Source organism: Triturus cristatus, chromosome 1_1, assembly GCF_964204655.1.
Source record: "Triturus cristatus chromosome 1_1, aTriCri1.1, whole genome shotgun sequence".
NCBI lineage: Eukaryota > Metazoa > Chordata > Amphibia > Caudata > Salamandridae > Triturus > Triturus cristatus.
The window spans coordinates 1,087,708,074-1,087,852,252 of record NC_140579.1 but is presented as its reverse complement, the minus strand read 5'-3'; positions in this window follow the sequence as shown (position 1 = coordinate 1,087,852,252).

Here is a 144,179-nt window from a genome sequence, read left to right as displayed (position 1 = left end):
GCAGGTGCTGCAGGGGCTTGGACACCAGAGGGTCCAGGTTGGTCGGGGTTATCCACGGAGTGGTGAGAGTCGTCGCTGCCGGTGGGATCGTCTTCACGCAGTGCCTGGGACTGTGATTCTTCCCCCCCAGTGTTGGGGGAGATCGTCGACGTTGCCCTGTGTGTGAGAGAGAGACAATGTTAATGGTGTTTCATGCCACATCTATGTTTCATACATATTCAAGTTGACACAGTTCCTCCAGGTAGTTGGATGTCCCTAGCATTCCTCTCAGTGTCCACTTTGGGATGGGTATGTTGCGGGGGACAGATTGGGATGTTCTCCTTAGTGTGCGACCTGTAGATAGTTGGCTCTGATGCTTACTTGGCTCTGGATTGGTCTTGTTGTGTCACATGTCCATTGTGGGAGTGTGTGAATCCGTTGCCTGCCCCGGGGGTGTGTGCTTGTGTTAGGGGGGGGGTGTAACCTGGTGTGCTGTTGTGTGTAGTGTGAGTTGTCATTGGGTCTCCCAGGTGATGTGTCTGTCCCCTCATGGTGCATGCTGGCATGACAGTGAGTGTGAGTTCCTGTGCTAGATACCTGTGCTTGTGGAGTTGGTGTTTGAGTGTACAGTGGTCCCAAGAGGGCCTTGTGCTGCATACAGCAGGGCCCAGTGTCAGCTACCTTGTCAGTAGTTTGCCAGTCCCTGTGCATTGTGCATGGGTATGTACCTATGCCATATGGGCTGAGGGCATTGTTGTCTGCGTCTCATTTTCACGATGTGTTGTGTGGGGCCCACCCTCACAGCCTCCTGGACATCCAGCCTTGTGTTTGTGGTTGTTGTAGCCTTGGACATGGCCTTGCCTTGATTTGTGAAGGGTGCATGGAGACGTTAGTGGCATGGGCGTGGTTTTTGAGTGTGGTTGTGTGCGGTGAGTGCTTGGGTGTAGGTGCATGCATTTGTTGTAGTTGGGGTGTGGATGCCGTTCCCCCCATGTTATGTGAGTTGTTTGTGTACTCACCAGGCTCTGCGACTCCTTCAACTCCGTGTACTCCTACCGGCGGTAGCATGGCCATCACCTTCTCCTCCCAGGGATGGTAGTGTACGGGTCTGCGGGGCGGCCCACCTCCAGTGATGTTGGTCTGGGCATATTCTTTATTCATTTTCCTCTTGACCGCCCTGCGCAGATCGTACCACCTGGCTTAGCATTCATGCCTGATCCTTCGGATGGGCGCAACAGCATTCACCTTGTCGACAATCCTCTGCCACATGGCAGATTTTTCAGCTATGCTGGTCTGTCTGACCAATGTTCCAAACAGCTGTGGCTCGACTCTGATGACTTCGTTTACATGGAGGTCCAGCTCCGCCGCTGTGAACTTTGGATTCTTGTCTGTGGGCATGGTGTGGGGTGTGGGTGTGGGTGTGGATGGTTGTGGGTGTGTGGGTGTGAATGTGAGTGTGTGTGTGAATGTGAAGAGGGGGATGTTTGTGGAGGAGGTTGTGTGAAGGTGTGTGAGTGAAGGTGTTGCGAAGGTATGAGTAATGTGGGGTTGTTTGTGTGTGGGCTCTGTCAGCAGTAGGTCTGTTGCAAAGGCTCATGGTTTGTGTGTGTGGGCCCTTTTTATTGGTCAATTTTTGGGTGTGGCTGTGTTTTGGTGGGTGTGTTATAAGAGGTGGTTGTGTTTGGGGCCTCTGTTGGCCTGTTTGGATGTGGCAGGTCAGTCATTGAGATGTATTTTGTCGTGTAGACGTGTTTTGTGTTGTTGTGCGAGTCGATTTGACCCTCCTTGTGCTGTTTTACAGTGTCCTGGTTATGTATGAGTCTTTTTCGCATAGGTACGATCCATACATACGCGATGCTGGGTGAGAGTGCTGGGGTACGGTCTTGGTGTGCGGCGCGTACAGGCGGTGGGGGTACGGTGCGTACATGCGGTGGGGGGGGCTGGGGGTACAGTGCGTACATGCGGTGCTGGGGTACGGTGCGTACATGCGTTGTGGGGCTGGGGGTACAGTGCGTACATGCGGTGCTGGGGTATGGTGCGTACATGCGGTGGGGGGCTGGGGGTACAGTGCGTACATGCGGTGGGGGTTCGGTGCGTACATGCGGTGGGGGGCTGGGGGTACAGTGCGTACATGTGGTGGGGGTACGGTGCGTACACGTGCGGCCCTGGTGGATGGCGCATACATGCGGTGGTACGGCGCCCACATGAGGGGGTGCTGCGTGTACATGGGGGTGGGTACGGCGCGTACAGTTGCGGGGCTGGGGTGCAATGCGGACAGGGTGGTGTACGGTGCTGACATATTTGGGGGTGGGGTGGCTGTACGGCTCGTACACGGGCATGAGTTTACCCGTGTACATGTTTGCTACTGCGTTGGCTCCGTACGGACCTTTTTACGTGAGATTGTGTATTCGGACGGACGGTCGGGATCGTACTTGCGCGCTCGGACTTGTGTTTTACGATTTGTACGTGGAACTGTCCGGATCACTTTCGTACACTTTTCCCGACGATATTCGGACGTAGACACTTTCCGACGCACTCTCGTAGACTTTTCCCGACGCTATTCGTGGTTATTTTTCACGGACGAATCGTACTTGCCAGTTTGTACGGTACTTGTACGACTCGTACGTAAAAAAATACGGATACGGGTCGTACGCAAATTATTTTTACCGGATCGGAATCGACACCTGAATGTACCAAAATATCGTCTGTCAGTATATCGAATGCCAAAATATCGTTTTTATTTTTTATTTTAAATATCGAATGTTAAAATATCGAGTATAAAATATCGAAAGGACAAAATATAGTTATTTTGTTAAGGTAAGTAATATCGAAAATGATAATGTCGAATTATTAAAACAATCTAATTTTTTAAATATTAACATTTTATGAATGTTATAATAATAATGTAAAAATAGTATATATAATAATTGTTTAAAATTATTAAAAAATGTATTTGTTGTATAGATTTTAGGAGCGGGATGTTGGGTTATTAGGGGATAAGGGTGGGGAGTGTTTTAAAAATATATATATAAATAATATGTAAATAATATTTTGTAATTGTTGAGAGTAAATATATTTTTAGGAGATAATAATAATGTATTATATTTTTAGAAAGGTTATTTCTAATATAAATTATAGGAGTGGGATGTTGGGTTATTAGGGGATAAGGGTGGGGAGTTTTTTAAAATAAAAAAATTAATAATAAGTTAATTTAAAAAAAAATTATGAGAGTACAGTTTTTTATGAGATATAAATAATTAGTCATATTTATATATAAATTAATTGTTTTATAAATGTTAGGAGCGGGATGTTGGGTTATTAGGGGATAAGGGTGGGGAGTTTTTTAAAAATGTACAATTTAATAATAAGTTAATGTAAAATATTTTTTGTTGAGAGTAAATGTATATTTATGAGATAATTATATTTTTAAAATATAAATATATTATGAGTTATGGAAATTTTAGGAGTGGGATGTTGTGTTATTAGTGGGTAAGGGTGTGGAGTGTTTTCAAAACTTAGAAATTTCTAATATGTTAGTAATAAGTAATATTTGTTGAGAGTTTATAAAAGATAATTAAATGCTAATAATTTTTTTTACTATATTTATATTTTAGAATATTTAAAAATTTCACAATTTATATACAATTTGTTAAATTTGTATTTTATTTTTATATTTATTGGTTGTTTGTGTTGTGGTGTTTTACATAAATTTTCTATGATTAATATTGTTATATCTAATTTTGTAGTGGTTTGTTGCGTTATAAAGGTATAAAGGTGGGCATGGTTAAATTATAGAAACATTTGTAAATTATTTAATAATAATTAAATATTTTGAGATTAAAAGATACATTTAAAAATTAAATAACTGACTGGTGAAATAATTAAATGTTTTAGAAATATAATAAATGTCGATTTAGATAAAATAACTAATAATGGAAATTTATAGCTTTTCAGTTTCTATATGTAAATTAATTTAATAAAAAGATTTTGATATTTGATATGTTAGAACATCTGATACTAAGGGGCCAATTCCGATCCCGTAAAAATATTCCCCGTACGACTCGTATCTGGATTTTTTACCGTCCGAATCGTACAAGTCCCGTACAAACTGGCAAGTACGATTTGTATGTTAAAAAGTCCATACGAATCGCATTGGGTAAATTCCCCGACACGTTCTCGGGTCGGTAAAGGTGTCCAACACGTCCCTGGACATTTTTACGTACGAATCTGAAAACTGAAGTCCGAGCGCGCAAGTACGATCCTTCCTGTCCATCCGAATGCACAAGTGTATGTATGGAGCGTACCCCCACCCCACCAGTGTATGTTCGGAGCGTACCCCCACCCGTGTAAGTCCGAGCGCGCAAGTACGATCCTTCCTGTCCGTCCGAATGCACAACCGTATGGAAAAAACACCGTACGGAGTGAACTCCTATAGCAACCATGGAGACCTGTGCCCGCATACGCGCCAACCACCCCACCCCAGACCCCGTATGTACGCGCAGAACACCCCCCCAGCCCTCGTATGTATGCGCCGAACACCCCCCCAGCCCCCGTATGTACGCGCCAAACGCCCCCCCATCTGCGGATGTACGCGCCGAACCCCCACCAGTGTATGTTCGGAGCGTACCCCCACCCGTGCATGTATGGAGCGTACCCACACCCGTGTATGTACGCGCCGAACCCCCACCAGTGTATGTATGGAGCGTACCAACACCCCACCAGTGTATGTACGGAGCGTACACCCACCCGTGTATGTATGGAGCGTACCCCCACCGTGTATGTATGGAGCATACCAACACCCCACCAGTGTATGTTCGGACTGAACCCCCACCAGTGTATGTATGGAGCGTACCCCCACCCCACCAGTGTATGTTCGGAGCGTACCCCCACCCGTGTATGTTCGGAGCGTACCCCCACCCGTGTATGTTCGGAGCGTACCCCCACCCGTGCATGTATGGAGCGTACCCACACCCAACCAGTGTATGTTCGGAGCGTACCCCCACCCGTGTATGTACGGAGCGTACCCCCACCGTGTATATATGGAGCGTACCAACACCCCACCAGTGTATGTTCGGACCGAACCCCCACCAGTGTATGTATGGAGCGTACCCCCACCCCACCAGTGTATGTTCGGAGCGTACCCCCACCCGTGTATGTTCGGAGCGTACCCCCACCCGTGTATGTTCGGAGCGTACCCCCACCCGTGTATGTTCGGAGCGTACCCCCACCCGTGCATGTATGGAGCGTACCCACACCCGTGTATGTACGCGCCGAACCCCCACCAGTGTATGTATGGAGCGTACCAACACCCCACCAGTGTATGTTCGGAGCGTACCCCCACCCGTGTATGTTCGGAGCGTACACCCAGCCCCCCTGTATGTACGGTGCGAAACACCACCACCAATGGACGGTGCGGACCAACACCCTGCCCGTGTCTGAACGCACCCTACCCCAGGCCCCTACACCAGCACCCTCACCCAACCTCGCGCATGTATGAGTCGTACTAAGCCATAGCAAAGGTCAGCACTGTACAACAACATGGCCCATGTACGCACCGTACAGACGCCAAAAACACTCGTACTGAACCAGGACAAAGCAAAGCAACACAAGGAGAGTCAATTCGATTCGCACAACACCACTAAACATGTCCAACAAGCCCAAATACATCCTATACACTGACCTGCAACTGCCAAACAGCCAAACAGAGGCCCAAAACACAACCACTCCTTATAACACACCCACCCAAAGTTCAAACACAGCCACACCCACAAATGGACCAATAAAAAGGCCCAACACACACAAACCATGATCCTTTGCAACAGATCCACTACTGCCAGACCACAGAGACAACGCACTGCACCATACTACATATATCAATACACCTTACACTTGCACTCCTTCACACAACCACCATCACAAACACTCCCTCATCACATTCACACACACACACCTTCACAACCACACTCACACACCCACAACCATCCACACCCACACCCCCACAACCATCCACACCCACACCCCACACCATGCCCACTAACAGGAATCCAAAGTTCACAAACGAGGAGCTGGAGATCCTTGTCGACGAAATCATCAGAGTCGAGCCACAGCTCTTTGGAACATTGGTCAGACAGACCAGCATAGCCGAAAAATCAGCCATGTGGCAGAGGATTGTCAACTCTGTGAATGCTGTTGGGGCCACCAGAAGGACCATGCATGAGTGCCAAGCCAGGTGGTACGATCTGCGGAGGACAGTCCGCTGCAAAATGACGGACGATCACAACCAGGGGAACATCACTGGAGGAGGGCCGCCCCGCAGACAGGTACAATACCATCCCTGGGAGGAGAAGGTGATGGCCACGCTGCCGCCGGTGGGAGTACACGGACTAGAAGGAGTCCGAGACCCTGGTGAGTACACAAACAACTCACCTCACATGGGGGGAACGCCATACACAACCAAAATCCCAATCATGCACGCAACCCCCCCAAAGCCAGCACCGGACACAACCACACTCCAAAAACATACACATGCCACTAGCGCCTCCATGCCCCATGCACCAAGCAAGGCCATGCCAAGTCACAGGCCACACAAAACACCAACACAAGACAGGATGTCCCCGATGCCGGGAGGGTGGGCCTCAAAACTAACATTGAGCAACTCAGAAGCACACAACAATGCCCTCAGCCCATATGGCCCAGGGCACAGCCATACAAACAGTGTCCCCCCACACAGTACTGTGTTGCCTGCAAATGGTGGCCGCGTTGCAGGATGACATGGGTATGAAGGCACAATTTGCACATAACAGCAGCTAATGAAGATGCAACACTCTGTAAGAGTGTCAGCACACACCGCCACAGCAGCAGCGCAGACTCAGACACTCCGCCCAATGGGTGCCCGGTGATTAGAAACAAACCCACATGAACAAGCCAATGGCCTTTGAAAGACCAGCAAACTGTGTGTGCCAGGAAGCTGGGCTGAGGTGACAGAGGGTGACACACAGAGGGAGGGAGAGGGGGAGAGAGAGGGAGGGAGACAGAGGGGGACACAGGGAGACAGACAGAGGGAGGGAGGAGGGTGACAGAGGGAGGGAGAAAGGGAGACAGAGGGAGACGGACAGAGGGAGGAGGGTGACAGAGGGAGGGAGAAAGGGAGACAGAGAGAGGAGGCTGACAGGGGGAGGGAGAAAGGGAGACAGAGGGAGACGGGCAGAGGGAGGAGGCTGACAGAGGGAGGGAGAAAGGGAGACAGAGGGAGACGGACAGAGGGAGGAGGGTGACAGAGGGAGGGAGAGAGGGAGACAGAGGGAGACCAAATCACCCTTGGGTGGTGTGGCCATGTCCGCTCGTCAGCAGGTGGACTGTGTGCATGTAGACAAGGTTTGGCAGTGCCTTAACCCCCCCTTTTTCCTTTGAGAAACACTGGGCCATGTGTCAATCCGTGCACAAGTACATCCGTGCTGCAGGCACAAACCTAACCTTACACCCAGCATACCCACCCACTGTGTTTGTCAGAACCCTGTCACAAATGCTTAATTTACCTACCTGCATTCTCAAATAGCATGGAAAAAACACCACTTGGCCACGTACAGTGCAACACGTAAGGCGGCTCTGCATGGCTCGCTACGCCCGCTCACTAAACTGCTGCCTGCGTTACAAAAAGATGCATCAACTAAGATTGTGTCACACATAGGTAAAGTGTCGAAAGCTGTGGCCAAGGGACATACCCATGCACAAGTGCACTGTGAGAGGAATGCAAGACATATCCAACTACCCAGAGGAACTGTGCCAACTCACAAAATGAATGAAATATGGATGTCGCATGTAACACAATTAACATTGTCTCTCTCACACACAGGTCAACGTCGTCGATCTCCCCCCAACTCTGAGGGGGAAGACTCACAGGACCAGGCTCTGCGTGAAGAGGACCCCACCGGCAGCGACGACTCTCACCACTCCGTGGATGACCCAGACCAACCTGGCCCCTCTGGTGTCCAAACACCTGCAGCACCTGCGTCAGGTACAACTGTGCCAACCACCACCCCCATTCCTGCCACATCCCAGGAGACACCCAGGAGCCCTGCCCGCACGCGACAACACAGCCAGGCTGCCCAGGAGGGACAAGGTGCTCCGGGCACCCAGGAGGAGGCAGGCGACAACGCAAATGCCATCCCTCAGGGGTCCCGGAGACCTGATGTGCCCACAACAGCAGGCCACGCGCAAGTGGGCAGGGGTGGTGGGAGTGGAGGACGGGGCAGGCGATAACCTGACCAGTTGGCTCAGGAACCGGTAATGTCACACGTCCGCAACATCCTGGACACATACCGGCGTGACACCAGGGGCATCAGCCAGGCCGTGGAGGCCCTCAACCAGATAAAGAACGTGCAGGCCGAGCAATATGCCAGTCAACAGCAACACCAAGGACGGATGGAGGCAAGACTGGCTGAGCTCGTGGCGGTGCAAACGGACATGACCCGTGTACTCCGTCGGATTGCCGAAAACATGGGCAACCCTCCCTGTGCCACCAGACGAAGAACATCACCAGCCACAGGGAGGGATCAGGAGGAGGAGGATTCATCCGACGGAGCATCACAAGCATCGTCACGGCCTGCTTCTGAGGGTCCCCGCAGGAAGGTGGGTCGTCCACGCAAAAGACCGTGAAAGTCAGCGGAACATCACCATCTCCCAGGTCACCTGGCCTGGCACCTGGCCCTCTGGCCCAACAGCAGCACATCAGCAAATGACATTCTCTGCCACATGGACTTGCTGGTCACTGTCTGACCAATGTTGACAAAGACTGTGGCATGGACTCTGATGACTTCCAATGGCAAAGATATCAACTCCCCCAGTGAACTTTGGATTCTACACACCCGGCAAGCACCTCTTGTCATCCCCCCCAAACACGTACCCCACCACAAATAAAATTCACCACTATCAAGAGATGATGCCGTCATTTTGCATTATTCCATTACATGTGTGTGTTGTAAAGTCAAACGATGCCAGAGTATTTTAAATAACTACAACCATCCATACACTGGGGTCTGAGTCTGGCACAGGACACACATGGGTCACAATGTATCATCCAATACAGACATGGAGCACCATACTCACCCGTGATGGGCCCAACCAGCTGAGGGGGTGCCTGCACAACTGTGCCTACAGACCTATTTAGAAGAGCAACAGTCATGCGCAGAGGTCAGGGATCATGTGGAGTGTCCTGGGGTGCTACTCCCAGGTATGTGTAGACAGGTCGCAGAACCATGTCCTGCATGCTTGAGTCAGGTGGATGTGGAGAATGGTGGGCCTGCCAAGGTTGGATGCATGGAGATGGTACAATGGGGTCTTGGATCACAGTGCCACAAGGTTGTGTTGGGGTTGTGGGCTGCATCCTGAGTGTGGACGTGGATTGAGAAGGTCATCCTGCAGCTGGCAGTGATCCATTCCCCCCATCTCTGTTGGACGTTGATGTGGCTTGGTCGCCGGATGTAGAAGCAGAGCTGTGCAGATGCACCCTGGATGTGGACAAGTATCATGGGAGTTGTAACGCACATGTCCGTAGAGTGCATGGTAGGATTAGACACGGATGTTGTAGTTGACCTGGGGGATGGTCTCTCTTGCCTTGAGGTGGATGGAACTGGGGATCTTGTGCATAATGCAGAGTGTGCTGCAGCATGAGGCACAGATGCTGCTGATAAGCATAGCACATGTCAGCAAGCAATCCATGATGAACACCAGCTCGTTTGTTTGGACACTGGGTGCCCTTGCTGCAGGGCCTGCAGCAGCATGCGCCATGTCAAGAAAACAATGCCACAAGTTGCACACAAAGACAAGGATCTCAGGAAGGAACTATGCAAAAGGTGTATGTCAAGGAAGGCATGTCTGGTACAACATGGCACACACACACACAATGGATGCACGTGCAGCACAGTGGCCGTCGTGGAGACTGACATGCCACAATACCTACACAGCCATGGACATCATGCACAATACAGATTCTAATCCCTGACAAACAGCTTGCATCTTGCTACTCTACACATAGACTCATATGCACTATCTCTGATAACTATGCCAGACATGCCGCATGCACAGTGGCAACAGACCACCATTGACAGAGATGAGGCACCTTGGAGGCAGAGGGACACCTTTATTAGTCATGTGTGTCGGAATGCTAATGCAACTCTGTCAACACATACACAGGTCATGTGGATGAACATGTGGGACCGACACTGGCACCCCCCTTTGCACCACAGATGCTGGAAATCCATAGAACTGGCACACAAGTGACGGGTTACAGCTAAACACCCCCTGCTGCTCACGGAGAGGCTGCTATACACCATTGAGCCTCTAATGGGGAATTCACACACCATGTCAACCCGGTGCAACCAGTATGTTTCCGAGGGCAGTGTTACACACATTGATGGCTTCATCACAATCCACAATCCCATTACAGATGACTGTCACCAAGTCTGAACATCAATTCAGGTAAATTCAGCTTCATGTCATGTGCCCCATGGTGATTCTACATGTATGCAAAGTAACCAAACATGAACAGGAGCAGTGCACACACATTCCAAACAAATACCACACCCAAAAAGCCGTGCTGCATCCCTTACCCTAAGGAGATTTTCAAACTTGTCCGTGCATGTAACGCCGATTCAGCACATGTTGCTGTGTTCATGAGTAATAGCAGGAGCACAACAATGCCACCAGCAGACAGCATGCGCAAGTACCTGTGGATGAGACACACACAAGGAGTCAGCCAAAAGAAGCACATCCGCATGCATGTGCATGTACTCGACACGTATAAGGTTGTCAACATGCTAGGTGACAATGATAACTCTGGAAAAACATTCTTCTATTGCACCATCACTCGAGTGACACATCCAAACACACCTCTGACTCACTTGGCAGACATGCAGATGGACACACACATTGCAAACATGCCACACACGGCCCAATGCGTGCACACTCAGACACTGGAACTCACCACTAAGCAAAGAAGTCGCGTATGAGCCGACTACGGATGTCCTCCACCGCCTCGTCCTCCTCCACATCACTTGCTTCGTCACCAAGCCCTTCATCCTCCACGGGTGGATGGTCCTGCTCATCCGGATCCAGGATGAGTGGCACACCTTTCTCCACTGCCATGTTGTGCAGCATGCAGCACACGAGGAAGATCTTGCAGACCTTCACCGGTGCATATGGGAGTGCGCCACCGGTTTTGTGGAGGCAACGGAATCGGCTCTTCAGGAGGCCAAACGTCCTCTCTATCACTCGCCTGGTCCGCCCATGGGCGTTGTTGTAGCGGTGCTCGGCAGCCGTGCTGGGGTTGCGGAGAGGCGTGATCAGCCATGGCATATTGGGATAGTCAGCGTCCCCTACATGGAAACATCATGGACAAAAGTGGGTCAGGAAAAGCAGTAAGACAGGAAGATGACGCTAAATACAGGACTGCCAGAGTATACCCACCAACAATACATGCTCGTTCATTGCGCAGCTGCAGCATCATTTCAGGCACCCTGCTACGCCTCATAATGTAGGCATCGTGTGCTGGATCCTGGAAAACGAGCACAGACATGTGATGTCACCATGTTGGCAAGACACACCACAAGGGCATTAATGGAGTGGTAATGCTTGCGGTTCCTATATGCTACCTCCTGTGCCTGTGGTGGTACCAAAGCCACATGTGTTCCATCTATGGACCCAATGACATGGGGCATCCCTCCCAGGGCATAGAACTCACGCTTGACACCTGTCAACTGCTCAGGATTTGGGAATTTGATGAACTCATCCAGGTGATCCAACATGGCCTCTAAAAAATCATGCAGAACACGGCTGAACATGGTTTGGGACATGCCACCGACATGAGCAATGGTATATTGAAAGGTACCCGTGGCAAAGAAATGTAGGGCTGCCATCACCTTCATCTTGGGTGTCAGTGCAGTAGGATACCTGTGTAGCGGTTGGAGGTGTTCTTCCAGCCTTGCGGTCAAGTCCTCAATCAACGGTTGGCTGAAGCGTTAGCGGCGTATACAGTCACGTTCCCTCAGGGCAGCCAAGTCTGGCCTTGGTCGGGGGAGAGGCGGAGCCCTGCAGTAAATTTGAAGGGACAACGAAGAGTGAGTACAGCACACCACCAATGTCAATGTACTGAGCACATGTTCAACAGGCAATACACATATGCTACATACAGAGTCAGGTCTGTGCAACATATCCTGGACACGTATGCCAGGCAGGTGACACTCCTACCAAGAGCCAGCCACAAACGTGGATTCTCAAGCTCAACATGACATGGCATGAAACTAGCAGTGGGCCAGTGTGAGTGAACAGGCAGACGCATCACAGGAGTGCCAGACATCCGCATATGTGCAGAATAAGTATGTTAATCATACAGATGGTTGCGGAAAACTAGAGGCACAGGTCACATGTCATATAAAAAGGACAGACCACACACCTTGCCATGAAGGAGTACATGTCAAGACTGATCACACATACATTGAGAGTATGCAGATATGTCCTTGTTTTGAAACTCCGTGTCGATGCATACATTTTTTTTATTTTTTTATTAGCATTTTAATTGTGTATAAACAAATACAACCATAACATTTCAGTCACAGTACAACAGCATCCGTCATCCAATTCTTGCTGTTCCATTCCTGATCAGAGGCCCCCCACGCCCATTGTCCCTTATCGCATGTAATAACAGCGGTTAGTTCCCTTGATGCAATTGCAAATATTGGGTTAGGTACGTCCAATAGTCTCTTGGCTTCGATCTGGTAGGAAGTTCTTCTTCATAGGTCCTTAGGGTGTCTCTACAGTACGTTAAGTCCGCAAGCCATTCTTTAGGTTTCGGGATCTGCCTGCCATTCCAGCAGAGCGAGACCCTCCTTTTGGCCATTAGCAACGCTATCACACAGAATCTACGCTTTAAGGCCCTAAACCCGGACAGCAGTCCCAGCAAACAGGTTTTGGCCTCACAGCACACCTCACCGCCCACCATAGCCCCCAGCAGCTGCGTCACTTGTACCCAGTATTCCCCAATTGCCCCGCACGACCACGCCAGATGAATGAAGTCCGCCCCCTCTGCACCACAGCGCCCACATCTAGAATCCTCCCGCAACCCATATCTGTGTAGCCTGGCAGGCGTGTAATACGTCTGGTGTAGGTACTTGAAATGTAGGATGCGGAGATTGCCATTGGGTGTTAACATGCCAGTTAATGTACAGGCAGTAGCCCATTCATCCTCTGTTAGTGGAGTGTCTAAGCAGCTATTCCACTTCTCCAGGGAGGCATTCGTATTTGCCGCTATGTCAGCTTGGATTTTCGTATACAGTGTAGATACCAGGTGCTTGGCCGTGGGTGTGGTGATTAGCCACTGCAGAGCGGTCAAATCCGGAGGTTCCGCCGGATACGTCGGGTACAGCTGCTTCACAGCTTTTTGCAGCCTGTGATAGTTGAATCGGAACAGTACAGTCATATTACTAATGAATGTCAATTGATCTAGCGTTTTAAAAGTCCCATCTTCGTACAGATCCCCCAGCGTGTCGATGCCCACCTGGCGCAGCAATTCCAACCCCACTTCCTCCTGCGTGACTGAAATTTCCGGATGCCATTGGAGCCGGAGCGCCGGGGCATACAGCGGTAGTTTATTAGCTTTCCTGCCCATAATATGCCATGCTTTGTTCGTGGCATCTATTGTGTTAATGTCTTTCTTGTGTAATGGAGGCCTGCGATGAGTTATAACCGCTTCTAGCGGGATTGGCAGGGCGTCCCCTTCTTCGATTGCAGTATGAGTGAGAAATGGGACTTTGTGGTACCAAAAATGCGCATATTGCGCTTGCGCACAGAGGTAGTAAAGTAAAAAATCGGGAACTCCGAACCCACCTCGGCTGTACGGCAGTGTAAGTGTCCGCATCTCAACCATAGCCGTCTTTCCCGCCCAGATGAGCCGGAGGACCATCGAGGTAATACGTTGAAAGACCTCTGCTGGAGGGTGGATGGGGATGTTATTGAAAAGGTAGAGTAGCTTAGGCAGCACTACCATTTTGACAATGACAATGCGATCCGCCAGAGACAGTGGTAAGTGGATCCATCTCTCCACTTTCTCTTCCAAGGCATCGATTGCCCTCCCATAGTTAGTCCGGATCACAATTTCCGGATCTCTGTGATACCACACACCCAAATATTTTATCGGGTCAGTCTTCCACTCCAGAGGGAAGTCCATGGGGTGCGGCTGCGTGCTGTCCGTCAAGGGAATGATCATGGACTTGGCCCAATTTATAGTGACACCGGAGTGGCGCGCAAATTTAATATATTCCCTCAATAGCGGATTCAAGTTGTGCCTTGGGTCCCTCACATATAGCAACATATCGTCGGCAAACAACGATATGTGCAGCGGCCGTTGCGGAAACTGCAGAGCCGAGTAATGATGCCCCTGCCGGATTTTGCACGCTAGGGGCTCCAACGCCAGCGCGAACAGGAGAGGGGACAGGGGGCACCCCTGCCTTGTCCCCCTCCGAATGTCGATGGAGTCTGAATGAATGAATGAAAGGAGACTTGTAAACGCGCTACTTAGCCCGAAGGCATCAAGGCGCCTAACCAAAACAATTCAAAAGAAAGGCAAATCATGTCTAAGCGTAGGCATTGGTGAATAACCATGTCTTAAGGGCCTTCCTAAAAGTCTGCACAGAGGGAAGAGATTTGATCTCCAAAGGCAGAGTGTTCCAAAGCTTAGGGGCGAGAGTTGAAAAGGCTCTGCCTCCCCACTTAGCTTTACGTATCCGGGGAACTGAAAGCAAGAACTTGTTGGACGACCGGAGGGTTCTAGAAGGTGTATAAGGGACCAACAAATCCTTCAAGCCTCCAGACCGATTAGTGGCCAGAGCTCTGTAAATCAGAGTCAAGGACTTAAAGGATATCCTGGCCTCAATTGGAAGCCAGTGTAGGGTCCTTCTTGCCGTATGAGCAGACGCCCGTTTGGGCAGATCCAGAACCAGTTTAGCGGCAGCATTCTGCACCATTTGGAGACGGGTTACCAGGCCATTGTTAATGCCTAAATAAAGAGCATTGCAATAGTCGAGTCTGGAACCTATCAGTGCCAATACTATTTGTTTCCTGGCCTGGAAAGACAAATAGTGCCTAATCTTCCGTAGGATGTTTATGAGGCCCCAACAGGTGGAGATGGTCCTCTTTACCTGTTGGTCCATCCTCAGGAGGGGGTCGATCAAGACACCTAAGTTTTTGGCCAGAGTCGTTGGTGAGGGGCACACCCCCATAGTGGAAGGCCACCAGTCAGCCGACCAAAAATCCTCCTTTCCCCCAAACACCAGAATCTCTGTCTTTTCTCCATTAAGCTTTAATGAATTACAGACCATCCATTGAGCGACTGCCTTCATACAGTTTTTAAAATTAGAGGCAGCCAAGATGGCAGGTTGGGCAAAAGACAGCAGTATCTGTGTATCATCGGCATTAGAGATTACCTCCATCCCAAAGGATCTAATAAGCCTGGCAAGTGGGGTAACATAGATGTTAAAAAGGGTCGGGCTTAATGCCGACCCCTGAGGGACCCCACAATGCACAGGAAGGGATGGAGACAAAAACTCCCCCAGCTTTACTCTCTGTTCCCTCTGATTCAGGAAAGATGCCAGCAAACTAAGTGCCGTTCCTTCCACCCCTATCTCTCTCAGCCTTGATGTTAGCACTGAGGGAGACAGGGTATCGAACGCAGCCGAGAGATCCAACAGGATAAGGAGAGTGGTCAGTCCCTTGTCAACCCTGGTGCGAATGGTATCAAGCACGATAGTAAGGGCAGATTCGGTGCTGTGTTCTCTCCTAAATCCGTGCTGCGAATGATCTAACCGATCATGGGTTTCCAGAAAGTCGACCAGATGCTTATTTAGATGAATTTCCAGCATCTTGGCGGGAGCTGGGAGCAGCGAGATGGGGCGAAAGTTTTTAAGCACACCCGGATCAAGTGTGGATTTTTTTAAAAGAGGTTTGACCACCGCTTTCTTCCACTGAGGGGGGAAGGTCCCTTCCTTCATTGCCCCGTTCATCACACCCAATAAGGGCGGGAGAAGGCAGTCCTTACACTGTTTAAGAAGTTCCAAAGGGCAGGGGTCTAAAGGGGACCCCGACCTAACCTTAGACAGAAGGACTTCAAGATCCAATACGGAAAGGGATGGAAAACTGGACAAACATCCAAGGGGCACCTCCTCAGGTAGAGGTAACAGGGTGATGGGAGAACCTGTGGAGGTGAGATATAGTTATTCACCCGAACCCGTGCCACTGGCGCGTCATATAATAATTGTATCCATTGGAGGAACATGGGCGGAAAGCCCATCCTTCGCAGCACCGCATTCAGGTAGGTCCACTCCAATGAATCAAAGGCCTTGGCCGCGTCCAAGAAGACCGCCGCCGCCTTTGTCTCGGGTGTTAGATAGTGCGAGAGCGCGAACAGCGTTTGGGTATTGTGCGCAGTGGAGCGCGACGGTATGAACCCAGATTGATCGGGCAGGATCAGGTTGGGCATTAAAGGGTTCAGTCGGGCAGCAAGCAGTTTGGCCAGGATCTTATTGTCCACATTTATAAGGGGTCTGTAAGAGTCACAGAGCTCCGGATCTTTTTGCGGTTTAAGCAGCGCCAATAGTAATGCTTCTCGTAGGGTTGGCGGCAGGCACTGCTTCTCGTGGGCATTGCCATACATATCCACCAGACGAGGGGCCAGCTGGTCCACAAAGGCCTTATAAAATTCACATGTGAACTCATCTGGGCCTGGAGCCTTACCATTCGGCAGTGACCTAATCACCTCCGTGACCTCTTCTACCGTGATGGGCAGAGATAGGTATTCCCGGTGCGTGTCTGACAGCCACGCTATCGCCACATCATCCAAATACTCCACTATTTCCGCCGAAGTGGCTGTTGGCCTGGAGGCGTACATCGCTCCATATGTGGCCACGAACTTGCCCAGTATTTCCTGTTCTCCATACTTCCTCTCTCCCTGCTGACCTCGAATCATCTGAATGCTCTGCGGGGCACGTCCTTCACATATGTTAGCCGCCAGGTGCCTGCCCGGTCTGCCACCCTCCCCATAGGCCCTCGCTACCTGTCTTTTTGCTGTATACTTAATTTCGTCTTCCGCGAAGCTCTGGAATTCAGAAAGTGTTTTTCTAATATCTCCTAGTATTTGAACGTTTTGTGTGTTCTCATAGTCCCGTTCTAAATTCCGTAGTTTTCCCTCCCTTGTCTGAAGCTGTTGCCGTATGTCTTTAAGGATACCAGCGTTAGTGCTTATACAGACGCCGCGTATTGTGGCCTTGAATGCCTCCCAGAGTACGCCCGGGTCGTCTGTAGTAGGCGCATTGTTAGCAAAATAATCCTGCACCGCCTGCCCGATGGTATCGACGTACATGGGATCTAGTAGTGCTTTAGCGTTAAATCTCCAACTGAAGGGAGGTGGCGTATAATTCGGGAGTTCCAGGGAAAGGAGCACCAACTGTGATCCGATAGCGTTCTAGGCAGATGTCGAACCTCCCGTGTCCATAAGGCAATATCCCCAGTCACCAGCCAGTAATCTATGCCGGACCAGCTACCGTGTGCCGCAGCTACATGTGTGGCTTCTCTTCCCTCGGGGTATCTACTTCTCCAAATGTCAGTAAGTCCCCTGTCCACCATTATGTCCTGTAGGACATGCAGTGCGCATCTGTGAGGTTCCGTTGTCGCTCCAGACCTGTCTACGTCATCACAGAGCGCTAGATTAAAGTCTCCTCCCCAGATAACGTGGGGGGTTTGCAGATCTCGCAGCTTGCCCCACAGTGAGTGGTAGAACTGCGGGTCATCCACATTAGGCCCATATACATTCACAACAGCCAGACTTTGTCACCGCAGGAGACCTGTTAGAATGACAAAGCGCCCCATGTCATCCGCCTCAACCGTGTCTATCGCATATTTTAGTCCCTTTCCAACCAGTACCAGTACCCCCGTGCATATGATGAGTACGAGGAGTGATGCACCGACTCAGCCCACCTCCGTCCCACACTGGCTTGGTGTGTCGGTGCACAGTGAGTCTCATGTATGAGTGCAATGTCGATGCGCAGCCTGTCTAGGTATGCCAGTGTTTGCCTAATTTTCTTGGGGTTACCGAGCCCCCGCACATTCCACGTGAGCAGTCGGATGCACCCAGCTCCTAACCTTTTCTCAGCCATGTCCCAGTACTGATGTTATTGCACCATTCAACCCTGCAGTTAGTGAGCGCGCCCCAGTGACTAGGCATGGAAGGACCCCGGTGTTCCTCCCCAATAGTACTTGGATTTCAGCGATGCGTCTCATGCACATTCCACGTGAACAGTCGGATGCACCCAGCTCCTAACCTTTTCTCAGCCATGTCCCAGTACTGATGTTATTGCACCATTCAACCCTGCAGTTAGTGAGCGCGCCCCAGTGACTAGGCATGGAAGGACCCCGGTGTTCCTCCCCAATAGTACTTGGATTTCAGCGATGGGTCTCATGCACAGTGACCAACATATCAACTTCCCAACCCCATCCCACCTCCCCCCACCCACTTCAGCACCCCAACCATGCCAAAGACACACCCCACAGTTGAAAACGAACATTGAATGAACTGAGTTCGGGGATCACCCGCTTCGGGGGACCGCCTAGAGCACACTTCTCCATCCAACTCAATGGGTGTGGACGGGGACAAATTATGATGTGGAGCCCGAAAGGCCCCATGTCTGTGCAGGCATCCGCACGTCCCACACCATGGCCCACAGTGATCACATTATCTATCCATGCCAACCACCCCGCAGCATCACTTTCCCGCTGTTCGATAAACAATAACCAACCCCCAGCCAACTAGTGTCTATCCCTCCCAGTTCTGTCACTTGTACCAGGGTCCTAGCCCCAGCCACCAGAGCCCATTTCTCCAGCTACCCATCGATCCTGTTATCTCCCATTCCCATGGGCTGCACATTACCGCAACACAGAGCGTCTTTGTTTACCACTAGGTGGGCCCCAGCTTGTTATAGCATTACCTCCTCGGTAGCCCGTAGTCAACAGCTACCTTAGTCCCACCAGGGCTGGAGTATCATTAGAGTTACCAGTTATCAGCAGGGCGTGGGCCTGGGCAGTCCTGTTCGTGGCACTCGCACGTGCAGTCTCCGACAGTCCACAGGGGCCACTGCCGTCCGTGCCGACCCACATTGGCCTCCCCATCGGGGCCGCAGAAGCGTCTCATGATGGGCAGCGCCGCCGCCACCCTCCGGGCAGCTCTCTTTTGCAATCTACTAGTCGGTGTCCGCAGCCTGATCAGTTCTCTGCCTCTCTTTGCGCTTGGCTCCGATTTTTTTGACGAGATCTTGTGCCGCCTGAGGTGTGGTGTCGATGCATACATACACACCTTACGTCGGATTACACATGTGGGCTGGTGTGCGTAACAGTGTGCCATGCCCATCTACACACAGACACATGTTGGTTGCAGCAACTGCCGATGCATTTGACCAAACACATACAGCAAACCTATGGGAACACATGACACACACATGACATAGTTACAGCATGCAACGCGGGCATTCACATCTCAGGAGTAACATTCCGTGTACCTGGCATCAGGGGACAGTTGCGGGTGTCGGTGACTGTGCCATGCCAGTGACGCATGGCTCAACAAGTCTGTACTACATGCACACATGTCAAAGGACCATCACAGATGACATGTGTACACAGCTCATCATACATTTATTTGCTTCACACCTCAGGAGTAATGTGCCACATCACAGCCTGACACACCTGTGCCCGACACATGTAGTACTGCACAGACAATGCCTTGATGTCCAGCCTTGGCCAAGTATGACAGCTCTATTCCTGTCTGTGTGCCGCCTGTCACCACTGTCAGGTGTGAAACGCACCGTACATACGCTCTGAGGGCGTGTGTACGGTCCCTATCACAATGGGAGTGCTGGCGTATGCGTACGCCATAGTAAGACGGACCGTACAGGCGTGTGTACGGTCCCTATCACAATGAGAGTGCTGGCGTATGCGTACGCCATAGTAAGACGGACCGTACAGGCGTGTGTACGGTCCCTATCACAATGGGAGTGCTGGGGTATGCGTACACCATAGTAATATGACCCGTACACGCGTGTGTACGGTCCGTATTACTATGGCGTACGCATACGCGAGCACTCCCATAGTGATAGGGCCCCCACACACGCGTGTACGGTCCATATTACTATGTCGTATGTATACGCCAGCACTCCCATAGTGATAGGGACCCTACACACGTGTGTACGGTCCGTATTACTATGTCGTACGCATACGCCAGCCCTCCCATAGTGATAGGGACCCTACACACGCGTGTACGGTCCGTATTACTAAGGCGTACGCATACGCCAGCACTCCCATAGTGATAGGGACCCTACACACGCCTGTACGGTCCGTTTCACTGCATTTGGGGTGCCCTACCTGTGTGTAAATATTGAAATAACATAGGGGACACATGAGGGACAAGTATAAGGGCCTAAATGCATGCTGGTTGTCATGGAGACCGAGTTTAAAGTTTGCATTTTTGCATCAGGTGGCCAGCAGAAGTCGGTTGGAAACAATATACTTTGTTGCAAAGTGGTTGTTGACTTGACATCATGCTCAATTTTTAAACCATGTAAAGCCACTCACTGGGGTAGGTTTAAAGGGATTGGAGGAAACGTTGGATGCTAGTGTGACTGACCAATCACTCTGTACTCCTGTAAATGAACCAGGCCAGCAAGGCAGATATAAGGCAGCCAGGTCCCATGAGAGAGCACTTGCCTGCACATCCTTTCATTCCACAACACTGCTGCTGCTCGTGATTCCTCTGCCACCATGTTCAGGTCTGTGGAGAGGGCCCAGCCATTCACCATGGAGGAGAATATGGCGTTGGTGGATGTGATCCTCCCACAGTACACCATGCTGTATGGTCGACCAGGGGAGCAGGTGAGTGCAGACTCCAATAGCTTAGACTGTGCCCCTTTTTTGTGACTGTGACTTCTGGCATTGTGTCCATGTGTGACATACATGCAATGTTGTTTAGAGTGGGTCCCAGGGTGGGGAAGGCCTCATGTCTCCCATGCAAAGCATGCTGTAGTTCCTGTGTGCACTCCTCACTTGCATAGTGCTTACTGTGACAATCAATGCATGGTGCATGCCACTTTCTGCCTGGCTACTCCTCCTGGGAATGTTGTTTCTACAGTCCTGATGTGATTCTGTGGTCCCCCCAGTGTGATAGGTGACAGTACCCATAGATGTGTGTTTGTTTAGTGTACCTGTGCTGTGAGTGTCCAAATAATGTGTTCGTCCCCTGGACATTGGTGGTGTGTGTAAGTCCCCTCCTATGTCTGGGCACTGCTGGGAGGACTCCGCACCCACCCCTCCTATGTCTGGGCGCTGCTGGGAGGACTCTGCACCCACCCCTCCTATGTCTGGGCACTGCTGGGAGTGTTAGGCACCCACCCCTCCTATGTCTGAGCACTGCTGGGAGGACTCTGCACCCACCCCTCCTATGTCTGGGCACTGCTGTGAGTGATAGGCACCCACCCCTCCTATGTCTGGGCACTGCTGAGAGGACTCTGCACCCACGCCTCCTATGTCTGGGCACTGCTGGGAGGACTCTGCACCCACCCCTCCTATGTCTGGGCACTGCTGGGAGTGATAGGCACCCACCCCTCCTATGTCTGGGCACTGCTGGGAGTTTTAGGCACCCACCACTCCTATGTCTGGGCACTGCTGGGAGTGTTAGGCACCCACCCCTCCTATGTCGGCACTGCTGGGAGGACTCTGCACCCACCCCTCCTATGTCTGGGCACTGCTGGGAGGACTCTGCACCCACCCCTCCTATGTCTGGGCACTGCTGGGAGTGTTAGGCACCCACCCCTCCTATGTCTGGGCACTGCTGGGAGTGTTAGGCACCAGCACTGCTGGGAGTGATAGGCACCCACCCCTCCTATGTCTGGGCACTGCTGGGAGTGATAGGCACCACCCCTCCTATGTCTGGGCACTGCTGGGAGGACTCTGCACCCACCCCTCCTATGTCTGGGCACTGCTGAGAGTGATAGGCACCCACCCCTCCTATGTCTGGGCACTGCTGGGAGGACTCTGCACCCCCCCCTCCTATGTCTGGGCACTGCTGGGAGGACTCTGCACCCACCCCTCCTATGTCTGGGCACTGCTGGGAGTGATAGGCACCCACCCCTCCTATGTCTGGGCACTGCTGGGAGGACTCTGCACCCACCCCTCCTATGTCTGGGCACTGCTGGGAGGACTCTGCACCCACCCCTCCTATGTCTGGGCACTGCTGGGAGTGATAGGCACCCACCCCTCCTATGTCTGGGCACTGCTGGGAGGACTCTGCACCCACCCCTCCTATGTCTGGGCACTGCTGGGAGGACTCTGCACCCACCCCTCCTATGTCTGGGCACTGCTGGGAGTGATAGGCACCCACCCCTCCTATGTCTGGGCACTGCTGGGAGGACTCTGCACCCACCCCTCCTATGTCTGGGCACTGCTGGGAGTGTTAGGCACCCACCCCTCCTATGTCTGGGCACTGTTGGGAGTGATAGGCACTCACCCCTCCTATGTCTGGGCACTGCTGGGAGTGATAGGCACCCACCCCTCCTATGTCTGGGCACTGCTGGGAGTGATAGGCACCCACCCCTCCTATGTCTGGGCACTGCTGGGAGGACTCTGCACCCACACCTCCTATGTCTGGGCACTGCTGGGAGTGATAGGCACCCACCCCTCCTGCGTCCGGGCACTGCTGGGAGTGTTAGGCACCCACCCCTCCTATGTCTGGGCACTGCTGGGAGGACTCTGCACCCACCCCTCCTATGTCTGGGCACTGCTGGGAGTGATAGGCACCCACCCCTCCTATGTCTGGGCACTGCTGGGAGTGATAGGCACCCACCCCTCCTATGTCTGGGCACTGCTGGGAGGACTCTGCACCCACCCCTCCTATGTCTGGGAACTGCTGGGAGTGATAGGCACCCACCCCTCCTATGTCTGGGCACTGCTGGGAGGACTCTGCACCCACCCCTCCTATGTCTGGGCACTGCTGGGAGGACTCTGCACCCACCCCTCCTATGTCTGGGCACTGCTGGGAGTGATAGGCACCCATCCCTCCTATGTCTGGGCACTGCTGGGAGTGTTAGGCACCCACCCCTCCTATGTCTGGGCACTGATGGGGCTGAGGCCACACACCCCTATGTGTCTGTCCACTGGCGCGGTACGACCCGTACCCACGTCCTAAGGCCTGGGTATGGGCCGTACCCCTACGGCACCCCAACAATGGGGGTACGGCCCGCACCCACGTCCCAAAGGCATTGTTACGGTACGTACCCCTACGGCACCCCAACAATGGGGGTACAGCCCGCACCCACGTCCCAAAGGCATGGGTACGGGCCGTACCGCCATTGTTGGGGTGACGTAGGTGTAGGCGTGGTACGACCCGTACACATGTCCTATAGGCATGGGTACGGGCCGTACCCACATTGTTGGGGTGCCATAGCGGTACGTACCATAACAATGCCTTTGGGACGTGGGTACAGGTCGTACCGCCATTGTTGGGGTGCCGTAGGGGTAGGCGTGGTACGACCCGTACCCACGTCCTAATGGCATGGGTACGGTACGTACCCCTACGTAACCACAACAATGGGGTACGGCCCGTACCCACGTCCCAAAGGCCTGTGTACGGGCCGTAACGCCATTGTTGAGGTGACGTAGAGGTGGGCGTGGTACGACCCGTACCCACGCTCTTAAGGCGTGGGTACGGTGCGTACCACAATTGTTGTGTTGACGGTTCGCGTCCATGTCCACTTCCGCTGTGGCGGACGCAGGTCTTGGTGGACACGCCCCCACCCCCGAAGTGACCAGGCCCTGGGGGTCAGGTATGTACAGGGCATGTATGATTTTTAACTTGGGTGGGGGTTATGTTTCCTGCCCCTGCCCCCCCCTTTGCCACTGGGTGTTGTTCTGTCCTTCTGCGGCGTCTGCGTCGGTTCCTGTACACCAGGTGGACTGCTATGAGGGCCTGGATGACACGTAGGTTGGGGTCCATGGCTGTCCGTCGCGTACAGGTGCTCCTTCTGCGCGTCGTCCTGATTTCCCGGCAGTTTTTGGCTGCCGTAAAATATTGTCCGTGCGGAGTGACGTGGGCACGAATCGTACTTGCTGGTTCGTAAAAACGCTGCCTGACTCCGTCCGGACGTCACGTCCGCGGTGTCCCAGATGAGAATTGTGGGTATTTTTTTGTCTGTCGGTGGTTTTTACGAATCGTATGGAAATGGTGCTTCTGTACGAATCGTACTTGCATGTTTGTATGGTGTTTTTCCAGGGTACGAGTCGGACGGAGAAAACGCTCCGTCCGACGGTTCGTACCAGGGTTTTAACGAATCGGAATCGACACCGAAGCGGTTAAAAAAATTGTCCCCTTCAACAAAAAGGATTGAATAAATAAAAATGTTAAACTTAAATATAATAAAACATACAGTAAACTTACCCAAACTTTTACCAACATTTTTTCTAAAAGGATAAAAAAACTTTATTAATTTCACAAAATTTAGTACAACTAGTACAACATTAATAATAAATAACATAACACATATATTAATTATTATTATAAAAAATAATTAGGATTATTAACTCAACATTTCAAACACATGAACCAAAAATATCAAAATATAAAATAAATACATTACTTTACACCAAAATCCCAAAAACTTAAATATTTGTAAATATTAATATTATTAAAAAATATATATTAATAATATTAATAAAACATGTCTACTATATATAAAAAATATACTATTAACGTTATATTATGTTTTGTTAAATGCAATTAAATTAAAATGCAATATTCCTTTCACAACAATAATGAAAATATAACCAATGTAGTTATTAATACTATTAATAATACACATATTAATAATATTAATACTCTATTGATTGTGTATATATTTAAAAATGTTATGTGAAAATATGATTGTTTTCTAAAGTACAATATTAAAATGCAATATTGTATTAACCAATACTAGTATGTTAAATGAAAAATGTGAATGATAGAAAAATTAACTGTTAATTAATATACCAATATTATTTTGCATTAAACGTATATTTCTCACAAACATACAAAAAGCAAATTTATGTTAACAATTATCAACACATGTATTGCTGAACATAACAATGTATTAATATATATGAATACAAATATATAATGTAAATATTGTAATATATATCACAAAGTTAATGAAAAATAATAAATGCTATACAAATATTCAACATCTGTATTCAAGATTATATGATGTACCCAATAAAAAATAACAAATCCAACTAACTATATTCTAATAAAAATAAAAACTTCATTCAACAAATGTCAAAGTCTGATTATTTCACAAAATTTCCATTTTAATAAACTTCATAAAAACACAACCATTAAAAAAAATACTATTACACAAGAATAAAAAATACCCCACAAAACTATCATTTATGCAAAAAAACATATAATTTACAAATAATTTACTACTCCCACTCCAATTACTATGAAATCAGTGAAGCTGCTGGATAGTAAAAAAATTGAATTTACTATTCCAACTCCAGTCAGTATTACATCAGGAAAGATGCTGGATAGTAAATAAATATAATTTACTATTCCAACTCCAGTCAGTAGTAAATCAAGGAAGGTCCTGGATAGTAAATAAATATAATTTACTATTCCAATTCCAATCCATATTAAATCAGGCAAGGTGCTGGATAGTAAATAAATATAATTTACTATTCCAACTCCAGTCAGTATTAAATCAAGGAAGGTGCTGGATAGTAAATAAATATAATTTACTATTCCAACTCCAGTCAGTATTAATTTAGGGAAGGTGCTGGATAGTAAATAAATATAATTTACAATTCCAACTCCAATTAATATTAAATCAGGGAAGGTGCTGGATAGTAAATAAAAATAATGTACTAATCCAACTCCAGTCAGTATTAAATAAGGGAAGGTGCTGGATAGTAAATAAATATAATTTACTATTCCAACTCCAGTCAATATTAAACCAGGGAAGGTGCCCGATAGTAAATAAATATAATTTACTATTCCAACTCCAGTCAGTATTAATTTAGGGAAGGTGCTGGATAGTAAATAAATATAATTTACTATTCAACTCCAGTCAGTATTAAATCAAGGAAGGTGCTGGATAGTAAATAAATATAATTTACTATTCCAACTCCAATCAATATTAAATCAGGGAAGGTGCTGGATAGTAAATAAATATAATTTACTATTCCATCTCCAGTCAGTATTAAATCAAGGAAGGTGCTGGATAGTAAATAAATATAATTTACTATTCCAACTCCAATCAATATTAAATCAGAGAAGGTGTTGGATAGTAAATAAATATAATTTACTATTCCAACTCCAGTCAGTATTAATTTAGGGAAGGTGCTGGATAGTAAATAAATATAATTTACTATTCCAACTCCAGTCAGTATTAAATCAGGGAAGGTACGGGATAGTAAATAAATATAATTTACTAATCCAACTCCAGTCAGTATTAAATAAGGGAAGGTGCTGGATAGTAAATAAATATAATTTACTATTCCAACTCCAGTCAATATTAAACCAGGGAAGGTGCTGGATAGTAAATAAATATAATTTACTATTCCAACTCCAGTCAGTATTAATTTAGGGAAGGTGCTGGATAGTAAATAAATTTAATTTACTATTCCAACTCCAGTCAGTATTAAATCAAGGAAGGTGCTGGATAGTAAATAAATATAATTTACTATTCCAACTCCAATCAATATTAAATCAGGGAAGGTGCTGGATAGTAAATAAATATAATTTACTATTCCAACTCCAGTCAGTATTAAATCAAGAAAGGTGCTGGATAGTAAATAAATATAATTTACTATTCCAACTCCAATCAATATTAAATCAGGGAAGGTACTGGATAGTAAATAAATATAATTTACTATTCCAACTCCAGTCAGTATTAATTTAGGGAAGGTGCTGGATAGTAAATAAATATAATTTACTATTCCAACTCCAGTCAGTAATAATTTAGGGAAGGTGCTGGATAGTAAATAAATATAATTTACTATTCCAACTCCAGTCAGTATTAAATCAGGGAAGGTGCTGGATAGTAAATAAATATAATTTACTAATCCAACTCCAGTCAGTATTAAATAAGGGAAGGTGCTGGATAGTAAATAAATATAATTTACAATTCCAACTCCAGTCAATATTAAACCAGGGAAGGTGCTGGATAGTAAATAAATATAATTTACTATTCCAACTCCAGTCAGTATTAATTTAGGGAAGGTGCTGGATAGTAAATAAATATAATTTACTATTCCAACTCCAGTCAGTATTAAATCAGGGAAGGTGCTGGATAGTAAATAAATATTATTTACTAATCCAACTCCAGTTAGTATTAAATAAGGGAAGGTGCTGGATAGTAAATAAATATAATTTACTATTCCAACTCCAGTCAGTATTAAATCAAGGAAGGTGCTGGATAGTAAATAAATATAATTTACTATTCCAACTCCAATCAATATTAAATCAGGGAAGGTGCTGGATAGTAAATAAATATAATTTACTATTCCAACTCCAGTCAGTATTAATTTAGGGAAGGTGCTGGATAGTAAATAAATATAATTTACAATTCCAACTCCAATTAATATTAAATCAGGGAAGGTGCTGGATAGTAAATAAAAATAATGTACTAATCCAACTCCAGTCAGTATTAAATAAGGGAAGGTGCTGGATAGTAAATAAATATAATTTACTATTCCAACTCCAGTCAATATTAAACCAGGGAAGGTGCCCGATAGTAAATAAATATAATTTACTATTCCAACTCCAGTCAGTATTAATTTAGGGAAGGTGCTGGATAGTAAATAAATATAATTTACTATTCAACTCCAGTCAGTATTAAATCAAGGAAGGTGCTGGATAGTAAATAAATATAATTTACTATTCCAACTCCAATCAATATTAAATCAGGGAAGGTGCTGGATAGTAAATAAATATAATTTACTATTCCAACTCCAGTCAGTATTAAATCAAGGAAGGTGCTGGATAGTAAATAAATATAATTTACTATTCCAACTCCAATCAATATTAAATCAGAGAAGGTGTTGGATAGTAAATAAATATAATTTACTATTCCAACTCCAGTCAGTATTAATTTAGGGAAGGTGCTGGATAGTAAATAAATATAATTTACTATTCCAACTCCAGTCAGTATTAAATCAGGGAAGGTGCTGGATAGTAAATAAATATAATTTACTATTCCAACTCCAGTCAATATTAAACCAGGGAAGGTGCAGGATAGTAAATAAATATAATTTACTATTCCAACTCCAGTCAGTATTAATTTAGGGAAGGTGCTGTATAGTAAATACATTTAATTTACTATTCCAACTCCAGTCAGTATTAAATCAAGGAAGGTGCTGGATAGTAAATAAATATAATTTACTATTCCAACTCCAATCAATATTAAATCAGGGAAGGTGCTGGATAGTAAATAAATATAATTTACTATTCCAACTCCAGTCAGTATTAAATCAAGGAAGGTGCTGGATAGTAAATACATTTAATTTACTATTCCAACTCCAGTCAGTATTAAATCAAGGAAGGTGCTGGATAGTAAATAAATATAATTTACTATTCCAACTCCAATCAATATTAAATCAGGGAAGGTGCTGGATAGTAAATAAATATAATTTACTATTCCAACTCCAGTCAGTATTAAATCAAGGAAGGTGCTGGATAGTAAATAAATATAATTTACTATTCCAACTCCAATCAATATTAAATCAGGGAAGGTACTGGATAGTAAATAAATATAATTTACTATTCCAACTCCAGTCAGTATTAATTTAGGGAAGGTGCTGGATAGTAAATAAATATAATTTACTATTCCAACTCCAGTCAGTATTAATTTAGGGAAGGTGCTGGATAGTAAATAAATATAATTTACTATTCCAACTCCAGTCAGTATTAAATCAGGGAAGGTGCTGGATAGTAAATAAATATAATTTACTAATCCAACTCCAGTCAGTATTAAATAAGGGAAGGTGCTGGATAGTAAATAAATATAATTTACTATTCCAACTCCAGTCAATATTAAACCAGGGAAGGTGCTGGATAGTAAATAAATATAATTTACTATTCCAACTCCAGTCAGTATTAATTTAGGGAAGGTGCTGGATAGTAAATAAATTTAATTTACTATTCCAACTCCAGTCAGTATTAAATCAAGGAAGGTGCTGGATAGTAAATAAATATAATTTACTATTCCAACTCCAATCAATATTAAATCAGGGAAGGTGCTGGATAGTAAATAAATATAATTTACTATTCCAACTCCAGTCAGTATTAAATCAAGGAAGGTGCTGGATAGTAAATAAATATAATTTACTATTCCAACTCCAATCAATATTAAATCAGGGAAGGTACTGGATAGTAAATAAATATAATTTACTATTCCAACTCCAGTCAGTATTAATTTAGGGAAGGTGCTGGATAGTAAATACATATAATTTACTATTCCAACTCCAGTCAGTATTAAATCAAGGAAGGTGCTGGATAGTAAATAAATATTATTTACTAATCCAACTCCAGTCAGTATTAAATAAGGGAAGGTGCTGGATAGTAAATAAATATAATTTACTATTCCAACTCCAGTCAATATTAAACCAGGGAAGGTGCTGGATAGTAAATAAATATAATTTACTATTCCAACTCCAGTCAGTATTAATTTAGGGAAGGTGCTGGATAGTAAATAAATATAATTTACTATTCCAACTCCACTCAGTATTAAATCTGGGAGAGTGTTGGATAGTAAATAAATACAATTTACTATTCCAAATCCAGTCAGTATTAAATGAGGGAAGGTGCTGGATATTAAATAAATATAATTTACTATTCCAACTCCAGTCAGTATTAAAGCAGGAAAGATGCTGGATAGTAAATAAATATAATTTACTATTTCAACTCCAGTCACTTTTAAATTACAAAATATTCTGTATATTTAAAAAACATATGTCTGTATTATTTTTAATTAAAATATTAGTAAATAATTTATATATCAATTCTCACTACATTCTAATATAACAATTTAGGCGTTGATTCCGATGCTGGAGAAACCGGGTACGAACCGTCGGACGGAGCATTTTCTCCATCCGACTCGTACCCGGTCAAAAAACATTACAAAAATACAAGTACGATTCGCATGGAAACACTATTTCCGTACGAATTGTACAAAACACCGACTGACGAAAATATACATACAAATGTGATCCGGGAAAGCGCCGACGTGACGTCAGGACGCGTTCAGGCTTCGTTTCACGAACCAGGAAGTACGATCCGCACCGACGTCACCCCGCACGGATTATATTCTCCGGCTGCCAAAAACTGCCGGGAAATCAGGACGACGCACACAAGGAGCACCTGTATGCGACGGACAGCCATGGACCCGAACCTACGTGTCATCCCAGCCCTCATAGCAGTCCACCTGCTCTACAGGAACCGACGCAGACGCCGCAGAAGGTCAGAACAACACCCTTGGGCAAAGGGGGGGGCAGGGGCAGGACACATAACCCCCACCCAAGTCCCAAATCAGACATGCCCTGGACATACCTGACCTGCAGGACTTGGTCACCTCGAGGGGGTGGGGGCGTGTCCAGCAACGCAAGCGTCCGCCACAACGGAAGTGGATGTTGACGCGAACCGGCAACACAACAATTCCGGTACGTACCGTACCCACGCCTTAAGAGCGTGGGTATGGGTCGTACCACGCGTACCCCTACGTCACTCCAACAATGGCGGTACGGCCCGTACCCACGCTCTTCAGGCCTGGGTACGGTGCGGACCCCCAGTGGGGTGCCGTAGGGGTACGCACCGTACCCAGGCCTGAAGAGCGTGGGTACGGGCCGTACCGCCATTGTTGGAGTGATGTAGGGGTACGCGTGGTACGACCCAAACCCACGCTCTTAAGGCCTGGGTACAATGCGGACCCCTATGGCACCCCAACAATGGTGGGACGCACCGTACCCACGTTCCAAAGGCATGGGTACGGGCCGTACCCAGGCCTGCAGAGCGTGGGTACGGGAATGTACGGAGCGTAACCCCACCCATGTATGTATGGAGCGTACCCCCACCCGTGTATGAATGGAGCGTACCCACACCCCACCAGTGCATGTACGGAGCGTACCCCCACCCGTGTATGAATGGAGCGTACCCACACCCCACCAGTGTATGTACGGAGCGTACCCCCACCCGTGTATGAATGGAGCGTACCCACACCCCACCAGTGTATGTATGGAGCGTACCCCCACCCGTGTATGAATGGAGCGTACCCACTCCCCACCCATGTATGTACGAAGCGTACCCTCACCCGTGTATGTCCCTAGCGTACATGGCCAGTCATAGGAGGGGTGGGTGCAGAGTCCTCCCAGCAGTGCCCAGACACAGGAGGGGTGGGTGCAGAGTCCTCCCAGCAGTGCCCAGACATAGGAGGGGTGGGTGCCTATCACTCCCAGCAGTGCCCAGACATAGGAGGGGTGGGTGCCTATCACTTCCAGCAGTGCCCAGACACAGGAGGGTTGGGTGCAGAGTCCTCCCAGCAGTGCCCAGACATAGGAGGGGTGGGTGCCTATCACTCCCAGCAGTGCCCAGACATAGGAGGGGTGGGTCCCTATCACTCCCAGCAGTGCCCAGACACAGGATGGGTGGGTGCAGAGTCCTCCCAGCAGTGCCCAGACACAGGAGGGGTGGGTGCAGAGTCCTCCCAGCAGTGCCCAGACATAGGAGGGGTGGGTGCCTAACACTCCCAGCAGTGCCCAGACATAGGAGGGGTGGGTGCAGAGTCCTCCCAGCAGTGCCCAGACATAGGAGGGGTGGGTGCAGAGTCCTCCCAGCAGTGCCCAGACATAGGAGGGGTGGGTGCAGAGTCCTCCCAGCAGTCGACAGAGACATGGTGGTGTGTACACCATCCTACAATTAGCAAAACTCCATGGGTGCATGAAGGCATACACAAAGTGCGACTATATTGAGAGTGGCATGCCAACACATCACTGACAGCAGTGTCCTACTCGCATGAGGGTGGATGTCCATCCCCCACTGCATGACACACCACATGTGGGTGTGATGACAAATGACACATGCCTACCCACCCTTGGCGCTGGCAGCACAATACACACACTGAGAGCATGCAACAAGACTGTATATTCATGTGCCACCCTACTAAACTAAGAGACCCAAAGGGAACACACACTGTCACGCACATTCCAGGACTGATAGGAATGTACAGGTGCTGGGGCAGGCAACAAGTTGTTGCCTCCCATGGAAGGAAAGGGGTGAAGTACCCACAGATACAATGCCCACAATTGTCAGTCAGGTGACCAAATACCCTGCAGAACACGTAACACATGTGTGCGCGGCTGGGAGTACACACATGCATAGTGCGGAAAAGGGACCATGTCCAAATGAAGTCAGGTCAATATACTCCATACACAAGTACAGTGACCACCAAGGATGCCACAAATGATGCAGGTGGAGACATTGCTGAGCATGCATGGCCAAAGTTGAAGGGATCCGTCACACACCCAGGAAATGTAGACACAGCACAGCACAACAATTGGGAAACACCCTGCAGGGAAGATGTCAGGGTCCACAGAGGAAGGGACACACCTTGGGACAATGTCACCATACAGTAAGAGCTTACATGACCAAAGATTATTTGCAGAGACCTTGTGATGGCACGCAGATACCAGGGTCCACCCCATGAGCAGCACACTACAACATTTCCCAGACACCTAACACATTATCACCACCCCAAATCATGGAGCAGCACCACCAACAGCAAGACCAGAAAAGCATTAGTGTACAAATGGAAAATAAAATGCTTTATTCAGCATAAAACATTATTGCAAAATAAATTTCCACTATATACAGCCCCCATAGGCCAGGCCATGTGTGAAGTCCTGGTGGGGGACACTTTGGGACGCGCATCCCCTAGCTTGCCTGCACAGTTCACTGTTCCATATCATCCACAGAAGGGGGGGCATCATGTGGGGGGGATGGACCAGGCACCGCAGGGACAGGAGGGGCAAGGGTAGGTGTTGTGGGTGCAGGGACGGACGACTCCACCACAGGGGGTGGGGCAGCGCCAAAGGTGGTGGTTAGGATGGCGCTGCACACGGTCGCAAGCTCTCCCAGCGTCTCCCCTGCATCCGAAGGAACCACAGGCCCCAAGGAGGGGGGGGTTGGAGGGATGGGTTGCAGCGCTACTGGGGGAGGGTGTGGACAGGGGGGGACTCAACTCCCCTGCCTGGGGACTTCCTCGACCGCTTGCGGGGTGGTGTCACACTGGGGCTGGGGGACAGACTGGCCATGAAGGACTCTTTGTCCGACTGTTGGGCAGGGGAGCCAAGGGGAGTGGTTTTGGAGGAAGTGGGTCGTGAGGACTGCGGACTCCCACTGTGGCTGCGTGGCTGCCGTTTGCCCCCCAACCCAGTGGGTGTGCCTACTTCCCCCTGTGTGTGCATGACTGGAGGACTGCGCTTGGCCTTCCCTGTTGGTGTGCTGCCTGTGTCTGGTGGGGTGCGTGCATGGGGATGTCTGGGTGTGCTTGGGATAGGCATGGGAGTGGGAAGTGTGGATGGGGCAGGGGTAGGGGGGGACGGAGTGCTGCAGGAGACCCACTGCTGCAGTCAGTGACGAGTCTATGGACCTCAGCAACCTCCGTTGGTCAGACATCGCTGCTGACATGCCCTCCATGTACGACACCATCTGTGTCAGCAGTCTGGTGTGGCCATAGAGGACATTAAGCTGCGATGTCTGACCAACCTGCAACTGCCGCAGAATGTCCACAGACTCCGCATTGACGGCAGCAGGGGAGACAGGGGCAGGGGGTGCGGTGCCTGGCACAAAGGAGACATGTTGGCGCCTAGCACGAACGGAAGGGACCCGAGCAAGTGGGAGGCCGGTGATGGGAATGGAGGGGGCGGCGAGAGATGGAGTGCTGCTTTCAGCCCTGGGAGCAGCCTCCGCCCCCTCTGGGAGCTCAGCCTCGGACCCGTCAGCGTCATAGTCGGTGGTGGGACTGGACAGGTCCTCCGCCTCACTCCCCTCGGCCTCCGTGCCACTCGCTGCCCCAGACTCCCCAGCACTGGTGGCACCGGGGCTGGATCCCTCCTCAAGGTCCGTGCCAGTGTCTCTCTTGGTTTCCCCCGACGATGCTGTGGGCAAGGTGAAGAGACAGGAAAAATCAGACACCTGTATACATATGACACATGATTCAAAACTACATAGGTCACAGTGCATAGCATGAAAAACAACATGAGTAACATCTACAATACTAAGCACATATGTAGGCCCTGCACCACACAGTTGGTTGACCCACCATGCCACTGGGAAACAATGGAGAGCATGACACAACAGCAAATAACTTAATATCAAATTAGACAGAGGAGCCAGTCTCTGGGAACAGTCGAGCACAGCATCTGGACCACCCACCATTGCCAAAAAAGGGATGAGCAGGAACCATGTCTCCTAACTTTTGGCACATGCTGCTTAGCAAATACATTAAACCATGCCCAACATGACTGGGTCACTGCATGTTGAGTGTATGTTCAGACAATCATCACACACAGGCCAGACCTGGCAAGGAGACATAAGGTTTGGACATGTAGGCCTTTCCCGCACAAACTCCCCCTTACCTGAGACAATGTGATTGAGACAGAGGAAGTACTTACACCTCCTACTCGGGGATTACAAACACGCCCTTCAATAAATCCTGAGTGTACACAAAGTACCCCTCGTGAGCCTGTCCACACAGATAATTGACAAACAACCATCATCAGATAGTTGTAGCAAAACACACAGGCACTGGCCACTGTGAGTATGCACAAGCCAAATTGGGTCACCCTGTACAGTGGACACATGTAGCACACTTTATGTAAATACAAATTAGGCCAGGGTACAATGCCACAGAGCCCAACCTATGCTGAAGACACAGAGAATGTCCACATTGTTGGATGACACACATGATACCTAGGAAAAAGGTGCCCCAGGGGGCTGTAGTGGCCACACTCCTCCATGGTCCTGTATGGATATGATAGCAACAGAAGCGACCGGCCCTGCACTATGCACATCTCCCACTCATGCACATCATGTCTGAGGGCATAACATTGGTCATGCATGCTCTAAGGCAGTACACTTGTAAGACACACTCCTATGTCGGGACTCAGCATCAGTGGCAACTAACATGGACCCCACAATGACTGAACTGGCCAGGGCACAGGCAAGGTCCCAACACATGTCACACACCACCCCCACACATGATGCTGCAAGCATTGGGCACTTGGATTAACTGGCAGCCTAGATAACCGTGTGCAAGAGTGACTACACAGAGACCAGGGTACACATGTCAAGGAGGGGAAGGGAGGAAGAACAGCACGGGTTGACTTGGGGGAACAGGATATGCACTGCACATATAAACCCTGGCTGTGTATCCAATGCGACTGGGCACTCCCAAAAGCTGGTGACACACAACAAACACACATGTACCTACCCCCTTCCTGCTGCTGCTTCTCCCATAAGCGCCTATCCATCTCTGGGAAGACCACCGCCAGGACACGCTTCATTATGTGGGTGAGGCGGCGGCGCCCACGGTTCTTATGACCTTCTAGTGAGTCCCCCAGCAGGACCCGGGTGATCCTCCTGGTCCAGCACCGGATATCCTGCCAGCGTTTCCTCACCTGGGCCAGGCGCCGCTTTCATCCCTCCACCGACCTCACGGCCCTGACGGCCTCCTTCCAGATCTCCCCCTTGGCATAGGCGCCTACCTGTGAGGATGACAAAGTGAGACAACATCAATGCACCTGCTACATGTCACAGAGACACACATTTGAAAAATGTGGCTGGTGTGAACAGGGCATAGTATGCAGCCAACTCATTGCACCTTTGTCATAGGGACATTATCCTCTGGGGAAGGCCAAATGCACTACGTGGCATTGAAAGTACACAGGTGGAATGAGGGGTGCCACACAATCAATGATCCTGGCTCACACTGTGCATCACAAGCTACACCAGGATTATGTGCAGCACCTCAAAGCAGTCACATGCCCCAGGCCACTGACGCAACCTCAGCAGAGTACACAGACACACACAGGCACAGATCAATCACCTGCCATTGGCAACTGCGGGTACAAACCTCACTCTGCACATGTGCCACTTGACTGGGGGGTGTCACAGGTGTTGGGCTAGCCCAGCACGTCAGACACACAGCACTGCTCCCTGCTCACATCAGATGGGTAGGGTATATGCATCCCTCATGCATCTGGGCTGCAACACTCCACATAGACACTCACCCACATGACAGGGGACTTACACACACACCAATGTCCAGGGGACGAACACATCATTTGGACACTCTCACCACAGGTACACTCAACTCACACACATCTGTGGGTACAGTCACCTGTCACACTGGGGGGAACACAAAATCACATCAGAACTGTAGAAACAACATTCCCAAGAGAATTAGCCAGGCTGAATGTGGCATGCACCATGCAGTGATTGTCATAGTAAGCACTATGCAAGTGAGGAGTGCAGACATGCACTACAGCATGCTCTGCATGGGAGACATGAGCCATTTCCCCCACCCCCCGGGACCCACTCTAAAGAACATTGCATGTCTGTCACACCTGGACACAATGCCAGAAGTGACAGTCACAAAAAAGGGGCACAGTCTAAGCTAGTGGAGTCAGCACTCACCTGCTCCCCTGGTCTCCCATATAGGCTGGGGTACTGTGGGATGATGACCTCCAGCAATGCCACATTCTCCTCCAGGGTGAATGACTGGGCCCTCTCCACAGACCTGGACATGGTGCCAGAGGAATCACAAGCAGCAGCAGTGGTGTGGAATGAAAGGTTGTGCAGGCAAGTGCTCTCTCATGGGACCTGGCTGCCTTATATTGGCCTTGCTGGCCTGTTTCATTTACAGGAGTACAGAGTGATTGGTCAGTCTCATTTGCATCCTACGTTTCCTCCAATCCCTTTAAACCTTCCCCAGTTAGGGCCTTTCCATGATTCAAAAATTGAGCATGATGTCAAGTCAACAGCCACTTGGCAACATTGTATATTGTCTCCAACCGACTTTTGCTGGCCACCTGATGAATAATTTGAACTGGAAACTCGGTCTCCATGACAACCAGCATGCATTTAGGCCCTTATACTTGTCCCTCATGTGTCCACTATGTAGTTTCACTAAACACACACAGGTACGGTGCGTCCCACGCCCCTAGAGCACCACTACTCCAGTGATACGGTCCGTACACGCGTGTGTAGGGTCCGTATCACTATGGTAGTGTTGCCGTAGGCGTACGACATAGGGATACGGTCCGTACACGCGTGTGTAGGGTCCGTCTCACTATGGTAGTGTTGCCGTAGGCGTACGCCATAGGGATCCGGTCCGTACACGCGTGTGTAGGGGCCGTATCACTATGGCGTACGCGTACGGCTACACTACCATAGTGATACGGACCATACACACGCGTGTACGGACCGTATCACCATGGCGTACGCGTACTGCTACACTACCATAGTGATACGGACCCTACACACGCGTGTACGGACCGTATCACTATGGCGTACGGCTACACTACCATAGTGATACGGACCCTACACACGCATGTACGGACCATATCACAATGGCGTACGCGTACGGCTACACTACCATAGTGATGCGGACCCTACACATGCGTGTACGGACCGTATCACTATGGCGTACGCGTACGGCTACACTACCATAGTGATACGGACCCTACACACGCATGTACGGACCGTATCACCATGGCGTACACGTACGGCTACACTACCATAGTGATAAGGACCCTACACACGCGTGTACGGACCGTATCACCATGGCGTACGCATACGGCTACACTACCATAGTGATACGGATTCTACACACGCGTGTACGGACCGTATCCCTATGGCGTACGCCTACGGCAACACTACCATAGTGATACGGACCCTACACACGCCCTCAGAGCGTGTGTACGGTGCGTTTCACAGCTTACACTGGTGACAGGCGGCACACAGAAAGGAATTGAGCTGTCATACTTGGCCAAGGCTGGACATCAAGTCATTGTCAGTGCAGTCCTACATGTCTCTGGACTAGGTGTGTCAGGCTGTGATGTGGCACATATCACCTCATGTTTGAACCCAATAGATGTGTGATGAGCTGTGTACACATGTAATGTGTGATGGTGCACTATGTGCCACACATCCCCTACACACCTTTGACATGTGTGCATGTAGTACAGACTTGTTGAGCAATGCATCACTGGCATGGCACAGTCACCAACACCCGCAACTGTCCCCTGATGCCAGGTACACGGATAATTACACCTGACATGTAACTACCGGCGTGGCACGATGTGACTATGTCATGTGTGGGTCATGTGTTCCCATAAGCTTGCTGTTGGTGTTCCGTCAAATGCATCTGCAGTTGCTGCATCCAAGATGTGTCTGTGTGTAGATGGGCATGGCACACCATTATGCACACCAGGACACATGTGGAATCAGACTTAACGTGTGTATGTATGCATCGAACATGGACTTGTGAGACAAGGACATATCTGCGTAGTATCAATGTATGTGTGATCAGTCTAGACATGTACCCCTTCATGGCAAGGTGTGTGGTCTGTCCTTTTTCCAGGGACATGTGACCTGTGCCTCTAGTGTTCCGCAACCTGTCTGTATGATAAACATCCTTCTTCTGCACATATGTGGATGTCAGTCACTCCTGTAATTCGTCTGCCTGTTCACTTACACTGGCCCACAGCTAGTTTCATGCCATGTCATGTTGAGCTTGAGAATCCAGGTTTGTAGTTGGCTCTTGGTAGGAGTGTCACCTGCCTGGCATACGTGTCCAGGATATATTGCACAGACCTGACTCTGTATGTAGCATATGTGTATTGGCTGTTTAACTTGTGCTCAGTACATTGACATTGTTGTTGTACTGTACTCACTCTTCGTTGTCCCTTCCAAACTACTGCAGGGCTCCGCCTCTCCCCCTACCAATGCCAGACTTGGCTGCCCTGAGGGAACGTGACTGTATACGCCGCTACCATTGCAACCAACAGTTGATTGTGAACTTGACAGCAAGGCTGGCACCACACCTCCAACCGCTACACAGGTATCCTACAGCACTGACACCCATGATGAAGGTGATGGCAGCCCTACATTTCTTTGCCACGGGTATGTTTCAATATACCATAGCTCATGTTGGTGGCATGTCCCAGACCATGTTCAGCCGTGTCCTACATGATTTCTTAGAGGCCATGTTGGTTCACCTGGATGAGTTTATTCATTTCCCAACTCCTGAGCAGTTGACAGGTGTCAAGGGTGACTTCTATGCCCTGGGAGGGATGCCCCATGTCATTGGGTCTATTGATGGGACACATGTGGCTTTGGTACCACCACAGGCACAGGAGGTAGCCTATAGAAACAGAAAACGTTACCACTCCATTAATGCCCTTGTGGTGTGTCTTGCTAACATGGTGATTTCCCATGTCTGTGCTCGTTTTCCAGGATCAGCACACGATGCCTACATCATGAGGTGTAGCAGGGTGCCTGAAATGATGCTGCAGCTGCGCAACGAACGAGCATGTCTTGTTGGTGGGTATACTCTGTTACTCCTGTATTTAGCGTCATCTTTCTGTCTTACTGCTTCTCCTGACCCACTTCTGTCCATGATGTTTCCATGTGGAGAAGTGTGGCTCAATGGTTAGAGTGGCAGACCCTGATGCAGAGGTCTGGCCCAGGACCAGGGTTCAATTCCCCGCCTCGGCGGGTCTTGGGCTCAAAATTCCACGGACCTGACAATTCTCGCCTCGGTGCCTATTCCAATCATGGAGTCCCACTCTGCAACTCTGGGCAATAGCTTGCTTAATCTCCACAACAGCCCCCACAATGCTAAGGATGCCTGGCCTCCACCTTGGGGGTGCCCAGGAGTGGACACCTCACAGGGAAAGCCAGGATGGGTTCCACAACGGTATTCGTACAAGCGCCTTGAGACCCTTGCGGGTGAGTAGTGCGCTATACAATTATCAATTTACATGTAGGGGACTCTGGCTATCCCAACATGCCATGGCTGATCACGCCTCTCCGCAACCCCAGAACGGCTGCCGATCACCGGTACAACAACGCCCATGGGCAGACCAGGCGAGTGATAGAGAGGACCTTTGGCCTCCTGAAGAGCCGATTCCGGTGCCTCCACAAGACCGGCGGCGCACTCCCATATGCACCGGTGAAGGTCTGCAAAATCTTCCTCGTGTGCTGCATGCTGCACAACATGGCAGTGGAGAAAGCTGTGCCACTCATCCTGGATCCGGATGAGCAGGAACATCCACCCGTGGAGGATGAGGGGCTTGGTGACGAGGCAAGTGATGTTGAGGAGGAGGAGGAAGAGGACATCTGGAGTCGGCTCATACGCAACTTCTTTGCTTAGTGGTGAGTTGCAGTGTCTGAGTGTGCACGCATTGAGCCTTGTGTGGCATGTGTTGCAATGTGTGGGTCCATCTGCATGTATGGCAAGTGAGTCAGAGGTGTGTTTGGATGTGTCACTCGAGTGATGGTGTAATAAAAGAATGTCTTTCCTGAGACACTATTTTCACCTAGCATGTTGACAACCTTATACTTGTCGAGTACATGCCCATGCATGCGGATGTGCCTTCTTTTGGCTCACTTCTTGTGTGTCTCTCATCCCCAGGTATTTGTGCATGCTGTCTGCTGGTGGCATTGTTGTGCTCCTGCTATTCCTCATGAATACAGCAACGTGTGCTGAATCAGCGTAACATGCACGGACATGTCGAAAATTCTTCTTAGGGTAAGGGATGCAGCATGGCTTTTTGGGTGTGCTATTTGTTTGGAATGTGTATGCACTGCTCCTGTTCGTGTTTGGTTACTTTGCATACATGTAGAATCACCATGGGGCACATGACATGGAGCTGGATTCACTTGAATTGATAGTCACACTTGGTGACAGTCATCTGTAATGTGATTGTGGATTGTGATGAAGGCATCAATGTGTGTAACACTGCCCTCGGAAACATACGGGATGCACCGGGTTGACATAGTGTGGGACATCCCCATTAGAGGCTCAATGGTGAATAGCAGCCTCTCCGTGAGCAGCACGGGGTGTATGCCTCAAACCCGTCACTTGTGTGCCAGTTCTATGGATTTCCTGCATCTGTGGTGCAAAGGGGGGTGCCAGTGTAGGTCCCACATGTTCATCCACATGACCTGTGCATCTGTTAATATAGATGCATTTGCCTTCCGGCAAACATGACTAATAAAGGTGTCCCTCAGCCTCCAAGGTGCCTCATCTCTGTCAATGCAGGTCTCTTGCCACTGTGCATGCGGCATGTCTGGCATAGTTATCACAGATTGTGCATATGAGTCTATGTGTAGAGTAGCAAGATGCAAGCTGTTTGTCAGGGATTATGATATGTATTGTGCATGATGTACATGGCTGTGTAGGTATTTTGGCATCTCAGTCCCCACAACGGCCACTTTGCTCCATGTGCATCCATTGTCTGTGTGTGTGCCATGTTGAACCAGAAATTCCTTCCTTATCATACACCTGCAGTAGTCCTTTCTGACATGCTTGTGTTTGTGTGCAACTTGTGGCATGGATTTCAGGACATGGTGCCTGCTGCTGCAGGCCCTGCAGCAAGGGCACACAGAGTTTCTATATTTTCCCTCACACACACGTCTCTAAGACGCACCCCCCTTCCTCCCTCCACCCATTCAGTTTGGTGTAAACTGCTTGTGTGTGACACAGTTGCGGTGGCAAAGGCTGGACCGTCTGCACATGCTACGTGCACATTGCACGTGCCTCATGTCCTTGCATGTGCCACATCACGCTACACCATGATGTTGAGGCCAACCACCAAGCAATGTCCATCCAATACATCTGTTGCATGCACTCAGGCATGCACTCATCGCCCACACAACACCTTTGTATAATGAGTGTGCAACTCCAACTGCCTACACAGCGCTGGCACGCCTTCCAGGCCTTGTCACACCAACCAGGTCATGTCCCTCCTACTCCCCACCGGCTCTGTACCCCAACAAGGCCATGGGAGTGGTACTCCAGGCCTCTGCATGTAGTATGGTGTCGTTGTGGGACACATTGCACAGGTATCATGCCTCAGCGTGTCAGTCTACAATGTGTCCAGGATCCCCCTCTACACCATGACATGCGCACTGCATCTCATCATCATCTGGTGTCCCATTGACAGGCAGGTGCTCCTCACCCTCCCCAAAGACGCAGTCCTTGCCAGTTCTCATATTGAATAATGCATGGTATCCATTGGCAGATGGCTGCACGTTGGCCACCTAATGCTGGACTTCTACATGACTGAGGTGTTCATCTGCGGATTGTCCCCTTACAGCTGGGTCAACTGCTTGTGTCCCATCCGCAAGGGCCCTGCACAGGTACACAGTGTCCACGCACACGAGCTGGTGTGCATCATGGAATGCTTGCTCACATGTGCTAAGCTCACCTCAAGGCAAGACAGACCATCCCCCAGGTCAACTACAACATCCGTGTCTAATCCTACCCTGCACTCTACGGAGAAGTACGTTACAACTCCCATGATACTTGTCCACATCCAGGGTGCATCTGCACAGCTCTGCTTCAACATCCGGCAACCCAGCCACATCACCGTCCAACAGAGATAGCTGCAATGGATCACTGTCAGCTGCAGGATGACCTTCACAATCCACGCCCACACTCAGGATGCAGCCCACGACCACGACCCCAACACAACCTTGTGGCACTGTCATCCAAGACCCCATTGTGCCATCTCCATGCATCCAACCTTGGCCTGGCCACCATTCTCCACATCCACCTGACTCCAGCATGCAGGACATAGTTCTCCCACCTGGCTACACATACCTGGGACTCCCACCCCAGGACACTCCACATGATCCCTGACCTCTGCGCATGACTGTTTCTCTTCAAAATAGGTCTGTCCGCACAGTTGTGCAGGCACCCCCTCAGCTGGTTGGGACCATCACGGGTGAGTATGGTGCTCCATGTCTGTATTGGATGATACATTGTGACCCATGTGTGGCCTGTGCCAGACTCAGACCCCAGGGTATGCATGGTTGGAGTTACTTCAAAACTCAGGCATGGTTTGACTTTCCAACACACACGTGTTATGGAATAATGCAAAATGACGGCATCATCTCGTGATTTTTATGATTTTTATTAGTGGTGGGGTACGTGTTTGGGGGGATGTAAAGAGGTGCTCGCCGGGTGTCTGTAATCCAAAGTTCACAGGGGGAGTTGGGATCCTTGCCATTGGAAGTCATCAGAGTCCATGCCACAGTCTTTGTCAACATTGGTCAGACAGTGACCAGCAAGTCCATGTGGCAGAGAATGTCATTGGATGAGGTGCTGCTGTTGCGCCAGAGGGCCAGGTGCCAGGCCAGGTGACGTGGGAGATGGTGATGGTCCGCTGACTCTCACGGTCTTTTGCGTGGACGACCCACCTTCCTCCGGGGACCCTCAGAAGCAGGCCGTGACGATGTCTGTGATGCTCCGTCGGACGAATCCTCCTCCTCCTGATCCCTCCCTGTGGCTGGTGTTGATCTTCGCCTGGTGGCACAGGGAGGGTTGCCCATGTTTTTGGCAATCCGACGGAGTGATTGGCTCATGTCCATTTGCACCGCCACGAGCTCAGCCTGTCTTGCCTCCATCCATCCTTGGTGTTGCTGTTGACTGGCATATTGCTCGGCCTGCAGGTTCTTAATCTCATTGAGGGTCTCCACTACCTGGCTGATGCCCCTGGTGTCACGCCGGTATGTGTCCAGGATGTTGCGGACGTGTGACATAATGGGTTCCTCAGCTGTCTGGTCAGGTTCGCGCCTCCGCCGTCCTCCACTCCCACCACCCCTGCCCACTTGAGCCTGCCCTGCCGTTGTGGGCACATCGGGTCTCCCGGACCCCTGAGGGATGGCATTTGCGGGGTCGCCTGCCTCCTCCTGGGTGCCCGGAGTACCTTGTCCCTCCTGGTCAGACTGGCTGCGTTGCTGTGTGCGAGCAAGGCTCCTGTGTGTATCCTGGGATGTGGCAGGAATGGGGGTGGTGGCTGGCACAGTTGTACCTGACGCAGGTGCTGCAGGTGCTTGGGCACCAGAGGGGCCAGGTTGGTCGGGGTCATCCACGGAGTGGGGAGAGTAGTCGCTGCCGGTGGGATCATCGTCACGCCGAGCCTGGTCCTGTGACTCTTCCCCCCCCAGTGTTGGGGGGAGATCGACGACGTTGCCCTGTGTGTGAGAGAGAGACAATGTTAATGGTGTTTCATGCGTCATCCATGTTTCATGCATATTCAAGTTGGCACAGTTCCTCTGGGTAGTTGGATATGTCTAGCATTCCTCTCACAGTGCACTTGTGGATGGGTATGTTGCGGGGGACAGATTTATATGTACTCCTGGTTATTTGGCCTGTCTAATGAGTGTTGAGATGCTTATTTGGCTATGGATTGGTCTTGTTGTGTCACATATCCATTGTGGGAGTGCCAATTTGCGTTGGCTGCCCCGGGGGTGTGTGCTTGTGTAAGGGGGGGGGGTGTGTGACCGGGCATGCTGTTGGGTGTGGTGTGATTTGTCATTGGGTCTACCAGGTGATGTGTCTATCCCCTCATGGTGCATCCTGGCATGACAGTGAATGTGAGATCCTGTGGTAGGTAGGTGGCATGTGGAGTTGGTGTTTGAGTGTACAGTGGTCACAGGATTGCCTTGTGCTGTCTACAGCAGGGCCAAGTGTCATCTACCTTGTCTGTACTTGGCAAGTCCCTGTACATTGTGCATGTTGCATGGGTATGTCCCTTGGCCACAGCTTTCAACCCTTTTCCTATGTGTGGCACACTCTTTGTTGTTGCATCATTTTTGAACGCAGTGAGCAGTGTAGCGAGCGTGCGTAGCGAGCGATGCAGAACCGGCTTACGTGTTGCACTGTACGTGGGCAAATGGTGCTTTTTCATACCTATTGGAGAAAGCAGGTAGGTAACTTATGCATTTGTGACTGGGTTCTAACAAACACAGTGAGTGGGTATACTGGGTGTAAGGTTAGGTTTGTGACTGCAGCAAGGATCTACTCGTGCACAGTTTGACACATGGCCCAGTGATTTCCAAACGAAAAAGGGGTGTTTCACGCACTGCCAGACCTTGTCAACATGCACACAGTCCACCTGCTGACGAGCGGACATGCCCACACCACCCAAGGGTGATTTTGTCTCCCTCTGTCTCCCTCTCTCCCTCCCTCTGTCACCCTCCCCCCTCTGTCTGTCTCCCTCTGTCGCCCTCTGTCGCCCTCTGTCTCCCTCCCTCTCTATCCCTCACCCTCCGTCTGTCTGTCACCCTCTGTCACCTCAGCCCAGCTTCCTGGGCACACACACTTTGCAGGTCTTTCAAAGGCCATTGGCTTGTTCATGTGGCTTTGTTTAGAATCTCCCGGCCCCCATTGGGAAGAGTGTCCCTGAGTCTGCGCTGCTGCGGCGGTGTGTGCTGACACTCTTTCACAGTGATGCCTCTTCATTAGCTGCTGTTATGTGCAAATTGGGCCTTCATACCCATGCCATCCTGCGACGCGGCCACCATTTGCAGGCGACACAGTACAGTGTCGGGACACACTGTATAGCTCTGCCCTAGGCCATATGGGCTGAGGGCATTGGTGTCTGCTTCTGAGTTGCACAATGTTTTTTTGGAGGCTCACCCTCCCGGCATCACGGACATCCTGTCTTGTGTTGGTGTTTTGTGTGGCCTGTGACTTGGCATAGCCTTGCTTGGTGCATGGGGCATGGAGCCGCTAGTGGCATGTGTGTGTTTTTGGAGTGTGGTTGTGTCCGGTGATGGCTTTGGGGTAGTTGCATGCATTATTGTGAGTTGGGTTGTTGATGCGGTTCCCCCATGTGAGGTGAGTTGTTTGTGTACTCACCAGGCTCGGCGACTCCTTCTACTCCGTGTACTCCCACCGGCGGCAGCGTGCGCATCACCTTCTCCTCCCAGGGATGGTAGTGTACCGGTCTGCGGGGCGGGCCACCTCCAGTGATGTTCCCCTGGTTATTTTCGTCAGTCATTTTGCGGCGGACCGTCCTCCGCAGATCGTACCACCTGGCTTGGCGTTCATGCCTGGTCCTTCTGATGGGCGCAACAGCATTCACCCTCTCGACGATCCTCTGCCACATGGCTGATTTTGCTGCTACGCTGGTCTGTCTGACCAATGTTCCAAAGAGCTGTGGCTCGACTTGATGATTTCGTTGACAAGGATCTCCAGCTCCACTGTTGTGAACTTTGGATTCTTGTCTGTGGGCATGGTGTGGGGTGTGGGTGTGGATGGTTGTGGGTGTGTGTGTGTGGTTGTGAAGGTGTGTGTGTGAATGTGATGAGGGGGTGTTTGTGAAGGTGGTTGTGTGAAGGTGTGCAAGTGTAAGGTGTAATCAAGGTTCAAGTATGGTGCTGTGGGTTGTCTGTGGGGTCTGGCAGCAGAGGGTCTGTTGCAAAGGCTCATGGTTTGTGTGTGTGGGCCCTTTTTATTGGTCCATTTGTGGGTGTGGCTGTGTTTGAACTTTGGGTGGGTGTGTTATAAGGAGTGGTTGTGTTTTGGGCCTCTGTTTACCTGTTTGGCTGTTGCAGGTCAGTGTATTGGATGTATTTGGGCTTGTTGGACGTGTTTTGTGGTGTTGTGCGATTCGAATTGACTCTCCTTGTGGTGTTTTGCAGTGTCCTGGTTCAGTACGTGTGTTTTTCGCGTCTGTGAGGTGCGTACATCGGCCATGTTGTTGTACAGTGCTCACATTTGCTATGGCTTGGTACGACTGCGCAATGCTGGGTGAGGGTGCTGGTGTACGGGCCTGAGGTAGGGTGCGTACAGGCACGGGCAGGGTTTAGGGGCCTGGGGGTACATGCCGTACATACGGGAACCGAGGGTACGGCGCGTACATATGGGGGGGCTGGGGGTACGGCGCGTACATACGGGGTGCTGGGGGTACGGTGTGTACCCCCACCCCCGTATGGACGGTGCGTACCCCCACCTCCGTATGGATGGTGCGTACCCCCAGCCCCCGTATGTAGGCACCGTCCCCCAGCACATACCCCCAGCCCCCCGTATGTATGCGCAGTTCCCCCAGCCCCCGTATGTACGCATCGTACACCCAGCCCCCCTATGTACGTGCCGTACCCCCAGCCCCCCCGTATGGATGGTGCGTACCCCCACCCCCCCTATGGATGGTGCGTACCCCCACCCCCCCTATGGACGGTGTGCACCCCCACCCCGTAGGTATGGAGCGTACCCCCACCCCCGTAGGTACGCTGCGGACCCCCAGCGCTACGCGCTGGGGGTCCGCACCGTACATACGGGGGTGGGGGTACACTCCGTACCTACGGGGTGGGGTGGGGGTACGCTCCGTACCTATGGGGTGGGGTGGGGGTACGCTCCATACCTACACGGGGTGGAGGTACGCTCCGTACCTACGGGGTGGGGGTACGCTCTGTGCCTACAGGGGTGGGGTGGGGGTACCGCGTACATGGGGGGGCTGGGGGTACGGCGCGTACTTGGGGGTGTGTGCTGGGGGGGTATTTGGCATGTATGCGGGCACATGTTTGGACGTCTCCATGGTTGCTAAGGGAGTTCGCTCCGTACGGTGTTTTTTCCATACGGTTGTGCATTCGGACGGATGGGACGGATCGTACTTGCGCGCTCGGACTTCAGTTTCCCGATTCGTACGTAAAACTGTCCGGGGACGTGTCGGACACTTTTTCCAACCCGAGGACGTGTCGTGGAATTTTCCCAATGCGATTCGTATGGATTTTTTAACATACAAATCGTACTTGCCAGTTTGTACGGGACTTGTACAATTCGTACGTAAAAAAATCCGGATACGATTCGTACGGGGAATATTTTTAACGGATCGGAATCGGCACCATAGTGTCGTTTTGGGTTATTTCGCCGGGATGAGATTTCGCGATTGGGAACTGTGTCGCTTGAAGGCAGGTAAGAGTTATTTATTTTTGTTTAAATTAGGTTTAAAGTTAATTTGGATGTAGTTAGGTGGTTTGTAGTGTATTTAGAGTTTGGTAGTTGTGTTTTTGGTGTAATTTAGGTGTGTGTTACCTTGTGTGAATTTTCGAGTAGGTTCCGTGTTTTAGGCCTCTTGTTTCGGCCGTAGTATTTGTAGATATTTTTATGTGTATTGTTATTAAATGTTATTAAACGTTTTTTGAAGTTGTGTTTATGTATGTTTGTGTGGGTGGGTATGTATTTTTTTGTTTTACAGGTTTTCCTCTGACGACGTCACTTTTTGGAGAATGTTGCCGTTTTTTTTTTTAAGAGGTGTGTATTAGTTTTGTGAACTAATGTTTATTTAACACACGCGTTTTCATGGAGCGCTTTTTACTTTGTAAGCTTTTTCGGGTTTTTGAAGGGTTTGCCAATTGGATTTATCGCAAAAGGAATTGTTTTTGGATAAGTTGCTCTTTTTTTTTTTGTACAGGTGTGTATTCATTTTGTAAGCTAATCTTTATTTAACACACTCTTTATTTTTGGCATTTTCCTGGAGCGTTTTTTACATTTTATATTTTTTCGGGTTTTTTATGCCGTTTAAAGTTGGATTTATCGATTAGAGGAATTGTTTTTGGACATGTTTGCATTTTTGCATTATTTTGGGGGCTTTTTTAACGTTCTTTGGGATACATCGACACCTGGATGGACTTGGAGGTTCTCTTTCATTGGATTTGGTGCTACAACAACTGTAAGTAATTGTTTTAATGGTATGTGGGAGGGAAATGTAATTTATTTCTGTTTTGCTATGTATTTTATTTTGTAAAATATTATTTTGTTGTCAATATATTTTTTACATTTTATCAATTGTATATATTTGACAAATTAATAATGTTTCATCAAAAAATGGAAGTATTTTATTGATGCATATGTTGTGCTTTATATGAGAATGTTTTCATTAATGTTTACATTGGAATTAAAGGATGGTTTTTGCAATTAGGCATAAGTATTCTAAGCCTCTAGTTGTAGGATAGAGTGTAACTTGGCATTGTAGAAGTTCATACATTTTATTTGTTTGCTTAGTTACTTTTGTTTTAATTAGTGTAATGGATTGTTGTATCCTTAGTTCTTGGTAGCTTTGCTCCTTTTGAATACTTTGTAGTAGTTTTTGAAGTGTGGGTGTACCTCTCCCTGTTGTTGTCTGGAAGGCGTTATGCCATCCTTCAACGGCGTTGTTACTTTTGGCTTCCTTGTTTAGGGTACTGAGGTACATGTTCCACCATGGTATGTGGAACTTTGGTAATCTTCTGTGGCCTGATCGGTGTAGTCTCCCTACCCATGTGTCCTCAAAGTAATCCAGTAGTGGACTTAACTTTTCTTCATATCTTTTGTAGAATGGACTCTCTACTAATAAGTTATAGTGTTCTGGTACGTCAGTCACAGGGACATAGGCTAGGGCTATCAGTTTTTTTATATGGTATGCTTAGGTGCTATCTGTTACGTATTCTACGTAGGTGCCGATTCCGATCCGGTAAAACCCGGGTACAAATGGTCGTACAGAGCGTTTTCTCCGTCCGACTCGTACCCAGGAAAAACACCTTAAAAACTCGCAAGTACGAATCGTACATAAACCCCATTTCCGTACGAGTCGTAAAAAACACCGACCGGCAAAAAAATACATACAAATCTGAGTCTGGACGGCGCAGTCGCGACGTCTGGACGGAGTCAGGCAGCGTTTCACGGACCAGCAAGTACGATTCGTGCCTACGTCACTCAGCATTTTTTACGGGAGCCAAAAACTGCCGGGAAATTGAGGACGACGCGAACAAGGAGCACCGGTACGCGACGGACAGCGATGGACCCCAACCTACGCGTCATCCCGGCCCTCATAGCCTACGACCTCGTGTTCAGAAACCGACGCAGACGCCGCAGAAGGTCAGAACAACCCCCAGGGGCAAAGGGGGGGTGGGGTGCAAGGGGCAGGAAACATAACCCACACCCCATAAAATACAAATACAACCTGCACAATAATTACCTCCATGGTCTGGTCACTTCGGGGGGTGTGTCCACCAATCCCACGTCCCGCCACAACGGAAGTGGACGTGGACGCATACCCGTCACCACCATAATGGTGTTACGGGACATACCCACGCCCCCAGAGCGTGGGTACGGTCCGTACACGCGTACCCCTACATCACCACTACTATGGTGGTACGGACCGTACCCACGCCCCCAGAGCGTGGGTACGGTCCGTACCACCATAGTAGTGGTGATGTAGGGGTACGCGTGTACGGACCGTACCCACGCCCCCAGAGCGTGGGTATGGTCCCTACCACCATAGTGGTGGTGATGTAGGGGTACGCGTGTACGGACCGTACCCACGCCCCCAGAGCGTGGGTACAGTCCGTACACGCGTACCCCTACATCACCACTACAATGGTGGTACGGCCCGTACCCACGCCCCCAGAGCGTGGGTACGGTCCGTACACACATACCCCTACAGTCCCATTACATGATGGACACAAGGCGTACACACGCCACGGATGCAGGCGTACGGCTTGGTGCAGCACATCAGCTGTAAATTGGGGGTGGTGTATGGCCAGGACAGCAGTGTACCACAGCAAGGGCGCAAGTGGGTGGGTGGGTACCTATCACTCCCAGCAGTGCCCAGACATATGAGGGGTGGGTGGCTATGACTCCCAGCAGTGCCCAGACATATGAGGGGTGGGTGCCTATCACTCCCAGCAGTGCCCTGACATATGAGGGGTGGGTGCCTCTCACTCCCAGCAGTGCCCAGACATATGAGGGGTGGGTGGCTATGACTCCCAGCAGTGCCCAGACATATGAGGGGTGGGTGCCTATCACTCCCAGCAGTGCCCAGACATATGAGGGGTGGGTGCATATCACTCCCAGCAGTGCCCAGACATATGAGGGGTGGGTGCCTATCACTCCCAGCAGTGCCCAGACATATGAGGGGTGGGTGGCTATGACTCCCAGCAGTGCCCAGACATATGAGGGGTGGGTGCAGAGGACTCCCAGCAGTGGACAGAGCCATGGGGGTGGGTGCCGAGGACTCCCAGCAGTGGACAGAGATATGGGGGGGTGTACATCATTATCAGATGACCACAGCTCCATGGGTCAATGTACGTATCCATAACTTAGGACAATGATGATAGTACCATAGCAACACATGGCCACCAAGATGTTGTCTGTCACGGAAGGAATCGGGTGGAGTTCCCACAGATACAAAGGCCACAATTGTGAGTCAGGTGTTCAAATGCCCAGCAGGACAAGTACCATATGTGTTCTAGGCTGGGATTACACACATGCATTGTGCGGAAAAGGGACAATGTCTTCGTGAAGGCATGGCAAAACACTCTATACATAAGTACAGTGAGTACCAAGGATGGCACAGACTATGCAGCCGGACACATTGCTGAGCAGGCATGGCCAGAGTTGAAGGGATCCATCACCAGCCAAGGATATGTAGACACAGGGCAACACAACAATTGTGCAACTCTCTGCAGGGGAGATGCCAGGTGACACAGAGGAAAGAACACTCCTTGGGACAATGTCTCCAAACACAAAGAGCAGACACGACAAAGAATCTTTGCAGAGACCTTGTGATGGCACGCAGATACCAGGTTCCACCCCATGAGCAGCAGAGTACAACATGTCCCTGAAACATAACACATGCCCACAACCCCAACTCCTGTAGCATCAGCATCAACATCAATACCTGAAATGCAAGACTTTCCAAACAAAAAAGAAAAGGCTTTATTCAGCAGCAAAATAATAATGTGCAAACGAGACTATTCACAAAGGCCAATGGCCAGTCCATTACATCAGTCCTTGGGGTGGGCCACATGGCCATGCGTCTCCTCTAGCTTGCCTGCACATCACAAGACTGTGTCGTCGACTGGGGGGGGCATCATGTGGTGAAGGACCAGGCACCGCAGGGACAGGAGGGGGAAGGGTAGGTGTGGTGGGTGCAGGGACGGATGACTCCACCACAGGGGGTGGGGCAGCACCAAAGGTGGAGGCGAGCTCGGCGCTGCACACTTCTGCCAGTTCTTCAAGCGTCTCCTCTGCACCCGGAGAAACAACAGGCCCCAAGGAGGGGGGGGGTCGGAGGGATGTGTTGCAGCGCTACTGGGGGAGGTGGTGGACAAGCTGGGGGACTTAACTCCCCTACCCGTGGAGTGCCTTGACCGTTTCCACCCAGATGAACTAGTGGGGTTGAGGCCCAGCCCAGCAAAGTAGGCCTCCTTCTCCGAATCTGGGGCAGGGGAACCAAGGGGAGTGACATCGGAGGGACTGGGGAGTGAGTCATGTGGACGAGGACTGTGGCTGCGTGCCTGCCTGTGTGCCCCAGACCCAGTGGGTGTGCCTGCTTCCCCCTGAGTGTGCGTGTCAGGAGGTGTGCGCTTGCCCTTATGTGGTGGTGTGCTGCTACTGTCTGGTGGGGTGCGTGTGTGTGGATGTCTTGGTGTGACTGGGACAGGCATGGTTGTGGGACTTGTGGATGGGGCAGGGGTAGGGGGGGACGCAGCACTGCAGGTGATTTGCTACTGCCGTCAGTGTTGAATCCATGGACCTCAGCAACCTCCGTTGGTCAGACATCGCTGATGACATGCCCTCCATGTACGACACCATCTGTGTCAGCAGTCTGGTGTGGCCATGGAGGACAGTCAGGATCGATGTCTGCCCAACTTGCATCTGCCGCTGAATGTCCACAGACTCGGCAGCGAGGGCAGTAGGGGGGACAGGGGTAGAGGGTGCGGTGCCTGGCACGAAGGAGACATGTGGGCGCCTAGCACGGACAGAAGGGACCCGAGCAAGTGGGAGGGCGGTGATGGGAATGGAGGGGGCGGCAAGAGATGTACTGCTGCTTTCAGCTGTGGGAGCAGCCTCCGCCCCCTCTGGGAGCTCAGCCTCGGACCCGTCTGCCTCGTAGTCTGTGTTGGTACTAGGCAGGTCCTCCGCCTCACTCCCCTCGCCCTCCATGCCACTGGATTCCACCGACTCCTCAGCAGTGGTGGCACCACTGCTTGATCCCTCCTCGACGTCCGTACCGGTGTCTCCCTCGGTGTCCTCAGATGATGCTGTGGGCAAGGTGAAGAGACAGGAAAAAATCAGTCGAGAAGAAGCTTTGCTGCAGGGAGAAGGCGAACCTAGACGATCCAGGAGTTCGCCACACCCCCTTAGGTCCGAGGGCTAAAAGTTGCGACGCTGAACACACGCTCTTTGCAAAAGCACCATTTGAAGGTTTTTTTCACTCCTTGTTGATGGCGAGATTGATATCCTTGCCCTTACGGAGACCTGGCTAGGTACGTCATCTACGCCGGACATACTGGCGGCATTGCCTCCCGAATTTGATGCGCTATGGTATAATCGCCTCAATGACTGTAGAGGGGGGGGGTCGCCATTTTATTTAAAAAAAGTTTCAAGCTGACACAGGTCGTAGCTGAAAACTGTGACTGTGCGGAGCTCCTGGGGATAAAAATATCACTTAAATCCTCCTGTATTATGTTGCTGGTAGTGTACCACCCACCACAGAGCTCGCCAGATTTTAATGACGCCTTCCTGGAGCTCTTGACGGATTTGGGCTCCAGATATAAATCCCTTATGGTGGTAGGGGACTTCAACTACCACTGGGAGAAGGTACCTAGAGACCTCACAGAGGTAGAGTTTGAAAATAATCTTTCCTCGCTTAACTTACAGCAACTAGTAGTGGGACCAACGCATGTGAAGGGCCATACACTAGACTTAATTTGGTCTTCCATATCCCAGACAGAAATAAATGAGGTCAGTCCCTGCATATGGTCAGACCATTTCCTGATCAAGTGCTGGGTTCCAGGAGACCCCTCACTTGCAGTGTCCAGTCAATTGTGGAGAAAGGTCCGGTCTTGGAAGAAGATAGAGGCAGACTCTCTACTTTCCACGCTGCTTTCCACTTCACTTCCTAAGATGAGGGAGACGAACCTAGACTCCGATACTAAACCCCTATGGCCTGGATCCGTGCTGCTCTGGACAAACTGGCCCCTGAGCGGCTGGAGAAGACCAGAGCAAAAGGAAAGGGAGCACCGTGGTTTGATGCCTCACTCAGGGAAAAGAAACAAGCCCTCCGTAAGGTGGAAAGAAGGTGGAGACTCAGCTATAGCCCAGCGGAGTCAGAAACCTATAAAATGCTTCTCTCAAAATACAAGGCGGATATCCTGGTGAGGAAGTCAGCCTTCTATGAGAATAGAATTAGAGGGGCCACGAACAAACAAAGGGAGACCTTTGTGATCCTAAGGGAATTGACGCAGCTGGATGGGAAGATTCCTGCTAGTGACCAACCCGACTGTGACACCTTTCAGAAGTTCTTTCTTCAGAAAGTACAGGACATTATTAGGGACATCACGGAGATCCCAGCTGAACCTCTGCTGTCATCTTGCCCTGCTAGTCAGGAGACGATAGGGACACTGAACAGTTTCCCATGTATTGACGAGGAGAGCCTGGCCGAGCTTGTCGGCCAAGTTAAGTCAGTCTCCAGCATGGATCCATGCCCCCCGAGAATCTTTCAAATGGCCCTGCCTGGTATTCAAACTCAGCTGTTGAGCCTACTGAATGATTCATTAGAGGCGGGCTATCTCCCAGTCCAGCTGAAGGAAGCTAGGGTTTCTCCACTCTTAAAGAAAGCAGGAGCAGACACCAAGGCTTTAAAGAACTATAGGCCTATCTCGCAACTGCCATTCCTGGGCAAAATCCTGGAAAAACATGTTCTGAACACACTGGCTAGCTACCTGGAGGAACATGGTTTACTCCATGCCAGGCAGGCGGGCTTTCGGCCCCAACACAGCACAGAACTAGTAATGGCCACTGTCACTGATGAGCTGAGAATCAGGGCGGACAATAAACAGCCTTGTGCCCTGATTCTATTGGACTTGTCAGCGGCATTCGTTACGGTCAGCCATACCATCTTGCTGGACCGTATCACAAAGCTGGGAATAACAGGACAAGCGCTCAAGTGGCTTGAATCTTTTCTAACGGGTCGAACCTAGAGGGTGCAGCTGAGAGACCAGTTATCTGAGGCAAGTGATGTGACCTGGGGCGTACCCCAGTGGTCCGCACTTTCTCCCTTGCTCTTTAACATTTACCTACAACCCTTGGTGGAGGAGTTAATGCATAGGAATTGTCAAACTTTTAACTATGCTGACGATACCAAGCTATTGGTCCAGCTGGAAGATACAAGGGAAGCACAGGAATCGGTAAGGAATTTGCTCCGATTCACTGTAAATTGGATGATCAATAACCTTCTGAAAGTGAACGCTGAAAAAACGGAGGTGCTGGTCATCACAAACCGAGTCAATCCCTGGTGCGATCTGTTCTGGCCCCCAGAACTAGGTACAACACCTATTCCTGGTAGGGTGGTCAAAAGCCTGGGGCTAAAGGTTGATGTAGACCTTTCCATGGCCCCTCAAGTCTCGGCGGTGGTGGGGTCTTGCACGGGGGTGCTGAGGCAACTGCGAAAGTTAGCACCTATTCTATCAGCCCCCACTCTGCAGTCCATCGTGTCCGCCACTGTCATCTCGAGGCTGGATTATGGAAATGCTTTATATCTTGGCCTACCGCATAAGTTGTTGAGGAAACTGCAGGTGGTGCAGAACGATGCGGCCAGGCTGATCTATTCCCTACCTAGGAACTCGCATGCAACCCCACTTCTCCGGATGCTGCACTGGCTGCCTGTTAAGTTTAGAGTGCAGTTTAAGTGTCTTTGCATGGCTCACAAGGCAATTTTCGGCAAAGCCCCAGAATACATTAAACAGCGCCTGAGGAAGTACATTCCAGGCAGAACCTTGCGTTCGGGTAAGGCCTCCAATCTCATCCAACCCAGATTTAAGTTAAAATCTAAAGGGGGCAGGGCTCTTTCTGTACTTCTCCCGCAATTCTGGAATGAGCTACCGGCCAGCCTGAAGGAAGACTCGCAGCTACTGTCCTTCAGGAAGAACTTGAAGACTCATCTGTTTAAAAAGTCAATATCTTCGCCCTAACTGGGGCGGACGGCGGAGTGATCTAGGAGACAGCAGGTTATGTTCCTTTTCTCTGTGAGCGCTTAGAGACCGGCGGTGATAGGCGCTATACAAAAACACTATAACATAACATAACATAACAGTCACCTGTATACATCTGACACATGAGTCCAAACAAAATAGGCAACACTGCATATCAGGAAAGGCATCATGAGTAACATCTAGGATACTCCCCACATATGTAAGCCCTGCACTCCCCAGTTGGTTGACCCACCATGCCACTTGGATAAAAATAAAATTAGGATACAACAGCAAATAACTTGAAATCACAAGATCATGAGAAGCTAGTGTCTGGGATCATTTGAGCACAGCGAGACTATGAAGGCATGCCACCTCTTGTTCACTGTGAAACAAACAGTATTGTTGCAACGAAGGCCAAAGACCACATGCTAATGCAGAAGGTGTCCCCACACTCAGAGACCTGTGAGTACTTTTGACACCCCAAAGCAATACATTGTGACTCCTGGAGATTCACAACCCTTTACATAATGGACATGTCTAGCATGTGTGAATGTGGCACTCTGTGAACACAACACACATGTGTCTGTATAGCAGAAGTCACACAAGGAGGTGCACACCAAACTACATGTACACAGTCATTTTCTGAGCTGCCAGACTCATTCAAATCAGCCACTGTTAGGCAGAAATGGCGTATCAGTAAGTACATATACATGGCACCAGGGTGGTCTGGATGACTTGACACTCGTAAGTTGGTATCAGCAACAACCAAGGATGAACCCAATTGCTAGCACACTGTGGGAAGATGTATATGTATGAACTCCAAACAAGTTTTGTTCAAACTGTGCCTTACTTCAAAATGTGCCAGCGTGTCCCTGGAAAGTGTAAAGGTGGTGTATTGTGCACTTCCTTGGGAGACATCTGGCATGCAGGCACATCATTGTCCTTCACAGCAAAACAACAAGGTCACGCATATGAAACATTGAGACATGTTGACAGGTGTAGTGAGTGCCAATGGACATTTTCTCAGTGTAACAACTTGAATCATGTCATTTGTCACATGGCTATCCGTCACCTGATCACACAGTTGGCTACACCTATGACCTACTGACTGTCATCTGGAGTGGCACACATGTCCACACCCAGGACAATGCATAAGCTAATGGGCCTGCAATTGTGTAGCAAAAAAGCCTAGCTGTACTGTGGGTTCCCCCTCATGGCGAGCCAGAATGTATCCACAGATGTCAGCACACAAAGTCACAACTGTGTAGCAGCTGAACCACACACAGGTGCCAAAAATGTACAACCAGGATTCATGATTGTCAAAAACTGACACTGGCAATGACGCACGAACATTAAGCACTGGCCAACATCACGGGGGCACTGCACGATGACTGTCTGTACTACGACTCATCACACACAAGTCAGAACTGGCAATGAAACATCAGGGTTGAACATGTACGCCCCTCCCGCACACACCTACCCATACCTGAGTCAATGTGACTGATACCGATCAAGAAGTGACACCTCTTATTCAGGGTTACAATAACTGTGCTTGAAAACTAGCTTCATTAACACGACATCACCTTGTAGTGCTGGCAAAACATATTGGTCTGAAACAAACATCAACAGATTGTTGTGAATAGCCACACAGGCACTGCCCAGTGTGAGTATGCACAAGCAAACTGCTGTATCCCTGTCCAGTGGACAAATGTATCACACATGTGAAAAATACATCCTAGGCCAGGGAACAATGCCACAGAGGCAGAGCCATGATGTACCCACAGTGAATGTGCACAGTGTTGGATGACACACATGAGTAGGAGGGCAGGCTGTGTCAGGGGACTGTAGTGTGCACACTGCTCCATAGTCCTGGAATGAGCTGACTGTCGCAGGAGCAACCGTCCTGGGACTAAGCATATGTCCCACTCATGCACATCATGTCTGAGGCCACAACATTGGTAATGCATGCTGCAAGTCTGTTCATTTGAACCCTCACACTCCTATGTTGAGACTCAGCATCAGTGCCAACAATTAAGCACCCCAAAATGACCAAACAGGACAGGGCACAGGCAGACCACCCCCACACATGATGCTGAAAGCAGTGTGCACCTTGATAAACTGGCAGCCTAGATGACCATGTGCAATAGTGATGGCACACAGACCAGGTAACACATGTCAAGGAGGGGAAGGGAGGAAGAACAGCACAGGTTGACTTTGGGGAACTTGATATGCACTGCACATATATAGCCTGGCAGTGTATCCAGGCGACTGAGCAGATCAAAAAGCTGGCGACACACAACAAACACACATGTACCTACCCCCTTCCTGCTGCTGTAACTCCCGTATCCGCCTATACAGATCAGGGAAGACCACCGCCAGGACACGCCGCATCTGGTGGGCCAGGTGCCGGCGCCCGCCATGCTTGCGAGGCTCCCCCTCCTTCAGCATGACCCGGGCGATCCTCCGGGTCCAGCACCGGATGTCCTGCCATCTCTTCCTCACTTGTGGCAGGCGCCGCCTGCGACCCTCCACCGATTGCACGGCCTTGACGGCATCCTTCCAGATCTTCCCCTTGTGGTAGGTGGATACCTGTGTGGATGACAAAGTGGGACAACATCACTACACCTGCACCATGTCACAGAGACACACATTTGAACATCTTTGATCTGTTGAACAGGGCATAGTATGCTGGCAAGTAATAGCACCTTAGTCATAGGGACTTTTTCCACTGTGGGCGCACCAATGCACAACATGGCATAGTAAGTGCACAGGTGGCATGAGGGGTGCGAAACAATCCCTGATCATGGCACACACTGTGCATCCCAAGCAACAGAAGGCTGATGGACAGCACCGAAAATCAGTCACATGCCCCAGGCCACTGACAAAACCTCAGCAGAGTACACAGACACACACAGGCACACATCAATCACCTGCCATTGCCAACTGCGGATGCACACCTCACTCTGCACATGTGCCACTTGCCAGGGGGGTCACAGGTGTGGGGCTACCTCAGCAAGTCAGACACACAGCACAGCTTACTTCACACATCATATGGATTGAGCAGTTGCCTCCTCCATGCAGCTGTGGTGCAACACTCCACATGGACACTCACCCACATGACAAGGAACATTCACACACATCAATGTCCAGGGGGCGTACACATCATTTGGACACTCTCACCACTCTCACCACAGATCCACTCAACTCTCACACACATCTGTGGGTGCAGTCACCTGTCACACCGGGGTGACCACTGAATCACCGCAGGACAATAGAACAAGAATGCCCAAGAGGATTAGGCTGGCGGAATGTGCCATGCACTATGCAGTGAATTTCACAGTAAGCACAATGCAAGTGAGGAGTGCACACATGAACTACATCAAGCCCTGCATGAGAGACATAAGCCCCGCCCCCTCCCTGGGACCCACTCCAACCAACATTGCATGTCTGTCACACCTGGCCACAATGCCAGAAGTGACAGACACATGAAAGGTGCACAGGCAAAGGTAGTGGAGTCAGCACTCACCTGCTCCCCTTGTCGACCATACAGCATGGGGTACTGTGGGAGGATCACATCGAGCAGGATCTCGTTCTCCTCCTGGGTGAAAGGCTGGGCCCTCTCCACAGTCCTTGACATGGTGCCAGAGGGAGACAATACAGCAGCAGTGGTATCGACTGACATGTTGTGCATGGGTTCTGGCTGCCTCATATCTGCCTTGCTGGCCTATTTCATTTACAGGAGGACAGAGTGATTGGTCAGACTCATTTGCATCCTACGTTTCCTCCAATCCCTTTAAACAGACACCAGTGACAGCCTTTGCATCTTTCGACTTTGCAGCATGATGTCAAGTCAACAACCACTTTGCAACATTGTTAAATGTGGCCAACTGATTTTTTCAGACCACATGTTGTTCAATTTTGAACGTGAAACTCGGTATCCATGACAACCTGCATGCATTTATGCATTTAGGCCCTAATACTTGTCCCTCATGTGTTCCCATTGTAATTCTTAACTCCCCACACAGGTACGGCATGTTTCACACGTACCCCTAGGGCACCATCACTACAGTGATATGGGCCGTACTCACGCGTGTACGGGCCGTACACGCGTGAGTATGTGCCTATCACTAGGACCTACGGTACCCCAACTATAGTGATACGGGCCGTACTCACGCGTGTACGGCCCGTACACGCGTGAGTACGGCCCGTATCACTATAGCTGGGGGTACCGTAGGTCCTAGTGATAGGCACATACTCACGCGTGTACGGCCCGTACACGCGTGAGTACGGCCCGTATCACTATAGTTGGGGGTACCGTAGGTCCTAGTGATAGGCACGTACTCACACATGTATGGCCCGTACACGCGTGAGTACGGGCCCTACACACGCCCTCAGAGCGTGTGTACTGCCTTTCACAGCTTACACTGGTGATAGGAGGCGCACACGAAAGGAATGGAGGCGTCAGACTCGCACAAGGCTGTACATCAAGTCATTGTCACTGCAGTCCTTCATGTGCAGGGCAGAGGTGTGTCAGGCAGTGATGTGGCACATGTCTCCTCATGTTGTGGCACAATAGATGTGTGATGAGCTGTTTACACATGTCATGTGTGATGGGGCACTACGTGGCACACTTCCCATTCACACTTTGCACATGTGTGCATGTAGGACACACGTGTCAAGCACTGCATCACTGGTATGGCACAGTCAGCAACACCCGCAACTGTCCCCTGATGCCAGGTACACGGATAATTACACCTCATATGTGACTCCCAGCGTGCCACGATGTGACTATGTCAAGTGTGTGTCATGTGTTCCCATGAGCTTTCCGTTGGTGTTCCGTCAAATCCATCTGCTGTTGCAGCATCCAACATGTGTCTGTGTGCATATGTGCATGACACACATATACGCACACCATGCCACATGTGGACTCACACGTTACATGTGTCATGATGGTTCGAAGATGACTCCCTGACATGAGGCAATATCTGCATTCTCTCAATGTCTGTGTCATCAGTTTTTGACATGTACTCCTTCATGGTAATGTGTGTTGTCTGTCCTTTTCAATATTACATGTGACCTGTGCGTCTAGGCTCCCGCCAGCTGTCTGTATGAGATGACATCCTTCAAATGCTGATATGTGGATGTCTGTCACTCCTGTAATGCATCTGGCTTTTCACTTACACTGGCCCACAGCTAGTTTCATGGCATGTCGTGTTGACCTTGAGCACCCACGTGTGTAGCTGACTCTTGGTAGGAGTATCACCTGGCTGCCATACGTGGCCTGGATGCATTGCACAGAACAGACTCTGTATATAGCATATGTGTATTAGCTGTTGGACATGTGCTCTGTTCATTGACATTTGTGTAGTGATGTACTCAATCTTTGTTATTCCTTCCAAATTTCTGCAGGGCACTGCCTCTCCCCCGACCAATGCCAGACTTGGCTGCCATGAGGGAACGTGACTGTATACGCCGCTACCGCTTCTCACAACCGTTGATTGACAACTTGACCGCAAGGCTGGCAACACACCTCCAAACGCTACACAGGTATCCTACTGCACTGACACCCAAGATGAAGGTGATGGCAGCCCTACATTTCTTTGCCACGGGTACGTTTCAATTGACCATAGCTGATGTAGGTGGCATGTCCCAGACCATGTTCAGCCGTGTCCTGCATGATGTGTTAGAGGCCATGTTGTTACACCTGGATGAATTTATACATTTTCCAACTCGTGAGCAGTTGACAGGTGTCAAGGGTGAGTTCTCTGCCCTGGGAGGGATGCTCCATGTCCTAACCGCAAGCATTACCACTCCATCAATGCCCTTGTGGTATGTCTTGATAACATGCTGATATCCCATGTCTGTTCCCATTTTCCAGGATCAGCACACGATGCCTACATCATGAGGCGTAGCAGGGTGCCTGAAATGATGCTGCAGCTGCGCAACGAACGTGCATGTCTTGTTGGTGGGTATACTCTGTTAGTCCAGTGTTTTGCGGTATCTCAAATCTTACTGCTTCTCCTGACCCACTTCTGCCCATGATGTTTCCATGTAGGCGACTCTGGCTATCCCAACATGCCATGGCTGATGACGCCTCTCCGCAACCCCAGAACTGCCGCAGAACACCGGTACAACGACACCCATGGGCAGACGAGGCGCGTTATTGAGAGGACGTTTGGCCTACTGAAGAGCAGATTCCGGTGCCTTCACAAGACCGGTGGCGCCCTCCCATATGCCCCGGTGAAGGTCTGCAAAATCTTCCTTGTGTGCTGCATGCTGCACAACATGGCAGTGGAGAAGGCCGTGCCACTCATCCTGGATCCCGATGAGCAGGATCATCCACCCGTGGAGGATGAAGGGCTTGGGCACGGGGCAAGTGAGGATGAGGAGGAGGATGAGGATGAGGACATCCGGAGTCAGCTTATCCGCAACTTCTTCTCATGATGGTGAGTCCCTGTGTCTGAGTGTGCACGCTTAGAGCCTTGTGTGGCATGTGTTGCAATGTGTGTGTCGAGCTTACTGTGTGCTGAGTGACTTGGAGGTGTGTTCTGATGTGTCATTCAAGTGATGATGTCAATCCACACATTTTTGTGGGAACACAAAAATCATTAATAGCATGGTGACGGCATCATTCCTGTAGAGTACATGTACATGTCTGCGGATTACTAGCTCTTAGCTGACGTGTTGTGTGTCTGTCCTCCCCAGGTTCCTGCGGCTGTCGTCTGCTCATGTCATCATTGCCGCCCTGCTATTCCTCATGAGTATTGCAACGTGTGCTGGATCAGAGTGACATGCACAGACATGGTGAACATTCATTTGGGGTAAGGAGTGCAGCAAGGCGTTTTGTGGGTGGTACGTGTTTGTGATTTGTGGGGACTGCTCCTGTGCATGTTGTATTACCATTTATACATGTTGACTCACCATGGGCCACATGACGTGTTGCATGGCTCCCATGAATTGATAGTCACCCTTCATGACAGTCATCTGTCATGGATTGTGGATTCTGATGTAGGCATCAATGTGTGTATAACGTCCCTCAGGGACATACGGGATGCTAATGGTGGACATGGTGTGGGACATCCCCATGACAGCCTCAATGGGGAATTGCACACTCTCCGAGTGCAGGAAGGGGTGTTAGGCTCAACCCCTTCACTTGTGTGCCAGCTCTGTAGGATTTACCACATCTGTGTGTTGAAGGGGATGTCCAGTGTAGGTCAAACATGTTCAGCCAAATGACCTGTGAGTCTGTTCCAATGGTTGCATTTCCATTAGTGTGAGGCTGAGTAATAAAGGTGTTCGTAACACTCCAAGGTGCCTCATCTCTGTCAATGCAGGTCTCTTGCCACTTAGCATGCGGCATATCTGGCATACTTGTTGTAGATAATGCATAGGAGTCCATGTGTAGTTTAGCGACATGCATGCAGATGCTCATGGATTAGGCTCCCGATTGGGCATGTAGTACATGGTCGTGTATGTTTTTTTGCTAAGTAGACCACACAATGGGCCATCAACAGCTGCTGAGGTTGTGTCTCCTGTGCGCAGGTCGGCCTTCAGTTTCCTGATCCGGTGTAATGGCTCTTTGGTGATTGTGCATGCATTGTCGCTGGGTGTGCCATGTGACACTGGACACTCCTTACTTTACACCCGCGCCTGTTGCAGTTGTCCTTCTGACATCCTAGTCTTTGTGTGCAAAATGTGGCATATTGAAGGGAGATGGCGCCTGCTGCTGCGGGCCCTGCACAAGCACCCAGTGCCACACACACAAGATGGTGTGCATCATGTTTGGCTGGCTCACATATGCCATGCTAGTCCACAGCATCTGTACCTCTTGCTGCAACGCCATCTGCATTATGCACTTGATCCACAGATGGATCCACTCCAAGTAAAGACAGACCATCCCCCAGGTCCATGGCAACATCCGTGTCAAATACTGCCCTGCCCTCTAAGGAGCAAGTACATCCAAACTCCCAGGAAACTGGTCCACTTCCAGGGGGCGACTGCACACCTCAGCTTCAACACCCTGCGCCCCAGCCACCTCACCGTCCAGCATAGATAGCTGCAATGGATCACTGTCTGCTGCAGGATGGCCTCCACACTCTCCACCCACACTCAGGAGGCAGTCCACAAACCCGACCCCACACCAACCTTGTACGTCTGTCATCCTAAATCCCGTTGGGCCATCTCTGTGCATCCAACCTTGCCCTGGCCACCGTTCTTCACATCCACCGTACTACAGCATACAGGACATTGTTCTCCCACCTGGCCACACATACCTGGGACTCCCTCCCCGGGTACCTCCACATGAGCCATGACCCCTACGCCTTGATGATAATCTCCCAAACAGGTCTCTCCGCACAGTTTAGCAAGCACCCCCTCAGCAGCCAGAGGCCATCACAGGTGAATGTTGTGCTCCATGCCTACATTGTATGATACCTTGTGACCCATGTGTGTCCTGTACCAGACTCTGATCTCAGGGTATGGATGGCTGGAGTTAGTTCAACACTCAGGCATAGTTAGACATTTCCACACACATATGTCGTTGAATAATGCCAAATGACAGCAACATCTCATGTGCAGAAAAATAAGATTTAATTTTCGTTGGGGTGAGTCTTTTGGTAGATGTGCTAAGGTGCACTACCGGGGGAATAGACTCCAAAGTTCACAGGGGAAGATGGCATCCTTGTCAGTTGGAGTCATCAGAGTCCAGACCACAGTGTTGGTCATCATTGGTCAGACTGTGACCAGCAAGTCCATGTGGCAGAGAATGTCATTGGGTGAGGTGCTGCTGTTGCGCCAGAGGGCCAGGTGCCAGGCCAGGTGACCTGGGAGATGGGGATGGTCCGCTGACTCTCACGGTCTTTTACGTGGACGACCCACCTTCCTCCGGGGACCCTCAGATGCAGGCCGTGACGATGTTAGGGACGCTCCGTCAGGCGAATCCTCCTCCTCCTCGTCCCTCCCTGTGTCTGGTGCTGGTCTACGCCTGGTGGTACAGGGAGGGTGTGCCAGGCTTTGGGCGATCTGACGGAGTGATTGGCTCATGTCCCTGTGCACCGCCAGGAGCTCAGCCAGTCTTGCCTCCATCCGTCCTTGGTGTTGTTGATGACTGGCATGATGCTCGACCTGCAGGTTCTTAATCTCATCGAGGGTCCCCTGCATCCTGGAAAGTCTGGACACGACCTGGTCGATGCCTCTGGTGTCACGCCGGTATGAGTCCAGGATGTTGCGTATGTGTGACATACCGGTGTCCTGAGCTGGCTGGTCAGGTTCGCGCCTCTGCCTGCCTCCACTCCCACCACCCCTGCCCACTTGAGCCTGGCCTGCCCTTGTGGTCTGATGGATGGCATTTGCAGGGTTGCCTGCCTCCTCCTGGGTGCCCGGAGAACCTTGTCCCTCCTGGTCAGACTGGCTCTGTTGTTCAGTGCGAGCAGGGCTCCTGGGTGTGTCCTGGGATGTGGCAGGAATGGGGGTGGTGGTTGGCACAGATGTACCTGACGCAGGTGCTGCAGGTGCTTGGGCACCAGAGGGGCCAGGTTGGTCGGGGTCATCCACGGAGTGGTGAGAGTCGTCGCTGCCGGTGGGATCATCTTCACGCAGAGCCTGAAACAGTGATTCTTCCCCCCCAGTGTTGGGGGGAGATCGACGACGTTGCCCTGTGTGTGAGAGAGAGACAATGTCAATGGTGTTTCCTGCCACATCTATGTTTCATACATATTCAAGTTGACACAGTTCCTCCAGGTAGTTGGTTGTCCCTAGCATTCCTCTCAATGTCCACTTGGGTATGGGTATGTTGCGGGGGACATATTGGGATGTTCTCCTGAGTGTTTGACCTGTAGATTGGTGGCTCTGATGCTTATTTGGCTCTGGATTGGTGTAGTTGTGTCACATGTCCATTGTGGGAGTGTGTAAATCCGTTGCCTGCCCCGGGGGTGTGTGCTTGTGTTAGGGGGGGGTGTGACCGGGCGTGTTGTCATGTGTAGTGTGAGTTGTCATTGGGTCTCCCAGGTGATGTCTGTCCCCTCATGGTGCATGCTGGCATGACAGTGAGTGTGAGTTCCTGTGCTAGATACCTGTGCTTGTGGAGTTGGAGTTTGAGTGTACAGTGGTCCCAGGAGGGCCTTGTGCTGCATACAGCAGGGCCCAGTGTCAGCTACCTTGTCAGTAGTTTGCCAGTCCCTGTGCATTGTGCATGGGTATGTACATATGCCATATGAGCTGAGGGCATTGTTGTCTGCGTCTCATTTCCACAATGTGTTGTGTGGGGCCCAGCCTCCCGGACATCTAGTCTTGTGTTTGTGGTTGTTGTAGCCTTGGACATGGCCTTGCCTTGATTTGTGAAGGGTGCATGGAGAAGTTAGTGGCATGAGCGTGGTTTGTGAGTGTGGTTGTGTGCGGTGAGTGCTTGGGGGAAGTTGCGTGCATTTGGTGTATATGTTGTGTGGACCCCATTGCCCCCATGTTACATAAGTTGTTTGTGTACTCACCAGGCACTGCGACTCCTTCCGCTCCATGTACTCCCACCGGTGGTAGCAGGGCCATCACCTTCTCCTCCCAGGGATGGTAGTGTACGGGTCTGCGGGGCGGCCCACCTCCAGTGATGTTAGTCTGGGCATATTCTTCATTCATTTTCCTCTTGACCGCCCGGCGCAGATCGTACCACCTGGCTTGGCATTCATGCCTGGTCCTTCGGACGGGCGCAAAAGCATTCACCTTGTCAACAATCCTCTGCCACATGGCAGATTTTGCAGATATGCTGGTCTGTCTGACCAATGTTGCAAACAGCTGTGGCTCGACTCTGATGACTTAGTTGACAAGGAGCTCCAGCTCCGCCGTAGTGAACTTTGGATTCTTGTCTGTGGGCATGGTGTGGGGTGTGGGTGTGGATGGTTGTGGGTGTGTGGGTGTGTATGTGAGTGTGTGTGTTTGTGAATGTGAAGAGGGGGATGTTTGTGGTGGAGGTTGTGTGAAGGTGTGTGAGTGAAGGTGAAGTGAAGGTATGAGTAATGTGGAGTTGTTTGTGTGTGGGGTCTGGCAGCAGTGGGTCTGTTGCAAAGGCTCATGGGTTGTGTGTGTGGGCCCTTTTTATTGGTCCATTTTTGGGTGTGGCTGTGTTTGAATTTTGGTTGGTGTGTTATAAGAGGTGGTTGTGATTTGGGGCCTCTGTTTGGCTGTTTGGATGTGCCAGGTCAGTCATTGAGATGTATTTTGTCGTGTGGATGTGTTTGGTGGTGTTGTGCGAGTCGAATTGACCCTCCTTGTGCTGTTTTACAGTGTCCTGGTTCTGTATGAGGCTTTTTCACGTAGGTGCGATCCGTACATACGCGATGCTGGGTGTTGGTGCTGGGGTACGGTGTTGGAGTGCGGCGCGTATATGCGGTAGGGGTATGGTGCGAACACGGGTGGACCTGGGGTACGGCATGTGCATGCGGAGGTACTGCACGTACGGGGGGGACGGAGCGTACATGGGGGGTGCGGTGCGTACATGCGGTGGGGGGCAGGGGGTACGATACATACATGCGGTGCTGGGGTAGGTGTGTACATGCGGTGGGGGGCAGGGGGGCAGGGGCGTACATGCAGTTGGGGGCAGGGGTCCGGTGCGTACATGCGGTGCTGGTGTACGGTCCGTACATGCGGTACTGGGGTACGGTGCGTACATGCGGTGCTGGGGTACGGTGTGTACATGCGGTGAGGGGCAGGGGGTACGGTGCTTACATGCGGTGGGGGGGCAGGGGGTTCGGTGCATACATGCGGTGCTGGGGTACGGTGCGTACATGCGGTACTGGGGTACGGTGCGTACATGCGGTGAGGGGCAGGGGGTATGGTGCGTACATGCGGTGAGGGGGCAGGGGGTTCGGTGCGTACATGCGGTGCTGGGGTACGGTGCGTACATGCGGTGAGGGGCAGGGGGTACGGTGCGTACATGCGGTGGGGGGGCAGGGGGTTCGGTGCGTACATGCGGTGCTCGGGTCCGGTGCGTGCATGCGGTGAGGGGCAGGAGGTACGGTGCGTACATGCGGTGGGGGGTAGGGAGTACGGTGCGTACATGCGGTGGGGGATGCAGGGGGTAAGGTGCGTACAGGCGGTGCTCGGGTCCGGTGCGTGCATGCGGTGGGGGGCAGGGGGTACGGTGCGTACATGCGGAGGTACGGTGCGTACCTGCGGGGGTGATGCGCGTACAGGGGGGGACGGCGCGTACAGTTGCGGGGCTGGGGTACAGTGCGGACAGGGTGGTGTACGGTGCTGACAGAATTGGGGGTGGGGGAGCTGTACGGCTCGTACACGGGCATAGGTTTACCCGTGTACATGTGTGCTACTGCATTAGCTCCGTACGGGCCTTTTTCCGTGCGATTGTGTATTCGGACGGACGGTCGGGATCGTACTTGCGCGTTCGGACTTGTGTTTTAAGATTTGCACGTACAAATGTCCGGCTCACTCTCGTACACTTTTCCCAACGATATTCGGCCGTAAAAAATTTCCGCCGCACTCTCGGAGACTTTTCCCGACGCTAATCGTAGATATTTTTCGCGTACGGATCGTACTTGGCCGTTTGTACGGTACTTGTACGACTCGTACGTAAAAAAATACGGATACGACTCGTACGGTATTTTTTTTTACAGGATCGGAATCGGTACCTCAGTGTTGACTTTTGGAGAAATCTCCAGAGGCATTGATTAAAATGATAGTAGCATCCTTGTATAGATGTATAGGGGTATGTTTTTAAAATAGCATGAATCATGGCTCTTTCAAAATCCATTATTATTTTATGTGGGAAGTAATTTGGATTTTCTGCTTTTATTTTGTTGAGAATTTCTAGATAGGTACTTTGAGTTTTATTTGGGAGTAAGCAGTAGATGAAGGGAATGTTAGTGTTTTGGTATATAGCATGTACTGTGTACAGTTGATAAAATGGCTTAGGACATATTTTAAATGTGCCATCTATCATCCATGTGTTGCATTGTTGGAGTTTTGTTAAGTTTTTTGCAGTGGCAAACATTATTATACGTTTTTCACTGTTTTTATTGTCAAAGAAAATAAATGGCTCTTTATTATGGGTAATGCTTAGTTCTTGTGGGATGTTTACTTCTTGGAAAGTTTTAGGGATAGGTATGGGAGTTGTTGTTTTTTTTTTTTGTCTAATTATAATTTTTTTTAATGCATCAATGGATGGTAATTGTCCAGATGCATGTTGGGGTATTTGTAGTAGCTGTTCTTTTAATATTTCACTAGTGGGTTTTTCTGTGCTAGTGCTTGCTTCTTTGATATTTTCTAAAGCTCCTCTAATTTCAATTTCAGTAATATTTGGGGGGTGGTTGTGCTCATTGACAGATAATACAGTAGTTTCTTGAGTTGTGGCTCTTCCGTAGCATTTGTTAGCATAGTACTTGCTACATTTCCAGAAGACTTTTAAATCTTTCTGTTTTTCTTGCGTATAGACATAACCCATGTAACATAGGAGCATTTTTCCTTTTTGTAATAGGATGAATTCTGCGCCTTCAGTCATGGTGATGTGTTTAGTTCTAAAGAAAATGTAGATATAATAAAGTTAATATAATGTGATGAAATAATGTGTTAGAAAGATATATATTTGTTGATATATACTTACAATTTTGATGTAGATGTGGAAAAGATTTTTTTTTTGGTGTTTGTTGGCTGTTATTTTTTGTATGGAGTTGGTATATCTGTTGATATATAAAAAATAATGTTAATACGTTTTCCAGTATTTGTTGTAGGTGATAAGGGAATAGTTAAAGGGTTTGTTTTAATTAGCTATAATATCTATTTTCTTTATAGTCATTATTTTATATACTTACTTTTTGATTAGCTTTATTTCTTTATTTGTAGAGGAATTTTCTTGTGCTTGCAAGTATCTGTAGTGGAGATATAAGTAAATGAAAATGTATTTTAGTTAAATATAATTTCTATGCATTTCTTACAAATTTTTAGTACAATTAAAGTTTTACCAAAGATTATTTACTTACTTGTTTCAGTTTGAGGTTTTGTTTTTACAGTATATCTTGTTGTTAGGAAATAATCTGGTAGCGTTTTTTCTTCTGTTTTCTTGTAGTGTTGAAGTGGAAAAGAGTAAATAATGTTTTTTTTATGCTGTTGTCTTAATTAGTTACTTTGTCTCATTGGTTGGTTTAGTTACTCTTCGATTCTGATTTGTTGTTGTGTTCAGTTTGAATTATTTTTTCTTGGTGTTTCCATATATGGAAGATGCTAATTAAGTAGTAGTAATGTATTTTAATTATATTTCATTGTTTTAATTTTATTTATAAGTAATGTAATGTTTTATATGTTGGTGTTTTTTTTGTTTAGTATATATATTTATAATTTTATGAGTGGTTTTAGTTAAAGGTATTTGTTTTGGTTTTCATGTGTTTGTAAAATGTATTTATATTAGTTAATTGTATTGTGTATGTTTATGTTGGAAAAAAGTCAGTTTTATATGCATTTATATGTTATAATGTGTTTTATAATTGGTCGATATTATTGTAGGTTCGATATTGTAGGCTGTCTATATTTTGATTTTCGATATTATGGTTATTTATTAGTTAATTGTATGGCTTTCGATATTTGTATAATGGATGTTTTGTGTTTCGATAATGTTAGAAACGATATTTTGTTTAGTCGATATAGTGGGTTCGATATTTTAGTGCATTTTTAATTAGGTATTGGTGGTCGATATTGTGGTTTACGATATTTTGTCGTCGATATTGTGTGTAGTCGATATTTTGTCTCTCGATATTAAGTCACTGATCCAGTGGACGGCCCTAGGTCATGCTATGGTTGTGGTTGAGGCAATATTTAGCTGAGAAATTTGCCCATAAGGAAGGTTTTGGCATCCTTTTTGAAGTGAGTCAGTGTGGGGATTCTTATGATGTCGGGTGGGAGAGAGTTCCATATTCTTGGAGCAGCCCCTGAGAAGGCCCGGTTGTAAGTTTTTTTTTTCTGAAAGCATGCAGGTTGGAGCAAGAGGTCTCTGGCAGATCGGGAAATTCTGGTTACACCGAAGATCACAAGTTTCTGTGTCAGATATGTAGGGGAGTTAGAGTATAAAGCTTTGTGCATGATGCATGCTAGTTTGAGCTGTATTCTTGCCTCCAGGGGAAGCCAGTTGAGAGCTTTCAGGTGTGGGGAAATATGACCGTATTTCCTAGAGCCGGTAATTATAATTATAATACTATAATTTGTATACCTTCAGTTTGCTGAGACCTGCTTTTAAAGGATTCCCATGAAGGAGGAGGTAAACAAGTAGTCGTAATTTGGTGAGACTACTGAACTACTTAAGCATGTGATTATTTCCTCATGTGTGCAGTAAAGTGGTGTAGACACTGATATATGGGTTTGCAAATAATGGGGCAATTGATTTGTTTTGACTCTGTTTATATATCTTCTTACAGACGGTGGACCGGACTGCAGCTGGTACCATGGGTCATTGCCATATAATTTGAGTATGGTATTTTTATCTCAATTTTTTTTTCCCCAATAATAGCAAAGTGACTAGGAGTTTGGTCCTGAAGAATGCCAAGAACCAGACGGTCTAATAGGCAGAAACAAGTTGACCTTAGTTCAATAGGGAACATCCATATCCCTATTTCTCACTTTGCTGATTTTAGATCTATCCACTGTAGACACTATTAAAAGTTATCTTTGTTCATCCAGGAGATAGTTTTAACTCACTTTTTGATTTGATTTTTGCACTCCGCCCCTCATTCTAACCTACATTGGATGGTGTAAAACCCCTCGCGCTCCTCTCCTGAGGGAGAGTTGTAGCCTGCACTGTGCACCTTGCGGTCACAGTGTGTAAGAGGGAACCCAATGATGAAGCATGTCACCTTAGGGTGAGTGAGGGTTCTCATCTTAACAAATACATTTGTCCGTTCCCTAGATTATATACACATTTTTGTGAGATTAGTAGATAGGCCATCCGGTTACCTTTATGTGAGTTTAATTCAAATCAAGAGCCATCAACATATAGTTCCCCTTGAGGGTCAGATAAGGGAACATCAGTCAAGTCTACCCGTCCTTTCGTCTCTTCCTCTGTCCGAAAAATACAGTCATATTTGTCGACCTCATCATTCTCAGAAAAGAGGGGTAGTAACGTGGCTGGATTTAGAGTGGCACATCTCTTGATCGTAATGTATTTAACAAATAATGTCAATTTATATCCAGTAAGACGTGCACTGGTGAGGTGCTGGGTCTTTGTCTTCTTCTAACGGGTACCCACAGCATGGGGTACCATAACTGTGAGGTTTGCATTGGTTACGAGTCCAGCCGATTGGCTGTTTGAAGTTGCCACCCCGCGACCACTGTCTGACAGCTCAGGAGGGCTCTTGCGACAGGGTCAAGTACAGCAGAAAAATAAGCACAAGGACTCTGCTTATCCCCAAACTCTTGTGTTAGGACAGAAAGTGCACAGCCAGCCATCTCATGGACATAGAGCACAAACGGTTTATTATAGTTTGGTGGGCCAAGGACAGGAGCCGGACAAAGTGTTGTTTTTAATTGCTCAAAAGGCTGCTGGGCATTCGGGTATCCAAGGCAAAGGCTCATGCACTGCATTCGTTGTTAATACAAGCAAAGGTTTGATCAGTAACAAGTAGTTTGGGATCCACTGACGACAGTAGGAAGTAATACCGATAAATAAAAGCATGCACATCTTTCTTGGGTTTGTGGACTGGGAATTTTAACAATGATACTGATACGTGCAGGGGTCAACCTCCTACCCTCCTTTAACAGTAGGTGACCTAAATAGGTTACCTCCTCTCGACAATACTGACATTTTGAAAGGGAAGCCTTATGACCATGATGTGCCAAATGCAATAGCAATTTCACCGTACTGTCTTTGCAACCTTGTTCCGTATCAGAAGCGATCAATAGATCGTTGACATATTGCACCAACACATTACATGGAGGAAGTGATAGTGAATCCAACTGACTTTTCAATGCTTGACTATAGATACTAGGACTTTTTTCGTATGAGGAGTGCGACAGAATCTAAAGCTTTGGCCAGCCAGTGTAAACCCAAACAGATACTATCCCGGTGGATGGGAATACTAAAGAATGCGTTTTTCAGATCATAACAGATAAGAACTTAGCATTAGATGGAATCATCGTTAAGAGTGTAGTGATATCAGGAACTACTGGAAACTGTGGAACTACAATCACAAAGCGATAGACATCATCAATAAAATCAATAACATCAGATGAACCCGAAGGTGTCTTCTTAAGTACTGGAAGAATAGGGCTATTACAAATGTTGGCAGATGTTTCTTCTACTACTCCCTTTGGTATCAAATCCTGGATAATCTGAAGAAGAGCCCATTCTCCTGCCTGCGATATCTTGTGGCCCATAATGTGGGTGGCAACTATGCAAATTCAGCTGGAAGGGGCACATCCTGAGACAAACACTGCCTAGTACTCACATCCGGACCCATAGTAATATAAACACCTGCAGGGGAACAATAGATAGTAGCATGCAATTTCTTCAACAAATCCAAACCCATCAAATGTTCATCACAGTTAGATGTCAAGAACAACGGAGATTCCACAGTAAAAGGGTCAACAGTCAGTGCAAAGGGGCGGGAAATGGGGCTTACCGGTACACCTGAAAAACCTACCGAAACATTATTGTGGCCGGACAGCACCACCCGGGGACCACATGTCAAGAAACAGAACTTTTCATTGCACCTGTATCCACACAAAATTCCTTTGCTGAGCCTCGTAAATCTGCCGTGACATAAGGACCACCCTGATCTACAGGTATCTGAACTGGTCCCTGGCTGTTCTAACTATAAGACATACCGGTCACATCATCCATGTCATAATCATCATGATAATACTGTCCATCTCTCTGGTCATTAAAATAATTGCTCTCAGAACTGCCCCCAGGAGCTGCAGCAGTCTGATTTCTGTCACCCCGCGACCCCCAGCCACCAGAACCTTGTCCTCTGGAGGATGCGACCTTCTGTAAAAGTACCGGACACTGACTGCGCCAATGTCCTTTCTCCTTACAATACGCACACTGATTCAGGCCCAAAGGTGTAATCGAAGACTGCCTAGTACGCGAAAGTTGTTTAGAGGGACCTCCTCGTCCCATACTATTTCCCCTAAAAGCTTGCTGCAGCAACACCTTCATCTTTAAATCCTTATGCTTCTTATCAGTTTTATCTCTCTCCTCCTGATCTTGATGTTCATAATATTGGGCCACATTAAAAATAACAGAGGGAGAAGACGTAGACCAAGTACTCTCAGACGCCTGCAAATGAGTCATTATTTCAGGAAGAAGATTAATAACAAACCTGTCTACAAACTACTCCCTCAGTGGACATATCCTGCCCACTATAATCCAAAAACGTGTTATCAAATTGAGTAAAGAAATCAGACACACTCTCATCCTTCTTCTGTCAATCGATCCCAACTTACCTTCTTATATTTCTTAGGTGGAATAAGAGTGTGCATGTACGTAATAATACGACCAGGCAGAGCAAGATTCTCAGCGCTGGGTTTATCACCTGGCTTTCTCTCCTAATCCCCTCCTTTAATCACAGCCGATGAACCACCCAACTCCGCAACATGATCTTGAGTGTGAACCTGTCTTCAAATATCGGCTGGGACAAGAAGACCAAAAAACATCTTAACATTAGCAAGAGTCATTACAGTGGAAGAGGCAGCCTCTGTTATTTCCTTAGAATAAGCTGTAGGATTTTTCCTAAGGTCGGGCAAAGTTGCCTTAAGGAATAAAGCCTCACTTCTTTTTCACAGGGTATAAGCCCATTGCTCTTGCAAAGGAGCAGCTACAGCTGGTCTAGTAACATTACTGAGTTGGTGGGCACTTTCGAGTGGAGACGGGCGCTGACACTCACACCTACCTGATCCTTGGCAGCATTCCCTGGGACATACACGCTGTCGGTCTCCCCTGCCGCCGACGGAGTTCACGGCCGGAGTCGGGGGAGACTACTGCTCCCAGCAGGCTTAGCGCCACCACCACCTGACTTCTGCCTACCTTCGCGCCCGGAGGCGCACAAAAAGGAGAGGCTCCCTCGGTGGAGCGGGGGCACTTTCGAGCGGAGACGGGCGCTGACACTCACACCTACCTGATTCTTGGCAGCATTCCCTGGGACGCACACGCTGTCGGTCTCCCCTGCCGCCGACGGAGTTCACGGCCGCAGTTGGGGGAGACTACTGCTCCCAGCAGGCTTAGCGCCACCACCACCTGACTTCCGCCTACCTTCGCGCCCGGAGGCGCACAAAAAGGAGAGGCTCCCTCGGTGGAGCGGGGGCACTTTCGAGCGGAGACGGGCGCTGACACTCGCACCTACCTGATTCTTGGCAGCATTCCCTGGGACGCACACGCTGTCGGTCTCCCCTGCCGCCGACGGAGTTCAGGCCGCAGTCGGGGGAGACTACTGCACCCAGCAGGCTTAGCGCCACCACCACCTGACTTCCGCCTACCTTCGCGCCCGGAGGCGCACAAAAAGGAGAGGCTCCCTCGGTGGAGCGGGGGCACTTTCGAGCGGAGACGGGCGCTGACACTCGCACCTACCTGATTCTTGGCAGCATTCCCTGGGACGCACACGCTGTCAGTCTCCCCTGCCGCCGACGGAGTTCACGGCCGCAGTCGGGGGAGACTACTGCACCCAGCAGGCTTAACGCCACCACCACCTGACTTCCGCCTACCTTCGCGCCCGGAGGCGCACAAAAAGGAGAGGCTCCCTCGGTGGAGCGGGGGCACTTTCGAGCGGAGACGGGCGCTGACACTCGCACCTACCTGATTCTTGGCAGCATTCCCTGGGACGCACACGCTGTCGGTCTCCCCTGCCGCCGACGGAGTTCACGGCCGCAGTCGGGGGAGACTACTGCTCCCAGCAGGCTTAGCGCCACCACCACCTGACTTCCGCCTACCTTCGCGCCCGGAGGCGCACAAAAAGGAGAGGCTCCCTCCGCGTCGCGTGATGCGCGCGGGCATCGCCGGGCTAAGCCCGGGCAAAGGGCGGGCCGTCTGTGGCCGTCCGGGGCTGGCCGAGGCTGGGCTGGGTTACACTCTGTTTCATTGCCCCTCTGAGACTTTTTTGGCCACTCACACCTGGGTTCATTGTGTTTGTATTTACCAGGTTGTATTTGAAATGAATGGTGTATTAATATTTTAACTTTCATTGAGGAACTATGATAGATTCTGCATAAGGCTTTTATATAGCTGTATATTTTATATTGATTTGTGTTTTTTGTGAGCCAACCATGTCTACAGTTAACAAAGATAATGGACGTTCCAATATAGCCACCCTTGACAACTACCTTGTGAAAGTAGTCGACAAAATTAACAAAGAGCGCCGACTTTCTTTGGGTCGGGGGTGTTCGTCGGCCCCCCCTCTCATTTCCCCCAATTCACCCACTTCATTCCCTACTTTGTTAGGGGTTGGTAGTGATAATATTGAATGCCCTACTCCCTCTATAACGGTAAATAATGCAGTACTAGACCCTATCTTGACCGTGCCAGATTTGCCTTTAGCACCAATAGCTCCACGCTCTCCGGCCCCGAGAACGCAGAGAGTATTAAGATCAGGGAAGGGAGGTGCGAGGTCAACTATCGCAAAACGGGGGGGGGAACCATCAAAACAAAAATAGCTCGGACCCCCCCATTAGGAGTGCTATCAGTGATCCAGGTTTAGAAACTAATAATACCCAAGTTAAACTAGACCCTAAGCAGTTGGAATTTCTGATTAGTATAATTGATAAGAAGCTTGATAATTTTATCACGCCTCTCATGGATAGACTTGATACCCTTTCTGAGGAAATTAAGAGGCTGGGTGGTCTGTTAAAAACACATACAGGAACAAAGGTAACTATAGAGGATCCATTAAAGGTTAAGGTTTCTGAGCCAAATACTTCTAAATTCACCAACGGGGGATTATGTCCTAATACTGTAGACGTATCTAATTCTACGGTGGGCCAAAGCTCTTCATTAAAATCTACGATAGTGGACAAGCCAGGGAACATCATTTTTAAACCTAAAAGTAATGGCTACTCTATACCAAACTTACCTCCGGAATGTGCGCCATATGTGGTGGTGCTTACCAATGTCCCTCCACTTCTGGACACCGGGTCTCGTAATAATCAAGAATCTCACGAATCCCTTAAAAATAAAACGGTGGCATGGCTCAATAGAGAGTGTGGTTACCCAGTAGCACAGTCTGATCATATCATAACTACGACCAGAATTAATTGGATAGGGAATTCCCCCGAAAGTATTAATGGGGACTGTGTGATCATCAATTTTAACAATCCCTTATTAGCTACTACCACTTTGCTTAGAGCCACATCCCGACCCTTGAACGACCAGAGAATTTTACTCAAACCGCTGGGGTTTTTCTACCAACATGTTATTAATAAACCATCTAATGTTTTGAAAGGAGGTTGTGGCAGTACCCATTATGTGCCCAGCGGGTTTGAGGTGGTTACATCCAATCGGTACCAATGTTTGAGCGGATTGGATTGTAACGACTGACTGGTTTCTGATGAGGCGTATTGCGAAGATGGGGTAGTATCCTGTGATGCAGTGTCTGAGGGATTCACCTCCGGGCCACTAGGTTATGTGAATATTCCTCCTGACTTTTGTCCATCAACTAGCACTGCAGTTGATGCCGAGGGGGCCAAAGGATTTGTCCCCGCTACGGCCAATCATAGTTTGAGTCTCAGCATATCTCCCCAGGTTGAAGGTATTGAATCTCCCTTTGGGTTTATGAGTAGCTTCCTTGTCAGTTGGAATGTTGCAGGCTTAGCTTCTAAAGAAGATAGCCTGGGGTGGTCTGAATTTGTTAATCTTTTTGATATTTGCTGTTTCCAAGAAACATGGTGTAAAAAATTCTTGGGATACAATGGGTTTGTTTCCTATCAGTCACCTGCTATTGCATCTAATTCTGGTAGAGCAAAGGGAGGGCTTTTAGTCCTGATTTCCATTAAAATCCCTATCACGGTTAAAAAACATATTCTTGTGGGGGCTCACTCACAGATTTTATAGTTATGTGAGAAGGATGGCAGAAACATTCTTCTTATTAATTTTTATAATAATATTTTTGACAGCACTAGGCACTTGGTGGTAGATGCACTGAGAAATGCACTTGATGATATCATCGATGGCTCTAATGTTGTTTTTGAATTTATTCTGGCGGGGGATTTTAACACTGCAGTATGTCCCCTCTCTAATCAATGTTTGTGTGGGTTCACCAACCGGTTTGGGGATGTGGACGTTCATTTTCCTCACAATAAGTATGGGGATTCTTTGAACCATCTCCTAGCGGCCCTTGATATGGAAATATTGGTTACCGAAAAGAATGATCAAGGGGAAAGTATCCCGACATTTACAGGGAGGGGAGCAAATACTGTTATTGATTTTATTAGTTTTTCGTCTAGTCTTGTCCCTTGGAGTTTTACACCAAAGGTTGTGGACATCATGCTCAGCGACCATAACTGTATTGTTGTAGAGTTAGTTTGGTGGAATAAGAAACCCGTACCCATATCAGGGATCATAGATAATATCGAACCACATAGACCCAATGATACAAGGTTAAGATGGAATGGTGACAAAGCGGTTATGACATCGATTTCTATTATTTATAGCTGCCTTTCGGAAATTGTTGCGATCCTAGAGCAGGCTGATGTCAATGCCGATTCTGTTCAACATTTTATCTGTATTAATTCCATCATAGATCAAAAATTTACTAAATCAACTGAGAACAAGTCTAAACAACACAAGGGATGGTTTGATCATGCCTGCACCTGTGCTCTTAAAGAGCTTAAAGATGCACTTGCTTTAAAACCAAGAATCAGGGACCAGGTGTCTCAGCTAAGATTTAACTATAAGAATACAGTTAAGCGCAGGAAGCTAGAATTACAACACGAGGCCTGGGATAAATTGACACAGGCCGCCGAACAGAAAGATTGTACTTTATTTTGGGCCACGGTTAATTGCCCTTTTTTAAAAGATGTGAAGGTTCCGGAACTAACCTCTATGGTCAGTATGGACTCATGGATTTCCCATTGTTCAACTATTTTCGATTCAGACAATGTTTTGGCTAACCAAAATGACTGTTGGCCTATTGTGCCCCTGGATATTAGTACCAAGGAGGTTCTTTACAGTATTGGTGCCAGCAAAGGTGGAAAGGCCCAGGGCCCCGATGGGGTCCCTATCGATGTTTACAAGCTAGTGCCAGAGGTATGGGGTCCTATGCTGGTTATAGTTTTTAACACTGCAGTTTGCTTTGGGGTACCCCCAAGCTGGGAGGAATCAATTATTATACCTATTTTTAAGAAAGGTGATCGGGGGGAGGTGAAGAATTATCGTCCCATTTCCCTGCTGGATTCCTCTGTAAAGATAATGAGTAGGGTACTCTTGGTTAGACTGGAAGAATGGGCAGAAAATAATGGCATTTTGGCAAATTCCCAGTATGGGTTTAGAAAAGGCCGTGGGACGATTGAGCAATGCCTGAATCTAGAACTTCTGATTGGGAAATATACCCAGGCCAGGAAGGGTTCTATTTATCTCTGCTTTGCAGATTTAAGTAGCGCCTTCGATCTAGTAGATCATGCTATTCTCTGGGCCAAGCTGCTCGAAATGGGGGCCCCTGAGGGCATTATCTTTTTTTTGGCCCGGCTTTATGAAAAACTCCCTACTAGCGTACGGTACGGTACCAATGAGGAGTGTACTGCCAAATTCCGGATTGGGCGGGGAATAAGACAGGGATGCGTCCTTGCCCCCCTGCTTTTTACTCTTTTTATCAATGATATGGACTCTGTTTTACAATCAGTAGTGGCTGATGCCCCTAAAGTTAATGACACCTATGTTCCGGTATTACTCTATGCGGATGATGCCGTTTTATTGTCCAGGACCCCGATAGGTCTTCAACGCACGATGGATAGGTTTTCACAGTTTATTTCATCGAGAAAACTAGTGATCAATAAATCTAAAACTTATACCATGGTGTGTGGCTCGGGGAAGAGTAAAACCCACTTTTACTATATTGATCAATATAGGGTCAAACAAGTGGATAACTTTAGCTATCTTGGAATCATTTTCTCCAAGAATGGTAGTTGGGCCAGTGAGCACACCAGTGTTAGAGCTAAGATGGTTAGAAGCTCTAACGGTGTGTTTACTTTTGCCACTAAACTTGAGGATAAACGGATTAGTGATATGCTCAAGATCTTTCAGTTACGATGCTTCTCCACCGCCCTTTGCGGGGCGGGGATCTGGGGCTTCGCCCCGGCTGGGTGTCTACAGGTGGAGGAGAATGTATTTTTGAAAAAATTGCTGAATTTACCCAAATCTGTCTCTAACGATTTAGTTCACAAAGAACTTGGTATCCCTTTTTTAAATGATCTGATTCTCCTAAGGCCATTATTGTTGTGGCGGTCAATTTGGTTGAAAGAAGAAACGTCATTAACCCCTTCAGCGCGGCGCGGATTTACGCGCCACGCTGAAGGTTCCGTGCGCGGGCGGGGCCATGACGGAGCGGTTCCTTCATGCGCACAGCGCAACCGATGTGCATGACGGAACCGCTCCGTCATGCGCGTCGAAGGGGTTAAATAGAGCAATCATCAATGACTGTCTTACTGCCGATAATTATTTTAAGATCCCATGGATCAAATATATTGTTAATAGCTTTCAGGAGATCTATGGTATTGATATCAAAGCTGACAGATATGGGGCCTCAGTAATCTCAAAGGCAGAAATGAAGATTATCTTTTTGCAGTATAAAACTGAGAATCGGATTTGCAACAACGGTATTCTATCAACCTGTGTGCAATATAACACTATGAATGAATTGAAGGGTTATCAACCGTATTTAATCCAGGTGACCAGAGTCTCTCATAGGTTTGTTTTAACCAGATTGAGGATGGGGATTGTTCATAAATTGGTCGCATTTCCCTGTACAAATAAGCAGCCCACCGGACCCTGTCCGTGTGACAATTTGTCAGTACAAAGCACGATGCACTTTCTTCTGTTGTGTCCACTGTATAGAAATTTTCGTGTAGCTTTTTTAAAGCCTATTTTTGTAAAATTTGCGGTCAGGACAGTGCTTGATTCTTTTAAACTGCTTTTTAATTTACATCATCCTGATATTTGTTTTTTTACCGCAACATTTTTACTAAAAGCAATCAATGTCAGGAAAAGTATGAGTTTTTAAGTATTTATTCTCCCCCCGTCTGTATTACATGTTCGCCATTTTAGTTATATGTTACTTATTGTGATATTCTGTATGGTATTGTAATTAATTTTTTATGTTTGTGCTTATATGGACATTATTTTTTTGTTCCGAATAAAGCCTTATGAAATGAAATGAGTTGCTCCTTTAACGCAGGTATCGCTGGATGATATATTGGATGGACCTCACACATAGGGAACTGAGTAATTGTAGTGGGACTCTTTTCATACAACCGAACTCTATAACAAATTATAATATTAATATTTGCGAGCACCTGTCCTGGCGCTAAATCAGCTACATAAACACGGTCCTTAATATCAAATAACAGTTGTGGAGCCTCAATTTTAATGTGAGTGCGCCAAAGATTAATAAATGTAGCAGACATATGCTGACGGATGTGCTGCTGTAAAAAAAAGGCTCAAACTCAACCACAACCTGCTAAATGTCCTCAACATCATAAACTGGGTTACTAGCCCACTTCATAGCCTGTCTTGCTAACACCTCCTTCTCACGGTCTCCTACATCAGAGCACACCAACGGACCCATCCGTTCCCTGAATTTTGCCAAAACCCTGTCCTCAAAGCCTCGTACTGGTGTCTCAGCAGGTGAACGTGTTGGAGGATGAAAAACCATAGAAGGAGAAGCAATAGAGGTAACAGGTACAATCATAGTTAACCCTTGCATAGGAGGAGAAATATTAGAGGACACAGGAGGTGCAGGTTGAGCCTCTTCCAATCGAGCATCTGCAGAACAACAGCTACACCCAAATTGCAAAACTTGCTGAGACCAGGCATTTTTTTAAAGAAAAACAAAATAGTTAATTTGTACCCGACAAAATATTTTCAAATATTTTTGATCAAAACAGTCCTTAGACCGTACCAAACGCAAACCCACACAGTACCATATCCACAAAAAATCAAAACAAACTCACCTGATATCAGTGCTACAACGAACCGGTTCTCCACTGCCGACTCTTCAGACCAAACGATCAGATCTAAGGGTTTCCCTGTTCAGGACTCCAGTCGGGATGACCACTGAGCGAGACACCATCTGGCAGAAGGGGCAGCTACGAGTAATAGAAACTCTTCATGCAGGGATCCCTGAACCATCAGTCTGACCCAACGATGTCCTCGGCCGCCCCCCATCTGTGGAACGGGGATGGATCAACCACCGAAGGAGTACCTGTTCGGTCACCAACTGAAGGAAGTGACCCACTTAGGGCCACCCGGATCACTAATGACCACCTCTCAGCCTTCTGTACTAAATCAAGAGTCGGTCAGACAGTAGAGAATACAAACCAATAACTGTTTATGCATATATACTCAGAGCGGAGCCCCATCTGCCCAGTCACTAGGTGTGCTGCAGAGGGAACTGAAATCAACAAGCATAGAGATAGATTATTTGCGTTTTGTGATCGGGCGAAAACACGCCCACAGTGGAATTTTCCAAGCAGGTGCAGTAAAACAGTGAAATACAGAAAAAATGGTTCAGCGCTCCTATCTTACACAAAGTTACATGGTCCAAGGTTGTTCCTTCTGGCGCCCGCCATAAGACAAGGGGGAGAGGGCCTTTATCTGGTGAGAAAGCTATGTGCTGACATGAACAGTGTGCTCATTACTGAAACGAAACTAGAATAAAGAAATGAAACTCAAAGAGGAGCGTTTCTCAGAATTAGACTAGATCAGTTTCAAATAGCCTAAAATGGAGCCCAAAGAAGAAAATGGCGCAGGGAATGCTAACTTACATGGAGCATGCATGAGCATAAACGATTTCTATTCCAACATGAGTAGGTGGACGGTCGCCACCCAACAGCACATCGGAAACATCAGTGAGTTCTCCCCAATTTATGTTTAGCCCAGAGTACTAAACATAGGCCTTAAATATTTCTCCTTTTCTTACTAGTTATAGTTCGAGCTCTGGCAAATATAAAAGGACATCATTGGCATATAATGATATGGGCTCGTCCCAAGAGTGGCACCATCTCCAACCTCTAATTTGGGCATCAACCTATACCCATACCACCAGCGCCTCCTTCGCCAATGCAAAAAGCACTTGCGATAGTAGGCAGCCCTGCCTTGTTCCTCTGCATTTCGGGAAGTCTTGCGAGAGCATCCCATTGATTTTAATCTGTGCTCTAGGGTTGTAATATAGGAATTTTACCCAAGCCAGAAACTTAGGTCCAATGCCCATTTTCTCTAGGAGTGCATACACGAAAGGCCATTCCACCGAGCCAAAGGCTTTGTGAGCATCCAAGGAGACTACTGCCAACAGCAATCTCATCCCTTGTGCTGCAGATACATTATTATAGAGTCTACAAAGATTGAGCCTGGTCTACATGTGGAGAAAAAACCTATTTTGGTCCAGATGGACAAAGTTCAAAATCACTCTCCGCAGCCTATCGCCCGAGCCTTGGCTAGTATTTTGATATCTATATTCAACATCGAGACCATTCTGTATGAGTTCCCATCTATCCATGGGTTTCCAAGGTGTGGGTTTGGATATCACCATTGCCATGGGCAGATCTCTGGGAATCTCTCACCCTTTTGGTGGGCCTCCTGATAGCGTTTATAGAATGTTCCAGCAATTTCAGAAGACCTTTTCATCATAAATTATCCTGGTAGGCCGTTCGAGCCTGGGGCTTTCCAGGTTTGCAACTGAGAGACAGCAGTCTTCATTTTGTGCTCAGTAAAGTCTGCCTCGAGTGCTAATGCTTTGTGTTTCTCCAGTATTCTACAAGGGCACTCGCAGGCAAAATCCTGCAGGTCTGATTTTTTGGGCGACAGCTTCCCAGCATAAAACTCCAACAGATATTCCACCATTACCTTTGCTATCAACTCGGTTATTGTAACCCTCTCTTCCTTTAGGTCATGGATTTCACTAATGTGTATCTTCCCTGAGCCCCTAGTCATGAGCCATGCAAGGAGCATGCCAGTGTGGTCGCCTGCTTCATATATCTTTCTTGGTTTGGCTAGGTAGGTTTGCTTGACTTCAATGTTGAGGAGGAAGTGATAGTCCTCCGTTTTGTGAACCATATTTTGCGCAAGGGTTTCTGTGGGTTTGCAATTCCTCTAATTACCGGAGTTCCTGTTCTGCTTAATGACTTGCTAACTCCTTCTGTCATTTCTCTCCCACTGCTTCTGTGATTATCATACCCATTATGGTGACTTTATAGGCCTCCCATAGAGTAGTTGCATCTTTCACAGAGTCAGTGTTTTCTGTGAAGTATAATTCTGTGGCATTGTGCAGCAGCTCCACCTCTCGGTGATTTATTATACTCCATTTAGCCATTCTCTATTCAATCTTTCTCCGCCCTCCAGTCATCTCCCATTCCCACCACGTTGATGAAGCTCTACAGCTTCCCCACATGTGTATTTCGCACCTGTCTAGTATGAGTCCTATCTAGGTATGGGTTTATTAATACATTTAAGTCCTCCCCCATTTTTGTATTTGTTGGTGGTATTTCCATAAGGAGATTTCCCAGGTATCGTAGCGTGTCTGTTTATAGCTCTGGAGGAACATATACATTTGTAAAATGCCATTGGCTCCCCTCCTAATTGCCCAGAACCACTGTGTATCACTCCAGAGTATCTGTCCAGACATTCATGAAGTAGAATGCCTGGGCTTTTTTAAACTGATTTTGCTACCCCTCTGGATCCTGTGGTATAGCCTGAATGACTAATTCAATATATCTCCCTGCCTAGTACTGGGACATTGATACCTTTCACGTGTGTCTTTTGCATATACACTACATCCGCTGAATTTCTCATGAGAGCTTTGGTGACTATTAAACAAATGAAGGAGTATACCCCGAAGACGAAGGGTATCGGTGTGATATAGAGAGGATACAAAAGGAAAATTCTTTCCTTTTCAGGAAGACCCCTCACTCACCAACCTAGTTGGTGACATGCTTCATCATAGGGGCCCCACCCGAGTAGCCGAATGCTACCCAGGTGTGCTTCAACACCTGATTACAGTGGAGTAGGTAAGTCGTAACAGAGGTGAAGGTGAGTAGAATCGTGAGTTAAAATTGTCTTTATTTAACTCCCTAAGAATTTTATTATGGAGAAATAAGACAAGGTTAAAAACAACTTGAGATACCTGGAAGGCTAAATTGATCTGTGGTATCTGTGTGCAAATAAAAATGATTGTGATCTACATGTTTCAACCTATAGACGATATTACCAGGTTTTCTTCAGGACCTATATCAATGACCCGAGTGGTATACACACGCTAAGGTGTACCCTACTTTGGGTCAATCAACAACCACACCGTGTACTTACAGTATGGTAAACTCTCAGCATTCTCTGAAAGGGAAAAAATCTGAAAGAGAAATGAACAATCACACGTAGTTCTAGTTAATCACGTGTGCTTAGACCATAAGTCGATTCTTATGATCCTCTCGAACGTGGCTTCAGTTTGAGTCATCCAACGTGGTGTGCACTGTGATACACACACTCCATGCACGGCGTACAGTGCGTTCGTGAAACCACCCATTGATGGTGTTAATAAAACATTATTCACCAGGGTTGAAAAGCTGCCCATGATTATTTTGTCTGACCCACACATAACATTTTTAGTGGTGGGTGTCTCACTGCTCAAACTTGAAAGAGCACGTATCGTGGTAGGAGCTATTCAAAGTATGCATGCATAATTAGCGTTACTAAACTGTCGGACATGTTGTGGGGAGATCAAGCTTACTAGAGACTCAATTTGGTCACACCTCAGGGTAACCGTAAGCATAGGCGCTGGCTCTAGTCACACTCTAGGGAAAGAAAAAACAAGGTATCATTGCAGTTTTTTGTGGACGTACCTTGTTTCAGTGAGATCGTGGCACAGCGGACCCACCCGCCTTCTATATCCACTTACTTCGTCAAACCATGCCCCCCGCTTGTCCGCCTATTTTGTTAGCCTTACACGGAGACCCAAGGATCCCCGTGTGCACGTTGCTTCAGTATTTAATCAGGCATGGCTACGTTCTGTTTCCTGGTATGACAAAATAATCAGGGACAGCTTTTCACCCCTGGTTAATAATGCTTTATTGACACCATCAATGGGTGGTTTCACACACACACTGTACGCCGTGCATGAAGTGTGTGTATCACAGTGCACACCACGTTGGATGACTCAAACTGAAGCCACGTACGTAAGGATCACAAAAATCGACTTATGGTCTAAGCACACGTGATTAACTAGAACTACGTGTGATTGTTCATTTCTCTTTCAGATTTTTTCCCTTTCACAGAATGCTGAGAGGTTACCATACTGTAAGTACACGGTGTGGTTGTTGATTGACCCAGAGTAGGGTACACCTTAGCGTGTGTATACCACTCGGGTCATTGATATAGGTCCTGAAGAAAACCTGGTAATATCATCTGTAGGTTGAAACATGTAGACCACGATCACTTTTATTTGCACACAGATACCACAGGTCAATTTAGCCTTCCAGGTACCTCAAGTTGTTTTTAACCTTGTCTTATTTCTCCATAATAAAATTCTTAGGGAGTTAAATAAAGACAATTTTAACTCACAATTCTACCTCCCCTGCACCACTGTTACGACTTACCTGCACCACTGTAATCAGGTGTTGAAGCACACCCGGCTACTCGGCTACTCAGGTGGGACCCCTATGATGAAGCATGTCACCAACTAGGCTGGTGAGTGAGGGGTCTTCCTAAAAAGGAAATAATTTTCCTTTTGTATCCTCTCTATATCACGCCGATACCCTTTGTCTTCGGGGTATACTCCTTCATTTGTTTAATATTTATACGTTAAGGGGACTATGAGTATTCCCTTTGTTAAAACCCTTTGTCGCTTTGTGTTGGACATAGCTTTGGTGACTAGCCCCCTCTTGATTTTGTGTCTCAAGCCATTGATGTTTCATACCAGTAGCGTAAGCATATGTACAGCCCTTTTTTTATTCTGGTTAACCCCCAATTCTATAGGTTCCACTTCTAGTTGAGCGTTGTGGCCCAGTTTGTGTCCCTCATAACTAGATAGCGTTATGAACTGTATCTCCTACCTCCCGCCTCTCCCTGTCTTACCCTGCTGTGGTCTTGGAACTGATGGCCACCACAATTAACTGTATATCTATTGTCCACCTAATGTTGAACTTGCATGTACTTTCCTTTGTGCACTTTGTTGTTGTGTTGTTGTGAGTTCCATTGAGGCCACCTGCTTCTCAGATGATCACCTCTGAGGTCATTAGTGTAACTACTGGAGGGGGTGTCCCCTCTCTGCTATCCCCAGGTCTGATTTGTCCTCACTGGGGTCGTATAAGCTTTCCCACCTGTTTGCCATGCGAAGGGCTCACTCTTTTTGGAGTACTGCCAACGCACTCGCTCTTTCAGATTCAGGCTGGTCTTTTGAGGGGACCTGGTGTGTGCGTTTCTTTTGCTCACAATGTTGTTTGCACTACTGCCACCTCTGTGACTTTATGGTTCCTCTATCTGTAGTTGATGGGGATCCCAATACTTCAAGCTACTCACAGACTGCTTCTGAAGTCACAAAGAAGTTGGATTTGCCGTGTGAGGTAATGTGTAGTTTGACAGGGAAGAACTGCACATATCTGATCTTGAGTCCTTTTAAGTGGCGTTTGACTTCTATGAACGTTTCCCTTTGTCGGAGCACCTGTGTGATGTAGTCTGGATGAATACTGGCTGTTGCCCCCTCCACTTGCCAGGGCCCATGTACCCTCGCTGTTTGTAAGATAACATCTCTATCATGATAGTTTAATAGTCTGGATGCTATGACTCACAGAGCGACACCGGCGGTCTCTCTGGTTCTCTGTGGCCTTGCTCAATTGTAAATGATTTGAAGGTCTTCCCACCAAGTACTACTGAAGACAGCCAGTCTTCCAAGTATAATGCTCCAGGAACCACACCACCCGGATACTGTTAGGGTGTGAGCACCCTTCTGCATCATTTCCCTTATCTTTCAGCCCTGTAATCTCCTTTCCCAGCCTTTGCATTCAGGCCTCATGATTCTGCACTGCTGGTCGAACTGTTGATTCCATTTCTGTTTCTTTATCTACTAGTTCCCTGTGGTCCGCTCAAAGTAAGTTTAGTTTCTGTGCAGCTGCCTCAATTTCTGCCTGCAGAGTCACTTTGGTAACTTGTATAGCAGCCAGTATGGTGGTGGTGTGAGTGTCGAACCCTTAGTCTAGGGCAGTGGATGTTTGTTGGGTGGGCTCTCTTGGCGGGAGGGGAGTGTTTCCCACCTGGTGGTGTTTGGTTGGTTTTGTGCGGACCATGGTGGCTTCCCTACAGGTCCAGTTTTATTCTCTGCCATGATTTCCAGAGAATGCTCCCCTAGCATCAGTCTCCACAAGTGGGTGCGGTGGTTGCAGCGGGCTATTGTCGTAGGGCTGCCTCTGATGGGCCCTGTAGATGTGGGATGGGCCTGATTCTGCCCTGCCTCTCCCGGAATGCAGAGGGGTCCAGTCCAAATCCACCCTCTGCACCAGGATTATGTGGTATAGCCTGCATGGCTAATTATTCTATATTTCTCCCTGCCTAGTACAGGGACATTGGTACCTTTCACGTGTGTCTTTTGCAGATACACTACATTCATTGAATATCACATGTCCCCATCTCACAGTCTCCTGTAATGTGCCCACTATTCAGTCACTTCAGGACCCCTCACCTCTCCTGCAGGAGATCCCTATCTGGTGGACAGCCCCATTGTCTCTGGACGTAGCCGGCCCCTGCCGTCCTGCACTTTGAGTCCTGATTTGGTGGGGCCACGACTGCAGCGATTCAGCACCGTACTCTGTTTCACCCTCACAGTCTTATTGTGTTAAACTGGTGCAGGTTCAATAGGCTAGAAGGCCGCCATCTTCCCCTCTTGTCTTCTCCATGGCTTTGCTGCTCTGTGTGCTTGCCTACTCATCTTCCTGCAGGCTACACAGTTTCCCACTGGGGACTCGCTCTGTTCCCTGGTCCGCTATCTTGTGTCTTAAGGGGTGTCTCTCATCCCTCCATTGCAGGCCCAAGCAGGATTAATGCTCTCATGCAGGCATTGAGCACCAGAACTCCACAGCTACACTTCAACCCGATAATGCTTTGGTCACTCCCCCTCAGTGCTTATCTTATTGATCCCAGAAGGATGGGAGAATGCCTTGTCCCTACAGGGAATCCCCTGTATCTTGCAGATTACACTGATATCACTGCCATTGGGACAAAACCCAGCAGATCTGTCCTACGAGCTGCGTTTCACTAGGAACATCATGTGGGTCGTGTCAGTCCCGTACCCAGCATCTGCTGTTGTGACGCAGGTCAGAAATGAAGCCCTTGCTTCCATTCTTCCTCAAAGCTCTAGCCATGAGCTGCTGCCTCTCAGTCAGCTACAGCTACATTTGTATCTTTCTCATCTCCCGTCTCTCTGCTGCTTTCTCGAGCCCCTGCTTTGATTTTCTAAGTTCCCACAGTCATTTAACCGCTACTTATCTCAGCTTTTTGCCTGCGATTAACTCAGAGTCTCTCAGTGCCTAAAGAAAGCAGAAGACACACAATTGATGGACGGAATGCAGAACAGCTCAAAACATTCACTCCCAGTCAAGAGATCTGGGTTAAATCAATCATTCTTTTGCTCACCATGCCACCCCAGTTTAGACCTGGCCATATGCAAATAAGTCTTGACCCTGTGCCTCATGGGAACAGTCCAGCCTGAACTGCCAAGCCAGGTCCTCCCTGGACCGGAAACAAGCATCCTAGGACCGTTTTTGGGGTTTCACCTCTCTTCAGCCAGGATAGCTTGATTCCAGTGGTACAGTGAGCCCAGGACCCACATCTGGACATACCTGGCACACTTAGGGTGAGAAAGCAAAAGACACACAATTGATGGACGGAATGCAGAACAAATCAAAACATTCACCCCCAGTGAAGAGATCTGGGTTAAATCCATCATTCTTTTGCACACCATGCCACCCCAGTTTAGACCTGGCCATATGCAAATCAGTCTTGACCCTGTGTCTCATGGGAACAGTCCAGCCCGAACTGCCAAGCCAGGTCCTCCCTGGATCGGAAACAAGCATCCTAGGACCGGTTTCGGGGTTTCACCCCTCTTCAGCCAGGATAGTTCCATCAACATGATACCTTGTTACACAGATTGTGCTACTATTTTACATGTCTTACTCATAGACAATTATTATCACATATATTGACAACCAGTAAGCAGTTGAACATCACCAACTATGACACAACTCAGTATTGACTTGTGAGCAATATATGTTTATTTATTATTTAAGGTTTTTATAGAGCGCGTAGTCACCCATGAGTATCCCAGCGCTATACCTCGTAATCCTGATGGGAGGGGGTGCGGAAAATAAGAATGGTTTATGGAAAGAGGAGGGTTTTGAGCGATTTCCTAAAACGGAGGAGATTCGGTTCTGTTCTTAGTTTCAGAGGGAGCGCGTTCCATTGCTTCGCTGTGTGAACCGAAAAACGGCGACCTCCTGAACGGGCTTTTTTCACCCTGGGTACCACAATGAGGTTTCCATGGTCCGATCGGAGCGCTCTAGTAGGTCTATAGGGGGTGATACAGTTTTTGAGAATTGGTGGGCCTTCGTTGTGGAGCACTTTGTGAGCCAGGCAGAGGGCCTTGAATACCACTCTTTCCCTGATCGGTAGCCAGTGCAGTTTTTTCAATGCGGGTTTTGCAGATGTTCTGGCCGGGGTGTTCGTGAGCATCCGGGCAGCGGCATTCTGGATTTTCTGTAGTGTCTGGAGGGTGGTTTCAGGGGCTCCCAAATAAATGGCGTTACTGTAGTCCAGCCTGGACACAATCAGGCCTTGGATCAACTGTTTCCGGGAATTGAAAGGGAGTAGGGGAAGCACCTTCCTACATGATCTTAACAGGCCGAAACAAACGCCGGCCGTCTTCCTTGCCTGCGTTCTAAAGGTAAGATCTTTCTCTAACCATATTCCCAAACTCTTGACCTCCGTCTTGGGGGCAGGAGGTTCACCAAGACAGGCGGGCCAGATGTTCAGGGTAGATCTAGCGTTTTTTGACCTAGGAGCAGAATCTCTGTTTTTGACCCATTTAATTTCAGGGCTGAGTCGTTCATCCATTGCTGTATATTGGAGAGACAGTCATGAAGGTTGGAGGGCTCTTGCTTGGGGTGAGATAGAGTTACCACCAGCTGTGTATCGTCAGCATAACTGATGATAGTGACTCCGAATGGGGAGACCCTCTCCTCCAGTGGGGCCATGTACACGTTAAATAACGTGGGGCTCAGTGACGAGCCCTGTGGCACACCACACCGGAGGGGGATGGCAGGGGAGCGGCTGTCACCTTCCCAGACTTGGAAGGAGCGCTGGCAGAGAAAGGATGAAAGCCATTTCAGAGCCTTGTCTTTCACTCCGATGTTTTCCAGGCGTTGGGTTAAGACCTGGTGGCTGACAGTATCGAAGGCCGCACTCAGGTCCAGGAGGACCACTGCCACTGATCCTCCTGTATCGAGAATGTCTCTGGCCTTCTCCACTGCTGCAAGGAGAGCGGTGTCAGTGCCTTGACCTGGTCGGAAGCCCGTCTGGGAGTTCTTGAGGAGATGGTTGGTTTCCAGGAACTGTGACAGTTTTTTATTTACAAGTTTCTCAGTGACCTTACCAATCCAAGGAAGGAGAGAGATGGGTCTATAGTTTGATAGATCCTCAGGGTCTAATGAAGGTTTCTTAAGAAGTCCTTTAACAACCGCTTCCTTCCAGCTAGGGGGGACTTCACCTTGGGTTAATGAGGTGTTGATCAGAGCAGTCAGCGGGGGCACTATGGTATGGGTGATTTTTTTGAGGAATCGTATGGGCACTGGGTCACTGGGAGCGCCACTCTTTATTGAATCAAATGATGCTGCTACCTCCTCCATGGTAACCGGGCCGAAGGAAACCAAGTGAGGGGCGGCGGGCTTCAAGGGGGAATTCCTCTGCAGGGGATGATGGTCCTCATATCCTTCAATGGAGTCGGTTTTAGCAGCGGGAAGAGAAGCGAGGATCTTTTTAATTTTTTCATCAAAGAAGGTGGCTAGTTTGACACATTTTCCTTCCGCTGCTTTGGGGTCCATAGGTTTTTGTGGGGGGTCGGGGACATGGAGAAGCTCTTTAAGGATAAGAAAGGTTTCCTTGGCTGAGCAGGAGGAATTCTTTATTTTTTCCTCATAAAAGGCACTTTTGGCATTGCGGAGTGCTAGTTTGTATGCTCTCATGGATGACTGAAATACGTCTTTTTCCTTCACAGACTTGTCTTTCCTCCAAATGCGTTCTGACCTTTTGCATTCCTTCCTTAAAGCGTTCAGTGCGGGGGTGTACCATGGAGCTGGATTGATCCTCTTAGTATGTTTAAGAGTACAAGTGAGTGGGATAAGACTGTCTAGGGAGTGGGTGAGCCAACCATTCAATTCTCTATCTGCCATTTTGGGATCCGAAGAGGGAGGCGGGATGGATTCTCCTAACTTAGCTTCCCATTCCTCCGGTACCAGCTTGTGCCACCGTCTACCAAGTGTCCTGGTTTTGTGTGGTTGAGTCGGAGCGATTTTAAGATGCCAGTACATGGGGACCAGTAAGTGGTCTGTCCATGGGAAAGGAGTGGGTTCCTGGGTTGTAAAATTCCTAATATTCGTAAAAATCGGATCCAGAAGCTGGCCTTTTTCATGGGTAGCTTTTGAGTTCATGAGATGCAGGTCGACTGACGCAAGGTCTGTTAATAGATTAGCTGCGGAGTTATCCGTAGGGTCAAGGAAATGGAGATTAAGATCCCCTAGGAGAAGAAAATTAGAAGCAGTAGTTGCTTTTAGTGTGGCGTGATCCATCAAGGTACTGGGGAATTCCCCAAGTGGGCCTGGCGGTCGGTAGAATAATAGTCCGGACAGAGAGATTGCAGGCGAGATCTGAAAAATAAAGTTGCAACTTTCGCAGTCTTTGACATTGCCATTGTCGATCCTGCAGGTGATATGGTCTTTATAAAGGATGGCTAGCCCACCGCCTCTACCGACCGGTCTGTTTAAAAGGCATATTTGATAGCCTGGGGGGACGGCATTGACCATGTCAAAGTCGCTGTTCGGCGTCATCCATGTTTCTGTGAGAAATAATATGTCCAGCATAGAATTTTGGACGAGGATATTTATCTCATGAGCGTGTCTAACAAGAGATCTGCAATTGAGAAGGCCAAGTCGTAGAGCTTGAGCACGTTCCTTCTTCTCCGTCGGATTGCAGCGGGCACAGCCCGTGAAAGGGTTGGCTTCCTTGAGAATGTACTTACACTTGGGATGTTTATTCGAGTTTAATGCTCGAAGCATGTCTTGGGTGTAAGTAATGCTCCTTTGAGAATCGGGCATAGTGTCTGGGCCTAAGGCCGTCTGGGCCCGAACGGGCACAGACGGGCTTGCCTTAGGCGCGCCTTCGGCGAGCAAACGGCGTGCCCGCTGCGCCTGTCCGCTGCGCGTCCGGTGGTTACACATTATTTAAAGGGTGAGAAAGGGTGTGTGGGCGTGGCCTAAGGGTAGGCGTGGCCTCGTCCCTCGCCGTCAATGGCGACTGGAAGTTTGTTAGGGGCGTTCCGCTACAGCGATAGCTCCGCTGTTGAGGGCGGTTCGAGGACAGGATCTGGTGGTGCCGGAAGGGTGAGTGCAAAGTTAAAATCTAGCAAACAAGTTATTCGTGACACAGGAAATAACAATTTTTAAAAAGCAGTTCAGCTCCCGGCTTCCGCCTCAGGAGTATACGAAGTTCTGTTAAAAGCGCTCGCATTCAGCGCTTATAAGCAGATGGGCGTGTGGGCGTGGCCTAAGGGTAGGCGTGGCCTCGTCCCTCGCCATCAATGGCGACTGGAATTGTTTGTTAGGGGCGTTCCGCTACAGCGATAGCTCCGCTGTTGAGGGCGGTTCGAGGACAGGATCTGGTGGTGCCGGAAGGGTGAGTGCAAAGTTAAAATCTAGCAAACAAGTTATTCGTGACACAGGAAATAACAATTTTTAAAAAGCAGTTCAGCTCCCGGCTTCCGCCTCAGGAGTATACGAAGTTTATTCACATATTTCTCTCTTACGACTTCACAATTGTGGTGTGGAGGATCTATGTTGGTAAGTGGATTTACTGTGTTGATATCAATGTGTGTGTGTGTGGGTGTGGTGCATCTGCCTGTACAGCTGGTGGGTGTGCCTGTACAGGGGATGAGGGTGCCTGTGCAGCTGGGGAGGTACCTGTCCAGGGGAAGAGGGTGTCTGTACAGCTGGAGGGAGGTGCCTGTACAGGGGATGAGGGTGCCTGAACAGGTGGGGGAGGTGCATGGATGGGGGTGAGGGTGGGTGTAAAGGAGGAGTATGGGACTGGGTGGGGGGACATGAATGTGCTGTGAGGGGCATGTACGGCAGGGTGGTACCTGTGTACATAGGCAGGTTGCCTGTGCAGGTTGTCGTACAGGTGGGTGAGTGGGGCATGGTGCAGGTAGGTGTGTTGGGTACCCTCCATATGTTGACTGTGAAGGTGGACTCTGATACAGTTTCAACATGCCTTCCATCATCTTCATGGCCAAGGCATGGTGTCTTGCACTCTCTTCCCTATAAATAGCTATGATGTCATTTTGCCTCCTTGCCATGTCTTGGCCAGAGTTCTAAATCCTGTCAAAGACAGGGGTCTGTTTGTCAATTATCTGAGTGATTTGGTGCATGTCCTGTGGTGAGTCGGAAATGTCAGACAGAGTAGCCCCTATGGCCCCTGCCTTACATCAGCCTGCTTTTGCAAAACAATCATTCTCCCCTTGACAACCATTACTAACTGCCATCCCCCTCCACATGGAAAAGCCTCTGATATGACTGTCAGGTCCACCAGCAAGGGGAGCAGATAGGTGGCAGGTGGGAGGCTGTGGGGAGGACATTGGTTCCTATGGGATACTTGCTCCTCATAGGGGTGTTATGTCCCTCAGATTCTTAAAGGAGCCCTGGGAGGCACTGTCATGGGAGGAGTGTGTAGAAGACCCAACATGTTGACCTGGACATGAGGTTTGTGAAGAGGTGATGGGTGTGTTGGGGTGGGTGAATACTGTGGCTCATTGGCTGACTGTTGGGAATGGGCAACCCTCAGAGTTGGAGTGGGAGGCAGTATGTTGGCCAGAGCTGGTGTGGGCTTAAATGGTTTGCCCAGTATGCCAACAATGGAGGAGGAGATTAGACTCATCATCCTCTGCAATCAGCACCGGATTGCCTTCATTCTCCTCTACTTCCTACCCATCCTACTCTTCTCCCTCCTCATCCTCCTCCTCTTGTGCACTGCTGCCAGCTGACATAGCTGCTTGGAGGAGGAGTGGGTACTCTCCTTGAAATGCCCGTCTCTTTTCACTGGTGGATGGTCCAGCTTCCTCAAGTGACTCATCTTCCTCAGACAGAGGTGCAACAGGATAAGTATTTGCCTTAGTATGTCATGTGGAACAACATAAGGATTATGTCTAATGATCTTTGCATCTACTGATGTTCCACATGTGACCTGGTTTGTGTACACCTACATGTGACAGCTCATACTGTAGCACTAACGGGGTCAAAGCAGATGTGCAAGGAAAATTCTAACTCACCAGCTCCAACCACAGCTCTGTGTGGTATTGAGATCCTCTGTGATTTCAGCTGCTGAACCTGGCCCCTTGGGTGTGTTACAGAAGATGTGCTCCTCGATACAGCAGCTTCAGAAGGAAGTGACACCATAATTAATGCTCAGCATGATTCATATGGGCACATGTAACATTTACACAGACTTCACTGATTATGTTGGGAACATATAACACACCAACTTCAGCTTTTACAATAAATTGGCAATATCTGGTAATGTCCTTTCACAAGGATTTGGTTATTGTACACACATTTGTAATCAATAGTTTACAACAAAATGTGGCACAGTTACCTGATAGACGGATGGTAGTGGGTATGACTGCTGCAGCCAGGATATCTCCCAAACCCCTGGATGTTGCTGTCTGGGTCACTGAGAAAGACCTGATAGCCGCTGTAATGTGACATACATATCCATATTTAATACAAGGATGATGGTAATGATTTAACATGGATATGTCATAGGTATAGCCCAGTGAATATTAATGTGGGGGCAGCACGTGGCCCTCCTGACCTTTACATGTGCCCCCCTCAACAGCAACACTGTGCTGCTGTTCACTCAACACATCACTGACAACCTCATAGTATTTTGTAACTAACACTGGAGAAGGTTTTGAACAGCACACATTCTGAGGTCATGTATTTCAAGGTTCACTTATATGTGATTATGAAGAAAGAAGGGGAAAAGTGAAAAGGAACAATTTTTCTAGAATCAGACAGTTGGGTCAAGTGGATAAGCTTGGATTCATCCCAAGTTTACGGGTGTCACATTGTGCAGTTCTGCCACAAGATGTATATGCTTTGCTTCCTCTACACCCACCTTACCAGCCCCCTTCCCACCATACCCAAATGCCACCCTGCTGGCATCAGCCACATCAATGAAAACACATTTTGCCCCTAGCAATTTGTTTGCGAGTATCCATGTTATCATCTTTCCACCCAGTTATGGCTACTCCTGTATAGTAGAGACAATATAAGGAATTTGGTACTTACTGTGTTCACTTTTAACATAGATTTAGAGTCATCTTTTTATTAGCATTTTATGAAGCAGTGTACTCTTATGAGCCATACCTGACCATATGGAGATGAGTGACAACTTGATTATTAGACACACACCACATACTGCAGACATTTCAGCCATTCTTTAGAAACATGAGCATTTTGTGAGAGCATTATTAAGTGTTCTTACCAGGGTCCACCATCCACCCAGTGTTTGGTGCCTGACCAGATGTCACACCCGTATGTGGAGCAAAGATTGCTGAGTGCTGTGTCTTTTTGGCCAACGTCACAGGGTCTGAAATGATATGAGTGTATTTAGTTTACATTGTATTTGGCATATGCAATGAACCACATTTCCTAGTTCAGTTCACATGTTTGAGACTATTGATGGGTTCTATGTAAAATATCTATCGGTTGTCTGATCACAATGTAGTAGATGGGACCCTCTTCTGGCTATAATTACATAATACTCTGTGCTGGTGGTATGGGTTGATGTGCCCAATGATGTTACCTCCCTGCAAGTGCAGGGACCTCTGCTCTAGTGGGTGAATGTGCTCTATCTGTATATGGCAATAAAAAGAGGTCACCAGCCACTACCAAGCAACAATGATTATGTAGAACTTATCACTAGACCTGGGCGTGAAATTCTGCTCTAGTCGCAGAGTTTGTAGAGTTTTTCCCATGCTGAGTTTTTTCCTAGCTAGGGCATGCCAACGTTGGTGAGCACAAGAGAGGAGTATCATACTAAAGATGTCTCAATGCAGGTGGTTGTGGATGGCCACTATCGCTCGCGTTGAGAAAACTTCCGTTCGCGTTTATGCAGCTGCTGTTCGAGTAGAACATATACTCGAGCAGCAGAACAAAGCAGCGCCCTCTTGCACTGCGCACGGTGCCATTCGTGCTGACTTTCCAGCACTGGACAAGCACCAGGGGACAAACATCAGCAAAAGCGGCGCAACCGAACGCACTCTGCTGCTTGCGGAATTCCACGTAGCACGGCAGAGGTTTTTGGTCACTTCACGGATTTCCGCTATGCGGAACTCTGCAAACACCACCCAGGCCCACTTTTCACAAATTTACTCAATTGTATTTTCAAGACAACAGTGATGATTACTAGATCAGGCACATTTTGTACTGCCATTTACCAGCATGAAATGAAATCACTAGCAATGATGGGCCACTGTCTGTGAATGAGAAATTGGAATTTACCTTTGGGTTTGAAGTGCAGGGGTTGCAGGTGGTATTGTGTGCAGGTGTATGGTATTACTTCCTCCACCCAGAGTAGGGAGATTCTGCCTCAAGTGTGAAAATTCTGCCCCGAATGCAAAGATATCCACCCCGAATGCGGAGATGCTGCTTCTAAAGCAGAAACTCTCCCCAGAGTGTGGAAACTCCGCCCGACTGCGGACATAAAGATACTACTCGTAACTTACCTTTGTGAATACCGAAAGTCATAAACTTAGACTTCTGGTCTAAGTTTACTTTTGTAAATCTGGCCCTAAGTGTTCAAAAAATTAGTGCACTCAACTCCCTTAAAGCAAATAGTAGCTGTCAGAAAACATTTCTAGAGGCACAGCTGTTCTATGCTCAGTGGGTGTGGAGGTGTCAAACAACAAACCCACTTGTGCCAAGTAGAATTCTACAAAGGATAGGCTATTAGTCAACTTCTCTCCAGACATCAATGGTGTGCATAATCCCATGCCTATTACAGATAGACGATCTAATTGCCTTGGCTTACTCTCCAATCGACTTTCAGAGAAAACTGTAATCTCTCTTTTATGAATGTGTACAAAATTATTTTACTATTAATCTTATTTTCATTTGCAGTTTTAAATAGCATGACCTTGATGAAAAGGCATTGAAGTGCATTACATGAGCACCAGTTACATCTCCCAAGATCAGATTCATTTTGTTTTTTAGGCAGATTGAGATTACGTGATTTGCTCTGAATCACAGGATGTTGAGTCAACAGTGGAACTTTAACCTAGCTCCCCAGTTCCAAAGATGGCAGCTCTGGCCATAACACCACATCCTCTTTGTTGGACTTGACCTTCTTCCTAGGGTCACCACCAAACCTTTTGCCTTCACTACTCCTGCTTTCTGAACCCATTTTCGTAGGCTTTTAGGACTCTGTGCACTTTACAACTGCTAGCCAGTGATAAAGCACCTGTGTTCACTCCTTAATACATGGTAAGATTGGCTTACACCCAATTGGCACATTTAATTTACTTATAAGTCCCTAGTACAGTGGCACTACATGTACATAGGGCCTGTAAAATCAATGCCACTAGTGGGACTGCAGTACGTATTTTGCCGCCCAGTTAAGTATTTCTTTAAAACAGGTCTCAGGTTTTAAGTCAGAAGAATTGGGCTGTATGGCTTGAACCACATAGTTACCCCAACGTGGCTTTCCATTGAAAGTAGCCTGAGCTTGCACTTTGGTAGGACAGCAAGGCCGTGGTGACTGGAATGAACATGTAGACCAGGCAGCCAACACTTCCATGTCTAACGTGGGAATACATTAGGTGGATGATGGGAGAGGCCCCTGGTCCTAGCTCATTAAATTCCCACTGCAGCTATTGAAACCCAGTTTATGTTGGTCAGTATTTGTTTGTCATTATTTCATTTCAGTTGGATTCTGGCATATGCTTTCAGCAGCATCCTAATGCTTTTTTTTCTTTTAAAAGAGGCAGCTTTTCCTATATTACCTGCAGCGCTACCATGTGTGAGTAGTCACTGGTTGGATGGACACAACTGTCACAGAAGGCATGTGGACTCTTTGTGATTTTTACTGGTGTTAAAGACATCACTAGACTGTTCACAACAAACTTTAAACATGAAACATGTAACCACAAATATGCTTTTATTGCTTACATGCAAGTTTCGGCTCGTACATATTATACTGATAGCAGATAAAGGTTTTTGTGAAAAAATATTTTAGGATTTTCTAAATACCATAATCTAAAACAAGACTATGCATTTACAGAAAATTTAACATTAGTTAAACCAGCTGGTCTTTTTGTGTATTCAACCGTGTATATGTTTTCCTGCAGCAAAGATGACCCGTGTCTTGAAATTCTAAAATAGAAGAATCTTTTTCTTGCCCAGTTGTGCTCAGAAATGGAGATTCTAGCCAGAGGGAAGATCCTCTCAACAGCCCCAGCAAAGACTGTAGACTACTCTGTGTGTTTCCTGATAGACTATGCTACTGTTTGAGGCCTGGCTTTATAGCGACCTCTTTATTTAGTTTTTTGAGAGGATGGGCAGATCATGGGACAATATGTGCCGACAGTGAATTGCAGGTAGCTATCTTTCTGTGAGATTGAAATGGTACCTGCAATTTAAAACTACATTAAGACACACCCCAAAGAGTGATCATATCTGTGTCTATAGTGAAAGTGCAGGGTGGCTTTGTTTAGAAGATTTCCACATTGGATACACTAATGGCTCTGCAATCCACCGAAAGGGACCAGCTATTGTAATCTAGAACACAAAGCACCACACTATGAGCATTTCACTTGGTACACTCTTTGGGGTATGTTGGACTTGGCCCTTTTTGCAGGGTAATTCCTGAACTTCTTGCCGTCCTCCTGGTATTTATTCTAACCTGGTATTGGTGGATTTAGGACTCAGGGCACTTTATCACTACTGTCCAGTGTAAAGTGCATGCTCTCTCTATGGTAAAACACAGTAAGATTGGTCTACACCTCTTTGGCCAATTTAATTTACCTATCAGTCCCCAGTAATGTGGTATCTCATATACCCGGGCTCAGTAAATGAAATGCTACTGGTGGGCTTGCAGCGCTGTTTGCGCCACCCACCAAAGTAGCCTTTCAAACCTGTCTCAGGCCTCTGCCATTGCAGGGCCTGCGCGTGCAGTTTACTGCCAGTGTGACGTGGCACATAAAGTGGTTGCCATGTCTGTGACTCCCCTTTTAATACATATCAGTCACCCCTAAGGTAGGCCCTAGCTAGCTCTATGGGCAGGGTGCAATGTAGGTAAAAGGTAGGACATGTGCCTTAACTGTGTGGCATGTCCTGGTAGTGACAAACAGCCATTTTGTTTTCTCACTACTGTGAGGCTGCCCACTCATAGGAATGCATTGGGGATTCCCTGATATGTGCTTCAGTGGTAATTCCTGATCTGAGAGGAGTAGAGCTTGGTATGTTTGGAATAGTGGTAATAAATGCTGCGCAATGGTGTTTGCAGATTTATTATCACTATTCTAGAAATACCACTTTTAGAAGTGGGCATTTCTCTGTGCTATGTTTCTTTGTGCCTGCCTGATGTGTATTGCATGTCTGGCTCTGGAGTGACAGGGACTGAGGAGATGCAGTGGCTCCAGAAGGGATGGGTGAGTCAGCACTTGGCTGATTAGGCCAATCTGCATTTGGAATGATGGGAGGAGTAGCACTTGGACCTGAATTGGACAGAGCCTAACTCACACAATGCTGGCTCCACCCACCTGTGGTGTGTCTGGGGCCAGGGCCTACACTGACAAAGGAGGGTGTTGTGCACATGTGTAGGTGCCCCCAGAACTGGTTTGGTCTGGGTGCATAGCCCTGAGCAGGGGGAGAACAAAGACCCTGGCAATATAAATATTGGGGCTGTGACCCCATGTGTTGTCTGTGCTTACTGAACTGTAATTGAGGATTGCTGGGCACCAGGAGGAACTGCCACAAGGGACTTCCCCACTGCTGGAGAGCCCTGTGAGATGGCCTGCCTGGATCCAGCTCTGCCCCGTGTGCTGGCCCACCTTGTGGGACTCTGGAGGCTTGGTACCGGGCTGGGCGCTGAGCTTTGTACATTGCCTGGGACTTCGACTGACAGCGCTCGCTGCGTTGAGCCCTGTGGCCTGGGCTCATGATGCAACAGCGTGTGGGGAGCACTTTTACTTTCAGCCCCAATTCAGGGTCACTGGTCCACTGCAGGAGCACATGCTGAGCGCTTCGATTTCCTTTTGACCTGTGGTCGGTGCAAGCGCAGGGTGTACGCTCTACTTTCTATTGTATCGGGTCCGCAGCTTCCGACGCTGCTGAGAGGGCTGAGGCATTGCGGAGACTTCGCTCCGTATGCAGGTGCCTGAAGGCGGAAGCCAGGCAGGAGCAAAGCCTGACTGTGAGTGGGGCCGCCGCCTTCCTGAGGAATGGAGAAACAGAGACTTCGCTTTGCTGAAAGCGCATAGTGAGTGCTTTTCCTTGTATTACCTGGGCCCGAGGAGAGGGGGCTGTGGGAGCAACGGAGACTTTGCTTTGCTGAAAGCGCATGGTGAGCGCTTCTCCTTCTATTACCTGGGCCCAAGGGAGGTGGGCTGCGGGAGCAGCGGAGACTTCGCTCTGAAAATCAGTGAGGCAGGAAGCAAGGAACCAGATGCCTGACTGTGGGCGGGGCTCCCATAAGGAAAGGGAGAGCCCTGGGTAGTTCTTGTGGTTGTTGTGAGCCGGGCTGGTAGTGAGCGTGAGCCGGAGCCCCGCGGGCTCCAATTTTTCAACTTCCCACTTTACCCCTGCCTGGTAGAGGGAGAGGTCGGGTCCTCAACAAGTGAGTCTGCCCTAAGTGGAGATGAAGCCTCCAGCCAGAAAGAGGAAGCAGCGGCGTAAGGATCGTCATTGGAGGCATGGAGCCTCCACTGGAACCTTGTGGGCCCCGTGACAGTGCCCCAGTAACAGCGGGTGAGTGACCCGGGAGGACAGAAGGTCAAGGGCAGTGCTGTGTTTTTCCGGCCCGAGGGGCCCTTGGCAAGTTCTCACTTGGGTGCCTAAGCAGTGCTTAATTGTTTTTGTGTTCAGAATATTTTATTGAATTTTTAATTACCAGATAGACAATACAAAAAATAGTACAATATAAGTACCTAAATAGAATATATGACAATTATCAACATCATTAAGTTAGAACAGGTACCATATAATATAATATATTATTATATTAATACAGAAAATTATAAAGGGAGGGAGAAAGAACAATTGTACATATGATATTAATAATCATTAAAATAGAGCTACTATTAAATAGAAACTATGCAAAAATATCAATGAATATGTAACTTATAGAAAAGATACATTTTAAGAAGATAACTAGATATCAATAGGTTTCCAGAATAGGTGAAAAGTGTTACAATTATGAATAACACCATTCAAGGATAAATGGGCTCCTCTTCTAGTAAAAATAACCCATGACCACCACACATGAACAGATAATAATGAAACGTCTTTCCAACATGAGGTGATGGATCTTAAAGCTGCTGATAACAGGAAATTAAAAAGTTTACCTTCTAAGTCAATTAATTTATGAGAAAGAACTACAGATTTACAAATTAGCAAATTAAATGATAAATCATCATGAATATTAAGTATTTTTTTTATAACATCCCAAACTTAAGTACAAAATTTAAAAATAGAAGGACATTCAAAAAGCATATGTTTTAACGAACCAGTATGTAAATTACAATTCCAACATTTTGAAGTCGGGAGGAGTTTAGCTTGAAACAATCTCAGTGGAGACCATAGGCAATTCTATAAAATATATGAGTTTGTTTGATAAAGCGAAACAGGTAACCATCCTGAAATACTATTAAGCCAAATAGTTTTCCATGTTTCATAAGGTAAAGATAAAGAAATCTCATTATTCCAAAATGTCAAAAGCATATTAATATTTTCACCCTTAAATGTAGTCATCGTTTTATACAATATTGAAACACCATGGGGCAAAGTAGAAAGAGTTTGAATATAAATTGATAAATCTGACTGAGCATTAGAAGTTATAAAATGAGGAAATGAATCTAAAATAGTATTGCATAGAAATTCATATTTAAATAAATCAGAGGAAGGTAAATTAAATTCTCCCTTAGACCTTAGATGAAAGCACTGTTATGATAAATATCTTTGAGGCAAAAAATACCAGCCTTAATCCATGAGTGCCAAAATCTAACATTTTTGGTAAGTTTTATATTAGAATTATACCATAACGACATAGCATCAGTAATGGATATGGGTGAATGAAAAATTAAATCGAAATCATGTAATATTAACTTAATGGATTTCAAAATAGCAGAATTCTTGAAAAATATAGATTTCTTGGACAGAGTTAACAAAGAAGGTAAAGGAAACGGTTTTATTAAACTCTTTTCTATAGAATGCCATGTAGGGGGATTATTCAAATGAGAATGATTAAATCACAGAGAACTTTGCTTTAATATAAAAGCTTTGTGATAACACAAGAAATTTGGTACACCAAAACCTCCATTACTTTTAGGCAATTTACATTTTTTATAACTAATTCAAGGTGCCTTATTGCTCCAAAGAAATTTAGTAAGAAGCTGATCTATATCTGTGTTACATTTCATAGGAAGGTGTAAAACAATGTTGGTGCTATAGTCATTTCTATGGAATCCATTTTCCCCCTCCACGAAAGATGTAGTGAAGACCATTTAGATATTTTATCCATTTTGTAACTTAAAATAGACTCACAATTTAATGATATCGTAGTTTTCATAGAAGTTTAAAACAAAATGCCTAAGTATTTACATTTTTCTCTTTGCTAGATTATATCCTGGTATCTGAGGTGCAATGAATATTTATAGGAAAAAATTATGTTTTATTAGTGTTTAACTTATAACCAGAAAGTATGAAATAAAATGAAATAATCTCGAATAAAGGAGGAAGTGAGGAGATAGGATTACTAATAAATAAAAGTACATCATCTGCATATGCTAATGTTTTAACATTAACCTCCTTAACATTAATACCATTAATATCATTACAATTCCTTTTTTTATTTTTATTTTTTATTTTTTATTTCTTTTTATTTTCTAGTTTATGTAGGACAATACAGTCATGGCTTTCAGTACAAAAGTGCACAAACATTGAAGATTACATCTCATATTCAATGGCAATAAATGACAACAACAAAAAATAAAAGAGATAAGAAAAAAATTCAGAATATAAAGAAAAGAAAACATCGAGACAAGATATACAGCATAAAAAGTACCCAACAAAATAAACTGAACTATGGTGGGGCAGAAAAAAAATAAGAAGAAGAGTAAGAGGAGGACCACACTATGGAGCCTAGTCCTAACATTTCATAATACTGCCACCAATCACAGTGGGGGGTGAAAAACATTTTAATCATACCCACTATTTAATCCATTCCTCCACCGGAGCCCATATCTTAGAGGCAAGTTTCCGCCTCCGCCTACCCTTTAATGAATATACTGAGAATTCCGTCTTATGAATAGCAAGCAGTCTAGCTCTCCAATTCATGAATGTCGGAGCCTCGGGGGAAAGCCATTGTGAGGTTATACACAACCGAATCATAGACATGGCGATAAACAAAAGCGCAGAAGTGTACCATGAATTACCCATTATCGCTACGCCGTCATAGCCCATTATCACCATCTCAGGAGTCAAGGTACACTGAATCTTAAGCGTAGAATTGATAAAACGCTCTATGTCTGATAGAAAATCAGACAAATTCGGACAAAGATAAAACATATGAATTGTATTTGGTGCATACAAGCCACACCTTGAACAGTGGTCCCCCTTTCTGCTACCCCATTTTGCAATTCTTGCAGGCGTATAATACAAGTCGAACATCGAAATATAGCTTTGGGTCCGGAGACTTTCAGAAACCAAAACCTCGCTAGCAAGCTCCAGGGCCGAATTTAGATCCACACCAGTCTTCCCCAATTTGTCTGCCCACCTTAGTCCATGTGCACTCAAATCATCCGGGAGACTGGACAATAGATACCGATACACCATTCCTATTCTGGCTTTCTTTTGAATAAGTTCAAATATAGCTAATTTATCAAATAATGAGGGAATTCCGTCAAGATGTTTGTACAAAAAACTTCTGACCTGAAGATATTTAAAAAAATCGAGAATATGCAGCTGAAATTTATCCTTCAAAGATAGAAAAGATAATAATTGTCCATCCCCCACCAAGTATCCTATAACCCGCAGTCCATGTGCTTGACATCTATACATTGTCTGATCTTGAAAAATAGGGGGAAAAAGAAGTCGGGATGCTTTGAATGGAGTATATACATTGAGCTGATGGATGGACAATTTCCGCCGAATTTTCTGCCAGATTAGGAACATAGCATTGATTACCTTGATTCTAGTTCTTTTGAAGTAACTCAGCTCTAAGATTTCGACCAGGATACCCTTGGCCACAGTGCCTAACCCGATCTCAAAGATAGTAGGGCGATTGCATAGCGGAACTTCGATACTATCGCCTAGAAGCGGCACTCCCAAAGACTGTACCATTACCGACCAATAGTATAACACCAGATTGGGTACGGCCCACCCGCCTCGATTCCGAGGAAGGCACATCCACTTGGCAGCCCTACGAGAACGCCGATACCCCCACAAAAACCTATAGCAGATCCTGTCTGCCTTTGCCAAACTACTTTGCGAAAGTACTAAAGGTATTGTCCTAAAAAGATATAGGAACTTCGGCAGTATGAGCATTTTAAGAACACTGCGACGGCCATAGAGAGACAGATGTAAATGATCCAATCATTCTAATTTAGTATTTAGTGCATCTATTACCGGAAGAATATTTAAATCCGGAATAGTTTCCACTGCCGCGGTGATCCTTACCCCGAGGTACGTTGCTTCACTAACCACTGGGGTCCCAGAGTGTGGCATATCTGGTGTTTGAACTACCTGGGTCTTGGCCATGTTTAACTTATAACCAGACACTAAGCCAAACTGCTCAGCAGACACCGTAAGTACCCGATGTGCAGAAGAAACATCCGCTGTTAACACAACAATATCGTCTGCATAGGCCAGGGCCCGATACTCTGTGTCCCCAACTCTTATGGGTACTATGCTCCGATCCCCTTCAATTTTGCTAAAAAACGGGTCAATGTATAAGGCAAACAGCAAGGGTGAGCACGGGCACCCTTGCCTAGTGCCCCTACTAATATTAAAATAGCCGGTCTCTTGACCCGAAATACGAAGTGCTGCCTCCGGAGAGGCATACAATGCCCGCATAGCTTGGATATATTCAGTACTAAAACCCTTCCACCTAAGCACTGCCCACAAAAACCCCCAGGAGACCCTGTCGAACGCCTTCTCAGCGTCCAACAGGATCACCCCGAGGGAAGAGGCCATGACCTGAGCCCAATCCAGTAAGGCAATAACACGCCGGACATGGTCTGCTGTGTCACGGCCCAGAATAAATCGGTGTTGGCGCAGAGATACCAATGGAACTATTACCTGAGCTAATCTAGAGGCTAAGATTTTAGAGAATATTTTAGAATCACTATTAATGAGAGAGATTGGCCGAAAGGATGACGGACTCAACTCCAGCTTTCCTTTTTTTTTTAAACAAAACAATTGTAGTCCGCCGCCATGAGTCAGGAACCGTGCCTTTCTGTGCGGCCCTAAGAACAGTAAGGAGATCCTGCCGAATCTCTGCTAAAAATATCTTGTAGAACTCAAAGGGCACCGCGTCTGGGCCTGTGGCCTTGCTATTGGCCAAGGCTTTGACCGCTGACACCACCTCCTCCCATGAAATAGGAGCAGATAATATTTCATTCTGTTCTGGTGATATCTTCATAGTGTCTTGGCCCGATAGGAAGGCCTCAATCTCTGACTCTAACTGAGCATTCTCAATATCCTCAGAATAAAGCTCGGCATAATACTTCTGAAACACACTATTCACTGGTTACTGGGTATCCTGAACCGTACCGTTTTCGTCCTGTATTCTCATGACACGACTCTGTACACTTTTCTGATGGAGTCTCTTCGCCAGTACCCTACCGGAATTTTCCCCGTATTCAAACATCGTCGTACGATATTGAAGGTACTTAGCGGCAAGGTCCAAACCGAAAGACTCCAGGAGTTTAGATTTTATTATAGTGACAGCCTGCTGACAGTCCTCTACATTGTGGCCATTCTTAATTTTGTAGGTTAATTCTAATTCTGCCAGTCTAAGCTCCTCAAGACCACCCTTCAACTGCTCTTGCCCTTGCTTCCACCGAAATGAAGAAAAACTTTTAGTCTCTCCACGCACTGTGGCCTTTAGAGCGTCCCAGACCACCTGATCAGGGGCGGTAGTCCTATTAATGTCAAGAAATTCGGTTAACCATTTTCTTATATGTGCCTGGTAAATCTGGTCAAACAAAAGCTTCCTTTCAAAAGACCACTGCCTAGGAGACTTCCTGATACGGGGCCAAGGACACTCAACGATTAATGAATTATGGTCTGATAGGATCCTGGGAGAGACAGAAATAGAAGAAACTTCAGCAAGCTGATCTGAGACAAGAAAATAGTCAAGCCTGACCAATTTATTGTGGGGAGCTGAATAGTACGTGTACCCATCATCCATTTTATTATGTCGATGCCACAGATCCATCACCCCATGCTCTTGTACTAAAGCCTGAAGTGCCTTAAACACTTTAGGTTTCCTACCGCTATAATTACGATCAGCTGCCAAATTAAAATTACTGGGTAAATTAATGTTCAAATCCCCACAGATGAAAAGTGGATAGGGCCAGGGTGCTAATTCTACATTTAGATATTTAAGTACTTCAGGGTCGTCAATATTGGAACCATAGATTGTGCAGATAGTTAGCAACCTTTGGCCAACTAAGATCTCAGCTATAATCCATCTGCCCATTCTATCCTCTCGAAACTTTTTACAGACCCCTACTCCTCGCTTCAAAAGAATGGCCACACCTCTGATCATAGAGGTCTGTTTGGAACACGCTATTAAATCATAGCCTGGCAACTTCAAGCAATCACGCCTCCCCCATGGTATGTGTGTCTCCTGCATGCATAATACAGCTACATGCATGGTATGTACAATTTTGGAGAATAATGCTCTCTTTTTGGGATCGTTAAGACCACATATATTCAAAGAACTAAAAATGAGTCTATCCTGCCCCATAGGATCTAGAAAAACATTCCCGCCTTGGCTGCCCTTTTTCCAAATTTGCAAACAAGAAAACCAATATGCAACAACATAAATCAAGAACTGAAGCCATCACTGCAACATCTTTCCAGTACCAATATGCCCATAAACCCTCTCGAACCCCCCCACCCACTCCCATCCCACCCCCGGGACACCCCTCCCCCTTAACCCACCCAACCCTTACAACACCCTTATGTGGCAACAGGACCTAGGTCCTTGTGATGGGGAGAGCTGGTTGGACATTCTCCCCTGGCTTCCCTCACCCCTCAATCATAAGAGGTCGGGACTGGAGACATTTACCCTCACATATATTCATAAGCCATGAGAAAAGAAAGATATTATTATTTCTTTCCCCCTTTTTTAAAGAAAACCAAAAGTATATACCCAGACCAGTCGCACTTGCCTACCACCGCTCCAGCCCCCAAGCCCTCATAGAACTATTAAATTAAGACACCTCTAAAAAAACACAGGCGAACCTTAGCTATATGGTGCCCAGATATTCCTTAGCCTGAATTTCAGACAAGAAAAATCTTGTCTGTCCCTGATGAATAATTTTCAATTTGGACGGGAAGAGCAAAAAAGCTTGTGCGCCCTTTGCCTGGAAAAGGGATATCAACTGTCGGAGCTGCCACCTCCGCTCAACTGTGGCAGGACGCACAAAAAAATCACAGTCTTTCCCCCGCCTCTTTCTATCAGGCCTTGCTAAGTCATATATCTTCTCCCTTGCCAGAAAGTTGTTGAGGCATATCAATATTGCACGAGGTTTATCCCCTGAGGTTCCAGGGCTTTTGCCGCTGCTTGAACTGAAATCGATGAGCTTGCAGCACCTCCAGCTGCCAATCCCACTCTTTTACTTCCGGAAAAGCCTCGGAAAACAGTTCAACAACGAATTGTCTAATAGCTCCACCTTCACGACCCTCAGGAACCCCTAGGATCCTGAGGTTGTTTCTTCTGACTCGATTTTCTAAGTCAGTCAATTTCCAAATAATGTCAGCCTTCTGAGCACCCATCAAATCAGTTGCGCACTTCTGCGCTGCTAAGGCATCCTCTAAATTGGACATCCTCTCCTCGGCCACTCCAATTCTAGTAGCAATATCGGTACAGGTTTTGGCAACTCTGAAAATAGCGTTCTGAACTCTACGGCAGGCCCTCTGAGTGCGGACATTTTCCTGCCTTGCCTCCTCCAGATGCACCATCATCGTCTGATAAATAAGCGCGAGTGTAATTTCTCCTGGTGGCAGATCAGGCTGATTAAATGACGTTGAAGAGCCGGCCACTATGCCGCATCCTGGACCATGCTGAGCAGCAAAAGAGTTGTCACAAAGCGATAGTCCCGAAGCTTCCAGACCCTCTCTCACAGGATCCCGAGAGTTTGGCCCATTTATTTTGCGTACTGTACAGGGGCGACGGGAAGTTAGCTCCTCGCTGAGAACCTCATTCAGCCGCCAATCTCCAACATCACTGCCATCATCAGTCCATTCGGATCATGCTCATCCTCTTCATCCAGAGAAGAGCCGGTATGTTCCGACAAAGAATTTTTTTTATCCCTATCAGGTTCCTTGGAGGATTCATTGTTGTCAGCAACATAGCGAGTTGGAGGGTTAATTGCCTTTGAAACCGAAATATTGGCTGTAGGGAGAGAAAGCCCAGGACTTGCAAAATTCTCAGTACCCTGAACTACATCACCCATAATTCCGTTCACTGGGATGCTCGAACCAGGTAGCGGATGCCCATTTCCTGATATATCTTTATATGCAACATTCACGTTAAACCCCTGTTGTTCAGCCACAGGTTGCTCCACCGAGTCTTCCTGACCTAAAAGTGTGTTATCAGCCGATAAGGAGCCAGATACAACTGAAGGTGAATGCCCCACTGCTTGTAGTACTGCAACAGCAGAACAAGCCGATGCTTGTTCAGCTGCCCCGGCTGACTCGACTGTCCCAGCTGCTCCACATTCAGAAGAAGTCTTAGTTTTTGCTGTCAGATTGTTGAAGAGAGCCGGCACTGTATGTTTGCCCTTGCCAGCTCCTTTGGAATTAGGGCCATTACGAGTAGTACCTCCTCCTGTAGCAGCATTTTCGCTTCCCCGCACTCTGTGTGGCGGACCTCCAGCGCCGACCTGGACCTCAGGATTATTGACAGACGCTGCGACAGCAGCCACCGCCACAGACCGTGCCCTTGCAGCAGCTGCCGCGGCCGTCTTCGACATCACTTTCGGGGCCATACTTCCACGCCAACGCCTCCTGAGAATGCACACACCGGGAACGGAGCACCAATATGCCGCTGCCAAATACAAAGCAGCAGAACGCCGACACCAGTAGATGCTGCGTGGTTCGGATTCCGGGGTCAAGCGAAGGATCACCCTTAACATGCCACTGCTTTCCCCGATTGCTGGAGAGGTAAGTGGTGTCTTACTCATTCAAAACACATTTATAGGGGTGATTGAGCCAGAGGAGAAACGCCAGCTCACACGGCCAAACCCTCGGTCGCCATCTTGCCGGGAAGCCCCTCTCTCACCTTTCGGCAATATCATTACAATTCCTAATTGAAATAAGCAAAGTTCAATTACAAGAAGATATAAGACCAGGGAGAGGGGACAACCCTGTCTGGTACCTCTGAAAAGAGAAAATTGGTTTGAAGTTTGGCCATTAATAAATAAACGAGCTGTAGGAGTAGAATGAAGTGCAGAAAACATATGAATAAAGATATCACCAAAATTAAATTCAAATAAAGTACGAAAAAAAAATTGACAATGTACTTTATCGAAGGCTTTTTCAGTATCCAATGCTAACACTCCTGCTGGTAAAGGTAAATTGGACCCTTGTTCAATACCATGCAGTAATGTTCTTGTATTATTTGCAGAATATCTATTTCTCATAAACCCTGATTGATCTGGATGAATAATAGAATCCAAAACAGAGGTTAACCTAGTTGCAAGTACTTTGGCATAGAGCTTACAATCTTGATTTAGTAAGGAAATAGGACGGTAAATGGTAACAAGTGAAGGGTCATTATTAGGTTTAGGCAAAACAACAATTAACACTTCAGTAAAAGAACCTGTAGTAGTCCCTATGGAGGTAAAAAAGGTAAATAATTTAAATAAATGAGGAATAAGTTGTAATTGAAATTCCTTGTAAAATTCTTCTGGAATGCCATCTGGTCCTGGGGATTGTTTTTGTTTAAGAGATTTAGGTGCCGATTCCGATCCGTTAAAACCCGGGTACGAACCGTCGGATGGAGCGTTTTCTCCGTCCGACTCGTACCCGGGAAAAATACCTTACAAACATTCAAGTACGATTCGTACGCAAACACCATTTGCGTACGAATCGTAAAAACCACCGACCGACCTAAAAATACCCACAATTCTGATCTGGGACACCGCGGACGTGACGTCCGGAGGGAGTCAGGCAGCGTTTCACGAACCAGCAAGTACGATTCGTGCCGACGTCACTCCGCACGGACAATATTTTACGGCAGTCAAAAACTGCCGGGAAATCAGGACGACGCGCAGAAGGAGCACCTGTACGCGACGGACAGCCATGGACCCCAACCTACGTGTCATCCCGGCCCTCATAGCAGTCCACCTGGTGTACAGGAACCGACGCAGACGCCGCAGAAGGTCAGAACAACACCCAGGGGCAAAGGGGGGGCAGGGGCAGGAAACATAACCCCCACCCAAGTCCAAAATCACACATGCCCTGTACATACCTGACCCCCAGGGCCTGGTCACTTCGGGGTTGGGGGCGTCTCCACCAAGGCCTGCGTCCGCCACAACGGAAGTCAACATGGACACGAACCGGCATCACAACAATTGTGGTACGCACCGTACCCAGGCCTTAAGAGCGTAGGTACGGGTCGTACCATGCCCACCCCTACGTCATCCCAACAATGGCGGTACGGCTCGTACCCACGTCCAAAAGGCATGGGTACGGGCCATCCTGCCATTGTTGGGGTGACGTAGGGGTAGGGCTCATACCCAGGCCGTAGGACGTGGGTACGGCTCGTACCACGCCAGTGGACAGACACATAGGGGTGTGTGGCCATCAGCCCCAGCAGTGCCCAGACATAGGAGGGGTGGGTGCAGAGTCCCCCCAGCAGTGCCCAGACATAGGAGGGGTGGGTGCCTATCACTCCCAGCAGTGCCCAGACATAGGAGGGGTGGGTGCAGAGTCCTCCCAGCAGTGCCTAGACATAGGAGGGGTGGGTGCCTATCACTCCCAGCAGTGCCCAGACATAGGAGGGGTGGGTGCAGAGTCCCCCCAGCAGTGCCCAGACATAGGAGGGGTGGGTGCAGAGTCCTCCCAGCAGTGCCCAGACATAGGAGGGGTGGGTGTAGAGTCCCCCCAGCAGTGCCCAGACATAGGAGGGGTGGATGCCTATCACTCCCAGCAGTGCCCAGACATAGGAGGGGTGGGTGCCTATCACTCCCAGCAGTGCCCAGACATAGGAGGGGTGTGTGCAGAGTCCCCCCAGCAGTACCCAGACATAGGAGGGATGGGTGCCTATCACTCCCAGCAGTGCCCAGACATAGGAGGGGTGTGTGCAGAGTCCCCTCAGCAGTGCCCAGACATAGGAGGGGTGGGTGCCTATCACTCCCAGCAGTGCCCAGACATAGGAGGGGTGGGTGCAGAGTCCCCCCAGCAGTGCCCAGACATAGGAGGGGTGGGTGCCTATCACTCCCAGCAGTGCCCAGACGTAGGAGGGGTGGGTGCAGAGTCCCCCCAGCAGTGCCCAGACATAGGAGGGGTGGGTGCAGAGTCCCCCCAGCAGTGCCCAGACATAGGAGGGGTGGGTGCAGAGTCCTCCCAGCAGTGCCCAGACATAGGAGGGGTGGGTGCAGAGTCCCCCCAGCAGTGCCCAGACATAGGAGGGGTGTGTGCAGAGTCCCCCCAGCAGTGCCCAGACATAGGAGGGGTGGGTGCCTATCACTCCCAGCAGTGCCCAGACATAGGAGTGGTGGGTGCAGAGTCCCCCCAGCAGTGCCCAGACATAGGAGGGGTGGGTGCAGAGTCCTCCCAGCAGTGCCCAGACATAGGAGGGGTGGGTGCAGAGTCCTCCCAGCAGTGCCCAGACATAGGAGGGGTGGGTGCAGAGTCCCCCCAGCAGTGCCCAGACATAGGAGGGGTGGGTGCCTATCACTCCCAGCAGTGCCCAGACATAGGAGGGGTGGGTGCCTATCACTCCCAGCAGTGCCCAGACATAGGAGGGGTGTGTGCAGAGTCCCCCCAGCAGTGCCCAGACATAGGAGGGGTGGGTGCCTATCACTCCCAGCAGTGCCCAGACATAGGAGGGGTGGGTGCAGAGTCCCCCCAGCTGTGCCTAGACATAGGAGGGGTGGGTGCAGAGTCCTCCCAGCAGTGCCCAGACATAGGAGGGGTGGGTGCCTATCACTCCCAGCAGTGCCCAGACATAGGAGGGGTGGGTGCCCATCACTCCCAGCAGTGCCCAGACATAGGAGGGGTGTGTGCAGAGTCCCCCCAGCAGTGCCCAGACATAGGAGGGATGGGTGCCTATTACTCCCAGCAGTGCCCAGACATAGGAGGGGTGTGTGCAGAGTCCCCCCAGCAGTGCCCAGACATAGGAGGGTTGGGTGCCTATCACTCCCAGCAGTGCCCAGACATAGGAGGGGTGGGTGCAGAGTCCCCCCAGCAGTGCCCAGACATAGGAGGGGTGGGTGCCTATCACTCCCAGCAGTGCCCAGACATAGGAGGGGTGGGTGCCTATCACTCCCAGCAGTGCCCAGACATAGGAGGGGTGGGTGCAGAGTCCCCCCAGCAGTGGACAGAGACATGGTGGTGTGTACACCATCCTGCAATTAGCAAAACACCATGGGTGCATGAAGGCATACACAAACTGCGACAATGTTGAGAGTGGCATGCCAACACATCACTGACAGCAGTGTCCCACTCCCATGAGGGTGGATGTCCATCCCCCACTTCATGACACACCACATGTGGGTGTGATGACAAATGACACATGCATACCTACCCCTGGTGCTGGCAGTACAATACACACAATGAGAGCATGCAACAAGACTGTATACTCATGTGCCACCCTACTGAACTAAGAGACCCAAAGGGAACACACACTGTCACGCACATTCCAGGTCTGATACAGGTGCTGGGGCAGCCAACAAGTTGCTGCCTCCCATGGAAGGAAAAGGGTGGAGTACCCACAGATACAATGCCCACAATTGTCAGTCAGGTGACCAAAGACCCTGCAGAACACGTAACACATGTGTGCGAGGCTGGGAGTACACACATGCATAGGGCGTAAAAGGGAACATGTCCACATGAAGTCATGTCAATATACTCCATACGCTAGTACAGTGACCACCAAGGATGCCACAAATGATGCAGGTGGAGACATTGCTGAGCATGCATGGCCAAAGTTGAAGGGATCCGTCACACACCCAGGATATGTAGACACAGCTCAGCACAACAATTGGGAAACAGCCTGCAGGGAAGATGTCAGGGTCCACAGAGGAAGGAACACACCTTGGGACAAAATCACCATACAGTAAGAGCACACATGACCAAGGATTATTTGCAGAGCCCTTGTGATGGCACACAGATACCAGGGTCCACCCCATGAGCAGCACACTACAACATTTCCCAGACACCTAACACATTATCACCACCCCAAATCATGGAGCAGCACCACCAACAGCAAGTCCAGGAAAGCATTAGTGTGCAAAAGAAAAACAAAATGCTTTATTCAGCAGAAAATAATATTTGCTAAATGAATGTCCAGAATATAGAGGGCCCATAGGCCAGGCCATGTGAAAAGTCCTGGTGGGGGACACTTAGGGACGTGTCTCCTCTAGCTTGCCTCCACAGTTCACTGTTCCATTTCATCCACAGAAGGGGGGGCATCATGGGGGGGGGGGAAGGACCAGGCACCGCAGGGACAGGAGGGGCAAGGGTAGGTGTTGTGGGTGCAGGGACGGACGACTCCACCACAGGGGGTGGGGCAGCGCCAAAGGTGGTGGTGAGGATGACGCTGCATACGGATGTCAAGGTCTCCCAGCGTCTCCCCTGCACCCGAATGAACCACAGGCCCCAAGGAGGGGGGGGGGTCGGAGGGATGGGTTGCAGCGCTACTGGGGGAGGGTGTGGACAGAGGGGGGACTCAACTCCCCTGCCCGGGGACTCTCTCGACCGCTTGCGGGGTGGTGTCACACTGGGGCTGAGGGACAGACTGGCCATGAAGGACTCCTTGTCCGTCTGTTGGGCAGGGGAGCTAAGGGGAGTGGTTTTGGAGGAAGTGGGTCTTGAGGACTGCGGACTCCCACTGTGGCTGCGTGCCTGCCGTTTGCCCCCAGACCCAGTGGGTGTGCCTACTTCCCCCTGTGTGTGCATGACTGGAGGAGTGCGCTTGGCCTTCCCTGGTGGTGTGCTGCCTGTGTCTGGTGGGGTGCGTGCATGGGGACGTCTGGGTGTGCGTGGGACAGGCATGGGAGTGAGAAGTGTGGATGGTGCAGGGGTAGGGGGGGACGGAGCGCTGCTGGAGATCCACTGATGCAGTCAGTGACGAGTCTATGGACCTCAGCAACATCCGTTGATCAGACATCGCTGCTGACATGCCCTCCAAGTACGACACCATCTGTGTCAGCAGTGTGGTGTGGCCATGGAGGACAGTAAGCATCGATGTCTGACCAACCTGCAACTGCCGCAGAATGTCCACAGACTCGGCATTGACGGCAGCAGGGGAGACAGGGGCAGGGGGTGCGGTGCCTGGCCCGAAGGAGACCTGTTGGCGCCTAGCACGGAGGGAACGGACCAGAGTCACTGGGAGGCGGGTGATGGGAATGGAGGGGGCGGCGACAGATGGAGTGCTGCTTTCAGCTCTGGGAGCAGCGTCCGCCCCCTCTGGGAGCTCAGCCTCGGACCCGTCAGCATCATAGTCGGTGGTGGGACTGGACAGGTCCTCCGCCGCACTCCCCTCCGCCTCCGTGCCACTCGCTGAGCCAGACTCGCCAGCACTGGTGGCACCGCTGCTGGATCCCTCCTCAAGGTGCGTGCCAGTGTCTCCCTCGGTTTCCCCCGACGATGCTGTGGGCAAGGTGAAGAGACAGGAAATAATCAGACACCTGTATACATATGACACATGATTCAAAACTACATAGGTCACAGTGCATAGCATGAACAGCAACATGAGTAACATCTACAATACTACGCACATATGTAGGCCCTGCACCACACAGTTGGTTGACCCACCATGCCACTGAGAAACAATGGAGAGCATGACACAACAGCAAAGAACTTGATATCAAATTAGACAGAGGAGCTAGCCTCTGGGGACAGTCGAGTACTGCATCTGGACCACACACCGTAGCCAAAAAAGGGATGAGCAGGAACCATGTCTTTTAACTTTTGGCACATGCTGCTTAGCAAATACATTAAACCCTGCCCAACATGACTGGGTCACTGCATGTTGAGTGTATGTTCAGACAATCATCACACACAGGCCAGACCTGGCAAGGACACATACGGTTTGGACATGTAGGCCTTGCCCGCACAAACCCCCCCCCCTACCTGAGACAATGTGAGTGACACAGAGGAAGTACTTACACCTCTTATTCGGGGATTACTAAAATGCCCTTCAATGAATCCTGAATGTACACAAACTAACCCTCGTGCGCCTGTCCACACATATAATTGACAAACAACCATCATCAGATAGTTGTACCAAAACACACAGGCACCAGTCACTGTGAGTATGCACAAGCCAAATTGGGTCACCCTGTACAGTGGACACATGTAGCACACTTAACGTAAATACAAATGAGGCCAGGGTACAATGCCACAGAGCCCAACCTATGCTGAAGACACAGAGAATGTCCACATTGTTGGATGACACACATGATACCTAGGAAAAGGTGCCCCAGGGGACTGTAGTGGCCACACTCCTCCATGGTCCTGGATGGATATGACTGCAACAGAAGCAAACGTCCCTGCACTATGCATATCTCCCACTCATGCACATCATGTCTGAGGGCACAACATTGGTCATGCATGCTGTAAGGCAGTACACTTTTCAGACCCACTCCTATGTCGGGACTCAGCATCAGTGCCAACTAACATGGACCCCACATTGACTGAACTGGCCAGGGCACATGCAAGGACCCAACACATGTTACACACCACCCCCACACATGATGCTGCAAGCATTGGGCACTTGGATTAATTGGCAGCCTAGATAAGCTTGTGCAAGAGTGACTACACACAGACCACGGAACACATGTCAAGGAGGGGAAGGGAGGAAGAACAGCACCGGTTAACTGGGGGGAACAGGATATGTACTGCACATATGAACCCTGGCAGTGTATCCATGCAACTGCGCACTTCCAAAAGCTGGTGACACACAACAAACACACATGTACCTACCCCCTTCCTGCTGCTGCTTCTCCGCTAAGCGCCTATCCAAGTCAGGGAAGACCACCGCCAGGACACGCTTCATCTGGTGGGTCAGACACCGGCGCCCACGGTTCTTATGGCTCTCTGGTGAGTCCCCCAGCAGGACCCGGGCGATCCTCCTGGTCCAGCACCGAATATCCTGCCATTGTTTCCTCACCTGGGCCAGGCGCCGCCTCCGACCCTCCACTGACCTCACGGCACAGATGGCTTGCTTCCAGATCTCCCCCTTGGCATAGACGCCTACCTGTGAGGATGATAAAGTGAGACAACATCTATACACCTGCTCCATGTCACAGAGACACACATTTGAACAATTTGGCTGGTTTGAACAGGGCATAGTATGCAGAAAACTCATTGCACCTTTGTCATAGGGACATCATCCTCTGGGGACGGCCAAATGCACTACGTGGCACTGAAAGTACACAGGTGGAATGAGGGGTGCAACACAATCAGTGATCCCGGCTAACACTGTGCATCACAAGCTACACCAGGATTATGTACAGCACCTCAAAGCAGTCACATGCCCCAGGCCACTGACGCAACCTCAGCAGGGTACACAGACACACACAGGCACAGGACAATCACCTGCCATTGGCAACTGCGGGGACAAACATCACTCTGCACATGTGCCACTAGACTGGGGTGTGTCATAGGTGTGGGGCAGGCTCAGCACGTCAGACATACAGCACTGCTCCCTGCACACATCAGATGGGTAGGGTATATGCATCCCTCATGCAGCTGGGGTGCAACACTCCACATAGACACTCACCCACATGACAGGGGACTTACACACACACCAATGTCCAGGGGACGAACACATCATTTGGACACTCCCACCACAGGTACACTCAACTCACACACATCTGTGGGTACAGTCACCTGTCACACTGGGGGGACCACAGAATCACATCAGGACTGTAGAAACAACATTCCCAAGAGGATTAGCCAGGCTGAATGTGGCATGCACCATGCAGTGATTGTCACAGTAAGCACTATGCAAGTGAGGAGTACAGACATGCACTACAGCATGCTCTGCATGGGAGACATGAGGCATTCCCCCCCCTGGGACCCACTCCAAAGAACATTGCATGTCTGTCACACCTGGACACAATGCCAGAAGTGACAGTCACAAAAAAGGGACACAGTCTAAGCTTATGGAGTCAGCACTCACCTGCTCCCCTGGTCTCCCATACAGCCAAGGGTACTGTGGGAGGATCACATCCACCAACGCCATGTTCTCCTCCATGGTGAATGGCTGTGCCCTCTCCACAGACCTTGACATGGTGCCAGAGGAATCACGAGCAGCAGCAGTGGTGTGGAATGAAAGGTTGTGCAGGCAAGTGCTCTCTCATGGGGCCTGGCTGCCTTATATTTGCCTTGCTGGCCAGTTTCATTTACAGGAGTACAGAGTGATTGGTCAATCTCATTTGCATCCTACGTTTCCTCCAATCCCTTTAAACCTACCCCAGTGGGTGCCTTTGCATGTTTTAAAAAATGAGCATGATGTCAAGTCAACAACCACTTTGCAACTTTGTATATTGTCTCCAACCGACTTCTGCTGGCCACCTGATGAAAAATTTTGAACTTGAAACTGGGTCTCCATGACAACCAGCATGCATTTAGGCGCTTATAATTGTCCCTCATGTGTCCCCTATGTAATTTCACTATACACACACAGGTACGGAGCGTTCCACGCCCCTAGGGCACCACTACTCCAGTGATACGGTCCGTACAGGCATCTGTACGGTCCGTATCACCATGGTTGTGTCGCCGTACACGTACGCCATAGGGATACGGTCCATACACACGTGTGTAGGGGCCGTATCACTATGGTTGTGTCGCCGTACGCGTAAGCCATAGTGATACGGCCCCTACACACGCGTGTACGGACCGTCTCACTATGGCGTACGGCTACGGCGACACAACCATAGTGGTACGGACCCTACAGATGCCTGTACGGACCGTATCCCTAGGGCATACGCCTACGGCGACACAACCATAGTGGTACGGACCCTACACACGCGTGTACGGACCGTATCCCTATGGCGTACGCCTACGGCGACACAACTATAGTGGTACGGACCCTACAGACGCCTGTACGGACCGTATCCCTAGGGCGTACACCTACGGCTGCACTACCATAGGGATACGGACCCTACACACGCGTGTACGGACCTTATCCCTAGGGCGTACGCCTACGGCGACACAACCATATGGTACGGACCCTACAGACGCCTGTACGGACCGTATCCCTAGGGCGTACGCCTACGGCTGCACTACCATAGGGATACGGACCCTACACACGCGTGTACGGACCGTATCCCTATGGCGTACGCCTACGGCGACACAACTATAGTGATAAGGACCCTACACACGCCCTCAGAGCATGTGTACGGTGCGTTTCACACCTTACACTAGTGACAGGTGGCACACAGAAAGGAATTGATCTGTCATACTTGGCTGAGGCTGGACATCAAGTCATTGTCAGTGCAGTCCTACATGTCTCGGGCCTAGGTGTGTCAGGCTGTGATGTGGCACAAATCTCCTCATGTTTGAACCCAATAGATGTGTGATGAGCTGTGTACACATGTCATGTCTCAAGGTGCACTATGTGCCACACATCCCCTTCGCACCTTTGACATGTGTGCATGTAGTACAGACTTGTTGAGCACTGCGTCACTGGCATGGCACAGTCGCCAACACCCGCAACTGTCCCCTGATGCCAGGTACACAGATAATGACACCTGACATGTGACTACCGGCGTTGCACGATGTGAGTATGTCATGTGTGTGTCATGTGTTCCCATAAGCTTGCTGTTGGTGTTCCGTCAAATGCATCTGCAGTTGCTGCATCCAACATGTGCATGTGTGTGGATGGGCATGGCACACTATTATGCACACCAGGACACATGTGGAATCAGACGTAACGTGTGTATGTATGCATCGAACATGGACTTGTGAGACAAGGACATATCTGCGTAGTATCAATGTATGTGTGATCAGTTTTGACATGTACCCCTTCATGGCAAGGTGTGTGGTATGTCCTTTTTTCAGGGACATGTGACCTGTGCCTCTAGTGTTCCGCAACCTGTCTGTATGATAAACATCTTTATTCTGCACACATGTGGATGTCTGTCACTCCTGTAATGCGTCTGCCTGTTCACTTACACTGGCCCACAGCTAGTTTCATGCCATGTCATGTTGAGCTTGTGAATCCACGTTTGTAGCTGGCTCTTGGTAGGAGTGTCACCTGCCTGGCATACGTGTCCAGGATATATTGCACAGACCTGACTCTGCATGTAGCATATGTGTATTGGCTGTTCAACATGTGCTCAGTACATTGACAGTGTTGTTGTACTGTACTCACTCTTCGTTGTCCCTTCCAAATTACTGCAGGGCTCCGCCTCTCCCTCGACCAATCCCAGACTTGGCTGCCCTGAGGGAACGTGACTGTATACGCCGCTACCGCTTCACCCAACGGTTGATTCTGAACTTGACAGCAAGGCTGGCACCACACCTCCAACCACTACACAGGTATCCTACTGCACTGACACCCAAGATGAAGGTGATGGCAGCCCTACATTTCTTTGCCACGGGTACGTTTCAAGAGACCATAGCTCATGTTGGTGGCATGTCCCAGACCATGTTCAGCCATGTCCTGCATGATTTTTTAGAGGCCATGTTGCTTCACCTGGATGAGTTCATTCATTTCCCAACTCCTGAGCAGTTGACAGGTGTCAAGGGTGACTTCTATGCCCTGGGAGGGATGCCCCATGTCATTGGGTCTATTGATGGGACACATGTGGCTTTGGTACCACCACAGGCACAGGAGGTAGCCTATAGAAACAGGAAACATTACCACTCCATTAATGCCCTTGTGGTGTGTCTTGCTAACATGGTGATTTCCCATGTCTGTGCTTGTTTTCCAGGATCAGCACACAATGCCTACATCATGAGGCGTAGCAGGGTGCCTGAAATGATGCTGCAGCTGCACAACGAACGAGCATGTCTTGTTGGTGGGTATACTCTGTTACTCCTGTATTTAGCATCATCTTTCTGTCTTACTGCTTCTCTTGACCCACTTCTATCCATGATGTTTCCATGTAGGGGACTCTGGCTATCCCAACATGCCATGGCTGTTCACGCCTCTCCGCAACCCCAGAACGGCTGCGATCACCGGTACAACAACGCCCATGGGCAGACCAGGCGAGTGATAGAGAGGACCTTTAGCCTCCTGAAGAGCCGATTCCGGTGCCTCCACAAGACCGGCGGCGCACTCCCACATGCACCGGTGAAGGTCTGCAAAATCTTTCTCGTGTGCTGCATGCTGCACAACATGGCAGTGGAGAAAGCTGTGCCACTCATACTGGATCTGGATGAGCAGGAACATGCACCCGTGGAGGACGAGGGGCTTGGTGACGAGGCAAGTGATGTTGAGGAGGAGGAGGAAGAGGACATCCGGAGTCGGCTCATACGCAACTTCTTTGCTTAGTGGTGAGTTGCAGTGTCTGAGTGTGCACGCATTGAGCCTTGTGTGGCATGTGTTGCAATGTGTGGGTCCATCTGCATGTATGGCAAGTGAGTCAGAGGTGTGTTTGGATGTGTCACTCGAGTGATGGTGTAATAACAGTATGTCTTACCTGAGACACTATTTTCACCTAGCATGTTGACAACCTTATACGTGTCGAGTGCATGCCCATGCATGCGGATGTGCTTCTTTTGGCTCACTTCTTGTGTGTCTCTCATCCCCAGGTATTTGCGCATGCTGTCTGCTGGTGGCATTGTTGTGCTCCTGCTATTCCTCATGAATACAGCAACGTGTGCTGAATCAGCGTAACATGCACGGACATGTCGAAAAATCACCTTAGGGTAAGGGATGCACCACGGCTTTTTGGGTGTGCTACTTGTTTGGAATGTGTGTGCACTGCTCCTGTTCATGTTTGGTTACTAAGCATACATGTAGAATCACCATGGGTCACATGAAATGGAGCTGGATTCACCTGAATTGATAGTCACACTTGGTGACAGTCATCTGTAATGTGATTGTGGATTGTGATGAAGGCATTAAAGTGTGTAACACTGCCCTTGGAAACATACGGGATGCACCGGGTTGACATAGTGTGGGACATCCCCATTAGTGGCTCAATGGTGAATTGCAGCCTCTCCTTGAGCAGCACGGGGTGTTTGCCTCAAACCCGTCACTTGTGTGCCAGTTCTATGGGTTTCCTGCATCTGTGGTGCAAAGGGGGGTGCCAGTGTAGGTTCCACATGTTCATCCACATGACCTGTGCATCTGTTAATATAGATGCATTTGCCTTCCGGCAAACATGACTAATAAAGGTGTCCCTCAGCCTCCAAGGTGCCTCATCTCTGTCAATGCAGGTCTCTTGCCACTGTGCATGCGGCATGTCTGGCATAGTTGTCACAGATTGTGCATATGAGTCTATGTGTAGAGTAGCAAGATGCAAGCTGTTTGTCAGGGATTATGATATGTATTGTGCATCTCAGCCGGCTGGCTGAGATCCTTCCTGACAGACCGTAACCAAACTCTACGCCTTGGTGACTTAATGGGCGTCAAACAGGCTATCACTTGTGGAGTACCACAGGGCTCCTCCCTGTCTCCCCACCTATTTAATCTGTATATACTTCCCCTGATTCAGACCTTAAGAGACAACCAGGTGAGAGTCTTCAACTATGCAGACGATTTACAACTGCTCTTTACCATCGACAACACCGAAGACTCCATACGGCACTTCCAGTCTACCATGAGCTTCATTAAAACCTGGATGGACCAGAACCAGCTCAAATTAAACCCGGGTAAAACCGAGCTAGTCCTGACCGGCGAAAGCGGCAAGTACTGGGGCCCGCACTACTGGCCCTCTGAATTGGGCCAAGCTCCAATGCCCTCCTTGTCAGCTAAAACACTTGGAGTCACGGTGGACTGCGACTTATCTCTTAAAACACAAGTAGGTCAGGTGGTCTCCAAGTGCTTTTTCCAACTGAAAAAAATCCGGAAGGTACGTCACCTGCTCACACCCGAGGCTATCACCCAGGTTGTGATCTCTACGGTACTATCCCATCTGGACTACGCAAATGCCATCTACCTAGGTCTTTCCAACTACCTGGTTAAGCGACTCCAGATGGTACAGAACCATGCCGCAAGGCTAATCCTGAACCAACCAAGGCGTCAGGCAGCCACCCCCCTCTTAAGGAAACTACACTGGCTTCCAGTAGCCCAGCGCTGCGCCTTCAAGACTGGCTGCATAATCTTCAAGTCTCTATACTGCAAAAGTCCATCATTCATTAACAACCTGATTTCTAAATACACCCCTTCTCGCAACCTACGTTCACTCCACCAGAGCCTCCTGCAGACGCCTTCCTTCAAACTAAAGCGCGCAGGAGGTCGTAGGTTTGCCACCCTCGCTTCCTGCTTGTGGAATTCTCTCCCTGTGGAGACCCGGAATTGTCAAGACCTCCTATCCTTCCGGAAAGCCTTGAAGACCTGGCTCTTCAGACAAGCATTCTCATAAACACTCTCCCCTCTATGTTCATGTTACTGCTGATCTTAGCGCCAAGCAACCAATCGGTGATAGTGCGCTCTAGAAATATTTTAATAACATAACATAACATAACATGTACATGGCTGTGTAGGTATTTTGGCATCTCAGTCCCCACAACGGCCACTTTGCTGCATGTGCATCCATTGTCTGTGTGTGTGCCATGTTGAACCAGACACTCCTCCCTTCTCATACACCTTTTGCAGTAGTCCTTTCTGACATGCTTGTGTTAGTGTGCAAATTGTGGCATGGTTTTCAGGACATGCCGCCTGCTGCTGCAGGCCCTGCAGCAAGGGTACACAGAGTTTCTATATTTGCCCTCACACACACGCCTCTAAGATGCACCCCCCTTCCTCCCTCCACCCATTCATTTTGGTGTAATCTGCTTGTGTGTGACACAGTTGCGGTTGGAAAGGCTGGACCGTCTGCACATGCTACGTGCACATTGCACGTGCCTCATGTCCTTGCATGGCCACATCACGCTACACCATGATGTTGAGGCCACCCACCAAGCAATGTCCATCCAATACATCTGTTGCATGCACTCAGGCATGCACTCATCGCCCACACAACACCTTTGCATAATGGGTGTGCAACTCCAACTGCCTACACAGCGCTGGCATGCCTTCCAGGCCCTGTCATACCAACCAGGTAATGTCCCTCCTACTCCCCACCGGCTCTGTACCCCAACATGGCCATGTGAGTTGTACTCCAGGCCTCTGCATGTAGTATGGAGTCGTTGTGGGACACATGGCACAGGTATCATGTCTCAGCGTGTCAGTCTACAATGTGTCCAGGATCCCCCTCTACACCATGACATGCGCACTGCATCTCATCATCATCTGGTGTCCCATTGACAGGCAGGTGCTCCTCACCCTCCCCAAAGACGCAGTCCTTGCCAGTTCTCATATTGAATAATGCATGGTATCCATTGGCAGATGGCTGCACGTTGGCCACCTGATGCTGGACTTGTACACAACTGAGGTGTTCTTCTGCGGATTGTCCCCTTACAGCTGGGTCAACTGCTTGTGTCCCACCCGCAAGGGCCCTGCACAGGCACACAGTGTCCACGCACACGAGCTGGTGTGTATCATGGAATGCTTGCTCACATGTGCTATGCTGATCACCAGCATCTGTACCTCAGGCTTCAGCACACTCTGCATTATGCACAAGATCCACAGTTCAATCCACCTCAAGGCAAGACAGACCATCCCCCAGGTCAACTTCAACATCTGTGTCTAATCCTACCCTGCACTCTAGGGAGAAGTACGTTACAACTCCCATGAGACTTGTCCACATCCAGGGTGCATCTGCACACCTCTGCTTCAACATCCGGCGACCCAGCCACATCACTGTCCAACAGAGATAGCTGCAATGGATCACTGTCAGCTGCAGGATGACTTTCACAATCCACGCCCACACTCAGGATGCAGCCCACGACCCCAACACAACCTTGTGGCACTGTCATCCAAGACCCCATTGTGCCATCTCCATGCATCCAACCTTGGCCTGCCCACCATTCTCCACATCCACCTGACTCCTGCTTGCAGGACATAGTTCTCCCACCTGGCTACACATACATGGGACTCCCACCCCAGGACACTCCACATGATCCCTGACCTCTGCGCATGACTGTTGCTCTTCAAAATAGGTCTGTCCGCACAGTTGTGCAGGCACCCCCTCAGCTGGTTGGGCCCATCACGGGTGAGTATGGTGCTCCATGTCTGTATTGGATGATACATTGTGACCCATATGTGTCCTGTGCCAGACTCAGACCCCAGGGTATGCATGGTTGGAGTTACTTCAAAACTCAGGCATGGTTTGACTTTCCAACACACACATGTATTGGAATAATGCTAAATGACGGCATCATCTCGTGATTTCTAAGATTTTTATTAGTGGTGGGGTACGTGTTTGGGGGGATGTAAAGTGGTGCTCGCCGGGTGTCTGTAATCCAAAGTTCACAGGGGGAGTTGGGATGCTTGCCATTGGAAGTCATCAGAGTCCATGCCACAGTCTTTGTCAACATTGGTCAGACAGTGACCAGTAAGTCAATGTGGCAGAGAATGTCATTGGATGAGGTGCTGCTGTTGCGCCAGAGGGCCAGGTGCCAGGCCAGGTGACCTGGGAGATGGTGATGGTCCACTGACTCTCACGGTCTTTTGCATGGACGACCCACCTTCCTCCGGGGACCCTCAGAAGCAGGCCGTGACGATGTCTGGGATGCTCCGTCGGACGAATCCTCCTCCTTCTGATCCCTCCCTGTGGCTGGTGGTGATCTACGCCTGGTGGCACAGGGAGAGTTGCCCATGTTTTCGGCAATCCGACGGAGTACACGGGTCATGTCAGTTTGCACCGCCACGAGCTCAGCCAGTCTTGCCTCCATCCGTCCTTGGTGTTGCGGTTGACTGGCATATTGCTCGGCCTGCATGTTCTTAATCTGATTGAGGGCCTCCACGGCCTGGCTGATGCCCCTGGTGTCACGCCGGTATGTGTCCAGGATGTTGCGGACATGTGACATAACCGGTTCCTCAGCTGTCTGGTCAGGTTCGCGCCTCCGCCGTCCTCCACTCCCACCACCCCTGCCCACTTGAGCCTGGCCTGCCGTTGTGGGCACATCGGGTCTCCGGGACCCCTGAGGGATGGCATTTGCAGGGTCGCCTGCCTCCTCCTGGGTACCCGGGGTACCTTGTCCCTCCTGGTCAGACTGGCTGCGTTGTGTGCGAGCAGGGCTCCTGTGTGTATCCTGGGATGTGGCAGGAATGGGGGTGGTGGTTGGCACAGTTGTACCTGATGCAGGTACTGCAGGTGCTTGGGCACCAGAGGGGCCAGGTTGGTCGGGGGTCATCCACGGTGTGGTGAGAGTCGTCGCTGCCGGTGGGATCATCATCAAGCCGAGCCTGGTCCTGTGATTCTTCCCCCCCAGTGTTGGGGGGAGATCGACGACGTTGCCCTGTGTGTGAGAGAGAGACAATGTTAATGGTGTTACATGCGTCATCCATGTTTCATACATATTCAAGTTGGCACAGTTCCTCTGGGTAGTTGGATATGTCTAGCATTCTAGCATTCCTCTCACAGTGCACTTGTGGATGGGTATGTTGCGGGGGACAGATTGATATGTACTCCTGGTTATTTGGCCTGTCTGATGAGTGTTGGGATGCTTATTTGGCTATGGATTGGTCTTGTTGTGTCACATATCCATTGTGGGAGTGCCAATTGGCGTTGGCTGCCCAGGGGGTGTGTGCTTGTGTAAGGGGGGGGGGGTGTGACCGGGAATGCTGTTGGGTGTGGTGTGATTTGTCATTGGGTCTACCAGGTGATGTGTCTATCCCCTCATGGTGCCTGCTGGCATGACAATGAATGTGAGTTCCTGTGGTAGGTAGGTGGCATGTGGAGTTGGTGTTTGAGTGTACAGTGGTCACAGGTTTGCCTTGTGCTGTCTACAGCAGGGTCAAGTGTCATCTACCTTGTCTGTACTTGGCAAGTCCCTGTGCCTTGTGCATGGTGCATGGGTATGTCCCTTGGCCACAGCTGTCAACACTTTTCCTATGTGTGACACACTCTTTGTTGTTGCATCAGTTTGAACGCAGTGAGCAGTGTAGCAAGCTTGCGTAGCGAGCGATGCAGAACCGACTTACGTGTTGCACTGTACGTGGCCAAATGTTGCTTTGTCATGTCTATTGGAGAATGCAGGTAGGTAACTTATGCATTTGTGACTGGGTTCTAACAAACACAGTGAGTGGGTATACTGGGTGTGAGGTTAGGTTTGTGCCTGCAGCAAGGATCGACTCGTGCACAGTTTGACACATGGCCCACTGCTTTCCAAACGAATGAGGGGTGTTTCACGCACTGCCAGTCCTTGTCAACATGCACACAGTCCACCTACTGATGAGCGGACATGCCCACACCACCAAGGGTTGATTTTGTCTCCCTCTGTCTCCCTCTCTCCCTCCCTCTGTACCCCTCCTCCCTCTGTCTGTCTCCCTCTTTCGCCCTCTGTCTCCCTCCCTCTCTCTCCCTCTCCCTCCGTCTGTCTATCACCCTCTGTCGCCCTCTGTCGCCCTCTGTCTCCCTCCATCTCTCTCCCTCTCCCTCCCTCTGTCTGTCTCCCTCTGTCACCTTCTGTCTCCCTCCCTCTCTCTCCATCTCCCTCCGTTTGTCTGTCACCCTCTGTCACCCTCTGTCGCCCTCTGTCTCCCTCCCTCTCTCTCCCTCTCCCTCCCTCCGTCTGTCTCCCTCTGTCGCCCTCTGTCTCCCTCCCTCTCTCTCCCTCCGTCTGTCTGTCTCCCTCTGTCACCCTCTGTCTCCCTCCCTCTCTCTCCCTCTCCCTCCGTCTGTCTGTCTCCCTCTGTCACCCTCTGTCGCCCTCTGTCTCTCTTCATCTCTCTCCCTCTCCCTCCCACTGTCTGTCTCCCTCTGTCGCCCTCTGTCTCCCTCCCTCTCTCTCCCTCTCCCTCCCTCTGTTGCCCTCTGTCGCCCTCTGTCTCCCCCCCTCTCTCTCCCTCTCCCTCCGTCTGTCTGTCTCCCTCTGTCGCCCTCTGTCGCCCTCTGTCTCCCTCCCTCTCTCTCCCTCTCCCTCCCTCTGTCTGTCTCCCTCTGTCACCCTCTGTCTCCCTCCCTCTCTCTCCCTCTCCCTCCGTCTATCTGTCACCCTCTGTCACCTCAGCCCAGCTTCCTGGGCACACACACTTTGCAGGTCTTTCAAAGGCCATTGGCTTGTTCATGTGGCTTTGTTTACAATCTCCTGGACCCCATTGGGCAGAGTGTCTGTGAGTCTGCGCTGCAGCGGCGGTGTGTGCTGACACTCTTTCACAGTGATGCCTCTTCATTAGCTGCTGTTATGTGCAAATTGGGCCTTCATACCCATGTCATCCTGCAACGCGGCCGCCATTTGCAGGCGACACAGTACAGTGTCGGGACACACTGTTTGTATAGCTGTGCCCTAGGCCATATGGGCTGAGGGCACTGGTGTCTGCTTCTGAGTTGCACAATGTGATTTTGGAGGCCCCCCCTCCCGGCATCATGGACATCCTGTCTTGTGTTGGTGTTTTGTGTGGCCTGTGACTTGGCATGGCCTTGCTTGGTGCATGGAGCCGCTAGTGGCATGTATGTGTTTTTGGAGTGTGGTTGTGTCCGGTGATGGCTTTGGGGTAGTTGCGTGCATTATTGTGAGTTGGGTTGTTGATGCGGTTCCCCCCATGTGGGGTGAGTTGTTTGTGTACTCACCAGGCTCGGCGACCCCTCCTACTCCGTGTACTCTCACCGGCGGCAGCGTGCGCATCACCTTCTCCTCCCAGGGATGGTAGTGTACCGGTCTGCGGGGCGGGCCACCTCCAGTGATGTTCTCCTGGTTGTATTCGTCTGTCATTTTGTGGCGGACCGTCCTCCGCAGATCGTACCACCTGGCTTGGCATTCATGCCTGGTCCTTCTGATGGACGCAACAGCATTCACCCTGTCGACGATCCTCTGCCACATGGCAGAGTTTTCGGATATGCTGGTCTGTCTGACCAATGTTCCAAAGAGCTGTGGCTCGACTCTGATGATTTCGTTGACAAGGATCTCCAGCTCCGCTGTTGTGAACTTTGGATTCTTGTCTGTGGGCATGGTGTGGGGTGTGGGTGTGGATGGTTGTGGGTGTGTGTGTGTGGTTGTGAAGGTGTGTGTGTGAACGTGATGAGGGGGTGTTTGTGAAGGTGGTTGTGTGAAAGTGTGCAAGTGTAAGGTGTAGTAAAGGTTCAAGTATGGTGCTGTGGGTTGTCTGTGGGGTCTGGCAGCAGTGGGTCTGTTGCAAAGGCTCATGGTTTGTGTGTGTGGGCCCTTTTTATTGGTCCATTTGTGGGTGTGGCTGTGTTTGAACTTTGGGTGGGTGTGTTATAAGGAGTGGTTGTGTTTTGGGCCTCTGTTTACCTGTTTGGCTGTTGCAGGTCAGTGTATTGGATGTATTTGGGCTTGTTGGACGTTTTTTGTGGTGTTGTGCGATTCAAATTGACTCTTCTTGTGGTGTTTTGCAGTGTCCTGGTTCAGTACATGTGTTTTTCGCGTCTGTGAGGTGCGTACATCGGCCATGTTGTTGTACAGTGCTCACATTTGCTATGGCTTGGTACATGCGCAAGGCTGGGTGAGGGTGCTGGTGTAGGGGCTTCGGGTAGGGTGCGTACAGGCACGGGCAGGGTGTAGGGGCCTGGGGGTACATGCCGTACATACGTGACCCGAGGGTACGGCGTGTACATGGGGGTCTGGGGGTACGGCGCGTACATATGGGGTGCTGGGGGTACGGTGTGTGCCCCCACCCCCGTATGGTCGGTGTGTACCACCAGCCCCCGTATGTAGGCACCGTCCCCCAGCACATCCCCCATCCCCCCATATGTACGCGCAGTACCCCCAGCCCCCGTATGTACGCGCCGTACCCCTGCACCCCCCCTTGTCCACGCCGTACCCCCACCCCACCCCGTAGGTACGGAGTGTACCCCCACCCCCCCGTAGGTGCGGAGCGTACCCCCACCCCGTAGGTACGGAGCGTACCCCCACTCTATGTACGGTGCGGGGGTCCACAGCGTACCTACGGGGGTGGTGGTATGCTCCGCACCTACGGGGTGGGGGTACACTCCGTACCTACGGGGGTGGTGGTACGCTCCGTACCTACGGGGGGGTGGGGGTACGGCGCAGACATGGGAGGGTGCTGGGGTACGGCACGTACGTGGGGGGGTGTGCTGGGGGGTGTTCGCGCGTATGCGGGCACATATTTGGACATCTCCATAGTTGCTATGGGAGTTCGCACCGTACGGTGTTTTTTCCATACGGTTGTGCATTCGGACGGACGGGACGGATCGTACTTGCGCGCTCGGACTTCAGTTTCCCGATTCGTATGTAAAACTGTCCGGGGACGTGTCGGAGACACGTTTTCCGACCCGAGGACGTGTCGGGGAATTTTCCCAAGCCGATTCGTATGGATTTTTTCACATACGAATCGTACTTGCCAGTTTGTACGGGACATGTACCATTCGTACGGAAAAAAATCCAGATACGATTCGTATGGGGAATGTTTTTAACGGATCGGAATCGGCATCTTAATGGCTTATCGAATTTCATCTTCAGTAATGGGCAGATCTAATTTATTGTTAGTTAAAATGGGAATCTTGTATAATCCACATGTATTTAAGAAAGAATCAATTAAAAAAGAATCAACAAAGTTAGGTTGATTATATATAGTAGTATAATAATTTAGAAATTCATTAATAATATCATTTTGCAATATGACAATTTTCCCATTGGGGCCATGAATAGAATTTATTTGGGTTTTATCTTTTTTAATGCATAGATAATTAGCTAAAACCCGTCCAGATCTGTTAGCATTAAAACAAAATTTGGCTTTAGAATTGGAGAGTTGAATACCAGCTCTTCTGCTAAGAATGGAATTAAATTCATATCTGAGTTTTTGTAATTTCATCCTATACTGAGGGTCATTAGAAGTAATAAAAAGCCTTTCAAATTTTGCAATCTGTTTATCCAATTCTTTAATTCTTACATTAAAAGTTTTGTTTTTATGTGACATGAGAGAAATAGAAGAACCTCTAATATAAGCTTTGATACCGTCCCATCTATTTGCAAGGGATGTAGAACCTTCTGGGTTGAGTTGAAAATAATCCTGAATAGCATCTAATATTTTCAGTTTGTTTTGGTCATTAAGAACAATATCAGAATTCATTCTGCATCTGGATTGTGATTTAAAATGTGAATTAAATTGTAAAACAAAAGATATTTAAGCATGATCTGATATATCAATATTACCAATGGCAGGAGTAACCACAGAATTAATTAATTGTCTGGAAATTAGTAAATAATCAATTCTCGAATGTGAGTTATGCGGATTAGAGAAAAAGGTAAACATTTTTTCCGTAGGAAAATGCAATCGCCAAATATCAATTGATTTTGTAGTTTTAAAGAAAGATTTAAAAGTTAGAAAAGGTTTTGGATGTCGAAATTTAATGAGAGAGGATCTATTCAATCAAGGATCAGAAATAAGGTTGAAGTCTCCTCCAACTATAAGAAGAACATTACCTAACTTGAGTACTAAATTAGACCAAAACATAGGATCATCAACAGTTGGACCATAAACATTAATTAAAAACATAACAGAATCATAAATTTTAATTTTAACTATGACATACCTAACTTCTAAATCAGATGATTCACTTAAAATTTGACAATGTAATCTTTTAGCAAATAGATTAGCAACACAATTTTTTCTACCTTTAAAATGAGAAGAGACAATAGTATCAACCCACTTTTTTTCATATAATCCAATATTTTATCTTCAATATGTGTTTCCTGAATTAAACAAATATCTGCTTTACAATTACCTAAATAATCTAAAATCTTTGTACGTTTTACCGGATGTCTCAAACCCTTGACATTTAAAGAGGTTATTTTAACATTATGGACATTAGCCATAATAATAACAAAAGAGAGTAAAAAGAAATAGGATTTGAGAAGAGGAGAGAAAGTTGAAGAAAAATATAGAAAATAGCAGTTCTTGAACATTGTATAAGGAAAAGGAGGGAAAAGAAAAGAGACAAACAAACATAACAAAGATGACCACAAATAAACATCAATAACAGATTTGAAACGCACACACGCTTTACAAGCATGACTGATCTGTTGGAGCCCAGCGTGAAGAGAACAGTAAAATTAGTCAGAAATACGTTATCACAATATTCAAGTAGCAGAATCATGCGTATCCATAGAATGCTGGGAGTGTTGTTCCAGGAATAATTTTATATCAAGACTTCTCAATTGAGGACGAATGTCAGTGAGTTCTCTACGAATCTTAACAGTCTCTTTAGCAAAGTCTTGGTGAATGGAGATTTTATTGCCATCAACCATTAAGGATGGCACTTCCCGTGTTGCTTTCCTTATGCTTGTTCACAGCATAAAACTGACATGCTAGAGGACAGCTTGGTTGTAGGAAGCTGTGCTTGTTTTACTTGTGTGTGTGCCCTAGAGTATTTTAGGAAATATGTTTTAGAGTTTGTGCTCTGACTTTGTAATTTTACTATGCCTTAGTTTGTTTGAAAAATTTGAGCAGTTGCACGAAAAACTCGCTGCTCTTACCGTATTTGGGACCAAAGTCCACCAGTCCCTCCCCGGTCCACCACCAGCCATTAGCGGGCTGTTTGCATGGAGAGAGTTGTGAGTGGCAGATACCCACTTCCTGTGAGCCGGGCTCCTATGCCATTTTGGGTGAGCAGACGGTATAGTCTTCCAAAAACTTGGCACCAGCCCCATTGAAAAGGGGCCGATGGCGCGGAAGCGCAGTTGATTCATGTTCACAGCATACAACTGACGTGCTAGAGGACAGCTCGGTTGTAGGAAGCTGTACTTGTTTTATCTGTGTGTGTGCCCTAGAGTGTTTTAGGAAATATGATTTAGAGTTTGTGCCCTGACTTTGTAAATTTACTATGCCTTAATTTGTTGTAAAAAATGTGCGCAATTGCACAAAAAACTCGCTGCTCTTACCGAATTTGGGACCAAGTCCGCCAGTCCCTCTCCGGTCCACCACCAGCCATTAGAGGGCTGTTTGTGTCTAGGGAGTTGTGAGTGGCGGATACCCACTTCCTGTGCACCGTGCTCCTCCACGATTTTGGGTGAGGAGATGGTCTAGTCTTCCAAAAACTTGGCACCAGCCCCAGTGAAAAGGGGCCAATGGCGCAAAAGCGCAGCGGACACGTGTAGCGGGCGTGCCGGCGGCGCGCCAAAGGCGCTCGAAAGGCAAGCCCGTCTGCGCCCTTCCGCACCAATCCATCGCCAGACGCCAGACATGCTGCCCCTTTCACTAGAGATAGGCTAACCTACGCCCAGAACGATCTAAAAATCAAGAATTTGGTGAGCAGCTGCAGACAGTCCTGTGGGGACGCTATTGAGGGCCCTTTCTGCTGCCTACAGTGTGGCTTCAATGCTGCATCAGCCCTGTCTCCACTCTGCCACCTCCCCCGGCCCAGGAAGCAAATTAGCTGCTTCAACATCCGGCGACCCAGCCACATCACTGTCCAACAGAGATAGCTGCAATGGATCACTGTCAGCTGCAGGATGACTTTCACAATCCACGCCCACACTCAGGATGCAGCCCACGACCACGACCCCAACACAACCTTGTGGCACTGTCATCCAAGACCCCATTGTGCCATCTCCATGCATCCAACCTTGGCCTGCCCACCATTCTCCACATCCACCTGACTCCTGCTTGCAGGACATAGTTCTCCCACCTGGCTACACATACATGGGACTCCCACCCCAGGACACTCCACATGATCCCTGACCTCTGCGCATGACTGTTGCTCTTCAAAATAGGTCTGTCCGCACAGTTGTGCAGGCACCCCCTCAGCTGGTTGGGCCCATCACGGGTGAGTATGGTGCTCCATGTCTGTATTGGATGATACATTGTGACCCATATGTGTCCTGTGCCAGACTCAGACCCCAGGGTATGCATGGTTGGAGTTACTTCAAAACTCAGGCATGGTTTGACTTTCCAACACACACATGTAATGGAATAATGCTAAATGACGGCATCATCTCGTGATTTCTAAGATTTTTATTAGTGGTGGGGTACGTGTTTGGGGGGATGTAAAGTGGTGCTCGCCGTGTGTCTGTAATCCAAAGTTCACAGGGGGAGTTGGGATGCTTGCCATTGGAAGTCATCAGAGTCCATGCCACAGTCTTTGTCAACATTGGTCAGACAGTGACCAGCAAGTCAATGTGGCAGAGAATGTCATTGGATGAGGTGCTGCTGTTGCGCCAGAGGGCCAGGTGCCAGGCCAGGTGACCTGGGAGATGGTGATGGTCCACTGACTCTCACGGTCTTTTGCGTGGACGACCCACCTTCCTCCGGGGACCCTCAGAAGCAGGCCGTGACGATGTCTGGGATGCTCCGTCGGACGAATCCTCCTCCTCCTGATCCCTCCCTGTGGCTGGTGGTGATCTACGCCTGGTGGCACAGGGAGAGTTGCCCATGTTTTCGGCAATCCGACGGAGTACACGGGTCATGTCAGTTTGCACCGCCACGAGCTCAGCCAGTCTTGCCTCCATCCGTCCTTGGTGTTGCTGTTGACTGGCATATTGCTCGGCCTGCATGTTCTTAATCTGATTGAGGGCCTCCACGGCCTGGCTGATGCCCCTGGTGTCACGCCGGTATGTGTCCAGGATGTTGCGGACATGTGACATAACCGGTTCCTCAGCTGTCTGGTCAGGTTCGCGCCTCCGCCGTCCTCCACTCCCACCACCCCTGCCCACTTGAGCCTGGCCTGCCGTTGTGGGCACATCGGGTCTCCGGGACCCCTGAGGGATGGCATTTGCAGGGTCGCCTGCCTCCTCCTGGGTGCCCGGAGTACCTTGTCCCTCCTGGTCAGACTGGCTGCGTTGCTGTGTGCGAGCAAGGCTCCTGTGTGTATCCTGGGATGTGGCAGGAATGGGGGTGGTGGTTGGCACAGTTGTACCTGACGCAGGTACTGCAGGTGCTTGGGCACCAGAGGGGCCAGGTTGGTCGGGGTCATCCACGGTGTGGTGAGAGTCGTCGCTGCCGGTGGGATCATCATCAAGCCGAGCCTGGTCCTGTGATTCTTCCCCCCCAGTGTTGGGGGGAGATCGACGACGTTGCCCTGTGTGTGAGAGAGAGACAATGTTAATGGTGTTACATGCGTCATCCATGTTTCATACATATTCAAGTTGGCACAGTTCCTCTGGGTAGTTGGATATGTCTAGCATTCCTCTCACAGTGCACTTGTGGATGGGTATGTTGCGGGGGACAGATTGATATGTACTCCTGGTTATTTGGCCTGTCTGATGAGTGTTGGGATGCTTATTTGGCTATGGATTGGTCTTGTTGTGTCACATATCAATTGTGGGAGTGCCAATTTGCGTTGGCTGCCCAGGGGGTGTGTGCTTGTGTAGGGGGGGGGGTGACCGGGCATGCTGTTGGGTGTGGTGTGATTTTTCATTGGGTCTACCAGGTGATGTGTCTATCCCCTCATGGTGCCTGCTGGCATGACAGTGAATGTGAGTTCCTGTGGTAGGTAGGTGGCATGTGGAGTTGGTGTTTTAGTGTACAGTGGTCACAGGTTTGCCTTGTGCTGTCTACAGCAGGGTCAAGTGTCATCTACCTTGTCTGTACTTGGCAAGTCCCTGTGCCTTGTGCATGGTGCATGGGTATGTCCCTTGGCCACAGCTGTCAACACTTTTCCTATGTGTGACACACTCTTTGTTGTTGCATCAGTTTTGAACGCAGTGAGCAGTGTAGCAAGCGTGCGTAGCGAGCGATGCAGAACCGACTTACGTGTTGCACTGTACGTGGCCAAATGTTGCTTTGTCATGTCTATTGGAGAATGCAGGTAGGTAACTTATGCATTTGTGACTGGGTCCTAACAAACACAGTGAGTGGGTATACTGGGTGTGAGGTTAGGTTTGTGCCTGCAGCAAGGATCGACTCGTGCACAGTTTGACACATGGCCCAGTGCTTTCCAAACGAATGAGGGGTGTTTCACGCACTGCCAGTCCTTGTCAACATGCACACAGTCCACCTGCTGATGAGCGGACAAGCCCACACCACCCAAGGTTGATTTTGTCTCCCTCTGTCTCCCTCTCTCCCTCCCTCTGTCCCCCTCCTCCCTCTGTCTGTCTCCCTCTTTCGCCCTCTGTCTCCCTCCCTCTCTCTCCCTCTCCCTCCGTCTGTCTATCACCCTCTGTCGCCCTCTGTCGCCCTCTGTCGCCCTCTGTCTCCCTCCCTCTCTCTCCCTCCCTCTGTCTGTCTCCCTTTGTCACCCTCTGTCTCCCTCCTTCTCTCTCCCTCTCCCTCCGTCTGTCTGTCACCCTCTGTCACCCTCTGTCGCCCTCTTTCTCCCTCCCTCTCTCTCCCTCCCCCTCCCTCCGTCTGTCTCCCTCTGTCGCCCTCTGTCTCCCTCCCTCTCTCTCCCTCTCCCTCCGTCTGTCTGTCTCCCTCTGTCGCCGTATGTCGCCCTCTGTCTCCCTCCCTCTCTCTCCCTCTCCCTCCGTCTGTCTGTCTCCCTCTGTCGCCCTCTGTCGCCCTCTGTCTCCCTTCATCTCTCTCCCTCTCCCTCCCTCTGTCTGTCTCCCTCTGTCGCCCTTTGTCTCCCTCCCTCTCTCTCCCTCTTCCTCCCTCTGTTGCCCTCTGTCGCCCTCTGTCTCCCTCCCTCTCTCTCCCTCTCCCTCCGTCTGTCTGTCTCCCTCTGTCGCCCTCTGTCTCCCTCCCTCTCTCTCCCTCTCCCTCCCTCTGTCTGTCTCCCTCTGTCGCCCTCTGTCTCCCTCCCTCTCTCTCCCTCTCCCTCCGTCTGTCTGTCACCCTCTGTCACCTCAGCCCAGCTTCCTGGGCACACACACTTTGCAGGTCTTTCAAAGGCCACTGGCTTGTTCATGTGGCTTTGTTTAGAATCTCCTGGACCCCATTGGGCAGAGTGTCTGTGTGTCTGCGCTGCAGCGGCGGTGTGTGCTGACACTCTTTCACAGTGATGCCTCTTCATTAGCTGCTGTTATGTGCAAATTGGGCCTTCATACCCATGTCATCCTGCAACCCGGCCGCCATTTGCAGGCGACACAGTGCAGTGTCGGGACACACTGTTTGTATAGCTGTGCCCTAGGCCATATGGGCTGAGGGCATTGGTGTCTGCTTCTGAGTTGCACAATGTGATTTTGGAGGCCCCCCCTCCCGGCATCACGGACATCCTGTCTTGTGTTGGTGTTTTGTGTGGCCTGTGACTTGGCATGGCCTTGCTTGGTGCATGGGGCATGGAGCCGCTAGTGGCATGTATGTGTTTTTGGAGTGTGGTTGTGTCCGGTGATGGCTTTGGGGTAGTTGCGTGCATTATTGTGAGTTGGGTTGTTGATGCGGTTCCCCCCATGTGGGGTGAGTTGTTTGTGTACTCGCCAGGCTCGGCGACTCCTCCTACTCCGTGTACTCTCACCGGCGGCAGCGTGCGCATCACCTTCTCCTCCCAGGGATGGTAGTGTACTGGTCTGCGGGGCGGGCCACCTCCAGTGATGTTCCCCTGGTTGTATTCGTCTGTCATTTTGTGGCGGACCGTCCTCCGCAGATCGTACCACCTGGCTTGGCATTCATGCCTGGTCCTTCTGATGGACGCAACAGCATTCACCCTGTCGATGATCCTCTGCCACATGGCAGATTTTTCGGATATGCTGGTCTGTCTGACCAATGTTCCAAAGAGCTGTGGCTCGACTCTGATGATTTCGTTGACAAGGATCTCCAGCTCCGCTGTTGTGAACTTTGGATTCTTGTCTGTGGGCATGGTGTGGGGTGTGGGTGTGGATGGTTGTGGGTGTGTGTGTGTGGTTGTGAAGGTGTGTGTGTGTGAACGTGATGAGGGGGTGTTTATGAAGGTGGTTGTGTGAAAGTGTGCAAGTGTAAGGTGTAGTAAAGGTTCAAGTATGGTGCTGTGGGTTGTCTGTGGGGTCTGGCAGCAGTGGGTCTGTTGCAAAGGCTCATGGTTTGTGTGTGTGGGCCCTTTATATTGGTCCATTTGTGGGTGTGGCTGTGTTTGAACTTTGGGTGGGTGTGTTATAAGGAGTGGTTGTGTTTTGGGCCTCTGTTTACCTGCTTGGCTGTTGCAGGTCAGTGTATTGGATGTATTTGGGCTTGTTGGACGTGTTTTGTGGTGTTGTGCGATTCGAATTGACTCTCCTTGTGGTGTTTTGCAGTGTCCTGGTTCAGTACATGTGTTTTTCGCGTCTGTGAGGTGCGTACATCGGCCATGTTGTTGTACAGTGCTCACATTTGCTATGGCTTGGTACATGCGCAAGGCTGGGTGAGGGTGCTGGTGTAGGGGCTTCGGGTAGGGTGCGTACAGGCACGGGCAGGGTGTAGGGGCCTGGGGGTACATGCCGTACATACGTGACCCGAGGGTACGGCGTGTACATGGGGGTCTGGGGGTACGGCGCGTACATACGGGGTGCTGGGGGTACGGTGTGTGCCCCCACCCCCGTATGGTCGGTGTGTACCACCAGCCCCCGTATGTAGGCACCGTCCCCCAGCACATCCCCCCATTCCCCCGTATGTACGGGCAGTACCCCTAGCCCCCGTATGTATGCGCCGTACCCCTGCACCCCCCCTTGTCCGTGCCGTACCCGCACCCCACCCAGTAGGTACGGAGTGTACCCCCCGTAGGTGCGGAGCGTACCCCCACCCCGTAGGTACGGAGCGTACCCCCACTCCCCCATATGTACGGTGCGGGGGTCCACAGCGTACCTACGGGGGTGGTGGTACGCTCCGTACCTACGGGGTGGGGGTATACTCCGTACCTACGGGGGTGGTGGTACGCTCCGTACCTGCGGGGGGGGGTGGGGGTACGGCGCGGACATGGGGGGGTGCTGGGGTACGGCAGGTACGTGGGGGGGTGTGCTGGGGGGTGTTCGGCGCGTATGCGGGCACATATTTGGACATCTCCATAGTTGCTATGGGAGTTCGCACCGTACGGTGTTTTTTCCATACGGTTGTGCATTCGGACGGACGGGACGGATCGTACTTGCGCGCTCGGACTTCAGTTTCCCGATTCGTATGTAAAACTGTCCGGGGACGTGTCGGACACGTTTTCCGACCTGAGGACGTGTCGGGGAATTTTCCCAAGGCGATTCGTATGGATTTTTTCACATACGAATCGTACTTGCCAGTTTGTACGGGACATGTACGATTCGTACGGAAAAAAATCCAGATACGATTCGTATGGGGAATGTTTTTAAACGATCGGAATCGGCATCTTAATGGCTTATCGAATTTCATCTTCAGTAATGGGCAGATCTAATTTATTGTTAGTTAAAATGGGAATCTTCTATAATCCACATGTATTTAAGAAAGAATCAATTAAAGAAGAATCAACAAAGTTAGGTTGATTATATATAGTAGTATAATAATTTAGAAATTCATTAACAATATCATTTTGCAATATGACAATTTTCCCATTGGGGCCATGAATAGAATTTATTTGGGTTTTATCTTTTTTAATGCATAGATAATTAGCTAAAACCCGTCCAGATCTGTTAGCATTAAAACAAAATTTGGCTTTAGAATTGAAGAGTTGAATACCAGCTCTTCTGCTAAGAATGGAATTAAATTCATATCTGAGTTTTTGTAATTTCATCCTATACTGAGGGTCATTAGAAGTAATAAAAAGCCTTTCAAATTTTGCAATCTGTTTATCCAATTCTTTAATTCTTACATTAAAAGTTTTGTTTTTATGTGACATGAGAGAAATAGAAGTACCTCTAATATAAGCTTTGATACCGTCCCATCTATTTGCAAGGGATGTAGAACCTTCTGGGTTGAGTTGAAAATAATCCTGAATAGCATCTAATATTTTCAGTTTGTTTTGGTCATTAAGAACAATATCAGAATTCATTCTGCATCTGGATTGTGATTTAAAATGTGAATTAAATTGTAAAACAAAAGATATTTAAGCATGATCTGATATATCAATATTACCAATGGCAGGAGTAACCACAGAATTAATTAATTGTCTGGAAATTAGTAAATAATCAATTCTCGAATGTGAGTTATGCGGATTAGAGAAAAAGGTAAACATTTTTTCCGTAGGAAAATGCAATCGCCAAATATCAATTGATTTTGTAGTTTTAAAGAAAGATTTAAAAGTTAGAAAAGGTTTTGGATGTCGAAATTTAATGAGAGAAGATCTATTCAATCAAGGATCAGAAATAAGGTTGAAGTCTCCTCCAACTATAAGAAGAACATTACCTAACTTGAGTACTAAATTAGACCAAAACATAGGATCATCAGCAGTTGGACCATAAACATTAATTAAAAACATAACAGAATCATATATTTTAATTTTAACTATGACATACCTAACTTCTAAATCAGATGATTCACTTAAAATTTGACAATGGAATCTTTTAGCAAAAAGATTAGCAACACAATTTTTTCTACCTTTAAAATGAGAAGAGACAATAGTATCAACCCACTTTTTTTCATATAATCCAATATTTTATCTTCAATATGTGTTTCCTGAATTAAACAAATATCTGCTTTACAATTACCTAAATAATCTAAAATCTTTGTACGTTTTACCGGATGTCTCAAACCCTTGACATTTAAAGAGGTTATTTTAACATTATGGACATTAGCCATAATAATAACAAAAGAGAGTAAAAAGAAATAGGATTTGAGAAGAGGAGAGAAAGTTGAAGAAAAATATAGAAAATAGCAGTTCTTGAACATTGTATAAGGAAAAGGAGGGAAAAGAAAAGAGACAAACAAACATAACAAAGACGACCACAAATAAACATCAATAACAGATTTGAAACGCACACACGCTTTACAAGCATGACTGATCCGTTGGAGCCCAGCGTGAAGAGAACAGTAAAATTAGTCAGAAATACGTTATCACAATATTCAAGTAGCAGAATCATGCGTATCCATAGAATGCTGGGAGTGTTGTTTCAGGAATAATTTTACATCAAGACTTCTCAATTGAGGACGAATGTCAGTGAATTCTCTACGAATCTTAACAGTCTCTTTAGCAAAGTCTTGGTGAATGGAGATTTTATTGCCATTAACCATTAAGGATGGTACTTCCCGTGTTGCTTTCCTTATGCTTGTTCACAGCATAAAACTGACATGCTAGAGGACAGCTTGGTTGTAGGAAGCTGTGCTTGTTTTACTTGTGTGTGTGCCCTAGAGTATTTTAGGAAATATGTTTTAGAGTTTGTGCTCTGACTTTGTAATTTTACTATGCCTTAATTTGTTTGAAAAATGTGAGCAGTTGCACGAAAAACTCGCTGCTCTTACCGAATTTGGGACCAAAGTCCACCAGTCCCTCCCCGGTCCACCACCAGCCATTAGCGGGCTGTTTGTGTCTAGGGAGTTGTGAGTGGTGGATACCCACTTCCTGTGCACCGTGCTCCTCCACGATTTTGAGTGAGGAGATGGTCTAGTCTTCCAAAAACTTGGCACCAGCCCCAGTGAAAAGGGGCCAATGGCGCAGAAGGGCAGCGGACACGTGTAGCGGGCGTGCCGGCGGTGCGCCAAAGGCGCTCGAAAGGCAAGCCCGTCTGCGCCCTTCCGCACCAATCCATCGCCAGACGCCAGACATGCTGCCCCTTTCACTAGAGATAGGCTAACCTACGCCCAGAACGATCTAAAAATCAAGAATTTGGTGAGCAGCTGCAGACAGTCCTGTGGGGACGCTATTGAGGGCCCTTTCTGCTGCCTACAGTGTGGCTTCAATGCTGCATCAGCCCCGTCTCCACTCTGCCACCTCCCCCGGCCCAGGAAGCAAATTAGCATTTTCAATCTTACTTGTCGCTCCTTAGTCAAACACTACGCTGATGTCCATGACCTATTAGAAGACGCCTCCCCGGACATCCTCTTCCTTACCGAGACGTGGCTCTCCGATGCCATGATAGTGGAGCCGAGCTGGGCCTAGCGCTCCCTTTAGGCTACTGCATTCTCACTCTGAACAGGGAGTCTAGAGGCAGGGGCATCGCGGTTATTTTAAAATCCTGCTACTCCTGTACTTTTGTAAAACAGGCCGTAACCGGATGCGAATGCGCACACTTTAAGATTTCACTGAGCCCTAACTACACGATGTCAGGGCTCCTAGTATACCAGCCCCCTGGGCTATCAACAGACTTTAGGGCAGCCCTAGCAGAGACGGTCAGCGCGCTGTAAGTTAACACCGCTAACTTTACCATCACTGGGGATCTGAACCTTCATCTGGACAATCTTGATGACACTGACATGGCTAACTTTACTGCTGACCTTGCGGCTTGACAGATTGTGCAACTGGTTTCGGACCGACGCATATTGCCGGCCACCTGTTAGACCCAGTTTTCATGAACATGCCCTCACTCACAGTGCACGCGCCCACCCCCATGGGATGGTCAGACCACTATCTGGTCCCTATGTCACTCCATGGTATAATCCCGGTACAGAGTGAGGATCGGACGATCTCCCTCAAATGCCCATGGCACAAATTGAACTGGGATCAATTTGACGCCTGCCTTTCGGTTACTTGCCCGAGTTTGCCGGACGACCCCAACGAGGCATGCAGGGCATTCTCCCACTGAATCAGACAGCCTTATTCCTGAGAAACAGTCTATTAACCGCAAATCTAACACTAGACCATGGTATAAAGGCGAACTGGCTGATATGCGCGAGAGCTGTAAGAGGCTGAAGCCTATATGGAGAAGGGACTTCGATCCCGCCGCTAAGGATCTCTACCGGGCGGTGATTAAGAGGTACCACAAGGCCATTCAATTGGCACGAGCGGCATTTTACCCCAATCAAATCCACGAGAGTGACAAACCAGCGAAGTCTGTGTTCTCGATACTCTCTAGCCTCCAATCCCAGCAGACCGCC